This window comes from Nomascus leucogenys, chromosome 23 (genome assembly GCF_006542625.1).
Source record: "Nomascus leucogenys isolate Asia chromosome 23, Asia_NLE_v1, whole genome shotgun sequence".
Classification (NCBI taxonomy): Eukaryota; Metazoa; Chordata; class Mammalia; order Primates; family Hylobatidae; genus Nomascus; species Nomascus leucogenys.
This window is the reverse complement of record NC_044403.1, coordinates 17545352-17689530: the sequence shown is the minus strand read 5'-3', so window position 1 is coordinate 17689530 and position 144179 is coordinate 17545352. Positions and strand designations below refer to the sequence as shown.

General features: G+C 37.1%; 1 protein-coding gene across 1 annotated transcript; it reads right to left on the bottom strand.

The window, feature by feature from the left end:
• Positions 1–31149: 31149 nt before the first annotated feature.
• Positions 31150–122436, bottom strand: SLC15A5 (solute carrier family 15 member 5). The gene is given in 10 exon segments (XM_003265554.4): positions 31150–31297; positions 35799–35907; positions 58174–58305; positions 68753–68941; positions 84187–84373; positions 89105–89325; positions 102249–102418; positions 117415–117637; positions 122078–122328; positions 122330–122436. Coding segments are annotated over 10 exon segments (1737 nt in total).
• Between the last annotated feature and the right edge of the window lie 21743 nt (positions 122437–144179).

The following is a 144179-nucleotide window of genomic DNA, read 5'->3' as shown; positions in this document are numbered from 1 at the left end:
TGACAAAGGTGCTTCAATAATTCAGTGGGGAAAGAATAATTTTTTAAATAAATGGTGCTGAAAAACTAGTTATTTGTATGGAAAAAATTAATCTAAATCTCTAATTTACAGCATCCACTAAAGTAAACTGGAGATGAATCATAGCCCTAAAGACAAGTCATAGAACTATAAAACACCTAGGAGATAAGATAACAAAAAATATTTTTAACAATTGGGTACACGAGACTTCTTAGGACACAGGGAGCACTAACTATACAAGAAAATAGTTAATGAACCAGACAGCATCAAAACTGTCAGCATTTACTCTTCAAAGGCACCACTGAGTAAATAAAAAGGCAAATACCAAACTGAGGAAAAGAATATTTACAATAGCTAATAAAGAATTTGAATCTAGAATAACTTAAAATTTAATAAGAAGACAAACAATGATCCAAAATAAACAAAAGATTTGAATAAATACTTAAAGAAAAGAAGACCATGATGGCCATGAAAAGATGTTCAACATCATTAGTCATTAGGGAAATTCAACTGGAAACCGGAATGAAATACTACTTCACACCTACTAGAACGGTCAAAATGAAAAAAGATCGACAATATCTATTTTGCTGTTGGGAATGTAAAATAGCACAATCACTTTGGAAAACAATTTGGCAGTTTCCTATAAAGTTAAATAAACACTTATTGTATACCCCAAAATATACCTAGGCATATATCCAAAAGAAATGAAAACATACGTCCACCAAAAGGCTTGTACACAAATGTTCATAGCAGCTTAAAAAAAAAATAACAGCCCCAAATTGGATAAAGCTCAAATGTCTGTCAACAGGTGAATGGATAAATTGTGTTATGGACATACAATGAGATATTATCCCTCAGCAATGTTACAACACTGAGGAATCTGAAACATAAAGCTGAGAAAAAGAAACCAAATACTAAACAGTATTTACTATACAATTCCATTTAAGTGAGATTCTAGAACAGGCAAAAGTAATCCATTGTAACAGAAATAAGATCAGTGGTTGCCTGGATGCAGAAAGAGAGCAGCTGGATTACAATGAAGAGGCATCCTAGGGAATATCTTGGAAATGTTCTTTATTTTGATTTAGGTAGTGGTTTCGTGACGTATTTTTTCAAAACTCTTCAAACTCCACACTTAAGGTTGAATGCATTTTATTGTTTAAATGCCAACTTTTTAGATTACAAACAAAAATATATTGGGTCAGTTTGAGAGCTCACCAGTAGTCTACAATTGTGTATGTAAAATATAAAAATGAAATTCAAAATCTGAAATGAAACACAAATGAATGAATACATGAATGTAAACTGTGGTTATTGTCAAGTGCAGTAGCTTATAGACAAAGATTTTGTTAAAAAAGAAAAAGAAACAACAAATGAAGCAGATACTTTGTTGGCATAACACAATCCTTTAAGTTCTTCAATGAGAATTGGTCCGTATTAGCAAAACAAAGATTTGTTGGTCCTTTAGATGCTTCATTTTGAAGAATCTGGAAGAAACCTTTACTATTGGTGCCATATCCATACTAAGAACGTGGACATCATGACTTTAGAACATAGACGTACCACCCAAATGGATGTGGAACCTTGGGAATGGGCCCTCAGTGAGAAGTGATGCAGGTTACCTGTCAGATTCTGGATGAACTCAGAGGCAACCCACCTGGAAAAATAAATAGATTTGTACCATTTTCTGAGTTCTGTATGTTTATGATAGGCTAACAATAAAATTGTTTTGAATCCGATAATGTACCCATATCCTGTGTCCTTTCGAGCTTTAACTGGAGCCTTACACTTTGGTAAAGAACAAAAATATATAACTCCATGTATACAGGATAGCTTAAAAATATTTCTGATTTTAGTAATTCAGTGTTTGACATAAGTTTTCAGACTTGATTTTTTTTCTATTTAAAATCATCTAATCAATCAACTACCCACCAACCAACCACATATAAAAACCAGACGCTATTTTAGGCTGCAAAGATGGCCAGTCTCCTGAACTGAAATGGTGAACTAGGTAGTAGGAGGCTGTAGAAATTTCATTAGGAGGCTAATCAAGTTAGTGAAGAACATGAAAACTATGTTGGATAAAGAATGAATGAGAAGGAAAGGTCACCTCTTTCAAGGTCTGTCATGTGTAAGAGACAACAGAATTTTCCTTTGCTGTTCTAAAGGCTAGAAATAAATCCAATGGGTGGAAATGACAATGTGGGAGATCTGGGCGTGAGCCATTATATTATATGGATTCTCAGAGGTTTTGCCTCTGCTGAAGTATTTATAAGGAAGGGGAGAACTTACCTCAGCAAAAGGTCCCTAATTTCTTCAATAAATGGCTCTAGTTGTTGACAGTGAGAAACTCTATCATAGTTAAGATAATAGAGTCTAAAGAGTTTGAATTCCATCTCTGCCATGTACTAGCTATGTGACTTTGGACATGTTGCTGAAACTCTCCAAGCCATTTCCCCAACTTAAAATGGTACTTATTGCATAAGATTTTTGTGAATAATCAATACATAGATGATACTTAGAAAAGGACCTAGAAATTAGTAGGTGCACATTATATGTTAGTTGCCACTTACAATTATTACCTTCCAGGGGAACTGAAGTGGAGATTTCTGTGTGAAGTGAGAGTTTGGTCAAGATGACCTCTAAAATTTTATCCGCTTCTATCTTTTAGTAGGTTCAACATTTTGGGAAGTATACTTTTCAGGGATTTGCACATCACTGGAAGGTGATACCCAGCCTCGATTGTGGGATTATCTTCCATATGAATTTTGAAATGATGATAAGCTTCGTCTAGGTATGATTTTGTGTAAATTTTTCAGGCTAAAATGTTGGAAGATGAGGCTGACTTTTCTTTCCAACAAGTTCTTTATCTGTGTTCCTGGGTCACCTTTCATGTGATATTCTCAGTGAGGAAAAAAAAGGGGGGAACCAATGTTCTTTTCTATTTTCTCCTAAGCATTCTTCTTCTTTTTTTTTTTTTTTTTTTTTTTTTGGAGACGGAGTCTTGCTCTGTCGCCCAGGCTGGAGTGCAGTGGCGCAATCTCGGCTCACTGCAAGCTCCACCTCCCGGGTTCACGCCATTCTCCTGCCTCAGCCTCTCCAAGTAGCTGGGACTACAGGCGCCCGCCACCACGCCCGGCTAATTTTTTGTGTTTTTAATAGAGACGGGGTTTCACCGTGGTCTCGATCTCCTGACCTCGTGATCCGCCCGCCTCGGCCTCCCGGAGTGCTAGGATTACAAGCGTGAGCCACTGCGCCCGGCCCTAAGCATTCTTCTAAAGCGTGGAGGGCACAGTTACATGCCGTGAGAGTTTATTAGAACATATTAACAGCCTAAAATAGGTAAATAAATCTCTACCCACCTATACATCAATAAATATTTATTGAACACATGTTATAACATAGGCATTGTGCCCAGCATTGAAAATGATATTTATCATTTAAAGTCTAAATCGAATACTACTTAAAAAAATCTGACCTATGTAAGTATCATTACCCATTGCTTTATGGTAAAGCACCACTCACATTAATGATTTTTTGTGTGTGTGTTGGACTCAGCCAGGCAGTTCTTCTGGTCTTGGTTATGGTCAGCTGCACCTTAGCTGGGCAGCTCTGCTCCTAGGGGCTAGATTGGATATTGGCAGGAGTTATGGGGTGACTGGGCCACATAGCTCTCAGTTTTCATCAAGCTAACTTGGGCTTGTTTGCAGAAGCAGGAGTTCAAGAGAAAGAACTGAATGTACAAGGCCTCTAGAGCCTAGGTTTAGAACTAGCATACCATCCTTTTCACCAAGCTCTGTTGACCATAGTAAGTCACAAACCTAGCCAAAAGGTGGGGAAAGATATGATACTACTTCATGAGAGGATTGAAAAATTCACATTGCAAAGAGCATGGGTATAGGGAGGTCAATAATTGGGGCCATCAGTACAATCAATCTATGAGATACAATCATCAAATAGATGAAAAATGCTAACAAAATCCTGTTAAAGAGTCAGACACTCTGAAAGAGAGGAACCAGATTTACCATATAAAGCTTGTTGGAGGCAATGGAAAGGAGAATTACACTGGGGATCGATCAGTTCTGACTTTTTTCTAAGAAAACTGGTCAGTATTCCCAACATATATCCAACAAGCTGACAATTGTATTATACTTTTAAAACAGCAGATGATATCAATTATAAAATTGTAGCATTCAGAATAATTTAACCAAGGGTGCCAGAGTAAACAGTCAGCAATGTGAATATTCTAGAGGCATGAAGATTAATGATAGTGTGAGAACCAGGGACTACTGTTTACAGACAAGGAGTTAAACTCTCAAAGCAGCTCTAGAGAAGACTTTTGAATTAATGGCTAATTTCAAACAAAGCATTTAATGTCACCACTTGAAATGTTTCAGTAATAATTCAAATGGTTTAATTCTAAGCCACTTATGATTAAATTTCAAATATGCTAAGGTATTATTAGACATTTATGGGAAAAATCATTTTTCCCCCTGCAAATTAAATGTTCTTCTTTGACAATGATTCAAGTTATGATGGGGATTCTTGTTTCCTTTTAATTATAGCCCAAACACTTATATGGATAATGCAGCAATATGATCACTATTTCATTTTGGAGCCATTATTACTGAAATGCAAAATATCTCAATCTCTAACACACTCCCCCTCCTCTAGGTTTTCCTTTTAATCCCATAAAAGCATCTGTCTTTGATTTCAAGTGGAGTACCTGCTGTGCAGAATGCAATGCAAATCCAATTTGTGTGTAACAAAACCAAATGGGCTGAAATGAACTCTGCATTTTAAAGATGTTTTTGTTTAATCATCGCCATCACTCGTCTTTAATGAATGCATAATCAAGTTAAACTTCAGGCAAGAAATGGAATGGCTCTTCTTAAGACAGAGAAAGCAAATTCTTGTGATATCCCTTATTGCTGATTTGCCTCCCGTTCCCGTATTGGCAGGAGAGAAATAGGAACAATCTTCAAATGCATGCTATGGCAAACTGTTGAGAACCATGGCATGAGCAGTATCACTGCTCTTTTTTTTTTTTTTTTTTTTTTTTGCTTTCATAGTGTTTACAGTAGAAAATGAGGATGCAAGATTCCTGGGTTCTCATTTTGACCTTCTTTCCACATAAAATAGGAGGCATAATACAGTATTTTGGAAGTTTAGAGGAGGATGTACCATGAGGCATTTCTGTGCTAAATATATTTATCCTAAATGTTGACATATGATTTCCTAATTACAGAGGATCTTTCTGATAGTGAAACTTCTGCAGTTCTTTCTTTTAGAAAGAGACTCTTACAAAGACCTCAAGGCATCAGATAACTTCTTGTACAGTCTTAATGCTGTTCAGATACAGATCAATTACAAACAAGGGAATGTGATAAGAAAATGTTTTATAATGGTACACTCTTATAGATCTTCTAATTTACTCATTTTCCAGATGAGAAAGCCAAGCACAAAATGTGCATTGACTGACATGGGGTCAGATGGTCAATGAGTGGGAGAGTCAGAGCTGGAACACTGGTTTCTGGATCCTTAGTCTTTCCAAAGAAATATTAAAATATCACATTGTGTTACCACAGAGATGCGTTGCAACAGAGGTGGCAGAACTTGAAGTAAATATATTCTAGAAGAATTATTAAGTGGTAAACTGTCACCATGGACTTTGTATTCAAGGTGAGTGTGACAATAGGGTTAGGTACTGTGTCTGAATCTCAAAATATTGTTTTCAAGAAAAAATCTAGGGATTTATGGAATGCCAGCGTGCAGATTTCTACTGATTGCTTTTAATGGGATAAGAATTGGGATTGGTTTTATTTATAGCTGAGAGTCTACATGATGGGATTTGCAAAACTCTGAGACAGACTGCTTGAACACCTGCCATTATACCTGAAATTCCAACATTGCAAGTTATTTTCAGGTGATAAGGCATGGTCTTCTATTAGGGAGAAATTCCTCTGGTGCAATAACCCTGTGGAACCAGCATCTGTTCTTTACCCTTTAATTTCAAAAGATTCACTGATTTCCTTTTTGATTAGGAACACCTCACTGCAAGCAAGGTGTTGCTACAATACTGTGATTGTATATGATGCCAAATTTTGATAATTAATGGGAAGGATAAGGAAAGTTAGAGAATGGTGTCCAGGGCAAGCAGTGAGGTGTTGCAGAGAGCAAGGGGAAGGACCAAAACTGAGAAAGCCTTAAAGCTAGATACCTCTATTCACAACTTGTTTGAGGAGGCTGCCCCTGAGTTAAGTCACTTGGAGAGCAGATAGATCAATTTATATTCTCTTGTTCTTAACCTGTTCTGCTTGTCCTTTACCCGACCTATTCACATAAGAATCTGAATATTGGATTTAGAATAGTTTTAAAATTTCCCGTGTAATGGGAAAAAATCACAAGCATAACAGTTAAATTACATTCCGGGGGAATAGCATTTATATACTGTTTTATATTGACTAAGTATTTCATCTCATATCAGAGGACCACCAAATATCTTTCAATAACATTGTTCTAGGAAGACTAAAAGACACGTGTATTCTTTCCTCCCTGAAAGATTTCAGTTCCCAAATTGTGCTAGCCAGTCAATGTGACCTCTTGACCCTCTGAAACGTTTTCATTTTTCTTTATATTGACAAAAATAAGACTTCTTTCAATACTGATGTATTCTTTGTGCCCGAGGCCGGAAGGTCATCCATGTAAATGAGCCGTGTAAACAGCCTGTTATGATCAGATTTTTTTGGTGGGGGGGTGGGGGATGAAATTAACATTACCTTGTACTTGGTTTGATGTGGTAGATAATTTTGAGCAGTAGACTGTGACCCAGGTGTCCACAAATTAGATTATTTGGGGAGCTATACCTGCCAACTGAACTCTAGATGAAGGTACACTGGTTACCAAAAAGTCCCATGTATAATAATTTTAAAAATTATTAAAACCAGAAATCTTTTAAGGCTTTTTGCAATATAGGAATCTCTATCAAAACCACAACGTATCTTTGTACCGATAATTCAGTTGTTATCAACCCACATGGCCACTGGATGTCTCCACTCTTCCTCAAATGCAGCTAAGGCATCACTTAACTGGCAGTTAGAAAAACGATGCATTTTCCAGGGAACCTTCAGAAACATCCTGCAAGAGTTCTGGGTGTGCTTGGCAGGATTGTTTGTCCCTGGCAATAGCAGGACTGATTAGAAATGGGTGACTTAAGAGACTGAGTTCAGTGAGAGGAATTATTTGGCTCATGTCACTCTGTGTCATTGCAGATTTACTTCTATAATCCTCTCCAATTGCTTTTTTTGTTTTTCCCTAAAAAGCTCTAAAAGGGGAGTAGCTTTGAGGATACTTCTACTGTAATCATCAGAGGTGAAACAAGTATGAGTTGGAAAAGGTGAGAACATGGGAGAATGAACATGACAACTTTGCAACATACATAAGAAACTACTTCCTGGGAATGAAGGATAAAACGTATATGGTATTCTTTAGCATGGTATAAGGTCTGAATTTTGATCACTCTTTTATTCTCAGCAATTGTACCTGGTCAGTAATAGCAGTGCAGCAATTGACTGAACACTGGACTTAAGAGTTAAGACCAGGATTTGAATCTCATTTCTGTTACTTATTTCATAACATGTGACAAGTACACTTTGTGTCTCTGAACCTTGGGCCCTTGTCTGTAAAATGGGGTGATATAGTGCTTTCCTCAGATTTCTTGAGAAACTTAAACTATATTTTTTATATGAAAGAACCTAGGACACAGTGGTTACAGAATAACTGTCAAATTTCTTGAGAATTTGGGAGACAATTAAAAGTTAAATAAGGATTTTATAACTTCAAAGATCCTTGGTTTAGTTACAATGGAAATAGAAGGATTTAGTGTTACTTACAATATATTTTATTATCTATTCAGAGTTAATAAAAATTATTTAACTACATCAGCTCCCCCTTTGCAATTGTCCCAAAGGGAGAATTATACATAGCTAGTGAATGCCTCACCTAGAAAGGAAAAAAATCCCAAAGCCTTGGAAAGTGGAATCTTCTTAAAAGAAAAGCACTACAGATACTTAGCTAATTCTTAGGATTTAGAGAAAAGGAAGGAGAGTGCGAATGAAATGAATTTCTTTACTGGTGACTAGCTGAAGTACAGAACTCTGTGCAAAGTTGAGACAAAGTGACTTTGCACTATCAGTCTCTTGGCAGCGTAGAAGTCAAAGGGAGAGGGCAAAGTGCAGTAGAATTTGGATCATTTCTTCTTCACCTAGGGTCTGAAACATTCAGAGAATATGGAAAACTGAGGATTTTCTTCTCCTAAAAGACTCCATCAAGCTCTCAAATGAAGTTTTGTTTCTCTAATTCCATTCTACCACTAGACTATTTTATTTTCGTTTGGGGAAAACAATAAAACTTGCTTGTAACTGAGGAGCAGTGCCGGCACTCAGTTCCTGCTGGGAAAACAGTACGAGGGCTCATCTACTGGGAGGGTACTCATGATCCCTTCTAAGCACTGACTGCCAGGCTCCTAATTAATATTTCTCAAAGGAGGAAGCTAACTTTGTTTTATGGCTATGTATTCTCTACAATAGCACCAATATCTCTATATAGATTAGCAATTTAACAGCAACAACACACCCCCACCACAACCTCCCCGCCCAAAAAAATCAGATAGTACTTCCGGCATTGGCACTTAAATAAAAGTTACCTTAGAGATACGGTCTAATTTGAATAACTGAGAGTAAGTTTCTAAATCTTTAGCTTTGGCTCAGTTGAGTCTAAACTGCTAAGAGATTTGGTAGATCAGGAGTTGGGTGGATAAAGAAATCATCCAATTGGGATCCATGGCCAAGGCATAACTCTTGTAAATTGGGCTTAGCTAGCCTATTGAGAGCTTTCATTGACGTTTTGTTTTTCTAATTCCATTCTACCACTAGACTATTTTATTTTTGTTTGGGGAAAACAATAAAGCTTGTTCGTAACAAGGAGCAATCCGGCACTCAGTTCCTGCTGGGAAAACAGTATCCTCGCAATGTAACCATGCAAGGTTCTGCATGCAGGAAAGTGCAAGCTCTGCTGCCTTTAAGATCCTTGCACCCAAGACACAGACATGAGTTTACCAAGAACTGGGATAAAGTCTCATTGAGGTTTTCCTTTTTTGGAAACTTATCCTATGTCCTGATTATAGTTAAGCCCTTTCACTCATTCAATAACTGCCAACGGGAAAAGAATATTTCCCATTGCAATAAAAATGATGCAGTTGAAATTAGTTTTTCAGTTTGGGTACTAGCTTGACTTTGTCTGTCCAAACTGTCTCTTCATGTCCTCATGTATTCTAGTGGCTTATAATTTGGAAGATAGCTAAATAAATAAATAAGGAAAGGGCCAGAATAAAACTGCCAAGCAAAGTTGGCTCTTCTGTCTGAGAATTGAACTTCAACCTAATTGGCCCTAATCAGTTGGATTACCCACCACAAAAGTCTCAATTGAGCTCATTTTTTTGTGCAGCAAATTCATTCACAGAGCTTGTTTACAGTACAGCATCTTGGGCCTCATTCCTAGAGATTTGGTTCAGTTGATCTAAGGTAGGACTCAAGAATCTGTACTTTTAATAATCACTACCTGTGGCTCATACTCAGATGGTTCTTGGAACAAACTTTGAGTAACATTGGTGAATGATGTCTGAGTCATTTGAATTAACTAGAGGAGACTAGTCAGGGTGCTGTGAGGAAACAAAGCTTTACATTCCTCCTAAGGGAAGAGAGGTGATGAGACAGGGATACTGGGGGTAGAGAGAGGCAGCGAGGAAACAAAATTGGCTAAGTGTCTGTAGTATTGATTGCTGTATTCACACATCCTGGGAAATATATGAAAATTTCCTGTCACCACCAGGTAACTACTACCCAGTGTGCATTTAGGACTGTGGGCCACACATAGTTTGGAGGTTAGAGGGGCCAAGAGCATGAACTCTAGGACCAGCCTGAGTTTGACTTTTGGCTCTGCCATTTATTAGCTGTGTGACTCTGGCAAAATGATTTAATCACCAAGTGGTTTTGTTCCCCTCATCTGTAAAATGGGAATGATAATAGTATTTGTCTCATAGAGTTGTGAAAATGAAATGAATGAATGTAAGTAAAAGTGCTCAGAACAGTGTCTGCTTAGAAAGTGCTAGATAAAGGTGAGCCATTACTACTCTTTTAATCGATGCTTTTCTGGGAAGGATGAGAATGCAGGTAAAGCTGGAAAATGAGGCAAAGGGGATGAGGTCACTCTGAAAAGAAGGAAAAATGTAGAGCTTGTGAGGCCTTAAATTTTGCCAAGCCATTTTGTGACTAGACTTTAGTTATATAAAAATATCTCTATCTTATAAACTTCTTTGTATTCGAACCTCTGCATTTTCAGACTTTGTTTTGGATTTTGGTTTTGCTTTGCTTCTTGGGGAAGCCCGTATGAAAAATATCAGCATTAATATAAAGGAATTAATGCCCCAGATCACTAATTCTTGGGCTTCAGAGGATTTCTGAAATAAAAATTTACTTATACTAGATATTTAAGTGCGTTTATGGATCTTAGGTAAAAATATTTTCCCCACCAAATTCTGTAAGAGTACTGGGACACCAAAAGGTTAAAAATCATCCTCTAGGAACCAGCTTCTTTGTGGCTTCTTTCTGACCCCACTTTCTGTGACTCCAGAGAGCTGGTACTCAAACAAGGGTAGTCTTGACCCCCTCTCCTCTGGAATCATTTGGCCATGTCTTGAGATATGTTTGTTATCACAACCAGGTAGTGCTAGTGGCATCCAGTGAGTAGAAGACAGAGATACTACAAAAAAATCTTAAAGTGCACAGGACAACCACCCCCAACAATGAATTATCCAGTCTAAAAGGTCAGCGTTGTTGAGGTTGAGAAGCCCTACCTTAGAGGTAACATCAGCAGAAGTCCAACTGAAGACTGGGGGCAGGTCTGGTGAAGCTGAGCACTTAGAGGGGGCGGAGTAGCAGAGCTGGGGACAAGAGAGATCATTATTCCATGAGCAGTGGCATGGGCTTCCTGTCAGTGCTATGCCAGATGCCAATGGCAACTTATCTTGGTGAATGTAGGAGATACTCCTACCAGGACCCTCTTTGGGTCTTCATGACTTGGTACTACAGGGGTACATTCTTACCATGTTGAGTCTCACCACTTACTCTATTCATAGATCAGATGTCAGGCTCACTGAAAATTTGGGTGTTTGATTCAGAAGCAGACACACTTAAATTCTTTTTCTGTAGCGTAGACTTTATCAGGGGAGACATTTCCTCATGTGGGTAATGAAGTCCCTATAATAATTAGCACTAATTGAGATCCAGGTAGGCAGCTTAAGTAGAAAGGCTGACAACTAAATCACTCATAGTGGTGACCCAGGGGACTAGTCTCACAGGTCCTCATTTAGTCAGAAAGAGGGAGGCAGAATTGAATGACGTTAGTAAGTTTTCGGGAAGGATTACATTTGTTATAAACAATTAGCAAAATATTTATTTGAGCTAAATGCTGTGAACGAAACACACACATACACATACACACACATATACGCACTTCTCTCAAGAAGAGTCTGATCTTTATCTCATTATATAGAGAGATCAAGAGCCAGCAGGATTATTCTTTGAATAATATATAGGTTCTGTCTAGTAGCCTGGGGACAAGATCACATGGGTCCCAGGTGTGTCCCTAGAGTGTCTTCCTGTGACTCTCACTTAACTCTTCTACAGTCTCTTCATCATTAAAATGGCCTAAACCTTTATTATTTTCTGTTCTATGGAAGCCCTTCCTTACCTCTGGAGAACTACATTTGAAGGTGAGGCTATATCACAGAGGGCTGTGTAATTTAAAGAGCTGTGAGTTCATTAACTTTCTAGAGTTATATCCTAGTTTGTGGGATAAATAGAGTGAGTGTGAGAAAGAAAATCATGAAAAAGAAATCCTTTTAGATGGATCACAGATTAGGAAAAAATCAGTGAAAAAACTGGAAGAGGCCTGCTTTGGAAATAAGGTGTACACTGTTTAGACCTTAGCTTTGTCGTACAGACCTAGGGAATAGAAGCCAGTGAAAGTTTGCAGGATTTTGACAGTTTCTCTCTAATCTTTCTGCTGAGAGTATAGAATAAGGAGTGATCTAGATTGCACAGGGGCAAATTTTCCATAATCCAGGACTAAATGTGGCAGATGCCAAATTTATGAGTGTTAGTAATCTTCACCTTGTTGTTCTTGGGATTTTTCCATGAGGAGAGAAAAGAAAGAATTATCTGGATTCTAGTTCCAACCTTGCCACTACCTAAAAAAAAAAAAAAGTTTCTTTATATGCCAAGAAGAAGGAATTGAACCAGATGACATTTAACTTCCTGTTCAGAATTACATTTCTATAAACTCAGCTCCATGATGTTTCAAGAACACTAAATTCAATCCAAAACAACTTTCTATAATAGAAGTATCTTTTTTTTTTTTTTTTATGTCTTGCTCTGCCACCCAGGCTGGAATGCAGTGGTGTAATCTAGACTGACTGCAACCTCTCCCTCCTGGGCTCAAGTGATCCTCCCACCTCAGCCTCCTGAGTAGCTGGCGCTACAGATACATGTCACCAAGCTAGGCTAATTTTTGTATTTTTTGTGGAGATGGGGTTTCACCATGTTGGCCAGGTTGGTCTCAAACACCTGTACTCAAGTGATCTACCTGACTTGGCCTCCCAAAGTGTTGGGATTACAGGCATGAGCCACTGCACCCGGCCTATGACAGAAGTTTCTATGAGAAACAGAATAACATTTCTGTGATCTACAATCCTGGAACTCCTCAATCTGAACAAGATTTCAAACTCAGATCTTATCCTGGCCAAATATATCACCAGAATTAATTTACTGCTAGTGGTCCAAGCTTGAGCCTACGCTGCTGTCACCTCAGGCCATTGGTCACATCTGCTCCTGTTGGCAAGGCCAAGCCAGTGAGGTCACTCACCAGGAACCTATTTGTACAAGAGACCTATGAACTCTGTGCATTCTCTGTCCAGGGAAGAAATTCTTGGAGAAGAGAGTGCTAGGCACCCAAGCTTGCTCTAACTACTAGCCTTGGTAGTTGAAAGAGCTTTGAGTACATACACAGTAGTGTCCACTATTTCTATTTTCCCCTTTCCACTAATATCTCACAAGACCTGAGAGTGCCTGGCTGCTCTGCATTGGTATTTGTGTGGCAGAGTAGAGCATAAAATGGGGAAACCCTTCAGCAGGGAGCAAAGTATGGCTTTGGGAAATTGAGGGCTTCAGAATATAGCATCAGAAAGACTCCAGCAGAGTAACATTGTTTGCAGTCAAGATATCTAGGGGTTCTGACAAGGGTCTCTGGCAGTGGTAATACCTGGGGTGGTCTGTGGTCTCACTGTGGGTGCATGCTGCAGCTGTGCTAACAGGACTCTCTTGAGTGGCTTTTTAGGGAGTGTATGTGTTGGGGGGGAGATGTGACGCAACAACGATGTATTTCACATGGAGTGGAGAAAGCTCTTCCTTCAGAACTTGTAAAGCACCCTTGGGTGGGATGTCGGAGTGGGACCAAAGCTCCCATTACAGTAGGTCCAGGGGAGAATCTAACAAACACAGTGCGTAACTGTAAATGTGGCCTCCTGTTTTCACTCTTTCTCCTCTGCTGTAATTCCACCCTCAACCTCCTTCTGCTAACCATCTCCATCCCCAGGCTGGTGTCCTAAAAACCATTCCATCAGAGGTAACATCTCATGGAAAGTCTGAGTAGAACAGAGCTAAAACCATTGCTGTGCTGGGTACCGCAAAGTTTGAAAGCAATTCTTGTATAAAAGTTGGAAATAGAAATGATTTTGAGGGGTTTCAGGATAATTTGATGGCAAATTTGGAATGATAATATCTAGAATACAGGGAAAATGCTAAAAGGAGCACCCAAATGGAACATCTTGGAGCAGAATTTGTACACATACCACAACTTCTTGGAAAAGAGCCACAGCATACGTTGTGCTACCAACCTTACCTGGTGGTCCTAGCTTGGAATGGACAAATAATCAGCATAAATTCTATGACTTTTCCAGTTCCAAAATCCAGTGCAATTGCTTAATTGCACTAAGCTTCCTACCCTTACATTCCAGTTCTGGACCTGTGTAATGGTCTCCAATATTTATTTTATTTTGCTTTCTGGCATCCATTTACCCTATTTTTGGCAACTGTACTCCAATTTTCCTCTGGTAAACTACTCTATTCAACTTTCTATTCACAGTCTTCATTCCTCTGTAGTCGTCTCCATCTCCAGCTTCAGAGACAGGCAGCGGGATAGAACCCTGTGTAATTAGAGAATTATACTGCTCTGATCACAGTGATTGGCTCAGAAATATTCCCATGACCCACTGGAATCAATGAGAGGTACTGAGACAGTTGCTGGAACTTGTGAGAAAGAAGCTCTCTTTAGCTTGTTTTCTGCAGCCATCTGGTGACCATGAAATAAGAGCCTGGCTCAGCATGAAGCCAACATGGAGGAGAGTAGAGGCAGATAATGGAAAACGAGGCATTGGGTCCTGACATTATCCCGAGTTTTCCATAACTCAAGGGACTGGGATTGGCTTCACCGTCATACATCCTGTGCAGTTTGCACAGGGCTCCATGATCAGAAGGGCCTTGTGCTTTGTTCAATGCTCTGCTGTTGCTATGTTGAAAATCTTAATACATTTTATCTTTGAACTTGTATTGTGTAAATAAAGTCCAGTGAGATAATGGAGCATGTGTGTGAACAGAGGAGCACATGCAATCAGCATGCCTGCCATTGCTTGCTGTGCCATTTGCATATAGTGACCCACGAGCACAGACTTCCAGCCAGCCCCCTACAGCCCCCCAGTGTGCAGAGGTTCAGTGACTCAAAGTGAGTATGAGGTATGTTGATGGCTGAGTAAGTGGTGTGCTGACAACCTGGAAAGCCACGCTTTCCCTTAGAATCAGAACTTGCTTCAAATGCAGAAAGAAGGCCATGACATTTTAAGAAAAACAAATGGCCAAAGAGCCCTGTTAGAACTTTTCTTTTATATCACTTCTCTGTATTACTCAGTCATTTACACTGGAAATAATAATGACACAGATGGAAAGAGAAAGAAAGAAAAACCCAGAGTTGCTTATCCTTTTAAGTCTTTCTTCATTCACTGATGAATGTAGAATAGAGGATGTTGGCAGAATGTGTATCAAGAAGTGAAATAACATCACAGTTGAGTTAGTTTTTGAGGCTTTTCCACTATTCAGGTAAAAATGATATATATATATGTACATATGCAGGTATGAGCTATGAAATGTAAATTCTACAATTTTGGTGTTCTACACATGACTTAAGAGCTCTTGTATTTACATTTAAAACTGATTTTGCACAATATACAGATAAATGTTAAAATTCATGCTGATAACTAAAAATTTTAGTTTTTCTTTGCTTAGAAACACAAGTAGCAAAACCAAAATCATCCCTAAACTCCAGAAAACCCGCACAACAAAACCACCGTTACAAGTAAGAGTGAGACCACAGAAGGAAAAAAAAAGCCTTATATTTCAGTATCATGAGTCACACTTTTCTCCTACTTTTTGAAGTCAGAGAACCACATTTTCATTTTTCACTGGATTCTGTAAATTATACAGCCAGCCCTACAAGGGACTTGTACTGATTTGCTAGGGCTGCCATAAAAATACCACAGAATAGGTGACTTAAACAACAGAAATTTACTTTTTCACACTTCTGGAGGCTTAGAAGTCCAAGGTTAAAGTTCTGGCAGGGTTGGTTTCCTCTGAGGCCTCTGTCGTTGGTTTGCAGGTGGTTACCTTCTTTCTACCCCTTACCATGGTCGTTTCTCTGCGCGTGCGTGCCTCTGATGTCTCTCTGTGTGTCCAAGTTTCCTCTTCTTTAAGCACCCCAGTCAGATGGCATTGGGGCCCCTCCATATAACCTCATTTAACTTTAATAATCTCCTTAAAGACCTGATCTCCAAATATAATCACATACTTGTGAATGAGGGAGGATTAGGGCTTCAACCTATAAATTTGAGAGGGTGGCACAATTCAGCCCGAATGTTACTTTTCAATGGCGTGAACCAATAAATTCCATTTTTCTTTGTGCCAGATTAGATTGTATTTTTTTTTTAATCCCTTAGAACTTTAAAGAACCCAATTGCCACAGCTTCATAGTGTAACCCCTCAGCATCTACTCCTCAGTATTCTGCTACCCGTGGACAGGATATTTTTAACCTTCTTAAGCAACTCAGAAATGAGGAAAAGAGATAGCTAAAGTTGTCAGGAAATGGAACAAGATGCTTGTGAAAATGTATATTCACTCTTTATTCATGAAGCCTAGAAAATATTAGTGCCAGTGAAGATCAGCCCCTTTATTTTCACAGTTTATAGAATTAGGATGTGGAGGAGTAAAATAAAATCTGCATAGCTCGGGAAACTAATACCAGAATCCACAGCCCCGATGGCTACGTCAGGATTCTTTTCATTCTACTTCATGGTACTTACCTGAATTTTTCATAGTACAGAGATGAGGGGTATAATTTTAATCTCTGAGTTGGTTCACCTGTTTGATAAAAACTCCTCTGAAGTTGTTTTTGTGTATTTTTTAAACAAAAGGCCATTTAAATAAAATATGCACCAATCTACCAAGATCCTCTGTTAAGTCCAAACTAGCAAAATAAGTGGTGTAGAAGAGTGTTTTTTCATTTAAACAACTTTTAAAAAATAGAAGTGATGCAAATAAATGCATGTCTCATTCTGGAAAAATCACATATGCTACAATCTAAACTGAGATCTTTGTAGATGTGACTTCAATTATAGTATGTATGAGGTAATCAATAATTATAGAAGGCAGCTTCTCAAAGGCAACAACGGACCTCAGAACCAGGATTGGGATTTGAAATTTAGAACACCTTTTACCCATCCCCTAATGTTAATTCCACATTCAGGGCATAAACTTTTAGTCTGAAGAACTAACAGGGAGCAGAAATAACACTATTTTACTTGCACAGATTTTTAAAGAGGAATCACGTACAGGGGGATGGATATTTTTTATTTATTGAATGTTCTTAGCATTTCTCATTGGTGTCTCTAAGCAGCAGAACTAAGATCAATAGGAAGGCATAAAGTTGCAAGATGGGAATGAAAAATGAGATTAAGAGTAATGCTTGTAAAAATGCAAAGATACCTGCTTGAGAGACAGCAGGGGCTGCGTGACCCGGGATCTCTTAAGCTGTCTTCTCTTCTTGCATGACAGTCCCAATGTTGTGGGCCCTTGGAAAAGGCTCCTTTCAAAGTATGGAGAAATAGAAGGCAAAGTGCAGATAGAGACAGTGATAGAGAGCAGGAGACTTCAAGGGAAATAACCATTCAGTCGGAGATGAGATGTTTGCTGCTGCCCTAAATACACATAACTGTGATGTGGCTGTTTCTGAGTTGTTCCTTATTTTCCCACAAATGTACTAAGAAATCCAAATGAGTGTTTTCATTCAGAATAGTCATCTTAACAGTACATGTATTGCAACACAGTAGCCATTGCTTAAATACCTTTGGGATCGCTTTTATTCTTTTAATATATTCAGAGCTAATAAACATTTGTCAGTTGAGTTTTGGGAACTGACAGAAGCCTACAAGTGCCAAGTTTGGTGACTAAAGCTATTATTTGAGTCCCTCCCCCACGCCTCCCTCCCTCCGTCTCTCCTTCCTTCCTTCCTTCCTTCCTTCCTTCCTTCCTTCCTTCCTTCCTTCCTTCCTTCCTTCTTTCCTTCTGTCCACAATTGGTAATCAAAAATGGAGACTCAGTATAAACTACTAGAATTGACTTTGTATGGTTTATAAAGTGATGCGGAAGGTGTAAGAAAGAGTGAAAAATGACAACATCATAAATAGAGGCTCCCAAGGTAACTATTCTGAAGGTTCCAATATTCAGGAACATTTGGTTATGCTTGTAAAATACACACACACACATGCACACATACCAGCTTGTGTACAGTTTGCAGTGTTTTCAAGTATCTTTGTTGTGTAAAAAGATACCTGTGTAGCTTTATTTTATGTAGCTCTACTAAATACACATTCAGAGACGCTATTATTCCACAGTTATAAATAATACCAGCCAAGTGAATTCTGAGTTTGCTCTGTTTCTGATTTAAGCTAGATCGTCATTAATTTCTCCTTTTTCCTGGGGCTGATCTAAGCTGTGAGGTTTTCAGTCTCAAACAAGTGAAGAGGAGAGTTAGTATCTAGTCCTTGGTCATTACCTGTCCTGCACTGGTCTCTCCTGAGATACACAATTCTTCCATTTGGTCCTCCACGCTGCTCCCTGCTGTCTTGCCCCTGTGTCATGACTACAAGCCCATTTGGGGTCACTTGTTCTCTTTCTCTCTCTTGCTCTCACTCCCACTCTCCTCTCTCTTTTAGAGCTAACTTCTGTTTCACAAAAATGTGGGAAAGAGGGAAGGATCAGTGTATCTCCCACAGCTTTTAGAGGTGCTGGAGACTTAGGGAACTCTTGGATCCTCTGCCCCAGACATTTCTTGAAGCCATTTGGCTCTATTGCTACCTTGCTTTAGTGGTGTAGAAAAAACAACAGCAACCCTATAAAGGTATGCCTGGCACACAACAGGATCTCTCTGAATATTTATTGATTGATTGGCTGGCTGACTGAATGAATGCAAATGCTATTTCCCAGAGTTCCATAGGGTATATGTTTTCTCTTCTATTACATTCTCCAAATAACGTAAGGATTCTATAATCTTCTCTACTCTCATTGAAACCCATCCTGGATGGGGTGGAGAGAAGAGGATAAGGCCCCTTCACAGGGACCCTGCAAGAATAATTCTAGATCTCTGAAGAGTTTCTGTAGTCATGTAAGGAGGCTGACAAGTGTCCCACCTCATTTGGTTAAATTATGCTCATCTTTTAAGTGTCAGATGAGACCACCTTGAATTTCCTTTAGACTGTGTGCTCCATGAGGAGTCTTTTCTGTTCTGTCCTCATCACCATTTTATTACTAGGTACTGTGCTTGGCATATCAGGTTGTCAATATTTTTCTTTGTTTTTTGAGATGACCTTACCTGTTGCCCAGGCTGGAATGCAGTGGTGTGATCATAGCTCACTGCAGCATTGAACTCCTGGGCTCGAGCAACCCTGCTTCAGCCTCCTGAGTAGCTAGCAATACAGGCACATCACTATGCCTGGCTAATTTTTTAATTTTTATTTTTGTACAGATAAGATCTTACTGTACTGTCTAGGCTGGTCTCAAACTCCTGGTCTTAAGCAGTTCTGCTTTAGCCTCCCATAGTGCTGGGATTATAGGTATGAGCCACCACACTCAATCGATATCTTTGAAATAATTAATGTGAATATGAATAATTGAATTATTTGAGCTAGGCTTGGTATTTCTGAGTGTTACTAAAGTTTTCTAGATTTTGCTAGTTTGGCTATCTCAGAAGACTGGAAATAATTTTTTTTTACTGTCTTCATTTTTGCAAACCTGGAGATAGTGGGTTAAAAGGGAAAAGTCACAATTCCCAAGTAAACATCCTTTATGCTATCAAAAACTGAGGGAGGTAATCTGGTTTTATAAACTAAGGGAGGTAATCTGGTTAAATAAATGCCATTTATTTAACTTTTCAGATAGTTTCTTAAACATTTTTTTGCACATATTACATGTCTTGTTAGAGTGCTTTGGGAGAAGTTGAGATCTAACAAAGTCAGTAATCATATGTAAATTTTTGGTTGTATAACCAACAGTCCATTTCTTACGATTCAGATTCCTCAGTGACCATAAATGACTTTGAAAGGAAGAGTACTCATCACCAACTAGTACAGGGAAATCTCCAATGGACACTTTGCAAAGTGAAGATTAGAAATGGCTGGTAAATCTTTAATGGACAATTGGCTTTATTCTTCATGGGTTTATGAGAACAGCTGCACCAAACTTACTAAATTAAAGTGTTCTGTATTCTGCTGAGAAGGGTCAACTTTTCTTTCCTTTTACCCTCCCTTCTTCTGTCACTTCCTTCCTTCCTACCTTTTCGTTCTTTCTATTTTACCTGTAACATTTCCTTTTTTTTTTGTTTTTTTGTTTGTTTGTTTTGTTTTTTGGAGACGGAGTCTTGCTCTGTCACCCAGGCTGCAGTTCAGTGGGGCTATCTCAGCTCACTGCAACTTCCGCCTTCCAAGTTCAAGTGATTCTCATGCCTCAGACTCCCAAGTAGCTGAGATTACAGGAATGTGCCACCACACCCGGCTGATTTTTGTATTTTTAGTAGAGGCGGGGTTTTGCCACGTTGGCCAGGCTGGTCTTAAACTCCCCAACCTCAAATGATCCTCCCACTTTGGCCTCCTAAAGTGTTGGGATTACAGGCATGAGCCACCACCCCACCTCATTCCCTATAATATTTCTAAGCCAACATGTCTTTAACCTTCAACTAGATTTGCATAGAAGTAGTTGTTTTTATGATTGGCATATGTGGGGGTGAGAAGAATACTTATTTCTGGTTGTTTAAACCTCATCCATATCCAATTCAGCTATACATAGGAGCAAAATTCTTTTCAGGATAAAGAATAAAATCCAAGAAATATACTTAATAATATGGGACTTCCTCTGGATACATGCCTTCCTTTCATCAGACACCAAAGAGTTATTATATGTCCTCAGAGTAAAAACCAAAATTCATCTGGCGCATGCAATATTTGATCTTTATTAACTTGGATTCATCACTTCAAGATAGCACGGTCAATAGGAAGGGTGAGAGTTAGATGTTGTTCCTTTATCTTAGATTTGGGGAAGATTATTTAACTAAAGTTTTGAAATCTGGGGCAAGCATATATTCAATGTGTTTTTTTATTTCTTCTTCCTTTTCCGTTAGTTTTGACAGTGGATCTTCCAAACATTCGATGAGAAAATTGGATTATCAAAAAAAGTCTGTTAAACAACTAATTCCTATGTCATTGACATACTGACTGCATTTATAGCACATTAAAAATGTCTCTATTATAAAATATCTAAAATATGCAAAAAGGACTGAGGATTTCACAGTGAACTTTTGTGCATCCAAGTCCTAATTTCACTTATCAATTCACAGCCAATTTTAATTTGTCTAAACTCTCACCCACTTCCCCTCAGGTTAAATTATTTTGAAGCAGATCCTAGACATTGTGGTATTTCTTTCATCAGTGTTTCTATGTAGATATACAAAAGATAAGATTCCTTTTAAAAAGCCATAATCACCACATCATCATCACACCTACAATTATCAGTAATTCCTTAATATTATCAAATATGATCTCTTCAGATTTACCCATTTTTAAAAACATTTCATTTATTAAATAAAGATCTAAATAAATCCAAATATTGGAATTGGTTGATATAATTTTAAATTTCTTTTAATCTAAACATGGCTCTTCTCTTTTTTAAAAAATGTATTTGTGACAGAAATTGAGTTTTTCATCTTGTGAGTCCCCCTTAGTCTTGATTTTGCTTATTGCATCCCTGCAGTGTCATTTAACATGTTCCTACCTCCCCTGTCTTTCCTGTAAATTGGTAGTTGGATCTGGAGGAGGCTTAAGCTACTTCTTAGATGGTGGTGTGTGCTTCTATTAAGTGACGCCTAATGTCTAGTTTTCTTTCTTTTGTTATAGCATGCATTTTAACACTTGATCATACAACTTATTTTTTATTTATTTCATTAATGAATATTCAATCTGGCAAAGGAGATTTTAAGTGCCTTTAGGGTGAGATTGGTTTCCTTGATATCCTGTGTAGTGCTTTTCTAAGGTTAGACTCACAGAATGTGGGCTAAATTCTGTTTATTGATTTGCTGCATGCCTTCCAAACAAGAATGGGGCATAACTATTGGCAAACATGGCAGAGAAGTGGACTTAATTTCACTCATTATTAAGAGGCTTAAGCAGGAAGACAGATGAATTCAACAACTGCTGTTCACTAAAGAGGAGCAAAGTGAATGCTACCAAACCTTGCACTCTTTTAAAGAACAACTTTTCTGCAAGCATTCAATGTGCAATTGAGACCTTATTTGTTTCTTTGCATCTATATGTGGTGACTGTATGATGCTCTAACTCCATTTTAAATTTAATTATCAGTGCCAATGAAGAAGAGACTTGTTATTTGTGTATTTGGAGAAATTCCAAATTCCACGGACTGAAGACTTACTGTGATGAATTGACCAGACCTTTTTGTTCTGACAAATAAGATTTCTGCTGCTTCATCTCTTTTAGCCCCAAAATTGGATGCACTTAGGGTCTGGTATCAAAGTGATTGGTACTGATGGATAAAAATTTTGTTTGGAGTAAAATAAATAGAAAAGACAGATGCTTTTAGCTTTTCTTTTTTTTTCTTTTTTTTGAGACGGAGTCTCGCTCTGTCACCCAGGCTAGAGTGCAGTGGCATGATCTCGGCTCACGGCAAGCTCTGCCTCCCGGGTTCACGCCATTCTCCTGCCTCAGCCTCCCGAGTAGCTGGGACTGCAGGTGCCCGCCACCACGCCTGGCTAATTTTTTGTATTTTTAGTACAGATGGGGTTTCACCGTGTTAGCCAGGATGGTCTCAATCTCCTGACCTGGTGATCCACCTGCCTCGGCCTCCCAAAGTGCTGGGATTACAGGCATGATCCACCGCGCCCAGCCAGTTTTTCTTAAATAGTAGTAAGAAATATGTTAATAATTAACATATATCCATGAATGGTTTGGAAGCATAGAAAATATCAAATAAATATTTGCTGATTTAGGAGAAGGAAAAATAGTAAGTGACTAATTTGTATTGCCAGTCTCTATGTCTGAGGGTCTTTGCCACATGTGTTATGTATGTTAATATCTACAAAGTGCTGTGATGGGTAGATTTTTTTTTTTTTTTTTCTTGAGACGAAGTCTTGCTCTGTCGCCCAGGCTGGAGTGCAGTGGCGCGATCTCGGCTCACTGCAAGCTCCGCCTCCTGGGTTCACGCCATTCTCCTGGATGGCTAGATTCTTACTTGTATTTTGCAGATAGGGAAACTACAGTTCAGAGATTAAATAACATGCCAAAGTCTTCCCAGCTACTACCTGGTAGAGACTTAGTTGAAATCCGAAGCTATCTGATTCCCAAGCCTATGCACTTTCCACCCTACCAGCTTTTCCAAAGTGTCTAGAGAAGGCCAGTGCTGAGAAATGCTCCCTGAGTAAAGGATTATGTCACCTTATGAATTGAGAAGACTCTGAATAGCAAACCCCTTTCTTAGCAAGTTCCCAATGCATATAATAAAGTTTCTGAGAAGTCCTATAGAAATTAAACTAAATTAAGTTTGTTAAATCCAGCATTGGATTATGAAAACTTTTCTCTTTTCCTTATAATTCTTTCAGCAATACATACTTTACTGAGCTGGACTGAGAATCAGTGGTTCTGGACACTTTACCAGCTAAGTAGGTAAAACTATTTACCTGTAGATAAGTTACATTACCTCTCTGGGCCTAGAATTCGACATTTATAAAATAAAACTCTGGCTACATATTTTCTAAGATCCTTCTTGAGTATAAATGCTTGGTGACTCCAACCCATTTCCATATGAACAAAACCCATTATGCTTTGTTTAGATTACCAACAAGATACCTGAACTCTCCACTCAATTTCCTACAGACATCTCAAATTCATTATGTACAAACATGTTCTTATCCATTCCACTTCCCCATCCTCCTGTATTTCTTTATCTCTGTCACATTACCAGTCACTTAAGTTGTTTAATCCAGAAATCTAGTAGTGATCCTGGACTCCTTTTTCCTTTGTCACCATCACATCCAATCAGTATAGTTTAGCAATTAAATGTGTGGGCTTCAATACTAGAGACTACAAATCCTGGCTCTACTTGTAGGAAAATTAGAAAGCAGCTTGACTTCTCTGTGTCTCAGATTCTTCATACATAAAATGCATACAATAATTCCAAGATATACATTTATTGTGAAAATTACACAAGAGATAATCACATGCAGAATGGAAATTCAATAAATGGTTCCTTCCTATTATTCTATCTTTAAATCTCTTACGCTCTTCCCCTCTTCTCCATCCAGAGTAATACCATCCTAACCCGGACCTCATTATCTCTTACTGATATTGCAATAGTCACCTAACTGGGATCTCTAACTCTTGTCTAGTCCCTCCCACTTTATCCTTTGTATTTTTGACTGGGTGATCTTTTTGAAACAAATTCTGTCATATTACTCTGCCCTTGAGTCTTGTGGTTCAGTGACAGCAAATGACTTGAAGTTCCCAGAAGAAGCTGTGCTACTTCACGCTTTGGTATTTTGCTTTGTTATTTCCTAAGATGACCCGGAGTGCTCTTGCCACTGCCCTTTGTTTGGCTGGCAGATATCTATTCATCTTTCAACTTAAATAATGTTTCTGGTCCCAGATGAATTTCTAGAATCTTCCTACTACTCTGAAGAGATGGAACCTATTTTCTCTCCCTTTAAATCTAGATAGAGCTTTCAGCTTGCCTCAGCAAATGAAATGCAGTGGTAGTGATACTGTTTAGCCCCTGAGGCTAGGACATAAGACGCAATGGGATTTCAGCCTGGCTTTCTTTTTTTATTGGGATGCTTGCCCTTGCATACCAACCACCAAGCTTGGAAGAAGCTCAAAGTAGCCCATCTAGGGAGACAACATGAAGAGACCATCTGGGATGCAACTCCCATGTGGAGAGTCTTCTAGATGACAGCCAGCATCAACTGCTGGCTGGGACTTCATATTTATACATGTGTGTGTATCTGTATTTGTGTATATATATGGATATATATATATATATATACACGTGTGTGTATGTGTGTGTGTGTGTGTGTGTGTGTATCTTCATAAAAATCTCTGCCTTCATGGACCCCATATTCTCTGTAGCCTTGTGGCCATGTATTGGAAAGGTAGTGAAAGAGACATCTCTGATGAGGCAAGAGGACATACCTCAGGAAACTGTACTGTTAGGTAGACTTACTCACTAATGTGAAAATCCACTTGCTATTTAGCATGAATTAGAAGAGAAAGCTTGAACGAGAGGGTCCCTTTGAATTGTTCCACCTGCTTATCTAGCCGGTGAACTTCGCGGCCAGTTCTACATTCAAGCTTCTTGGTAATTTAAACGTTCTCTTGTGTGTTGCATATGGCAATCTGGGCTAGCCGTCTGGGATGTGACTCCTGCTTCAAGAGCAATGAAAAAGTTTCTAGCACTCACTGTCGATGTGGGAAGCAGACTGTTGTTGAAGTGTTATTATTAATGAGAATTACTGCCGGACAGCTTGAACTGGAGGATAATTTATTCTCCGTGAACTTCTAATTGCAGTAAAATGGTTTGTTCACTGCCATGCTTGTCCATCTTGTTTGTTCCTGTCTTTCAGGCACGGTTGGCTGCAATGAAATAAGGCAGAACTGCACAAGCTGCACTAGAAACAAAAATCTGTATTTCAGGAGACACAGTGGAAACTGGTCAGGCAGGGTTAGCTCGTGGAAGAGATGCTTGGGAAAATGGTAAAAAGCAGTATGGCGTGCTCAAGGTGGAGCCAGTCATAGTCAACTCAGATGAAGCAAGACACCTACTATGTGTTATGCCTTATGCCAAAATGGGAAATCAGTATTTCCAGATGGCTACTCACTGCTCTTACTTTTGAAGTTCTCACTTCCCCTCTGGCATTTCTGACAGAGAGCTCTTTCACTTATTTTAAAATTCGGCATGTCTTCTCCACTCTCCTCATTTTGCTTCTATTGATTGCTTTGGGAAAATAAAAACTGACCATGATGAGGAGATGTAGGTTTTCCTGGTAATATCTTTAATGTTCTGGTGTCTTGCCCCCGATTTTTGCCAAATCTCTGCCTCCCATTGATCTCATTCTTCTCTATTTTGTTTCCCTGGTAGAACCACTGCCTTTCTCATTGCATAAATGTCATTAAATGTGCTCCTGATTTCCTGCTACCATGGTAATAGGCGCTTGTCATAGGCTATTGACTCACTACTGTATTTATATGAGATTTGGTCACTCGTGGTTTAGCAAGCTTAAGAAACAAACTGACTCTCAGCCAGGAAATGGATTCGAACCTGTCTGCGATGAATGATAGATTAGGGTTTGGGTGCTATTATTATTTAATAGTTAGTAAAGCCTCTGAGTGGACTAGGGACAGTGCATTGCCTGGGGAAATGGTCCTGGCTGTCACACAGCATCTATTCTACTGTAGACAGCCTTAGTGGAGCACACAGCCAGAGAGAAGGGGAGAGAGAGGGAGTGAGAGAGAGAGAGAGGGAAAGAGAAAGAGAAAGTCTTATCACTATCTTTGAATATCCCTGGAGAACAGGGCGGGAGGACAGGTCTGGAGGAATCCAGGAAACGTCAGGAATGTCTGCATAGATGTTATGGAAGCAGAGAACCTAGTTGACCTCTTGATCTAACTGTGACTGTTTCAGATGAGAAACAGAGGGCTTACATTGTGATTTGAGGAACAGTAGAAAAGTATGCCTACAACAATTCTTAAATAGATGTGCCCACTCGCTGCCACAGAACTTGACATTTTGCCCCAAGGGCCATGCCTTTGGATCCCTCCTTTAACTTCCTCACTGTACACACCATTTAACAAACTCTTTTCCTTGCCTTACAGTAACAATTCCCACCTCAGATCACCCAACCATGTGTCTTCTCTCATCTTACTGAATGTTGCTGGTAAAATATTTCTTCTCAGAATATCTGTCTACTTTCACATGTAAGCAGGAGATAGTAATTATTTTTGAAAGGGGAGGAAGGGGGACAATATAGGAATGTTGAAAATCAATGTTGTTTCAACCTGGTAATTACCAGTGGAAGAGGTCATATTCTTATGTGTTGAGACAGAAAAAGACTGAGATCTATTAAGCTTAGGCACTGTCTTCCCTGGAATTCAGTTCCCCTGGGAGTATAGAAAAACCTCCTATAGATAACAGCTGTACTGAGAGACAGTTACATAGAGAGGAATGGCCCCCAGATTTTGTAGACAAATGTCCTGGGTCCAAACCTTGACTCTGCCCATACTGTCTGCATAACCCTTGGAAAGTTATTAGCTCCTGTATGTTTCATATTTCTTATCTATAAAATAAAATTAACCATTGTATTTAACTCATGGGGTTACTGTGATGATTAAATGAGCAAATGCCTTGAAAATACTTAGAACAATGGCTTCAACTTAACAAGTACTACAGAAGTCTTCGTAATTATTAATACTACTTTTCAGGGTACATTTGTTTTTCTCAAATTGCCTTTTCTTTTCTTTTTTTTTTGAGATGGAGTCTTGCTCTGTCTCCCAGGGTGGAGTGCAGTGATGTGATCTTGGCTCACTGCAACCTCCGCCTCCCGGGTTCAAGTGATTCTTCTGCCTCAGCCTCCAGAGTAGCTGGGACTACAGGCGTGTGCCACCACGCCCGACTAAGTTTTGTATTTTTAGTAGAGACGGGGTTTTACCATATTGGCCAGGCTGGTCTTGAACTCTTGACCTCATGATCCACCCACCTCAGCCTCCCAAAGTGCTGGGATTACAGGCATGAGCCACTGTGCCTGGCCCTCAAATTGCCTTTTCTAAGGCAGTTTGTAACTGACTGTAGCACAGCCAAGTCAGTTTAATGAAAAGAGAAATAAAGGATGGTTTTGACATTGAGAACACCTCCCCTGCCGTTGTGTTCAATCTGGGTAGGTCTTTTCCGGGACCGTTTCTGACATCCTGAGGTCCATGTCGGGAAACCGTATGGCTCCACAGGGAAAGCTGAGTGAGGGAGAAGAGATGCTAAAAAGATGTTTGCTTTTTGTTACCCATTTTGTCAGAGTCTGTAACCTTGACATAATCTTTCCTCCCATTCTTGTTCCCGTTTGAATGATGTAGAGAGTGTTTCACCTCAGTGGCTGGGGAATGATCCAGTGTTGGTGACATTGTGAGTATTGCTGTAGAAGGAGCTAGCACTTTAGCGACAGACAGACCAAGGTTCAAGTCCTGTCTGTGCCACCTACTATCTCTGTTACTCTTGATAAATCACTTAAGGTGTCAAGAGTTGCAATTTCTCATTTACAAAATGGGCATGCTAAAATGTGCCTACCTCCCAGAGTGGTGGTGCTAATCAAATGTGATAATATGTGTGACAGCAACTTGTAAACTATAAAAGGTGACATAGATGTGAGTTGTTACTATTAGTGGTTCTTTTAATTTCCCTGCTCTCTACAAGCAGACCTGAATTCTAGCAGCACCTGTGTGCTGTCATCACTTGGCTGCTGATTTTATTTGAAGGCTTTACTCATAAGTCTGGGACCAATAATTGTACGCTGGCTTCTCTTGTAGTGAGAGAATGGTAGATGGTGGATGCCTATCACCCGACTGGCTAAGAGTACCAGTGTGGAAGCTTTGTTTTCGTAGAACAAGGGATCCTGACAGTTTTCAGAAAGGATTATTTTCTCTACTTCAATTTGTAAATCGTGCAATATTATAATAGGAAACTTTTTGAATTATGAGCTGTTATTTGGTGATATTGTTACTCTGATAGTTGATAAAACGCTTTCAGAAACCAAGAGAATTAAAGGTTGGCTAGGGTGGAATGAATGCTATAAATCAAGATTACCTGAAGGGGATATGTATGAGAGATAAGGGATTAAACTGAATAAAGAGGAAATAAGGAGAAATACCCACGGAGCTTGGGAACATTTACCTACTTTCAGGAGCGGGTCTCTGAATGTTATTTTGTGCTATTAAAGAAGTCACTCTGATGAAAACCATCTTCACTTATAAATTTATGTAATGAGAGTATAGTTTTCTTAATTTTGTATATAGGGTCAATGTAGTGACTTTTGGCTACAATGGATTGAAGTGTTACAAGAAAAAAAAGGAAGAGAAACGAGATGTTACTGTCAGTTGTGAACAGAATCAGATGGGGTCAGACCTGTGCTCTGCAGGTCACAGAAAACATTTTCAAATACCTTGCGTTTCGGGCCTTGATCATGGACAGAAATAGAGCACAGAAGGTGCTTCTTAGGGAAGTCTTCACTTTTCCAACTTTTTGCCACAAGTGAAAAATGGAGCAAATGAGTGGCTGGGTACAGACCCTTGGCACCAAGTGGCTGGAGTAAATGGAACACTGCAGGGACACAGAACTTCGCCCGCCACTGAGCATATTACTGGAGAAATACAGTACGAAACCCAGCAGGCTTCTGCAAACAACGCATCCCTTTAAGTTAATTGGTGTTATATAGAAGCTGAAATGCTCCGCTTATTTACAAAGCTACAGATTTATGTAAAGCAAAACCAATTACACTTAATGCCTAAACTATTCCAGGTGCTCAATGATAATGTTGCTAGGCAGTAGAGAAGAAACGGCTGTGTGAATGCATCCTGTTCCGAATGGAAGCCTGTGTAGTTACTGCAATTTAGCTAATCACGAGTGTCAACGCCAACGTGAGGATTCTAAGCTCTTTTGGTGTTTGCTTTGGGTCAACTTTATAATTCTGTAGATCTTTCAGCTCTAAGGACAAGTGAAAGCATAATGAGCACCTTTTCCTATTACGATGTAGAAATTAAGGAGATGAAGACAAATTTGTGGGGAGGGGGAGAACAAAATAAAGCAGGCTCCCTTTCTAACAGTAAGAGGGACTAGAGCTTCTCACTTGTACTGAGGTGAAGTGTTTAAAGATTTCTTTCTCTTTTGGGTGTTCATTAAACCCAAATTGCAAACTTGGCATTTAACCTTTTGCAGCAAGGAAAGCTTCTAAGGAATATCAGGGGTCTGCCTCACTGTTTTGCTAGGAAACAATTGCTAAACAGAAAGGATTTGAAAAAGTTGCAGGAAAAGAATTTATGCCTGTACCAGCAAGCCTTTTCATTTGTCCTCAAACAAAAAATAGTTTGAGTAACAGAAACACCTGGTGCTTTACAGCTCCTCTTTTGCAATTAAAAATGCGTAGCATACCTAATCAAGTTGAGTAAATCTTTTATTCTACAGACCTAAAATATTTTATGTATACACAAGGGAGGTGCATAATTGCAGAATAATTTGCAGTCAGCTGATAAACTCACCTGTCCTATCCAACATGAATTGTCCTGGAAAGCAATGGCTTTTAAACTTTAGGGAACACGAGAATGATTTGGGTGTGCTTATTAAAACCACCAGTTGCTGGACCCCAATCTGAAAAAAGATTTGAGTTAAGGCAGTCTGTGTAGGGGCCAGAAAGATTCACCTGTAGCAAGTTGTCCTCAACCAACTTTTGACAAATACTGCTACTAAGAAACAGACTTTAATTTTATTTGATTTCTTAAAAAATGTGTTTCCACATATTTTTGCTTATAAAAGAAGAAACTCTTAGAAGATAATTTTCTGAATGCATCTGAATTAGCAGTGGAGACCGAAAGATGTTATTCATATAATTCCTTTAAGCATCTCTATTTGGTTTGGTCACTTACCCTCCTCTCAGCCCTCATTTTATCTTCCCTAATTTCCTTCTTTCTTTCAATTCCAAGAATTCCATAACTTACATTTATTTTTCAACTTTTTTAGTATGTGGACATTCTCTTTGTTAAGGACATCTATTTTAGTAATACTGCTTTTAAATTCAGAGAAAATGTCCTTAATGAAGTCATACTGTGATAGCATAATATTAACAGCAAATATAGAAAATCATGTATATGTTTATTATTTACTCAGCTATATACAGTATATGGTCACAATGCTTGGCATGTAAGAAGGGCTCACTAAGTGTATTGAAAGAGAGTATATTAAAATACTGTCATTTTGCTTCTAATGACTCATTAAAACTCCAAAAAAAGGTCATATGCTTTCAATGGCTGAACCATTGTAGAAAGCTGTAAGGTATTATTGGTGTAAAGAAAACTGTCATTTTTTTTGTCATAGAGCAATCACCTAGACTTTGAAATTATTTTATTAATTCTAATGCTGTAACATGTTAATGCAAAAGCATGACAGTTTACTAGAAAGGTCATAGTCTTTGTAAATAAGGTATACAAATGATATTTATAAAATCACCTCCATATATATTGGCTTTTACACTAAAACACATAAAATGCTCAACTGAAGAAGAAAACAATGAATACTGTTCTCATAAGACAAGCAGACTCAAACACAGTTTCATAGGGCTGTCTCCCAAAGATCAATACTTGAAGAAAATTCCTGTATACTGCCATAAAATTTCAGAGACTTTTCGTGGAGGAGAAGTGTTTCTTCAAGATTACTTCCATGGATGTTCTGGGCATTAAAATGATTTAGATTACAATATCTAAAAAAGAAAGAAAGAAAGCTTTTCTTAGGACCAGATGTAGATGAACTGATAAATCATTTGCTTTCCTCCTGCGCCGGTCTGCCTTATATGATGGGCTCATAGATACTGGCACAACAGTGACGATTATTTAAGAGCGCTGCTCACCAAAACAGTCTTTTTAAAAGGACAGGAGTTTTTGTGACTTAGTGAAGTATCTCATAAGGACCTTTAGGTGGCGCTTTTTTACAGCCTGCTATGTTGTCTTCAATGCTGACGGAGAGATGGTGAGAAGGCTGAAAGCCTATTGACTTGACAGATTTCATGGCGGTCAGGATGCATAAGAGGTTTACTGGGGATTTGTAAATTCAGTGCTGAGATTATATGGGAAGCGCCATTGTCAAAGAAGGAATCTATGAATATATTTCTAGAATGTGCACTCTCCATCCCCAACCTCCAGAAAAACCTGCCTTTCTAGTATCTTCTAAGTACCAGCCCCATGCAAGGGTGGGATAGAATCATCCCATTTCGCAGATTGAGAAACTGAAGTTTCCAAGAGCTTAAATAACTTGCTTAAGGTTCATAGAAATAGCAGTTGGCAGAGTTTGGATTTGGAACCAGAACTTGATTATTCTGAATCCTGGCCCTTTTCCTCTGTGGCATACTGCCTCTAAAGACAAACTACTTTCTTAAACACTTTTGGGTAAGTTCCAGCAAAATAGGAATTTCAAATTGCTTTATTCACTGCTTTATTCCCAGTGATTGATACATAGTAGATGTTCAATAAATATTTGTCAAATGAACAATGAATATCCGCTATAAGTTTAATTTTATCACATAACACATAAGTTTCAAAAATAGATGGGGTCAGTCATCTATTTTTGATTTGTGGTTTCAAAAGTTGATTTTACCTTCTATTCCTTCTCAATACATTGCTAAAAATAACTGTAACTCTAAGAGAATGAATACTGCCTGAACAACTCTGGTCATTTGTCTCTGATTTATGTCACTTTCAATAATTCTTACAGCATAGACACAAAAGATTACTAGAATATTTGACAAAACAAGTGCAATATCAACTTTATAAGATATGTTTCACAACACAGGAAGGACAGTGGTGTTAGTTATAAAAACAAACACTCTCTGCTCCCCCCCCTCTCAAAACACCTGAAATTTCTTTTTATTTTAGCACCCAATGTGGGTTAGGATACATATTTATATAAAGCACTGTAGACATATTTACTTTCATCTACCTACTTCCTTCACCCCTAAACTGGAAAGCCTCTAGTATGACATGTCACCAATGCAGTATTTCAAATTTGATTGTGGAGGGGTTGTTTTCAGTTTGTTTGATTTGGTACATGTGACAGGTAAGTCTGGCCTTATATTTATGGATAATTCCTAGCTTTATGCAGCTGGGGATTTGAGATAATGTCCCAGTAACCCTCACAAGATTGGTTTGGTTCTAGGACTTAACAATAAGATTGTATCAGACTAATATGAACTTGGCTGTGGGGGTGTCTAGGGTGCTAAAACAGACCTCATCCTGCCTGTATTTTGGTGAGGATGTTGTTTCATAATTAATACACTGTCCTCAAGATCTTGAGGACAAGAATAAGTTGGGACTGCCTTGTTCTTGATAGATTTGCCACTATTACCTGGCTCTGAACAGATACACCTTTGGTAAAAAATGGGATTGTGATTGCATATGTGCTGAGATTAAATGCGATTTGACTTGTAAGTAATATGTTTCAATAATGCTGTCCCTGGGACATTGGTGCTTTTCCCCATTTCTTTGCATGCTTATTGTTCATTAGTGTTTGACAAAAACAATCAGTATAGAAAAAAATCGGAATCATGCGCTCCTCACTGCAGACACTGGTCTTTCTCTCTCAGGTTTCATATTGTGTCTTGCTTAACTCTTCTGACTTGGCCTGTCCAATCCCAATGGCCAGTAGGTCCCCAAGGCAGCATGTGCTTTGGCATTGATGTCATTGGTTCTAGCTGCTTAATCTCTGGAGGCAAATTTTCCAGAATCTCCTTACTTCTGACATGTGACATCCATTCTTTTCCTGTGGGGTGCTTGTCAACAGGTGGTAGTGGGTAGAGTTACTTTAACTGAAGGAAATAGTTTTCTCCCAAACCAAGTTAGGAATTGTCAGAGAGCAAGAAGACGGCTCTTCTATGGCACTTGGAGGCAGCATAGTATAGAAGTATAGAAGCATGGGCTTCAGAGACAAATTTGGGGTTGAATCCTAGTTGTGTGAACTTGGTCAATTTATTTAACTAGCTTTGCACTGTAGTTTTTTGATTTATAACGTAGAATGATAAGATCTATATGCCAAGAAGGTGGTGGGGAGTAAGTGCAGTTGTTTGTGTGTGTATAGCATGCCACCCAAGACACACAGGCTGCTCAACACATAGAAAATTAATTTCTTTCCTTTCTGCTTTGTTTCTTCCTCTCTCTCTATCTTTATTCCCTCCCTATGAAAGTATGCAGGAGAAGAGAAAGTAGATAGGAGATGAAGAAGATTTGGTAAGAATCAGATTTATTTCTGAATGAACTTTACATTTTTACTTAGTCACTTCTCATCTTTGGTTCGTCCAATCTCTGGTGTGTTGTATATTTTTATTCTTACCTCCTCCTCTGCACTCCACACCACTATTTCTCACTTCTTTACAGGAACTCACTAGTTCCACAATCAGAGAGAAAGAATCACACTTGAATATTTTAATTTGGGCCCTAGATGTTAGCTCCATGTAGACTACAAGTTTGCCTGTTCAACTCTATTTCTCTATTGCCTGGAACAATGCTTAGCATGTTGGTTGAGTGGATATATTAATGAGTCAATCCCTCGGCTAATGGATTCTGGGTCCAGTGCCAGTTCTACCTGAACTCTGTCCATGACTGCGGTCGTCTTGACTACACCTCAACGTAAGTCTAGGAGAAGAATAAAAAGGAGGAAGAAGAGAGCATATGGCTAGGCATGAGACCATTATAATTATAATTGCTAACACTTTGGAGCATTTACTCATCCTCACAAAAGCCTTATGACACAGTTACTATTTTTATCATTTCCACTTTCAAATGAAGTAACTGAGGTTTAGCAAGGTTAAACAGCTTGCTGAAGTTTGTATAGCATGTAAATTGTGAAACTGGACTCAAGTTGGGTGACTAAATTACTTTATGAAAGACAAGGATCAAACCTTACCATAGGATACAAAATAAAAATTGAGAGATGGTGCCAGTTTTTGAGAATTGCTGGGTGAGCACCACTTATGTGTCTGGAGGCAGTAGATGGAGGGGAATGAGGCCATGCCTCCAGCTTCCATTTTCATTGTGAAATCTATTTTGCTACAATGTTGAGAACATTCCTGTTGGACCTTTCTGCAAAACTTTCTGGTTCTCTAATTTGATTTTCGATCTAAGAATGAGATCAGCATTTAGGAAAAGTATACACTGTGAAGGATTAGTTTGATAATTTATACACTTTGGGGTGTAAGAAATATAAAAATTCAGAGAGCCATTAAGGCTTTTAATTTTGTTATCAATTCTGCCTTGCATGAGATTTGATTCTTTCTTATACTGGACCATAAGCCCAATGAGAGGAGAACACTGGTGAAAATAAACCTTTATTGACGTACTGAATTTGTATCTTTCTAGTTTATGACACCACCTATCACATGGCTGATGTTCAAAAAGAGATTTGTTAGGTTAATAAAATAATGACCTAGGTAAAGGTGAAGTGACAATGGATGAGATAATATATGACTAAATGACTAAAGAGATAAATGGATGGAAGGAAGTGAAGAAAATGAAAATCTGCTTAGCTTCTGCTTCGTGACAGACATTGTGATTAGCCCTTTATCAATATTTGTCCCCCTAAAACCCACAAGAGGTTTCTTATTTTACATGTGTAAAAACAGAGGCCCAGAGAGGTTAGAGAATTTTCTCAAAAGTATGCAGCTGTCCAAGAACATGTCAAGGGGAGAGAGAGAGAGAGAGAGAGAGAAGCTGGCAATGGATGAGTGGATGGGTGGTAGATGGTACATATTAAGCCACTCTCAGGTGATCTCAGGTGACAAGCTAAGGGATTTTGTAGTTTTTTAAATTGACCTTGAAATGGTCACTGCTGATTTAAAAGCCTGAATAGGATCCAAATCTCAAACATCATTAGATTTCTAGCTATTTGTTTAATGATATTTGCTTTTAATGGTAATGATTCACTTGTTCTTATTATCAATACACTTATTTCTAATTCTAAAGTGATGCTACATAGTGGGGAGAAAGATCTTGTGTTAGGACATGTTTTAGAATTTGTAAAGCACTATTTTATTATGAGGATCGATGGAAAAAGTGAAGTCTAAATAGAAATTTCTTGCCCTGAATAATCTGTTGAATTTCTCTAATATGCTAATTTGTCCAGTCATGGTGTACAGAATTCCCGCTGGCTCAGTGATGGTTCCCAGACCAATATTTCATGGACTCAGAAATTTTTCATCTTACCACACTCTTACTTACCTTTGTGAAACACTCCAGAATCCCAGGACGTTCAACAATGTTAATGATGCCAGGAAGAAGAAGCAGCTTTCTAAATTGCCTTTGTTTAATGTGTTTGGAAACCAATTGCCTGTTTGGAACAAATGTAATTGTTATTCAACTGCAGAGTTGTAAGTTTCTGTGAATATTTTATCATTCCACAATTCATAGAGCTTTGTTCGCTTCAGTAATATCCACAAAGGAAAAAAGCTCATCTGAAACTTGATTGTCAAAATTTATTTAATTCTGTAATTAATAGTAAAATGATAAGCAAAGCACCCCAAATATTTTGAAGGTCACAAAACACTCTTAATTTGCATCACACAATATAGGTGTCAGAAGAACTGGGTTGTAAAGGTAATCTTGACTATTCCATTAACTTGCAGGAGACATGTGTGTACCTTATTTATCCTTATATTTCTAGTATTTAGAACAGTGCCTGGCATGTAGGGATTATTTGGTAAATATATAGTGAATGAATGAAAAATATTTTCTATGACCAGATAGTCTGTTTCATATGCTAATTGTAAGGGTAGTGAGATAATATATGTAGGTGATAGATGTTAAATTATTTTCACAACTTTGATAAATCCAGGGCTACCTTATGATAATATCACAGACCTCACTGGTCAAATTACTTGCAATCTCTGGTTAACATGGAGATTCTCTTTTCGCCTCATAAGTAAATTCTTCAATTTAATACCACCAAATAAAGGATCTCTACTTCACTATGATGTCATACTGGGTATATATGAAAGTATTCAAGATTCAAGGTAATTAATTTGCTTCTAAGTTTAGACTTTTGCTTTGGGTCTGTGATATAGCTATGTCTCTGTCTCTGTCTCTGTCTCTGTCTCTGCCTCTGCCTCTGTCTCTATCTCTATCCGCATACATACTTTTTATTTCTTCAGTAAATTTTGGGGTATTGTTTAATATGTAAAATATAATGCACTATTTTATACATATTATATATGTGATACTTAATTTTAGGCAATACTTTAAAAACAGCAAGGAGAACTAGTATTACCAAATGTATTTACATAGCACTACAGAATGCTTAAAAGGGAAAAATCTAACTTAACAGAGAGAATTTAATTTAACTGTAGCTCTGAATGGGTTGAATTTTTTTAATGTTATGCATTATGAGAACAGGAAATGATCATCTTTGAACACACAAATGCCAAGGTTTCATCATTTCCTTGCCTTTTTATAGGAACAACTCCTACAATGGGAGGTGAAGAGGGTGTGGGACCAGAGCAATCAGTCTATGACCCAGTAGGACTGGGCTTCATGGGGTGTAGGGTTGCTTCCTGCAGTAGAAAGTGGTTCTTGGCCTCTCCCTTGACAATGCGTACTTTTAAATGGGATTTAACTTAAATATTCTGATCACAGTCAGCAAGTGCATAAGTATGACAATTGTGATTAGTTGTGCCACTTCCCATTTAAAGCTGTTTGTCTTTTGTCTTTTACCTACTCAATGATTATTACTATGGATCAACAATGAAAATTAGCTGTCTATTATATTCTTGGACCTATATCTGAAAGCTAGCCTAAATAAATTATAGCACAAATAAATAAAATGGTAAAGTGCAACTCACAAAATAGGTATTATTTTGTCAAAAGAACTGGGTTGTAAAGGTAATCCTGATTATGCTATTAATTTGCAGGAGCTGTGTGTGTCTTATTTATCCTTATATTTTTAGTATTTAGATCAGTGCCTGACAAATAGGGATTATTTGGCAAAATAATACCAAAACACGTATTATGATAGGTATAAATTATTACCGTACCTATTTTGTAAGTTCCACTTTACCATTTTATTTGGGTTCTATTATAATGAAAATTTATGGTTTTATTGCTACAGTTACATGATGCCTTTATCTGGTGTTTAGATGTGTAAACGAAGTTCACTGAATGTTTCTCTATAAGTCTTGTCTATTGGATATTGTGTAGCCTTTTTGATGTATATATGTGTGCTTTTGTGTGTGTGTGTGTGTGTGTGCCCATGCGTGTGTGCACACAGGAACTAAACATTCGATTGTACTTGAATGGGGAGAGTTGAGGTGGAGGTCAAGATAAGGTGCAATAACATCCTACTTATTTTCAGGAAGAACTAAACCTTCTAAGCCTATTCAAACAGTGCTATTTTTGCCCTCTTGAATTAATATCCCAATCGTATTTCTGTCCTTTTCATTTCACATCAGCACTTTGCATGTCATGCGATTATACCTTTTTATCACCATGTTTCTCTGGCTAGTGTAAGAGGAGTTTGCACAGAGTATGTGAAGCCTCAGAATTAACATGACATTAATTCTTCTTGGAGCATGAATTCTGGTCCATAATAAGTAATTGAAAAGACTATCTTTATATTATAAGAGAGTCAGATGAGGAAGAAGAATATAAATTTCCTAAGATCTTTAAAGGTAAAACATAATATTTTAAAGAAATTGTTTCATTATGGCAAATACCAGCCTTTTAGGAGACACCACTAGATCCCCCTGGGCACACCAGAGCACTCTCATCACTGGGGATGCTGTGGAAAACAGAAATGAGAAGTACTGTGACTTGGTATTTGGGATTTGGGGTGACAGGAGAGAAGGACATTTGTACTAGAAAAGTTAGAGAAAGATAATATAAATCTGTGGATATGGACAAAACATTTTGTGAGTGGAGTTATCTTAAAAAAAAAAGAAAAGGAAACCCCAAACCAAAGATTGCCATATCACGTGTTCAAACTTTCTATAATGCTCCTGTATTCATTCTTAAATATCATTTTTAGCATGTGGCTTTCTTTCTAATGCTCATCTTCATTCTAGTCCCACATTTTTGCCATATTTAGATTCATTTAACATTCTCTGCATAGCTAATTTACATGGTAAAGAGAAGCATCGCTTGAATTGATAGCATGGGACAAACACTTGTATCAAGTCTGACAGAAAGATTCTTCAGGACACCTAAAATTTACTTTATTTATGTGGAGATTATCTGTCTATGTGAAGAGACAGAATTGGGTATAAAAAGATATAGAAAGAGCACGGGCTTTGGAGTCAGGTAGACTTTTAAAGTTAAATCTTGCCTTAACAGTGTAGTCATTGGGCAAATAACTGGACCACTTAAGCCTCAGTTTCTCTTCTATGAAATGATGATAACAGAAACTCCCTTACTGAGTTGTCATGAGAAGTTAAAGAGATAATGGTTGTCAAGGGCCGGACACAGAGGAGACACTCCACAAACCTTAGATTATCACCTCCTCCTGCCCCCTTTCCAGGTAGCTCACACATCATCATGTAGCCTGAGCTTGATCTTGGGTCTGTCTCCTGTCAGATATTTCTTCACGTTCTGTGTGCCTTTTTTTTTTTATCATTATCCCAGGACTGGTTGTAAAATGTTCCATTTAACATTGTCAGTTGACTCAGCTCTTAGGTACTATAACTTTATTTTAGTAGCTTATAAACTTTTATTGTCGTAATTCACATTTGTGTCATTTTTCATCTGACATTTCCAGTAGCTGATTGAAATCAGGAGCATCCTTGCAAAGGAGACATACTGAAGACTTGAGGTCTAGAATGAGACTAACTAAACTTCTGCAGATCACAGGATAGCTGAACAGGAGCATGAGAAACAATGTGCCACCTAGAGTCTGACGGGTCATTCATTCCCTGCCATTCGTAATGCCCACAGTGCACCCTAGTTATTACTTTCATAATATAACCAGCCACTTAGTAATAGTGTTCAACTGCTGAAGTAGTAAAGGACTCAAAATATTTAGCATTGTTCAGAATTCCCCCAAATATCTCTTGCTTAACTAGATGTATTGGTTCATTTGAAAGTCATTTTTTAGAATTTTTTTTTGTACCAGGAAATGTGCATTCCATGCTGCTTAAGAAAATGAATTCATAGATTAGTAGGGGACAGGCATAGGGTAATTATTCTGGAGCATTAGGCCTTGTAGACACTAAATAAAATGTTTCTATTTATCCAAAATTATCACAGTCATTTTAGTGATAAAAGATTGTAGAATCATCTAGACTCGTTCTTTATTTTATGTATTAATGAGTGAAGGAACAGAGAGGTCAAGTGAAACATCACTCAGCAGAACCCTCATCTTCCTGCTGTTATATCAAATGCACTGCTGTAGTCCACCTCTTGGTGTTTAATGCAACTACCACTTTTATGACTTTCTTTAACATCTTCTGAACAGTTTTAAAATGTCTGGATTTCAGTTTTTGAAATCACTTACCCCAAATTCTTTCTAAAATACCTAAGGACAACATTTCTACTCCGGTCCTGAGACTGGCATTCAATCTACCGTGAGATCCTTAGAGTAATTTACACTAAATTTAAGGCTTTTGAAACTGGATTGAGAAACATATATGGTAATGCACACATGCTATAACACTATAAACTACACAAATTTGCTAATATGAAAGAGAAATACAGTTTATTTCTCTTCTATGTAATGCCCTACATTGTAAGGCTCAAAATTTCATTTGCTGCCTTGATGCCTTTGAGCCTCACAGGCCCCAAAGGTCTAACCATGTGTTCCCCTGCTTTCATTAGATATGCTCCTCACCCAGAGGGAAGAGCTCCCCACCTGGCTAGTTTCCCTATTAGCCAGACCAGCTGCACTCCACCCAGGTCTCAACCTAAGAGGTTTCACTTGCCTGCTAGCTCTCAACATTATTCAAAGCAACCAATGACATCCAGCCTATAGGAACCAACCTGTCACCACAACCCTTTGTCACTACAAAGCCTGCCCCCCACAGACCCTGCTTGTTCACTGTATGCCTGAGTGCAACCCCAGGTGACCCTGCACATATCAGGGTATTTTCCTTTCCCAGGCTGTGAGTGTATGTGACTAATAAACTGCTGTCAGTCTCACGTGTAGACTCTCTCTCTCAAAAAAAAAGGATGCATGTTTTCCATAATCTCATGCTATTTAGAGTAAGAGGCACCCCCAGGTCATCAATGTGGTGAATAAGAGATGATCAGAACAGGCCCTCACCACAGAAATCAAGGTCAGTTCTAGAGAAAATAGTAATAGCTTTTGCTTTAATGCATAATTACTGTTTATTTTTCTTTTGGAAGGAGGAGAAAAGAGAAAGGAACCCTCCCGTTCATCCTTCTCTACCACTACTCAGAACCAAGTACCTCTGCTTCTAAACTACATCACGGAGTGCAACACCCATAGAATCACAGGACAAGAAGTAATGGGAACAGATATTTAAGGTAATAGATATACAAATTACCTTGATTTGACTATATCAATTTATCAAATGATCACACGTATCCTGAAAACAAGTACACCTAATATGTATCAATAAAAAATTTTTAAAAATAATAAACAAATAAAAGAAGTAATGGCAATAAGACATAGTCATCCAAGAAGTATTGGATGCGGTGCAACCTGCCTGACCAAAAAGAAAACATTATAGGTGAGTATGAGTTCTGGGGGGTGGCAGATAGCCATGTATGCTTGACACTGTAGTCTGTAATCACTCTATCTAGTCAGAGTGTTAGAAAACCTAAAAATGCTATAAAGTTCTCATTGTAGCCTAGCAGTCTTGGGTTTAATGGGTCACTTTAACTGTAGACTTTAGCAAAAATATCCACATACACTCTCAGTTAGTAAACACTACCTCTCAGCAAATCTCTTTTGAGGATGACTAAACAGAAAAAGGGACAATATGGGTAAGGAAAAGTGACTACGATACATGTTATAACTGTTGCTTACAGGAAACACCCTGAACACAGAATGACAAAGCTTAAAATAATAATAATATTAATAATAATAATATAATAATGAACGAGAAACTCGTAAGACAAAGACAAAAAATACTGGAAAATACTAATCTCAGCAAAGTTGAATTCAAAGGAAAAAACATTTTAAAGGGACATTGAAAATTTTTTTATATTGATAAAAAACACAATTCAAATTGAAGATATGCCAGTGGATTTCCCTTAAGTAATGATATCATAAAAAAATTTGTTGTCTTTTGGAAAAAATGATATATAGGTAATTCTTATCAATGACTATAACACATTCTTGTCAGGTTTTGATCAAATTGTCAAGGGATGTAGAGAATTAAATAAATGTGATTGATAAGTGTTTAATAAAGATCACAACATTGTTTAGTATGAAGAAAGAATATTTCACCCTCTTACAGAAGTTTCAATAACATTAGTAATAAACTAAACTTCCAAGAAATTGAAGATATGCCTCTTGGATAACTAACTGGTCAATGAAAAAATGAAACCCACAATACCAAAGTATTTAGAAAATGAAGAGAATGAGGAAATTGCATTTACACATTTAGAGATACAGATATAAACTCTACCCAGAAGCACATTTAAAGGCACAAAAGTTTTCATTTTTAAAGTCAGAATTAAAATAAATCAGATAAACATTCAAGACAAAAAATTAGGAAATGCATAAAACAAATCTAAGGAAAGTAGGAGTAAGGAAATAGAGATGAGAACAGGAAATCAATATATTAAACATTTTTAGATTTAATAGTTCAAAGAGATGATTCATTGGAGAAAATATGACAAAATAAATAAAACTGGCAAATCCAATCAGAATATATAACAAGAGATACAGAGGAGATAACAATGTTTAGTTATGCGTATGCTATTTTACAGTCAAAACTCTTACGGAAATGAGATGAGTACTTAGGTAAACATTAATTGCCAAAGTTGAACCAAGAAGAAATGGAAATACTTAATGACCAATAATGGTAGGAAAAAGTTTCGAAGAATTACTTTTTAAAAAGAGACATTAAGATCCCTACCAAAATTCCAATGACACTTTTCACAGAAATAGAAAAAACAATCCTAAAATTTATATGGAACCAGAAAGCACCACAAATAGACAAAGTAATCTTGAGCAAAAAACAAAGATGGAGGCATCACACTACCTGACTTCAAAATATACTACAAAGCTGTAGTATCAAAATAGCATGGCATAAAAACAGACACATAGACAAATGGACCAGAGTAGAGTCCAGAAATAAATCTGTGCATTTACAGACAACTGATTTTTGACAATGGTGCCAAGAACAAGCTGATATGTTTAGGCTTTGTGTCCCCATCCAAATCTCATCTTGAACTGTAATCCCCACAATCCCCATGTGTCAAGGGAGAGAGCAGGTGGAGGTAGTTGAATCATGGGGGTGGTTTCCCCCAGGCTGCTCTCATGATAGTGAGTGAGTTCTCAGGAGATCTGATGGTTTAATAGGGGTTCTTCCCCCTTCACTCAGTATTCTCCTTCCTGCTGCCTTTGAAGAAGGTGCCTTGCTTCCCCTTCACCCTTCACCACAATTGTAAGCTTCCTGAGGCCTCCCCAGCCATGCTGAACTGTGAGTCAATTAAACCTCTTTCCTTTATAAATTACCCAGTCTTGGGCAGCTGTTTATAGCAATATGAAAACGGACTAATACACAAACAAAGGAGAAAGTACAGTCTCTTCAATAAATGGTGCTGGGAAAACTGTATATCTACATGCAGAAGAATGAAATTGGACGCTTATACTGGATATGAACAAATAAACTCAAAATAGATTAAAGGCCTCAATGCAAGACATGAAACTGTAAAACTACTAGAACTGTAAAACTTCTGACATTGGTCTAGGTAATGATTTCTGGAATATGACAACAGAAGCATTGACAATAAAAGGAAAAATAGACAAATGAGAATGTGTCAGACTAAAATGTTTCTGCACAGCAAAGGAAATAACAGGGTGAAGAGATAACCCACAGATTGGGAAAGATATTTGCAAATTATATATCAAGTGAGGGCCTAATATTCAAAACATGTGAGGAATTCAAGATACTCAGTAAGAAAAAACCCAAACAGCTAATCAAAAATTGGGCAAATGACCTGAATAGACATTTCCTAGAAGACATACAAATGGGCAACAGGTATATAAAAAACTGTTCAATATCACTGATCATCAGGGAAATGCACATTAAAACCACAATGAGATATCACCTCACACCAGTTAGAATGTTACAAAAAAGATGAAAGGTAAGTGTTGATGAGGATGTGGAGAAAACGAAACCTTAGTACACTATTGGTGAGAATGCAGATTAGTACATCTATTATGGAAAGCAGTATGGCGGTACATCAGTAAACTAAAAATAGCATTACCATAGCATTACCACATGATCCAGCAATGCTACTACTGGATATATATCCAAAGGAGTTGAAATCAGTATATCAAAGAAACGTTTGTAAATCTTAGGATACTCTCAGTTTGTTGCAGTACTGTTCACAATAGCTAAGATATGAACACAACTGAAGTACCCATCAATGGATTAATGCATTTTAAAAAGTGGTATATATACATAATGGAATATTCAGCCTTAAAAAAGAAGAAAATTCTGTCATTTGTGACAATATGGATGAACCTAGAGTACATTATGCTAAGTGAAATAAGCAAGACACAGAAAGACGAATACCATATCATCTCACTTATATGTGGAATGTAGGAAAGTCAAACTCACAGAAGCAGAGAGTAATGGTGGTATTACCAAAGGCTGAAGTGGGGAAGGGGAGTGGGTGGGGGAAGGGGAAATATTGGCCAACAGGTACGAAGTTTGAGTTAGACAGGAGGAATTAGTTCTGGGGATCTATTATACAGCATGGTGACTATAGTCAATAATAATGCATTGTATATATCAAAATTGCTAAAAGAGTAGATTTTAAATGTTCTCACCACTAAGAAATGATAATTATGTGAAGTGGTGGATATGCTAATTAGACTGATTTGATCATTCCGCAATGTATGTATTGTACCCCATAGATATATACAATTACTATTTGTCAATTAAAAATAACATGCAATTTAAGAAAAAAAGAGAGATATTAGGCATTTCTTAATTTTCACGGAAAAAAATAGATCTTTTCTCTGGATCTTTCCAGAACATAGCAAAAGAATCATAATTGCCAACAAGTATTGTTTATTGCACATATATAAAGATGATTTAATATTGAAAAATTTATTAATTAAATGCACCCTAATGATAGGTCCAGTTTCTTATGATTAAGAAATATCGTAAGATGATCTTAATAGCTACTTAAGAAACATTTGATACAATTTAAACTGATTTGTTTACCTCTTAGAAAACAAGAATAAAGTTTATGTATGAGAAGGAATATTCTTTAAGATCACCTTTATAATCCTACAAATATACTTAATAAAAAAATAAGATATCCTCGTTAAGATCATGAGCAAGATATAATGTGACTGTCTTCTGGTATTACCATTGCCCTGTAAGCTCTGGGTCCTGAGAAAGATGCAAAGCATTGGAGTAAATATTGGAAATAAGGATAAAAATTACATGTACTTGAAGATTAATTTTGCTGAATAAGTAAAAGGGTCAACTGAAATACTCTTATAAATTTACTAAGTTTATGAAATTGGATGCAGATGAAGACATACACATTAATAAACAGTAATAATCTCCCTGTATAACAATGATCACCTCAGTGAGTTGTAATGAGGGAAAATGATTCAGTTCAAATAGCAAAAAGGAAAAATGTATAAAATGTCTATGATACTTTCAACAAGAAATGATCAGGATATATATGAAGAAAAAGCCTTACTGAACTCAATTTTGAAATATTAAATTTAAAAAGTATGTTATATACTTGGACCACTACCTGTTGCAAAAACTTTAGTTTTTCTAAAATTAACTTACAAGTTTTACTCATTTTATTAAAATAAAAATAGGATTGGGGTCCGGGTGCGATAGCTCATGCCTGTAATCCCATCACTTTGGGAAGCCGAAGTGGGCTGATCACTTGAGGTCAGGAGTTCAAGACTAGCCTGGCTGGCATGGTGAAACCCCGTCTCTACTAAAAAATACAAAAATTAGCCTGGCATGGTGGCAGAAGCCTGTAATCCCAGCTAGTTGGGAGGCTGAGGCGTGAGAATTGCTTGAACCCGGGAGGCAGAGGTTGCAGCACTCCAACCTAGGCAACAGAGCAAGATACTATCTCAAAAAAAAAAAAATTGGAGAAAAAATAATAAAAATGTGAAATTCATCTAAGTATAAGCCATGGAGAATATGGTTTTCATAAATAAAAGATAACCAAAAAGATAAGTATGAGTAATAACTGATATAAACTATATATCATAAAATTATAATAATTAAAAGGAGAGTGATACTAAGCTAAAATAAAGAAGCAGCTGAAAGGAACAGGACAGAAAGATAGCCCTGAAACAGTCCCAAGATCACCTAAAAATATGTTAAAATATGTAAAACTGATTAGTTTCATTTCACTTACTGTATGGTTGTGAAATATTTAAAGTTTAACCAACTTTTCACAACGTATATTAAATACTGTTGTGAATGTTGGTTGCTTGAAGCAAATAAGTATTTTCTTTAATAAAGCCAAAATGAAATCCACATGAATAATAAAATTAATCCAAAATGTGAAACCATTAAAATTATACAACCATAGATAAATGCAATGAAATTAATCATAATGAAAAAGGTGGAGAGATTTGATTACATATAGCAGCAAAACTTGTATAAAATAAATTTATGAAATAAAATGCTGAGTTAAAACTGGGAAAATACTAGCAATAAATATGACATAAATCACAATATTCTTATAGTATCATGAGCATATATAAACTGACAAAAAAAGACCAAAAGAAAAATAGGCCAAGAATATGACTAAGCACATCATAAAAGAGAAAAGATAAAAATGTTCTATAAACATTAAACATTTCAATTTTACACTCTAAAAATGCAAATTAAAGTAGCAATGGAATATAATTTTTTCCAATCAAATAGACAAAGATCAAAATATTATGCTAAGGGCTGAAAATATCTTGAGGCAAGTATTATCATTTCACAATGGCACATAATTGATGCAGTCTTTTAGAAGTCAATTTTGCTTTAATTCTCAATAGTCTTTAAAATATTTATCCTCATTGAAGGAATAATCCCATTTCCAGGATTCTAGTCTACGGTGGGAATAAGTTATGTACTTAATGATTACAGAAAAGGATGCTTACCTTAGTAATATTTATAGCATGAAAAATTAGAAATAACCTAAATATTCCATAAGAAGGGAAAGGTGCATATATAAATATATATATATACACACACACACACACATATACACACATATATATACACACATATATACACATATATATGCACCTTTCCTCACTTCAGCAATATGTCACTCCATCTCCCACCAAAATCAGAGGTTTACCAGATACTCAAGCATATGTGGCATTAAGTGCTATAGCATATTGCTTTTGATTCAAGGCAGATTTCTGTTATCTCTCTTTGGAGAAAGATGCAATATTTCCCCTCTTTACAAACTACTGTTTTATTCTGAATGTAATGGAACTATGAAAGTCTTAAAATGTGCCTTTTGGAATCTCTTGAAAAGATAGTTGGAGACAGTGAGCAATTATTTCCCTCAGACTTCATTAGATTTTTTTAAGTTATTTTGTAGTGCTGATGTTCTAGCAAAAGTCCAAAATTGTCGAGACAAAACTGAAATGGATTTTATACTCTGCTTTATCTGAGGCATGCCTTCTACTTCACTATGTGCTTTTTGCTTGGGAGCGAAAAAGGGCGCAATTAAAAGATGTAACAGTCTGTCTCCAGGGTGGATGTGCTTCTGTACCACAGGAAATAAAACTAGTGTAGTAAAAAGAGCTTTGGAATCAGGAATCCACCATTGCTATGTGATTTGGACAACTTATGCAACTCTCTGACCTCATTTTCCTCTTATATATGATGGGGCTACAAATATCTACCTCCAAAGAATTGTTGTGAAGATGTAATGAAATAATATCTTCGTGAAATGCATATAGCAAGGTCTGCATATAACTGACACTTAATAAATGTTAATTTCTTTCCTTCCTCCTTTCAGTAACCTGATTTAAATGCTTCATTTGAGATTCATAGCTCTCCTACCTGAGTTAATTTTTAAAACACATTAATTTTCATGATACCTGAAGGAAATAATACCTAACCACTTTATTCTAACTTTGACTTTTCTACCAGTTTTTCATATTTATCTAATAAGGACTCAAATTTTTATTACCCTCAATTTATAAACAAGAAACAAAGGCACAGACAGTAGCATGTTTGCCTAAAGTCATGGAAAGGGGACAGAATAAATATTTGTTGAGTGACTGGATGAACTGAGATTGGGCCTCAGATCTGCACATGCTCAATACTTTGCTCTAGATAATAATGCCTGCATCACGACTTTAATTTGCATTTCCAGATCTTGGGAATTGTGGATAAAAATGAAGTCAGGTTGCTGTTTCCAGGAAGGAACACTGTGTCTTTCAAAATTGTAGGGAAATTGCTAGGCATTGTTCACCTGAACTGCAGAGAGAACAGGCATGGGTGGTATTTGGCATAACTAGCTTTCTTATAAGGGTGAGTTCATTCTCTTGAAGAGCATTGGGAGGTAAAAACCCATCAAGATAGTGTGTTCTCATGATGATTTCAATGAATTATCATGGAAATGAGTTTTAGAAGAGAGGTAATGCTTTGTGATAATAGCCCGATAATGCCATTAGCTATGAACTGTAATTGTAATAGCATTAGTCAAATGAATATATTTGATATTAATTTGAGTGTCAAATATTTCTATAAGGTTCTTCTTATTAATTAAACATCAGACTTGACATTATTAATTCAGCATCTAGCAGTGCTTGCACATAGTAGGAAACCAATGTGTATTTGCGACTGAATTAATAAATCAGTCTATAAGTGGGGTTATTTAAAATAGTAAAATGTTGAATTTAAATAATTTTATGGATATAACAAAACTGATTTTTGCCCAGAACCTGCTTATTTGTATAGTCTGTTCTTCATTTGCAACTCTACTAATAGTGTAGATACAATAATTTCATAATTTTAGAAGAAAGCCTTTCTTATCTTTTGCATATTTGGAGGAAAATAAACTTTAAGAGTAGAGTTTGTGCCTTTCATCCTGTGTCTTGTGCTCTTTAGGCTATTTAAAAATCTATCAGACATCTTTATGCCTGCATTGAGCTTCTGAATATCACTGGGCAAATTCATGCTTTAGGTAGTTTGGGATCACTCTTCATGATCACCAACATCAACTGGGGCCTTCAACACCACCAGCGATTTTTTTTTTTTGAGACGGAGTTTTGCTTTTGTTGCCTAGGCTCCAGGCTGGAGTGCAGTGGTGTAATCTCGGCTCACTGCAACCTCCGCCTCCAGGGTTCAAGCGGTTCTTCTTTCTCATCCTCCCGAGTAGCAGGGATTACAGGTGCATGCCACCACTCCTGGCTAATCTTTGTATTTTTAGTAGAGACAGGTTTCACAATGTTGGCCAGGCTGGTCTTGAACTCCTGACCTCAGGTGATCCGCCCACCTCAGCCTCCCAAAGTGCTGGGATTATAGGCATGAGCCACTGCGCCCAGCCACCACCAGCGATCTTAACACTTGTCTTCTAAATCATCTTTTCATACCTTCATAATAAGTTTGTAATCCTTGCTCTTCCAACTCCCCATTCTCATCCTATTCCCTTTGCTCTCACAGATGGCTCACTGCATACCTCATTAAAAAAATGGGGTGTGCCAAAGGAAGGCTCCAGGATCTTTCCAGTATCAGAACTATGCATCTGTGTGCACCTGTGCCTATCTTCTCCTTTCTGTCTTCTGTTTCAGTTCAGGAAAGAAGTATTCACCTTCCAATAAGAAGTCACACTCTCTGGGTTGTCCCTGACTGAGTCCAACATTCCTTTCCTCAGGGCATTAGCTCCATCAATTCTGTTCTTTCTCTTGCATTTTTAACTTCTCCATTTACACCAGGTATTCTTATCACAAAAATACACTCAAATGTCTCTCAGAAATGAAGTATTAGGTGTGGTGGCTTTTGCTATATTCCCATCTACTGGGGAGACTGAGGTGGGAAGATCTTTTGAAGCAAGGAGTCCGAGACCAGCTTGGGCAACATAGTGAGACCCACATCTCTAAAACAATGAAAAAAAAAATTAGCCACTCAGTGGTGTGTGCCTATGGTCCTACTCCGGAGACTAAGGCAGGAGGATCCTTTGGGCCCAGGAGTTTAAGGCTGCAGTGAGCTATGATCATGCCACTGCACTCCACCCTGGATAACAGGGCAAGATCCCATCTCTAAAAAACCTCCCCAAGATAAATAAAATAATAAAAGAGTATCTTGAACCCACACCTAAGGTTTTAAATACAGGGTTCCCACTTAAATTTGAATTTTAGAATGAGGAATTATTTTTTCATATAAGAAGGTGTATGCATTTTTTAGTATAAGGAGGTATGTCCTCAATATTGCATAGGACATTCTTAAAGACCAAAAAGTTATTTGTTTACCTGAAATTCAAATTTAACTATATATCTTGTATTTTTATTCGCTAGATCTGGCAACTCCACCCACATCCCCTTCTAGCCATCATGCTATCTCTTAAATCTTCAGTTTCATGTTCTTCAAAAGAGTTCTTTAAACATGATGCCTTTTTTTTTTCATGTACTGGACATTCATCACCCTAATCCAATCTAGTTTTCATTTCACCACTGAAATGGCTGTTATTAAAGGTATCAGTGATCATAGTGTTGCTAAATTTTATGAATACCTTCCATTCTCCATCCTACTTGATTCTATAGTAGCATTTGACACAATTTACTATTCTCTGCTTGAAACCATCTTCTTTCTTATCTTCAGTGAATATACATATATGCATATACATATATACATACATATACACACATATATGTGTGTATATATACATATATAATTCCCTCCTTCCAGCTTTCTGGCTGCTATGTATTTTCTGTGGCAAACTAGTTCCTTTCCATCCAACCTCTACTGTTGGGGCTCCTTTTTCTCCTCATTCTTAGTACTCACACTACGTAATTTCATTCACTTCCACAGTTTCAAACATTATTTTTGTGCCATAGAGTTTCATAGTTATATAGCTAAGAAAGACCTTTTTTTCTGGCCTCCAGATATTTCTATTTGGATGTCTCACAGGTATGTCAAACAATGTGTTAAAAAGCAAATGGATGGCAACTTTTAAAGTCTATTCTTCTTCCAGCTTTTTCCATTTAGTAAATGGAATCTTTGCCCACCCAGTAGCTCATGGCAGAAACTGGAATGCTTTCCTGACACTACCTCCTCCCTCTTGCATCCTACTGTCTCCTGACTTTCTCAAAACCATTGCTAAGACGTTGATTCTACATCTAAAATATAGCTTATATCCATTCACTTCACTCCATCTGCCTACTTCCTCTCTAGTTCATTACTATTGCAGACTTTCCTGGATTACTTCAATTCTACCTCCTTGTTTCTCCCAAATTATTCTTTCTTCCCTCAAAAATCATACTGGATCCATAATGATCTTCCCAAAACACCAGTAGATCATTGGTGTTTTGAATGTTACCATTCTTATCACATTCAAGTAAAAGTAAAATCCCTGTATTCAAAGATCCCACGTGATTTTGCCCCTATCTAACTCTCCAATGTGACTTCATGCCATTTCCTCCTTTTTTGAATATTTTCATCTTACTGGCCTTCTCTGGGTTCCTCTTATGCACCTACCAATTCTTTGTTTGTGGGCCTTGATATATGTGCTCTCTACCAGAAAAACCTCATTCCGAGGCTTACCAAGCTAAATTGCACTCATCTTTCTAGTTTCAGCTTCAATACCATTTCCAGGTACTCCTCGTATGCATGTGTATGTGTGTCTAACTCTACCTAGACTTATAAATTTGCCATGCATAGGAGGCTTCATTAATTACATGGGTTCATGAGGCCAAGAAGAATCTCAGAGCACTTTCTAATTTCATCTTCTCCTAATCTCCACCTGGAATTGAAGCTGAACAGGACAACTGAACTCTGCAAATATGGAATCTATTCTTTTCTGGAGAATTAAGTGCCATACCGAAACATCGTATCTATAATACATCTAGTCAACCTGAAAGATGCTGAGGTCCCACTCAAATTAAGATAACAGCAAAATCATTATTTTTTGTGCACCTACATTTAGCTGGTGATTTTTATCTATTTCTTCTAGTCCTCATAAAAGCTTGAAAGATAAGTTACTAGTGAAGACTAGAAAGAGAAACAGACTCCATTTTAGAAAAGGAGAAACTGGGACTCAGTATGGTTAAGTAATGAGCTCAAGATCTAGGAGCTCATTGAGAGTTGAGTTGAGTTTGAATTCAGGTTCATCTGACTCAAATGTCTGCCTTTTCTATCTCTCGTGAGCCAATAGCAATGGACTGTTGCTTTCCGCAGTCTGAAGCTGGCTCTTTCTTGATGCTGTTATAAACTCAAAGTCCTCTGTGCAGCATTAACTGTGGAGTAAACGGTTAATGATATAGAATAAATTGTATCTGAAATACATAAAACCATTGTTTGAGGGAGGCTTTGCATCTAATTCTGACTAAGGACCATGAGCAGGGTTTGCCTATGGGAGTTTTTGGGGCCCTGCTGACTTAGCCGCAGGAACAAAGGCACTAAACCAGTTGACAAGTAGAGTATGGGCCTGACTAAGGGTGAATTATGGCAGTAGGCCACTTATTTTCCCCTCTGAATCTAAAAATCTGTAAGCCCAAATCCCATATGAAGTTGGACCCGAGGCATAGATCTGAATTTGAAGAAGCATATCTCTTAGATAATAGGCATGAGCCCATGAAATGCAGTTGGAATACTTTTCCAGATGCATAAATATTTTCTTCAAATTTACTGCAACTGCAAATTCCTGTTTCAAGAGTGACTCAGTGATTCATGCTGACATAACTGTCAGTGGCCTCAATAATCATAGATATTAAAATGAGTCTTTTAGGAGATCTCATTTTTAATTTAAAATAATCTTGATGGAAATCAAACAGCTACATTCTTTGCCCCTTTCCCGAATTTTGAGGAGAAGGAACTTGTAGGGACAAGAAGATATACCATTTGACCTCTTGATTCTGCCCAGTTATCCCTTTTTTTCTTAAATATTTTGCTTCGGATCTTTCAATCACCTGCATGTCTATAACTAAGATGTCATTTTTTACTGAATTCTGTTTTGTTATTTTTATGAAAAGGTTTAAGTTCGAATTCGTTAGTGTGAGGAAATTGATCTTGCTGCTAATGGGATAGAGTTGAAATAAGCAGTCTGACTGACTTCTTCATTCCCTTATATTAGCATTGCTACTTTTAGATAAACTATTCCTGAAATGATTAGTGTAGGAGGATGAGTTTAGACTTGTATCTTCTCCTTTAAAGCACTCAGAGTTAGAGATCCCAGAAGGATCAGTTTTCTCACTTGTACTGAAAATGTCACTCTAACAGTTATCTGTCTGCACAGTCAAGTTTTGAGAAATCTTTTGAATTTACCGCATTCACACCATTCTCCATTATGGTGCTAAAAATGACTAATGCAGCTTGGAGACTGGAAGACTGTGATAGCTGATCTTCTTTTCCAATCGGGTATACTAACACTCTCACACACTCACATGCACACATGCTCAGCTGACATGAATCCTTAAAGGTTGAAAATATCCTATATACTAAATGAAATGCTGAAGGATGTAGGGTGCCTAAATGTATAATTATAGTGTTTGTTTCATTATGGTCACTTATGTCAAAAAAATTTGTCTGATTGTTTGAGTGGACTGATCTTGTTTTTGGCCAAATGAACCATTATAACGTATGGCAATTTTATATTTAAAAATAATCTCTGGCATAGAAAATTTTCGAATATCTTATTTGGTTTTATTCTCTCATCCTGTCTGAGAAAAGTGAAGTACAATTTCTGTTTTTTATTAAGAAAAACCAGTTTTAGAGGGATACTGACCTACCCAAAGCCATGCTTATGGTCACTCTCTTTTAGGGCCTTTATTTATTATACCAGTATAGGATTACTCTAACCAAATCATCTAAATGAACCTCGTTTCTTTCATTGAGGAATACTATTCTGATGGCTAAAGGGATTGTCACAAAGAGACTTATCCTATTTCCAGAAAAACATATGAAAAGTCTCCTGTGATGTCATTTAGTGAATGATGGAGAAGTATGTGGGCTGAATGATAGTAATTAGGTGAATTGGGAACTGATTATATTCAAAAGGAGAGGATTAATGGATTGTCATTAACTTGCAAGGAGGTCTAGGAATTTTCTGTAAGACTCTTTTTTGGTCATGTCCAATTCAAAAATTTTATCAATTACCTGGAAGAAGTCTAGGAACTTGCTTACCAAATTTGCAGATGACACAAAGCAAGTAAAGAAGTAAAGATTAGTAATTCCCTGGATGACACAGAATCAATTTTCAAAAATGTCTATTACTTAGGATGATGGGTTGACATTTATTAAAGATAAAAATAAAGTGCTGCATCTAATTAGAAAAAAGAACTGTGATGAGTAGAACTGAGCTGAAAGCAACTCCTGAAAATTAAAAAATGTTTCAAATTTTTATTGACCATAAGCAGGATTTAACTGTGAGAAAGTCAACAAAATCTCTGTGGGCATTCAGAGAGAGAGAGTCCAGATTGATAAAAGTAACATACTTATCCTGATTGTACCCATTTTGTACCCTGGTTGTACCCATATTGTGTTTGATTTTGGAAGTCATATTTTAAGAAAGATACTGACAAGTTGCTGTTTGTTTAGTGGATGGAGGGGCCTTGATAGAGAAAAATCAAGGAATCATGCAATATGAAAAGACTGGAGTGGTTTGTCTATAAAATAGAAGGGGTCATGACTGCCATCTTTATTGAACACTTACTATGCATATTAATTGCTTAATCTTCAGAACAACATAATGAATTATTTATTATCATTACTGAAATAGAAACTGAGAACACATAGCTAGACTACCTGGATTCAAATTCAGGTGGTCTGACTCCAGAACCTATTCTCTTAACCACTATACCATATTATTTCTGTAAGTATTTATCAAATGTTTGAAGAGCTGCTATGTGAATGGAGAATCGGACTTACTCTGTAGAACATAGTGATCAATAGATGGGCACACTCAGGTTATATCTCAAAGTAGATAATTTTTCTGGGCACTAGATTATGCTACTATATCTTGTATTTTTTGTACAATGTTAGACTAGTTGAGATCTAAGGCAACATTCAACTCTATGATTGTAATTTATTGGGATTATAATTTGATATAACACAGTATTATTATAAACTGGAAAGAATACACTTAAAAGAAAATGTAGCTTAAATTGATTAGTGGTAATTTAAATGGTGTTCTCTTGAGCACAGTTTAGAAAGTGCCGCACCCCACAACCCATCTTGCTAAGATGTCCTCACCATGTGTCCTTGGTAAATTTCCTTTGATGCACACCAAATTGTGCCAGAATTACATAAACTTTTGTTTCTCTACCTTTGTACTGTATCTAGAATATTATCAGTATTATACAGACCTCTATCCAAAGAGGTTATATTGCAAAAGTAACAAATGTCTTTAAAAACCCTTACATCTGGGGATTTCTACAAGTTGCTTGGTGTATTGAAATCAATGTTGGAACTGGTTTCAGAATGCTAAGAGGATTAGATCTCTGTCAGCTACCAGTTGTGATGACTAGAGAACTTGACTTTATTTTTTCTGCCTTAATCGTTACATTAAAAAAATTAGAATAATAATATAAGGTTGTTGTAATAAACGCAATAATGCAGGCAAAAGTTCCTACTATACTATATAGATTCCCAATAAAAATTTAGATTTTCAGTGAAATGCTTTTGTAAGAATAGTGTGTGATTAAAAAATTTGCCTGGACTGATTCCTGGGTGGTAATCTAAATCCTTTCAACTTCTTGAGTGGTTGGAATGTCTGTTATTCATGGTGGGACCCTCAGTCCCCACCTGATAGTTTATGCTAATGAGGCAACTCAGAATGGAGAGGGGCCCATAGATAATTTATGCTAATCAGATGACCCGGAATGGAGAGTGGGCAGCCAGGAAGACCAACCACATGATCAGACTTCAAGCTTTGAGCCACATATACCAGCCCAATTTCTGGGGAGCAGAAGGAGGATGGAGATTGAGCTCACAATGATTCAATCAATGATGCCTATGTGATAAAGTCTCAATAGAAACACTGGGCACTGAAGCTCAGGTGAGCTCACCTGGTTGGCATTATTCTTATATTGATGTGGTTAGCACATACCTGGGGATGAAAGAAGCTCCACTTTTGGAACCCTCCCAGACCTTGTTCCATGTGCCTCTCCCTTTAGCTCATTCTGATTTGTATTCTTTTGCCGTAATAAACAGTAATTATAAGTATTGTACTTTTCTAAGTTCTGTGAATTATTCTAGCAAATTATCATACCTGAGGGAGTCTGTGGGGATCCCCACATTTATAGGCAGCTTGTCAGAGGTGATGACAGCCCTAGGAATCTCCAAACTTGTGGCTCGTATCTACAGTGAGGGTAGTCTTGGCCGGGTGCAGTGGCTCCTGCCTGTAATCCCAGCACTTTGGGAGGCTGAGGCAGGCAGATCACGAGGTCAAGAGATCGAGACCATCCTGGCTAATATGGTGAAATCTCATCTCTACTAAAAATACAAAAATTAGCTGGGTGTGGTGGTGTGTGCCTGTAGTCCCAGCTACTTGGGAGGCTGAGGCAGGAGAATTGCTTGAACCTGGGGGGCGGAGGTTGCAGTGGGCCGAGATCATGCCACTGCATTCCAGCCTGGGTGACAGAGTGAGACTCTTTCTCAAAAAAAAATAAATAAAAAAAATAAAGTGAGGATAGTCTTGGGGAGAACTTAGCCAAGGTTATTTGGTCTAACTCTGGGTAAGTTGCTTAAGCATGCATATGAAACATTTAGATTTATATAAAAGATAAACTGGTAGTAATATTTGACTTTGCAGTTCTTCATGTATATGTCAAATGTGATTTGATTCTAGAAATTTTATTTTAGTAAATTTTTGGAAATATCTTCACTGAGTAATGCAAAGAAAGGAAACACGTTCAACACTGAAAATGTTTCAGGTGTGAGTATAGGTAAGACTTTTCAAGGTTATCTTACAAAACCTTAATGCCAGTGCTTTGTCTCTAGCTTATGTACGAAGAATCTGAGCACTAGAGAAGTCAGCAACTTGCTGCCATTCACACAGTTAGCTATCACAGTTTGAATTTGAGTTCTTTGAGAACTGGACCACATCTCACACAATTCCATGTAGCACATGGCCTAGTACATAGTAAATATTCAACACACACTTCAGCTTAATTTTCTCAGATAACTAAGGAAAGGGCAGAGTTTGACCTTGTCAGTCATCAATTAAGGATTAGTAGGTTTCTTCCCAAGAACTCTGCTACTGTATCTATCATTGGCTTTTTCACTTTTAATTTCATTGCTTCCTTGTACCCCTGGAAATTTCCTGAGGGCTTGCAAGTGTTTATTTTGCTTGCCTTGGTATCACCAGTGCCAAATATGGTGCCTGGAACAGAATGGGTCCTTGATAAATATTTTTTGAGTGGAGGTTTAGTATTAAAAGGAGTGTCTCATTCATAGAAGTTGATTTTTTTCCATAGTTTGAAAGCAGGTACATTAAATTTGTCTGTTATAACAGAATAGAAACTAACACTTTCTTTACATCATTTTCAGTGCACAACAATAAGTATTTTTGAAAGTAGAGAACACACTTGTGATCATTTCCATAAAATAAGCAAAAGTGCATTGAAATTAGATTAAATATATATCAACATTTTAGAACAATATTTCAAAAGTCCGGATTTAAATATTGTCATCCTGTCTGGCTGTTGTTTTTACCAACACGTGCAACCAAAGAGTAGTTATTTAAAATTTGCTTTAATCTAATATTTGCTTTAGTAGGTACTTTAATATTTCAAATAATATTTGAATTTTTCAGATTAGTTGTTTCTCCTGACCAAAATCTCTACTGGGAAAATTTTAAAATATTTATTATTCAATTCACAATTTCTCTTGGATTGCATAGACAAGAATTGTGGCAAATCATGACCAAAAAAAAGATCATTCAGGTACCCTATCCCCTATATTTACACAGGTCTTACTTTTTCTGAGGACTGTCTATGCCAGCTGTGAGGCATTACTGCATATGGCCTCATTGAAAGATCTAAGAAGAATATAATGACCAGTTTGTTTTAAAATACACTAAGGACAGCATGACATTCTGTAATTACCTCCTCCTATCAAAAGAAAAACAATTCCCAGAAATTAATGAATACAGCAAGAGTGTATTTCCTATCTTAATTCTATCTTAATTGCAAAAGTGGATCAATTAAAAAAAAAGACTGCACTGGCAAAGCCCCTCTCTTAAGGTTTGATCTCCCCGTTCCCTAGTCATCAACTCAATGTATATAAGCATGCCACGAACCTATTTTTACCTTCTGAGATGAGATACACCAACTCCACCAGCAGTGCCCCTGTGAAACAGCCAAATCCATTGAACAGTGTCAGAAAATTCCTGGAGATTCCTCTGATGGTGCTTGGAACAAATCTGTATGATATTACAGAGACTGAGAGAAAAAGAGAGGTCAGAATTTAGAACTTTCTCCTGAAAATGCTTTCATAGAGACTGTTCAAATTGATGTTGATCATATATCAAAGAAAATTTACTGATACAGTAAAAATTTGGGTTGGACTTCGGTAAGGTTACTATAGTAAGATATACTGTGATACAATTTACAGATGTCTTCAAGGAATAAAATAAGACAAAAATATACCTTGACCCAGCTACAAGGAGAATTTGATTACTTAGTAGTTTAGTGTCCTAATGTATTCACCCTAATTTCACTCCAAATTGAGTATTTCTGATAAATTTTGGATAGAGGTATGGCCTCTATTAGATAATATCGTGACAATCTATCAATTCTGTGATTCTGTGTAATTCATTAGGTTCCTTATAGAATACTTGTATTGTATAAAATTTGCATCAAGGTTAAGAGCATGGGCTCTGGAGTTAGACAAGATAGTATTAAAATACCATGTCAGCCATCTACTATCTCTGTGATTTTAGATAGGTGACTTAAACTTTCCAGCCTCAATGTCCTCCTCTATGAAATGGGAATAATATCATTATTCACTTGCAGAGGTGCTGGGACACTTACCTGCAATACTACGTGTAAAGTGCTTAGTACAATGCTGACTTGTAGGTCCTGAATAAGGGTTAGGTGTTTTTGACAGTATTAATCTTATCAAATTGAGTAGCTCCTACTTGCGCAGGCACTGTACAAAGCCCTTAATATGCATTATCTCATTTCAGGAGAGGTGCTCAGAGAGAGAGACAATAGCTTAAGCATTGGATCTCCAAAGTGGTTATCTTGCCTTCCCAAGTCATTTTTTGGGTGCCAGTAATGATAGTAACAAGAGGTTAAAAAAACCACGAAAAAAAATTTTTAAAATTTTCAATTAAAAATAACTTTCTTTTGGAATCAGAAATAGATGAAAATAAGTATATGAGATTTTGTACATGCCATATAAACATAATACATTAAAATGCATGACAATCTTAGGGATATGTGTTAAAATATTTGATGTTTATTATAATATGATATTTGCGATTGCTTCAAAATTATACAACAAGAAGGAAAAAAGATGTGAATGAGAGTAGAGATGAAACAAGTTTTGGCTATGAGTTGAAAATTATTGATGCTAGAAGATGGATACAGGGGAGTTTATTATACTAATCTCTATTATATATGTTTGCCAAAAAATCATAAGGAAATACACTAAATAATATTAACAGTCTTAGCTTTGAGTGGTTGAATTACTGGATTTCTAATATTCCTCTTACTCTTTTGTGCTTTGCAAATCTTTCCACAATGAAATCATAAATAAATATTACAGCTCATTTTAAAAAGAAAAGTGATGATAGAAAACAGATGTGCAGTCACGTGTGGCTTAATGATGGAGACATGTCCAGAGAAATGTGTCATTAGGTGATTTTGCCATTGTGCAAACATCATGGAGTATACTTACACAACCCTATATGGTCTAGCCTACTACACACCTGGGCTATATGGGTAGCCTATCACTCCTAGGCAACGAATCTGTACAGCATGTGACTGTACTGAATACTGTTGGCAATTAGAGCACAATGGTAAGTATTTGTGAATCTGAACACATCTAAACACAGAAATAGTACAGTAAAATATGATATTATAATCTTATGAAACCGCCGTCATACATGTGATCCATCATTGATCAAAATGTTGTTACGTGTTGCGTGACTGTACTGTAAATACTAAACCTTTAGTTTCCTTCTCTATAAGAAGTAAGAGATCTTATTATCTCCTCCCTCTCCTCTTGGGAATATTTATCCCTGGTTTTTTGTTTGCTTGTTTGTTTGTTTGTCTGTTTTTCATACTTTGCCGCAGCAAAACTCTGCATTTCCCAGAACTTTTCCATGATCTTACTAACACATGATGTAAATGTATTAATGCTCCTTCCTTCATGTAAAATTTCTGTTTTACTCTCAGTGTGTCCTGCACATGTCTTGATTTATTTATCCCATAAAGATTTAAAGGAGTCCCGTTTTGTGCTTCAGGAAAGTGCTCAGTGCTGGAACTGAGAGGTGGGAAAAGGCATCAGTTTATCTTTCCTGGACTTTAAACTCTGGAGCACAAACAGCACATTATTTAGTACAAAGGGCAGTGCTAAATGTGCACTTTTCCCACAAACGCTGATTGGAGATGAAGATAATAATGGTGACAGGTAAAATACTGTGGAGAAGGGCTTCAAATATTGGTGGCAAGGTAACACAGCTCTTTGTGTAGTACCAGTCACCAGCAGGAGCCTTGGAGTATTTTCAGAAAGGTCCAAATGGGGGTATGAGAGGAAGCCTGAATAGGCTTTGGGAATAAATGATTCACAGTTATAAAAAGGATTTGGCTTATAAACTTTCCTTTCCATAAGTACAAGGAGACAAGCAATGAGCAGAAAGAGTAAGTAGGCCTATTTCTTTCACTAAGAAAAAGCAGAACATACAAGCCCATTATTACTCTGCTAGTTAATTATTAATCCTATGCTTTTCTCTTGCTAGAACTTCTGGTACGGTGTATAATTCATGAACACACTTTGCCAGCTCTCTGCCTGCTGGTTAATCTCTCTTTCGTGTCATTTTAGTCGTTTTTGAAAACCTCCAGTTCCCTTTTATAGGACTTAGCTTTTCAAGTCCTCGAATCTTCATTTTTAGGCATCTACTTGCGTGTTCTGATCTTTTGAAACTTTAGTGATCATTAATTTGATTTTTTTTTTAGGCTCCGAGATACTTCTTTTAGCCCATTACAATGTAGATAATATCAATAAGTCTGTCACTATTCTAAAGTTCCCATTTTACTATGAAGACACAATAAAAAATATTCAATGTGTACATGAAAGCTGGTCTTGTTGCCAATGAGCACTAAAAATGTGCCTCCAGGTAGCAGCTGGTTAGTGCTTGCGAAGATGCCACATCACAGCATATGAGGAGTCTTCAAAACACAGGGCCATAACCACCTTCCTAAGACACCTGGTACTGGGGACTTATTGCTGGAAATTTTTTTTTTACTCTAGTTGTTCTTAAACAGTTAAAATGTGTTTATTGTGTTTGGTGAAAAGTTATTTTGAACATGTGGAGAAGAAGTACCACAGTCCCAGAAAATGGAACTTTATCCTGTTGCCATTTTTAGACCATTATATCTCCCTTAACCCTAAAAAACTTCAGCTTTTTATTTTATATGAGTGTTTACTGATATTTATGAATATTGAGACGGGGACTCACTATGTTGCCCAGGCGGGTCTTGAACTCCTGGGCTCAAGCAGTCTTCTTTTTTTTTTTTTTTTAATGTGTATGTTTCTTTTTTTTTTTTTTTATTATACTTTAGGGTTTTAGGGTACATGTGCACAATGTTCAGGTTTGTTACATATGTATCCATGTGCCATGTTGATTTCCTGCACCCATTAACTCGTCATTTAGCATTAGGTGTATCTCCTAATGCTGTCCCTCCCCCCTCCCCCCACCCCACAACAGTCCCCGGAGTGTGATGTTCCCCTTCCTGTGTCCATGAGTTCTCATTGTTCAATTCCCACCTATGAGTGAGAACATGCGGTGTTTGGTTTTTTGTCCTTGCGATAGTTTACTGAGAATGATGTTTTCCAGTTTCATCCATGTCCCTACAAAGGACACGAACTCATCATTTTTTATGGCTGCATAGTATTCCATGGTGTATATGTGCCACATTTTCTTAATCCAGTCTATTGTTGTTGGACATTTGGGTTGGTTCCAACTCTTTGCTATTGTGAATAGTGCCGCAATAAACATACGTGTGCATGTGTCTTTATAGCAGCATGATTTATAGTCCGTTGGGTATATACCCAGTAATGGGATGGCTGGGTCAAATGGTATTTCTAGTTCTAGATCCCTGAGGAATCGCCACACTGACTTCCACAATGGTTGAACTAGTTTACAGTCCCACCAACAGTGTAAAAGTGTTCCTATTTCTCCACATCCTCTCCAGCACCTGTTGTTTCCTGATTTTTTAATGATGGCCATTCTAACTGGTGTGAGATGGTATCTCACTGTGGTTTTGATTTGCATTTCTCTGACGGCCAGTGATGATGAGCATTTCTTCATGTGTTTTTTGGCTGCATAAATGTCTTCTTTTGAGAAGTGTCTGTTCATGTCCTTCGCCCACTTTTTGATGGAGTTGTTTGTTTTTTTCTTGTACATTTGTTTGAGTTCATTGTAGATTCTGGATATTAGCCCTTTGTCAGATGAGTAGGTTGCAAAAATTTTCTCCCATTCTGTAGGTTGCCTGTTCACTCTGATGGTAGTTTCTTTTGCTGTGCAGAAGCTCTTTAGTTTAATGAGATCCCATTTGTCAATTTTGCCTTTTGTTGCCATTGCTTTTGGTGTTTTAGACATGAAGTCCTTGCCCATGCCTATGTCCTGAATGGTATTGCCTAGGTTTTCTTGTAGGATTTTAATGGTTTTAGGTCTAACATATAAGTCTTTAATCCATCTTGAATTAATTTTTGTGTAAGGTGTAAGGAAGGGATCCAGTTGCAGCTTTCTACATATGGTAGCCAGTTTTCCCAGCACCATTTATTAAATAGGGAATCCTTTCCCCATTTCTTGTTTTTGTCAGGTTTGTCAAAGATCAGATAGTTGTAGATATGCGGCATCATTTCTGAGGGCTCTGTTCTGTTCCATTGATCTATGTCTCTGTTGTGGTACCAGTACCATGCTGTTTTGGTTACTGTAGCCTTGTAGTATAGTTTAAAGTCAGGTAGCGTGATGCCTCCAGCTTTGTTCTTTTGGCTTAGGATTGACTTGGCGATGCGGGCTCTTTTTTGGTTCCATATGAACTTTAAAGTAGTTTTTTCCAATTCTGTGAAGAAAGTCATTGGTAGCTTGATGGGGATGGCATTGAATCTATAAATTACCTTGGGCAGTATGGCCATTTTCACGATATTGATTCTTCCAACCCATGAGCATGGAATGTTCTTCCATTTGTTTGTATCCTCTTTTATTTCATTGAGCAGTGGTTTGTAGTTCTCCTTGAAGAGGTCCTTCACATCCCTTGTAAGTTGGATTCCTAGGTATTTTATTCTCTTTGAAGCAATTGTGAATGGGAGTTCACTCATGATTTGGCTCTCTGTTTGTCTGTTATTGGTGTACAAGAATGCTTGTGATTTTTGTACATTAATTTTGTATCCTGAGACTTTGCTGAAGTTGCTAATCAGCTTAAGGAGATTTTGGGCTGAGACAATGGGGTTTTCTAGATATACAATCATGTCATCTGCAAACAGGGACAATTTGACTTCCTCGTTTCCTAATTGAATACCCTTTATTTCCTTCTCCTGCCTGATTGCCCTGGCCAGAACTTCCAGCACTATGTTGAATAGGAGCGGTGAGAGAGGGCATCCCTGTCTTGTGCCAGTTTTCAAAGGGAATGCTTCCAGTTTTTGCCCATTCAGTATGATATTGGCTGTGGGTTTGTCGTAGATAGCTCTTATTATTTTGAGATACGTCCCATCAATACCTAATTTATTGAGAGTTTTTAGCATGAAGGGTTGTTGAATTTTGTCAAAGGCCTTTTCTGCATCTATTGAGATAATCATGTGGTTTTTGTCTTTGGTTCTGTTTATATGCTGGATTACATTTATTGATTTGCGTATGTTGAACCAGCCTTGCATCCCAGGGATGAAGCCCACTTGATTATGGTGGATAAGCTTTTTGATGTGCTGCTGGATTCGGTTTGCCAGTATTTTATTGAGGATTTTTGCATCAATGTTCATCAAGGATATTGGTCTGAAATTCTCTTTTTTGGTTATGTCTCTGCCAGGCTTTGGTATCAGGACGATGCTGGCTTCGTAAAATGTGTTAGGGAGGATTCCCTCTTTTTCTATCGATTGGAATAGTTTCAGAAGGAATGGTACCAGTTCCTCCTTGTACCTCTGGTAGAATTCAGCTGTGAATCCATCAGGTCCTGGACTCTTTTTGGTTGGTAAGCTATTGATTGTTGCCACAATTTCAGAACCTGTTATTGATCTATTCAGAGATTCAACTTCTTCCTGGTTTAGTCTTGGGAGGGTGTATTTGTCGAGGAATTTATCCATTTCTTCTAGATTTTCTAGTTTATTTGCATAGAGGTGTTTGTAGTATTCTCTGATGGTAGATTGTATTTCTGTAGGATCGGTGGTGATATCCCCTTTTTCATTTTTTATTGCATCTATTTGATTCTTCTAAAAACTTCAGCTTTGAAGCTCATGTTATCCGATTATATCATCTACTTCCCTTTCATGCTGTCATCTGCCAATCTATAGGACATTTTCCTCTTTTTCTCAGAGTTGTCGGTTCCTCTCTCATTGTCACACACTCTGGTACTACTGCTGCCTTAATACTTGGCAATTTTACTATACATATAGATCATCCTTCCCACCTTCCATCCTTTCAATCTTAATTGTCCAGTTCCTTGACCTCCAATGTCCTTGATCTCCAATCTACCTTAGTTTCCACTCCACTCACACCCAAGGTCATGGCCTATGCCTTGTACCTCAGACCAGTGGTTGGCCAACTATGGTCAAGTGATATTCAGCTTGCCACCTATTTTAATAAAGTTTTATTGGAACACAGCCACACTCATTTATTATATGTTGTCTATGGCTGCATTCATACCACAATGGCATAGTTGAGTAATTGTAACAGAGACTGGCCTGCAAAACCATGTCTTGGATCAATAACTGTACCTACTCCATAATCACAATTTTGTGCACCATCCTCTGATTAGAGCCTTCTATCTTCCCAACTTACTCTCTACTACTCAACCACAGAAATCCTATAAGGTCTACAATGGCAGAAATTTTTATCTTTTTTTTTTTAACTGATGTGTCTAAAGCTTCGAGAGCAGTATTAGGCACATTGTAGACACCCACACAGTATTTTTTGAATAAACAAACATAAGGTATGAGACAGCTGAGGTGTACACTGCTAAAATTAAAACATAATTTGAAAAGTTTTCTACTGCTTTTTTTTTTTTCTAGCTCATCTCCAACGTATAACATGTCTTAGTAGGGTAGACTATGTCTACTGTCATTTATGGAGTGATTCACTGTGTTTCCTTGCTCAATGCCATCAATGTAGGACACTGTCAAAAGTTTGAATAATATGTTTTTATTGTACCATATAGAAATAACCATAGATTTAATTCTTTTGTTTCTTCAATCAAAATGTATTTATTGATCACCTATTTTGTATATGTACTTTTCGGAAAGGAGAAACATACATTGATGTCAGGTGTGTATATTCTTACAGTGAGAGGCATGCAATACAAATATAAATAAAATAATTTCAGATTCTGACAAGTGCTATTTAAAAAACCATGGTAATTAAGTGGAAAGTGATGGAATGGTCAAGGAAGCCCCTCCAAAGAGATGACCTTTGAGAAAGCTCAATAATGAGAAGAAGCCAGTCATTTGAAAACAGAGGAAAGGGAATTCTGAATAAAGGATAAAGCAAGTACAAAGGCCTTGGGGTAGACAGAAATCTAGCATCTTAGAAACACACACGTTTCTGGGGATGTGGTCAAGGGGCAGAATATAACCAAATGTAGATGGAACAACATGCGGAGACCAAATCGTGTGGAACATTATTCACCATTGTGAATAATTTATCTCTAAAACTCTACTGTGGAATTTCAATCAGGGGAATGATAGAACTTGTGTTTTGAGAAGAACACCACAGCTGTTTTGAAGAGAATGGACTCATGGGGCAGGAGAGGAAGCAGGAAGAAAAGTTCAGAGGCTCTGGTCGAATTGGGGCTGGAGATGATGGTGTTGTATGCCAGGAGGAGAACAAAGGGGATAGTGAGATGTGGCCAGATTTAAGTTCTATTTCAGAGTAAAAACAAGGACTTGCTGTTGGATTGGAGGGGAAAGGTGAGAGGAAAGAGACGGATCTAGGATGAATCAAGTGAGAGACAGTTCTGCTTATGCTTCCAGGTCTCCCAGCTGTTCAGGTGGTTAATGGCAGAAAGAGCTGGGAACAGAACACCTGTGCTTCTGTTCTGAGTCTGACACTATTAATTCATGTGAAACATGATAATAATATTAGGTTGGTGAAAAAGTAATTGCGGTTTTTGCCATTACTTTTAGTAATGATAACAACAACACATTATAACTGCTAATTATTGAATGCTGTCTATATACGGGGCACCGTGGTTTTTGCTTTACATAAAATCTTCCACTTAGTCCTTTGAACAACTCCCTGTTTTATAGATGATGAGAAAAGCCCAGAAATGAGGAATAATTTTCCCAATGTCACAGAGTTAGTCAGTGACAGAACTGGGTTTGAATTCAGGTGTGTCTGACTTTTAAGACCATAGAGCCTAACCTCTATGCTGTACTGTCTCCCAGAAGGGTAATACTTGATTTTATAGTTTGAAATACCCTTTCATATTTTATGTCATTTGATTTTCAAGGAGTAGTCTCTCATTCCCATTGACTCTTACCCTATCAATGCTGTGATATAAAGAAGAATACAATTATTTCTATTTTAAATATCAGAAAGTGAGGATTAGAGGTTAAATGAGTTCCCAAGTTTATGTAGGTAGTAATGGAAAAGCTAGATATCAGACCAAATTCTTTCAGTCCCTGGTCCATGATCCCGATAGCAGATGAGTCAAGTGACTTAGTTAGACCTCAGTTAGGCCTGATTTCCTGAAGAGCAAATCAAGGAGTGGTGGAGTAAGTGATGTGTAGCACATGATCTGCCTTTTTCACAGTCATTGGTTTTCTGTACCTCTCTGGCTTCTGTATGCTGAACCACTATTGCTAAGCTGGCTAGCAATTTCCTCCACATATTCACTCATTACCTTTACTCATTACTTACTCTATACCAGCCCAGAAAATTTTGGCTGACTACTTCCACACATTTTTGGGAATAACATCAGAGAAGATCACAAATATTTGTGTAGTAGCATTGCTTTACACTTCTTTTGTCTTCTTTGCAATGTTAAACAGTGAGGTCCCCAGTATAAAATCTCTTAATTTATGTATGCAAAATATATGGAATGGAATGATATACAATTATAAAAAAAGAAGTCTGGCACACATATATATGAATATACTCCAACTTAATTTTATTTTCATTGTTTAATGAATTGCCTTGGTATCGTAAGTATGTACGTGTATAGATACATATTTCTTAAATATTTAAATATTTATCTTTAAGGAGTTTGGAAACAACTTTGAAGATAATAGAATCATTGAAGATTGTAGACACAGATGGAATGGTTAGAATTGTTATTTAGGATGATTACTCTAAAATCCATGTGCCAGTTGATAGAATGGGAGAGATATTGGAGGTCGGAAGATAGTTAGAAGTTATAAAAATATTATCCATAAAGTATAATGGGAGCTTGAGTTACAATCAGGACTCCTACTACATGAAAATTTAAGGAGGATAGAAACATAAGATGTAATCAATTACATTGATAAATAGATGTACACACACATTACTGTATTGCAAGAAGTCACTGAAATATTGTGATAAATTGTAAAGTGGGTAGTTTAATTAATATAAGCAATCTAGATAATTCAGAAACCCTTGATATTTAATAAACTTATTTTGAACCTGTCTTATGAAACATTAGTGATCTCATTTAATCTAGTGTAATTTAATTCAAAGACATCGAGTTATCTGGAAAATTGGCTTAAATTTTCATTTCATTTGCATGTTTATATACTCTCAAAGAACATTAAGTGTCATTTTTGGAGGGGTATAAATGAGCTTTTTTTTTTTTTGAGATGGAGTCTCACTGTGTCGCCAGGCTGGAGTGCAGTGGCGCAATCTCGGCTCACTGCAACCTCCGCCTCCCGGGTTCAAGTGATTCTCCTGCCTCAGCCTCCTGAGTAGCTGGGACTACAGGCGCCAACCATCACACCCAGCTAATTTTTTGTATTTTTAATAGAGACAGGGTTTCACCATGTTGGCCAGGATGGTCTTGATCTCTTGACCTCGTGATCCACCCGCCTCGGCTTCCCAAAGTGCTGGGATTACAGGTGTGAGCCGCCGCACCCGGCCTGTGAGTTTATCTATGAGTGAGAGTGGGGGAGGTGAGAGGAGGGAAGGGAGAAGAGAAGAGACTTTTCATCTTAGTGTTCTGGAGTTGTCTTCTGGGTTTTAGCAGAGGTTTTCCTCCTGTGGTGTGTCTGACAAAATGGTTATTGCCTTTAACCAGGTTAAAAATCTTTTGTTCCATCTGCATCCAGGCAGAATTGATAATTGTTCTGTGCATGGTAGAGGAATGAGGAGAAATGAGATGTCTGTAAAAAAGTAATAAATAAATTTGCTTGAAGTATTGTTGGAACTCTCTAGGGGGTGAATAGATGACATACCACTTTAATTGTTCTGGTTGAAGTGATGTGTTCTGTGTAAAGTTTCAGTATGTTCTAACATTAGTTGAGAAGGTGTTTACTCACGGGCTGGGTTTACCAACGTTTCCGCCACTCCAAGTAAAAGATACTGAAGAATCAGGTAGAAACAGGGCATGGAGGAAACAGTGAGAACTTTTCCTGAAAGGGGCTGCTCCACTGGAGGGAAATGTTTTCGGTGTATTTCAAAGAAGCCAGCTATCATCACAGACAATGCAGCAAAAAGATTTCCAGCAACTGAAGGAAAATAATGCAAAAGAAAAAGAATTTAAAGGAAGAGCTAGAGATTCATTTAATAGGCCATAACATTTCTTATTCATTAACATTAGATGTTTCTTTTTTTTATTATACTTTAAGTTCTAGGGTACATGTGTACAATGTGCAGATTTGTTACATATGTATACATTTGTCATGTTGGTGTGCTGCACCCATTAACTCGTCATTTACAATAGGTATATCTCCTAATGCTATCCCTCCTCCCTCCCCCCACCCCGCAACAGGCCCTGGTGTGTGATGTTCCCCTTCCTGTGTCCATGTGTTCTCATTGTTCAATTCCCACCTATGAGTGAGAACATGCGGTGTTTGGTTTTTTGTCCTTGTGATAGTTTTCTGAGAATGATGGTTTCCAGCTTCATCCATGTCCCTACAAAGGACAGGAACTCATGATTTTTTATGGCCACATAGTATTCCATGGCGTATATGTGCCACATTTTCTTAATCCAATCTATCATTGTTGGACGTTTGGGTTGGTTCCAAGTCTTTGCTATTGTGAGTAGTGCCGCAATAAACATACATGTGCATGTGTATTTATAGCAGCATGATTTATATTCCTTTGGGTATATACCCAGTAATGGGATGGCTGGGTCAAATGGTATTTCTAGTTCTAGATCCCTGAGGAATTGCCACACTGTCTTCCACAATGGTTGAACTAGTTTACAGTCCCACCAACGGTGGAAGAGTGTTCCTGTAGGCAATACCATTCAGGACATAGGCATGGGCAAGGACTTCATGTCTAAAACATCAAAAGCAATGGCAACAAAAGCCAAAATTGACAAATGGGATCTAATTAAACTAAAGAGCTTCTGCACAGCAAAAGAAACTACCATCAGAGTAAACAGACAACCTACAGAATGGAAGGAAATTTTTGCAATCTACTCATCTGACAAAGGGCTAATATCCAGAATCTACAAAGAACTCAAACAAATTTACAAGAAAAAAACAAACAACCCCATCAAAAAGTGGGTGAAGCGTGTGAACAGACACTTCTCAAAAGAAGACATTTATGCAGCCAACAGACACATGAAAAAATGCTCATCATCACTGGCCATCAGAGAAATGCAAATCAAAACCACAATGAGATACCATCTCACACCAGTTAGAATGGCGATGATTAAAAAGTCAGGAAACAACAGGTGCTGGACATGAGATGTTTCCTCAATATTTGTTTGCCCTTGGGATATCCAGACGCCAGTGAACTGTGCTGTCTGGCCATCCAGTGCTTAGGCTCTGGCCTCACAAAGGGCTGAGTTGACTTCCTCTTCCCTGACTTCCTACATATAGGACCTCGGGCCAGTAATGTAACCTCATAATCACTTTCCTCAGCTCTAAGGTGGGGTTAATGACGCTTACTTTGTAGGGTGCTTGTGACATTTAAATAAGACAACTGATATCTGCTGGGGATTGGTTCCAAGACCCCAAAGACACCGAAATTCCTGCTGCTCAAATCCATTGTATAAAACGGCTTTGTATTTATTTGCACATAACCTATGCTCCTTTTCCCCTGTTCTTTAAATCATTTCTAGGTTACTTATAATCCCTAATACAACGCAAATAGTATGTAAACAGTTGTTATACTATATTGTTTAGGGAATAATGACAAGAAAAAAAAGTCTATACATGTTCAATACAGATGCAACCAACTACTTTTTATTCAAGGTTGGTTGAATCTGCAGGTGCGGATCCCTTGAATTAGTAGCAATTATTATTGAAGATAAAGCAATGTTTTAAAACTTTTTTTCTCAGATAAGAGATATCATCCTAGATAAGTTTTCATAAAAAAGATATATGAGTCAAAAATGATTTGGAGGAAGTTCAAATATAAAATTATCTTTATATATAGCTTTAATTATTATTTTAAACATGTTTTTGAAATAAACTTAAAGTATTATTGGTCCTCAGTTGTCTGTCATTTCTCTAATTTCACAGAGAAGGTAAAACAGCTATTAGAGAATTAAGGACTAGAAACTTTCATTTAGAAAAAAATTTCTTTAAGAGATAAATTAGCTAAGTGAAGAGTGTAAATGCCAACAATTATAGTGGTCAAACTCTCTCTTCCTTTTACTTTTAAGGAATTATCTAGAAGTTTTTTGTTGAAATTGAGTGGGATTTTGTTACCGAGTCTATATCTACTCTAACCATTCCATTTCTCCGTTTAGCATTCATATTACTGGACTTAATCCCATCGTTAGAGTGGAGGTAAACTTTAGCTTGATGGAATTTATTTGAAATTTTCAGATAGTCACATTTTGCTAACTTGCATAAAATTTTAGATAAGGCAAAGCTTTCAATTCAGAAAAATCAATCTAATGTTTAAATAGCTTAGTGTTTGTTTTGGTTGATAGAGAAACTGGTAGGTAATTTTTTTGATTGTATCTCAGAATTTAAATATATTCATAAAGACTGCTCTTTCCAGGGTCCCCAAGAAATCAAAGGTGTAAAAAAGGAGGAAACCTCAATAAACCTCAGTTCAAAAATTTGAGGAATTTTTAATTTATTAATATTTTAAATTAAGGCCTATAAAGGCTTATTCATAGTAAAGTAGAGATTTTGGTTCTGTAAACGGCTCACATAAAAAATATACATTTCACATATTATCTGACTTTAAGGCCAAATTCATCATATAATCACATTTATCAAGATTATTGGACACATTACAAACTCATCAGAAAGAGTGCTAATATGTCAATTCAATTTAATATTTGCTCTGTTCCTGCTATATGCAAGATTGTATGCTCAGCACTGTGGGGGATAAAAGATGAAAAAAGTCTGTTCCATTGCAGACTCATATTCTACTGGGGAGTATCAGGAGAAGAACTTACTGCTAGTTGGAGAGGTGAGAGACATCATTTTATGCTTTTAAGAAAGAAGGGTTTCGGTATGAAAAGGTGAAGGCAGCACATGTGGCATGAGCAAAGGGACAGCGTTGTGAAAGCATCAGACAGATTTTCAGGATGACGAGACGTTCAAGTTATTTGGGAATCAAGGTAGATGATAGATTGGGGTCAGATCATAAGAAGCATTTAATACATTTTTAATAAATTTGAAAATTACTCTGAAGATAAGAGAATGAAGATAATAGAATCATTGAAGATTTTAGACACAAGTGAAATGATTACAATTGTTATTTAGGATGATTACTCTAAAGGTCATGTGCTGGTTGGTAGAATAGGAAAGATATTGGAGGTAGGAAGATAGAAGTGATAAAAATAATCTGGTAAAGTATAATGGGGGCTTAAGTTACAATCAGGGCTTCCACTTCAGGAAAATATAAGGAAGGTAGAGACATAAAATGCATTAGAGTGCACTGATAAAACCATAGCAACTGAAGCAAAGAGCAAGGAGGAAGCAGAAGTTAGTTATGAATATGAATCCAGGTGACTGGAAAGATGGCAGTGGTAATATAAGTAAGAACCATAGTAGATATGTGAATAACATGAATTTAATTTTGAGTTGAGTTGGAGATGCAAAGGGGTCATCTAAAGAGAAATGATCAGAAAACAATTGAAAATGTGTCATAGCTCAGGAAATTGGGTGAATCAAGAGAGAAAAAATAGTGAGTCATCTGCTTAGAGTCAGAGTTTAGGGCCAGGTGAAACTGAAAGTGGATTGGGGAGGGACAGTAGAGAATATCTAAGCAGTGCCTTCAAGCATGTTTGCATTTGGGGCAAGACAATGAAGTAAAAGTGCTGAAAGCAAGGTCAGAAAGATAGGTCATGTGTAAGAAAAGGCTTCAAGAAGGAGGATATACAAAGTAGAACTTTTGATCTTTCTCTCTAATTCTTCTCCTTCACTCTTCTGATCTCTTCCACATCTGTGGTCCCCTCTCTTCCCCCTACCTCCAAATACATCATTAAGTTCTGTAGATTTGGTTTCCAAAATACACTTGACCCTTGAACAACATGGGTTTGAACTGCTCAGGTACACTTACATGAGGGTTTTCCTCTACTTCTGCCACCTCTGAGACAGCAAGGCCAACGTCTCCTCCTGCTCCTCCTCCTCAGCCTACTCAGTGTGAAGACAGTGAGATTAAAGACCTCTGTGATGATCCACTTCCACTTAATTCAGAGTAAATATATTTTCTCTTCTATATGATTTTCTTAATAACATTTTCTTCTCTGTAGCTGACTTTATTGTAAGAATACACTATGTAATACATATAACATAAAATGTATATTGATTGTTTATGTTATTAATATGGCTTTCCATCAACAGTAGGCTATTAGTAGTTAAGTTTGCAGGGGGTCAAAAGTTACACGTAAATTTTTGACTGTGTGGGGCTTGATGCTCCCAACCCCTGCGTTGTTCAAGGATCAACTGTGTATTATAAATCAGTTTGCTTCTATCCATAGCCACTGCCATCATTCCAAGCCAAGCCATTCTCATTTTTAACTCAGATGATGTGCAGTAGCATATTAACTGGTCTTCTTGTTTCCACTCTTGTCCACCTCTAACCTATTAAGCACCCAGCAGCCAGATTGAGCTTATGTAAATGTAAATTGAATATTACTCTTCAGCTTAATTTCTTCTATGGGTGTCCACACAGTTAAGAAGAAATCCATAATTTTTAACATGGCCTGTGTGATCTTGCCTATGCTCATTACTTCAGTCTAATTGCCTGCTACTTTCTACTGTCTGACCAGGTTTCAGCCACAGTAATCTTCGTCTTTCTTGAATATCTTAAACTCTTTCTTTTCCACCTTAGGGACTTTGATTTGCTCTTCACTCTGTCTGAAACTGTCCTGTCTAATGCCTCTTTGTCTTTTAGATATGCACTTTATAATCTAAATTAGATCCCATAACATCCATTTTTTTCACTATACTTACTACACTTTGAAATTAAATATTTTTAGTGTGTTCATTTGTACCATGTGTTTCAATTACTTCACTGGAAGATTCACAAGAATTGGATCTAAGTTTGTTTTGTTTATTACTCTTTACTACCAAGAAAAGGGCCCAGGTTCACAGTAAGCAACACACACACACACACACACACACACACACACACACACACTCTCTTAAATAAATAAATGACCACGTTTAATATTTTAAGAGATAGAGGATAATGAAACATGTGACAAGTCAACTGTATTGAAGAATGGATTATCAGTTATCTTTTACACTCAACAGGACTCCCATGATGAAATCAGAAAGCAAGGGGTTGAACAATGATTGGGTGGTGAGTATGTGTAAGTAGTGTCATCTAATCTTCTAAGAAGTTTGGTGTGCAGAAAAGGAGAAAGCTACACAAATTGCTTAAGAAGTTAGCTGGATCACAGGAAGCTCTTTTATAAGATGTGAAAGGCTTAGTAATGTTTGTATAGATGGAAGAGGAGTCAATGGAGATGGGAAAAATTAATGATATATGAGGAAAAAATAAATAATATAGAAACATCCTGAAGTAGGTGAGAGAGAGAAAATGATTAGGGGCCCAAGTTTAATCCCAGAAAGGAAAGAAAAAAGTTATCCTCTAAAGGAAAAGAAATGTATAGAATGTTTAGAATATGGAGAATATTGACAAATAGAAAAGTGAATTTGAGGACATATTTACCGTATAATCTTATTCTTGCAACTTAGGGAGGCTAGTCACTTGGTGAGAATGAGTAGATGGGAATGAAATTGAGAGGATAGAGAGGTGAGTTTCAACAACCCACTGTTGATGAGTTTAAACTAAAGATAGAGTCTACGGTAAAATTAGAGCTGGTTGCTGAGGTTTGCAGCTTATTTTACTGAGCTCTTTTTTTTGTCCTAATAGTGCAAGAGCTGAACTATCCCAGACAATAGAGGCACAATTTAATACTTGTTCCATAGGCTTTGCTTTTGACATTACAGTAAACAATAAGAATTATGTTAAATTATTAAATTTGTTTACAAAATTTAGATGAATTTTTAAATATTTACACCAAGGGAATAAGGCACTTGAGTATTTTTATTTTTTAATTCTTAAAAAAGACAAGACCAGGCGCGGTGGCTCACGCCTGTAATCCCAGCATTTTGGGAGGCCGAGGTGGGCGGATCACGAGGTCAGGAGATCGAGACCATCCTGGCTAACACTGTGAAACCCCGTCTCTACTAAAAATACAAAAAAAAAAAAAAAATAGCCAGGCGTGGTGGTGGCACCTGTAGTCCCAGCTACTCGGGAGGCTGAGGCAGGAGAATGGCGTGAACCTGGGAGGCAGAGCTTGCAGTGAGCCGAGATCACGCCACTGCACTCCAGCCTGGGCTACAGAGCAAGACTCCGTCCCCCCCCCCCAAAAAAAAAAAAGACAAAAAAATTTACATAATTATGTTCTTCAAGGTTTAGGACCTAGATAATGGCCAAGTATTTTTCTAATTAAATAGTCTCCACCAGTATGATTCTTATTAGTTATGTAACTGTGGGCCAGTCACTTTACCTTAAAAATTCTCAAGTATCTTTTGTACAAAATTTGGTACAGATAATGCATAATGGTGCAAATTCTTTGCAAGTTGGAAAGAACTATGCAGATTTAGAATACTTTTAAGATCCTGTTCCACTAAAAGAAGATTTTTATCTACATTCCAGTATCTAGAGCAGTTTAGGGACTTCCAGTTAAGGTGGCTGATTGACCACACAATTTTACTTTTCTTTCTCATGATTCTGGTTAAATGATGGCAAAGAAATTTGGAAAAGGTAAAAAGCCAGAGAAAGAGAAAAATATTGGTGGACAAAAATTGAAAAAAAATTTAGAAATTGGAAAGAGAAGTGATAACTGATTTAGAAAAATAAATGAGGGAGCTATAATCTAAACTGACAGCTGAGCGAGAGACTGAAGAAGCATGACCCTAATCCTCCTAATCCCCTGAGGAATCATCTAGAAGCTCATGACTTGAAGGCACCGGGTATTTCAGAAGGTGGGGTTAGACTCAGAAGGAAAACTGCAAGGACTGGTTGAAAGTCTGTGCTCTGAACAGTGAAATTGTCAAGTCTCCAATTCTATCCCCATGAAACAAGGTGAGTATGTGTTCCATCTCCTCCTCCGGTAAGAGACTGGAGATTACTTTGCAGAATTTAAATAGGTGTGACTTTGGATTCAGAGAAGGCTGAGGCTGAAAATGGAAAATGGGTAAAAACTAGGATTTTGAATGATGAGACATCTGCCATTCCTATCTGCACACAGCCACACCTCACTTTCAGCACTAGGAAATATGCCTCAAAGCAGGAGGCTGAAGAAATCTTCTCTTAATAAACTGAATAACTCCATTAAAAGATTGCTGCATATAATAGCTGGGGGGAGATCCTCATAATAATATGACTGATTCCTTGCCAAATGATTCTATAGGGAAACCCTGTAAGTCTCACTTCATATCATCCTCACTAATACTATTATTTTACAGTCTATAAGAATAGATATCCAAAGATCACCAGACATTTGAGAAAAGCTTCCTATGTGAAAAACAAGGAGACAAGCAAAAAGCAAGTGGGGGTAATCTGTAGTTAATGCAATCAATAATAAGTAGCTATGAAAAAAGAATAATAAGGAATCTTAGAAACCAAATATGACTGCTGAAATACAAAACTCAGCAGAAAATTTGCAGGATGAAGTCAAAGAAATTTCCAAAAAAATAGAGAAACAACAAAGCAAAAAAGGCAATAACAATACAAATCAAACAAATACACTTATAAACATTTGAAGAAAAAATATTGAGGCTTATTGAGTTATTTTAGGAAGGTCCAACATCTGATCAATAGGAGCTCAAAAGGAAATACAAAGAAAATGGAAGAAAGGAAACTTTTTTTTAAAAATAAAATTTTTCTAATTGAAAGAGCCCACCTGGGTCAAAAGTACAATGGTTGAAAAAGACCTTTACCAAGGTACAATAGCATGAAATTTTAGAACAGCATGAAAAGAGAGAAGAGCTTTCCGTTTAGAAAAAGAGATTGTAACACAAGGATGAGCATCAGAAAAGCAATGGACTTCTGGCCAGGTGCAGCAGCTTGTAGCTGTAATCCCAGCACTTTGGGAGGCCGAGGTGGGAGGATCACTTGAGGCCAGGAGTTCAAGACCAGCCTGGGCAACATGACAAAACTCCATCTCTACTAAAAATACCAAAATTAGCTGGGCGTGGTGGCACATAACTGTAATCCCAGCTACTTGGGAGGCTGAGGCACAAGAATTGCTTGAACCAAGGAGGTGGAGGTTGCAGTGAGCCAAAATTGCGCCACTGCACTTTAGGCTGAGCTACAGAGCTAGACTCTGTCTAAAAAAGAAAAAAAGAAAGAAAGAGAGAGAGAGGAAGAAAGAAAAAGAAACAAAGAAAGAGAAAGAAAGAAAGGAAAAAGAAAGAAAGGAAAGAAAGAAAGAAAGAAAGAAAGAAAGAAAGAAGGAAAGAAAGAAAGAAAAGAAAGGAAGAAAGAAAAGAAAGAAAGAAAGAAAATCACTAGACTTCTCAACAGTAATTTAAGTTGCTTTCTTTGGCTTCCTTTTGGAATTTGAATTCTGGGACTATCTTCTAAGACACCCCTCATCCAAACTAATTTGAGGTAATTTAGATTTTAAAACTATCATGCACTTTTGTTTTTTTGATTGTTACTTGTGCTATGTAAAAATAAAGGAAAGTTTATGGCATTATCAGCAAAAGTTTAGACAAGGGTCACTATTCTTTTCTCTGTAAAAGACCAGTAATAAATATTTCAGACTTTGTGAGAGAAACAACAAAATTTAGGATAAGTAGGTACTTATGTAACAAGAGACAAAATAAATTTCTATGACTTTTTAAATTGATAAAATTTAAAACTCTTTTGGAAGGGTGATGCGATTTCACTTAATTGGGGTTCAAAGGTGTTTTCTATTATCAAATCAATTGCAAATATTCATCTGTGTAAACCATTCTTACCATGCAGGTCATACAAAAACAGACTGTGGGCCAGATTTGGCCCATGAGCTGTAGTGATTGGCTAACCCCTGGTTTAGTCATCAGCTTTTATTGCCTGTTACTGAACTTTCGTTCTGGCCTAGTGAGAAATTGTGGCATTTTACCTGGGCCACTGCTGCCTATACACATGCATGAAACTTGAGGGAGCAGTCTTTTGGCCACTTTCTTTGTCTTTGATACTGAAAGTGTCCTTCCTGACCAGTAGTGTAGGTATCACCTGGGAGCTTGTTAGACATGCAGAATCTCAGGCTCTGCTCCAGAACCACTGACTCAGAATCTGCGTTTAAACTAGGTCTCTAGATGATTCTTATACAAATTAAACTATAAGAGGCACTGCTCAAGCTATACACTATCAGGCCTGATCTAGCAAAATCCAATGAAAGACTGTTCTCCAGAAAATTTCAAGCAAAGCACACATATTTAGTTTATTGTCTTAGTTTGCTTGTGCTGTTATTCAAAAAAAGTCTGAGATTGAGTAATTTATAAAGAACAGAAATTTCTTACAGTTCTAAAAGCTGGAAAATTCAAGGACAAGGTGCTGGTAGGCTTGGTTGTCTGGGGAGGGCTGCTTTCTGCTTCCAAGATGGCACGTTCCACATGGCAGAAGGTAGAAGAGCAAATGGAATGAACTCTATCAAGCCCTTTTATAAGAGCACCTAATTCCATTTACGACAGTGGAACACTGATGACTCACTCACCTCCCAAAACCAACACCCCCCAATACTGTTGTGTTGGGGATACATTTCAACATGAATTTTGGAGGGAATAAAAACATACAAACCATAGCACTCATTCACCTAGGTATTTTAGGGCAAGGCATATTTTAGCGTATTTAAGGATCTATGTTTGCTTCTTATTTGCTACTGCACTCTGGTGCCAATGAAAACTAACTTTCTAAAAATTTAAAGCAAACTTTGATTCCAACCTCAATTTAATCCACTCCATTTTTAATTCTTAACTTGTATGAGATAATAACACACCCAAAGCCGAGTGCAGTTTATCAGAATGCACACATTTTAAACCTCTAGCAGATCTGTACTTACAAGATAAAGCACAAAGGTTGCATAGGAGATACTATATTCAGATAAATAATGGGTGTTTTAATATTGCCTGTGTGGTTGCAGACAAGTCCACAAGAGTCTTGAAGTTCTTATAATTTTTGCTATTATTGAACCATGTAATAATTTTCCAAATTAGTCTACAATGAAATAAAAGACATTCCGAATTTATTGAAACATTAGGGTTGCACTTGTGATTTCATAATGAAGCTGAACTTACACTAAAAATTGGGCATGTTAAGATTCTTTAGGTATTGGTATAAGATTCTTTAGGTTTAAATTTATTTGCTGAGAAAACTATGGGTTTCTATGGGTAGTGTGATGTTTGAGTTTCTGATATGTAAGCTCACAACCTTAAGTATGAAATTCTATTGAGTCCTTGAGAAATTCCCCTTGGATCCATTATTTTGGCAAATTCCCAGGATAGGAAATTTGCTCACTGTTAATATATCATTCAGTGTTCATGAAGTACTCTCATAAAGACAGCTATAATTTTATTGTCTTATGTATCTGCTGCCTTTGGGGAAGATATTTCTCACTCACTTTTTAGGGTGGCATATGTTTTTTATTTTTATTGTTTTCCCCTATTTGTGGCATGTTTCTATATATAATATATACAAAACATGTGACATGTTCATATATATACATATATGCACATACATGTATATATATGTGTGTATATATACATATATACACATACATGTATATATATGTGTGTATATATACATATATACACATACATGTATATATATGTGTATATATACATATATACACATACATGTATATATGTATATATGTGTATATATATACATATATACACATACATGTATATATGTGTGTATATATATATATATATGAGACCTTCTATCTTTTGTTTCTCTGTAGACCATTGGAATTAATTTCAGAAGACCCAGCTTCAGTTCATGTTTTATTTCTGAATGTAGAACAGGTAATCATTTACATAGGGATAAAATACACGAATGTATCTCTATAAGGCATCAGTTATTTGCTTCAGATTACATATTAGATGATCTACCTCACCTCTGATTTAATTCCAACTTGATGTTACATTTAAGAATTGAGAACACTAATGTGCTTATATCAAACAAATGTGCAGCCGAATGAATGACTTATTCAGGCTAGATGTTTACAATTCATGGTTTACTTCTTTTGGTGTTTACACAGTTCCTCCTATCAAGTATTTTACAATGGGTGCATACCATGATGTTTCTTGGGAAAATGTATCAGTTTGAAAGCTATATCAAAAAATAATTTTCCCTGAGATAATTGTACTTGCAATGAAAATAACTGGATCCTTGACTTGGTTTTTAGCTTAGCAACCACTTTGGTTTCAATCACAAAAAGAACTTTAAACGACTGCAAATTATTAGAACTAGTTGAAGTTACTGGTTATGTATACAGGGACCTACACTGACTGTGACTACATCATGAAAGACTTTAAGCTGGAACTTGAATTTTCATGTTTTTATTTTAAAGAAAAAGGTATTGCAGTTATGTGAATATATTTCATCTACATTTCAATTTAAATGTTATTTAAAAGCCAAGATAATTGCTACCTACTGTGTTGTACACTTCTGCTTTGTGTAAGCCTTAATAACAATCTTAATTAGGCTAATTTTAGTCAGATTAATACTTGTGTGTGTCAGCACTAACTACTGAATGCTCCATACTGCAGGATTTTAATTAATGCTAAGGAAAGGAAATACGCATAGTGTAAACATTTTTGAACTAAAAAAAAGATAAAATGAAGTAAACCCAATTATGACAGAGGATAAATTACAATAATATCATTAATTCTGGATTTTTAGTGAATTAGGGTTGACTTAAATAGGTAAATCCACACAAGTGTAATGTTAAGAAAAGGCAGCCCTTGATAAAACACTCTGAGCCTATGAAGTGTTTGCCTTTCACAGTCTTGGAAGACTTCGAGTTTTTTTTTTTTAATAGTTGGAGACTCTGACATACTTCTTGACCTCCATAGGTGATGAACTCAGGAATGTTGTATCTTGAATCAGAAACACCTTTGTTATTGCATTGTTTATGAGCTAGATAAAAAAGTAAGTTTATTTTTTCTTTATAAATTTCTAGTTTGACCAGCTGGGTAAGATTTCCCCATCTCTCACTCTTGGTCTGGGCTGTGATTGTGCACGTAAAACATTAAGCATTGTCATCGACTTTACCCTCTGCCTCCTTAAACATGACAGTCCCTGGAAAGAGAATGCCTGAATGTGGAAGGGCGTGTGACAGTATAAGGAGTAACTGCCCATTGTGATGACAAAAGGAGTTTTTCAGATACTTCATAGCACTAACTGGAAATATCAATAAGGATGCCAAGCTAACATCAATACATTAACTTCTATAATCTAACAGCTAACATTTAGCCTCTAAGCAGAATAGTAATAGTAATAATAATAATAAAGTTATACCCTTAAAATTAGAAAACCTGTTCAAATGACACTATCTTTGTGACCCTGATCTATTAAATGATGGTTTATCATGAGAGTAAGTGTAATATGTGTATGAAGGTACCCAAATTCAAATTAGGAACTCATAAATATATGTTCATTCATAATTCATATACCTATATACTTCACCCACATTTTCAGGCACTTGAGTTCAAAGTGAAAGGTAACTTTAATATTAGACTAATTCAATTATGTAAATTAGTATCAAAAAGTACCCCAGGTTGGTACTTTTATGTCCTGATAAAACTTGCTAATCTTTCATAATCATAACCAGAATATGGAAAACTTAAGCAAATATCTAGTTTAAAAGATGCATATCATCGCACTTTTATATTCCCATAGCAAAACATTATGCAAATAAACATACAAGTATGCAAATCAGTGAATGAATGGAGTGGGGTTCAGAAACAATTGAAATCAGTATTCTGTACCCAGTGGAACGTAGCTTAGTTTCTTTTGAAGTGAGTCTAGTTTTTCCTTTTTCCTGTGCAATAGGTCTTGTTACCAATCTTGAAGGGGAATATTTAATTCATTAACAACATCAAACAATATACTAAATAACTCTGTCCAACTTTTCTAAATCCAGAAAAAAAAATACTTTTCTTTAGGAATAGATATGATTTCAAATATGCGGGAGTAGAGAATTGTCCAAAAGAAAGTTGCTTAACTTTAAAGTGAATTTAAGATTTCTTATTCTCAGGAAGAATTTATTTTAGCCTTATTGTATAGAATATTTTTCTAGGGTACCCAAAATTTTAAAATTTGTGGTAATTAAGCATGATTTGGAAGCTCAGATTGGGATGTTTCATGATACTGTACAAAACTGCTGAGATTTTTGGCATTTCACAGTATGATTTTACTCCTATTTTGTCCTTCATGCATTATGTTTCAATCATGGACTTGCTGAAGGTATATACAAACCATGTCTTACTTTTCCTTTTTTATCTTTAGTGTACTGCTAATCCTAGACATTCACCAAATATGTGCTGCTTTTGGATTTCTACATTGGCAGACAGATAAGCACTTTTTAAGACTTAAGGATTGTCAAAACCTAAAGATTTATAGTTTGCTAAAGCCTATTGCAATAAATAAAGATGGGGTGACTGGCTTAAGAAATACATCACAAAAGGTTATGTACTAAAGTCCTCCTCTATAATTGAAGATGATAAAATAAACTAAGGTGAGTTTAGTCACTTTTAGTTCTAACCAGAAATAAACCCACTCCATGATGTGATCTTGAGTAATCCAGTAGATAAAGAACAGGAAACACACACAATGAAATGTAACTTCTGTAAGCAGAGAAGCAACAAAAAGTATCTGTGACTAGAAGACTCCGCCATAGTCTCCTAACTCTCTTAAGAATAAGAACAGGTTGGCAGGGCGCGGTGGCTCACGCCTGTAATCCCAGCACTTTGAGAGGCCGAGGCAGGCGGATCATGAGGTCAGGAGATCGAGACCATCCTGGCTAACACAGTGAAACCCCGTCTCTACTAAAAATGCCAAAAAAAATTAGCCGGGCGTGCTGGCAGGTGCTTGTAGTCCCAGGCACTCAGTAAGCTGAGGCAGGAGAATGGTGTGAACCCAGGAGGCGGAGGTTGCAGTGAGCCGAGATAGCGCCACTGCACTCCAGCCTGGAGACTCCGTCTCAAAAAAAAAAAAAAAAAAAAAAAAAAAAAAAAAAAAAAAAATTAAGAACAGGTTAACTGAGAGAAGAGAATCTTCTATATGCCTGACCTTGACTATTTCAATAGAATTGTTTCTCAAGTAGAGGATAAGACATTAGGTTACCATTGCATGATATTACTTAAGAATTTCAAACTTCCTTTGCTTTCTGTTTATGCTCACCAAACAATTAAATGTGTCCCCTGCACATAATGACTCATAATAATAGCTAACATTTATAGAGCTTTTGCTATGTGTCTGGACTACATTCTGGGCACTGATGTCATCCTGAGTGATTTCAAAAGTTTTACAGAACAAAATGATCCAAAATTTATCTAGGGTATGTCCCTCAATGAAAAAAATAAGCAAACTAAAACAAGAAAGTTTCAGTGGCTTTTTCAAAGTCACCAGGAGGAGTTCAATGGCAGAGTTCTCTGATTCTTAGATTGAAACTTGTTTTACTGCACCTGCACTGTTCTCTTGTTCCCTGATGGTATTGAAGGAAGACAGGCAGAGGAGAGTATGATCAGAATGGACTTCCATCCTTCTCTCCCATTTCAATCAGATAACTTTTATTTTATGTCCTATTGATTATGTTCTGAGAATGATATCCTAAATTGTTTCACTTTAAAAAATGATTAAAAAGCATTATTTCTATGCCACTTACTATTTGATAAAGTACTGTATTGAAGCTGCAACTTACAATACTAATCCTTAATCAATTTTGTTACTGATTCAGAAGTTAAAATGATCTTTTGGAATGAATTAACTGTGTTTATTTTTAAGAACATATTTGACATAGACTTAAGGGGTAAGGACTGCCTGGCTTTAAGGATAGGTCATTTGGTAGTGCTGGAAATTTCACTATCTCTTTATATCAGGTGTGTCTTCTGAGGAGACATAAACATAAAAGGATGGGAAGAAGATGGGACACATGTCTGGCTATAGATTTTGGAAGATGGATGTTATCAGTCACAAATTCACCTGTTTTCCAATTTGTCAAAATCTGACGCTACTCAGGAGCATATAGCTAGTTTGGATCTTAGCAGAATGTTGTTTTAAAAAGTTTCAAACGATTCACATGAAATGGTTCAATTGTACTTACTGATGCATGTTGACAGAAATGATCCAACCCTCTTAGAGGGAAACAGGCAGGTGCTGAAATACTCCAGAAAAAGAGCCAGAATTAGTAATGGTAGGCTGCTGATGGCATTCATTACTGCAATTGGCAGAAGAAATCCATCCAAATTCAGGTTGGAATTCATAGTTTGCAGATAATATCCTGAAGGAATCTGTATTCAAGAGGGAAACATCCATACATTAAGACAGTGGTTTAACTTTGAACAAAGCATCGTCCACCAGAGGCCTTCCCTCATGCACGTACTCTGTGATGGATGAGCTGGATGTTCCCTAGTTTTTCAAGGTCCCAGTTACGAGCTGATAAAGGGTCTTCATCTGTGGTGGTAGGAGCTCTGTCTAGTCTATTGACAATAGTACTCATTCCTCATGAAAGACTCTATCGTCATTTAGTCTCTCTTAATTTTTCTATGAAAAGTAATGATGGCCCCAATTTTGTGCTTAAGATGACACATAAAAACCCAAATAACTTAAATTCCACAGATAAGCAAAATGACTTTTCTTCATGAACACTAATACAAAACCAGTAAAAAATACTAAAGATGTCTGTTTTATCCTGATGAAAAAAATGAGGCTAGAATAGATTCTTTAAAAAGCATCTACTTTGGTGGCAATATAGAAATGACTTTTTCCTAAGAAGAGGGGCCCAATGTGGACACGTGTTCATTGCTGTAGGCTGTCTTTGAGGGGGCTATTTAGAGAGGCTTTGTTTCCAATGTGAACTAAGTAACATGGGGAAGAAAAAAAAAACCTTCTTGTGTCTTTGCCCTCCCTTCAAACTAATTACGTGATACTAGAATTCCATAAAGGAAAGACATGAAAAAGGTTTGCATGATAAAGTGAAAGATACAAAATTTTTTTTTAAAACCCTGTGCTCCACCCCAAATCCTCAATGTATTGTTAGAATTTCTTCATTTTAAAATTAACCCCAATGCTAACCAAAATTCTAACACTAATTTGGAGACTCTCAGTGTATTCCAATCCTCTTGGCAACCGGGTGTGATATCAGAACCAAGGGATGATGTCACATGAAAGAGGTGTCCCTTCACTTTTCTAGTACATGAGCTTTGTTACAGCTTCATCATGATCTTTTTTTTGTTTTCGTTTTTTTTTTTTTTTTTTTAGACAGAGTCTCGCTCTGTCTCCCAGGCTGGAGTGCAGTGGCGCGATCTGGGCTCACTGCAAGCTCCACCTCCCGGGTTCAGCCATTCTCCTGCCTCAGCCACCCGAGTAGCTGGGACTACCGGCACCCACCACCATACCCGGCTAATTTTTTTATATTTTTAGTAGAGATGGGGTTTCATCGTGTTAGTCAGGATGGTCTCAATCTCCTGACCTCGTGATCTGCCTGCCTCGGCCTCTCAAAGTGCTGGGATTACAGGCGTGAGCCACCGCGCCCGGCCGATCATGATCTTTAGTAGCGCATAGTATTTCTTTAATTCCCAGTGGTACACAAGGCTATTGAGTGTCATGGAGGGAAAGTCAACCAAGTCTTCTTGAGGAGTGGATCCTCCAAACTCTTATGGTACAAGAGCTGCATTAGGATCCCTGCTTCACCACCATCCTGGGAGAGCAGCCTCGCTCAAATATCCAGATGATAACTTCTCATTTGAAACCTTTGCTAACCCCTTCTCTAGACTCAACTGTACAATTCAAGAGGGTATATATGGGGAATCAGTGTTATGGTGTCAGTACAGCTGTTACCAAGTCCACCAATTGTAAAATGAGCCTATTGCCGTGTTAACTGCCCAAACACAGGACAAGACCACGTTTTCACTGAGATTCTTTCTATAGAAAACGTGTCCTGGTGATCATTTATCTTCCAATCTTTAATTTGACTCTTAGCATACTAAACAAGGATTGTTTTGGCTGAGTACAGATGGCAAGAGTTAAAGGAACATTAGTTAGTTATGCCCTACTTCAATAAAATTATTGAGCATGGATCCCCCATCGGAGGAAAATGAATGATGTGTTTTAACAAAAAGTGCTGGCAGCAGAACAACTCTAAGACTGAAAGGCTCCCAGCACAACTTGAAAGTTTCTGTTACTGATTTCAAATGAGAATTATTGTTAATAGGAATAAAGTTATTATCGGCATGAATCACAGACACAGAAATCTGTTAACTTAATAATGTGGCAAATGTACTATTAATCTTTAGTGAAGCAATATTAATATATTGCCTAATCTTAGAAAAGGCTGCAGTGTCTTGAAAGCTTGAAATCATTTCTGCCTCTGCCTCAAGTTCTGAAATCATCACCCTGTAAAATTTTAAATACTTTTATTTCATCCAAGCCTGTGAGTATTCAGAAATAATTGCTGTCAATAGAGATTCATTCTCACCTTTGACTGGCCAGTAATGTCAAATGGCAACCTCATCAGCCGTAATATCAATATATTTTAGATGTATGTCTTGCAACTGAAGGTCAATAATGGCTACTAAATTTAAAATATGTATGAAATTCTATGATGTTTTATTCTTGGTACTTTGATTGCCTTTGTACTGGTGATTATTTCATCTGGGGGCAAAAATCTAATCCCAGCCTATCCTATTTGAAATTCCTCTGCCTCCCTGGCAAAGTATGATCTAAGCATTTTCTTTGAAGTTTCTAGCATAACATTACTGTATATAATTTTGGAATCTATGTAGTTTTTATCAGGGATTTTTAACCCAATGCAAGAGTGATATTGAGGATAATAAAGCATGGCCCTTGACACTAATCCTGAGTTGGGATGTTGCTCTGCCACACATTAGCAAGGTGACTGGGAACGAGTTGCAACTTAGTTTCTGAGCCTCAGGTTTAGGAGAGTAATAGCCATGTAGCCTTGCTGTGGGGATTAAATTACATACTGTGAAGCCATCTTTTAGAAGCTATGGCACATAATAGGTGATCAACAGCTATTAGTTTCTGTGCTTTGCAATAAATTGCGCATCTAGATTTGGTGATATGCTAAAAAATTAGTTTATCAAAATTTATTGTAATTTATGTTAAATTAAAAAATATATGACAGTGTGCAAAGAAGGGTCGAACTAAGTGGAAAGAAATGTCAGGTGTCATTGCATTATGAAGGTAAGGAACTGGTATTCTGTGTTACTTGCACATAGGCTTTTGAGGTTAGCTATGGGCCATGTAGTAATTTTGTACTGTTTATCAGTTCCTCCAATCTAAGATGTTTTATTATATTAATGCTTACATATATGAGTAAGATTTCTGCTGTATTCTGTTTTTGTGCCTACTGCTATTGTAGAGTCAAGAGGGAGTTTGAATCTCCTGAATCAGACTAGCTTTCATGCATTATTTAGTCTAGAGGTCAAGAAACTTTTCTGTAAAGGGCCAGATAGTAAATATGTCCACATGTGGGTTCCATGGCAATTACTCAACTCTGCTATTTTTGTGCATAAGCAGACATAGATATGACAAAACAAAGAGCATGGCTATGTTCTGATAAAACTTCATTTATGGACACTAAAATTTAAATTTTATATATTTTTCTTTTCTTTTTCTTTTTCTTTTTTTTTTTTTTTTTTTTTTTTGAGATGGAGTTTCGTTCTTGTTGCCCAGGCTGGAGTGCAATGGCATGATTTCTGCTCACCGCAACCTCTGCTTCCCAGGTTCAAGCGATTCTCCTGCCTCAGCCTCTCAAGCAGTTGGGATTACAGGCATGCGCCACCACACCTGACTAATTTTGTATTTTTAGTAGAGATGGGGTTTCTCCATTTTGGTAAAGCTGGTTTCGAATGCTCGACCTCAGGTAATCTGCCTGCCTCGGCCTCCCAAAGTGCTGGGATTACAGGTGTGAGCCACCACGCTAGGCTAAATTTTATATAATTTTCATGTGCCAGAAAATACTATTCTTTTTTTAATTTTTTTCAAACATATAAAAATGTAAAAATCTTCTTAGCTTACAGGATGTACAAAAATAGTGGACTGGATTTGGCCTTCAGATAGTAGATGGCTAACCCCTGGTTTAGAGGGGCAGGCACTGTACTGAGAGACAGAGGACAGATTCCGCTTTCCCTTTCACTACTATTAACTGTGACCTATGGTGCCTCACCTCTACCAAAAGAAAGTCACTTAATTTTTCTGAGCCTAAGGTTCCTGTTTAACAAATAAAGTAGTTTATGAAGTTAATCTCTAAATTTTGTTGCAGCTCTATTATTCTGTGATTTCTAAATGTAACTCATTCATGAGTCTTCTAAATTCCAAGTTGGGGGTTAGCAATGGACAGTCCCAGATTTTTTCAAAGACTTTTGTAATCATTTATTTTTCTCAGTAAGTAAGTTAGTCTTTAACTTTAACCACATTTAAAAAATTTATATCTATCAAATATATCTATAAAAGATACTTTGGGCTTAGTGTTTTCCCTTGATTTTCTCACAGCACAGGAACGAATTCCCCAAGGAACTAATAGAGTGGGTGGGGAGAGAATCACTTGCTCATTAGTACTTATATTTAAGAGTACAGTGGAGGTGGTACTCAAATCAGTCAATTAAGCTACTTGTTAGTACCACTTTCTAAAGGTTTAATGAGGGAGGAAGGCAAAACCTTTGGCTAGAGGGAAGTTTGGTAATTGCCTACAGATCTGATATGTTTGTGCACTGCTCTTACGCCTTACGACTATGCACTCTGAAGTACTGTCTGCACCTACTGACAGACATTTATAGCTCCACAAAAGAAACACATCCCAGGGTCTCCTCAGGTATGCGTCTGCCTGACCCCGCTTAGCTCTGGAAATCAGAGCCTATAATGATGAGAAGCTTCTGTGGGATAACTGCCTGCCGATGTATATGGAAAGCGCTCGTTGGGGAGAAAATTCACCTTGATTTGTACTGTTGACATGCAATCACTTTCCTGTTGTTGGGGTGGTACTCATCGCCTGTCCTTACCTGCATAATGCACATTCTGTATAGGAGCTGAAAAATGAAGAGAGGGAGAAGGGTGAGGAAAAATGTTGTGTCTTCTACATGGAGCTCACTGTAGCAGCCACCATTTTTTTCTTTGGCATGGTCTAACTGGCTTGTCACGTCTCTGCCAAGATGGCAGTATTGCAGGTGGCATGTTTTCAGTGGACTAACCAACACCCCAACGCTTGTCAGGAGAGAACAACCTGCAAGTAATTGGAGATATTATGTATTAGTATAGGAATGGTTCTTCAGTTTTTCAAGATGCTGATCAGAAAGATAATGATTCAAGGATGCAGGGCAGTGAAGTGAGAAAGTTTTTAGCACCCAAGGGGTTGGATTCAAAGGACTACCCATCTGATGGTGATTCTGGCATCCTGATCACCAGCCCAGGGTGGCACCTAGCAGTTGATGTCAAAAGTGTAAAAGGTAAGATCAATGAAAACATATTAAAAGGGAAAGAAAGGTGACAAAATAATACACCAAAGTTAAGGACTTCAGAATCTCTCAGAAGTCTCTAATTTTAATGCATTAATGAATACAATAAACTGAACTTTCTTTAACATCCTTAATAAAAAGAACTAGTACTATTTTTTCGTATAAATTATTATATAAATAATCCTCATTTTACTTGGCAGGTAGAGGGTGGCTTCTTATTGTGACATGGAGATGAAGGGAAATGTAATCTCTGCTTTGACTTTATCCCTGGATTTAGAAATAAGGTTAAACTATGAACTCTCTAAATGATTTTATGCATGGTGATAGTGTCATTAAGAGTTCAGATTAGATTAGTTGGCTTTTGACTTTTCCAGTAGTTTCTTCTAGGTTTACATGGCTGTTGCTCTACAATCAGAAGCGCTTTAATTGCTTCAGATGGCAGCAGTCACTTACTGCTAGTGATTTGCAACCTCATTGTTGCTTCTTTTATGATCTTTCAGTTCCTACCTTTTCTTTGACTCCATTAGGATTGCCTGATACAATGACAGATAAGAGACCCCCATTTAGGTAGCAGTTCAGCTGTGCTATCATGATGGTTACAATTTTTCATAGCACTCCCTTTGACCAGATAAATCCCCCCAGAAATTATGTAGACACCAAACTACTGTTGCCAGGTAAATGGCATAATAAATGTGAAAATGTTTGTGTTTCTCCAAAGAAGGCTGCTATAGAAACTCAAAGTATAGTTTGAAAGTCATTTTGATTATGTTCAAGTTTCCTATAATAAAATTCTAGATAAAATGCATTCTAATGAAATTCATTTATATGCCATAGAGTCTTGGATTTTATATTTAAATAAAAAATATGTATTAATCTATTTTTATAGCTATAAAGTGATTATATTGATTTGATCTGGTCTTTTCTTCAAGAGTTGTAATAGACCCATTATGTCAGCCTTTGATTAATTGAGGAAGCTGGGGGCCTGGTAATTGAATATGGAGCCTTTCACCTCTAAGTCACTGAATCAAATCCAGCCCAAATTGGTAGTGACCAAGAATGATTACAGCTGTGGCTCTTTGGTGGCCTTTGTGAAGTGTGTTTAGGTCATCTGGGAGTATGTTGGGATACTTGCTAACAGGAGATGGCTTATATCTATGGTCACTTTTGCCTCTTCCTAGTCACTATTGCCTGAAGTAGGTGAAGGCCCAGGTACTGGTAAGGCCAGGAAGACAGAAGCCCCTGTGAGAGGCCAAGATTTGTTTCTCTTAGGAAAGAAGTAATAGGGACTGCTCTTTATTATTAGAGAATGAACTGCTCTATTATGAGATATTCCTAGCTATTTCAATTAGTTTACTTAAGGTTTAAGTAAGATGAGAACTGAGAATGTGTTGATGAACAGTCTGGAGACTGAATTTGAACAAGCCTGGGCTGGGTGGCTTAACTTCCTGACATTTCCTTACAATCTTGTCTCTATTACTCATCAACCTGTTCTCTGCTAAACTCTTGCAAAGTGGTGCTGTGTAGATAGTAGGGTTATTATGAACACTGATCCAAATTACTTTATGCTTCCAGATAGGTTTTATTATTAAATGATAAGTACTTGCAGGATGAAAGATTATTTCCAAAGATATTTTCCCCAGTTTCCTCCCAATTTTTAAAATTCAGGAATTTGTATTACATATAATATATTTTAAACTCACTAACCCTTTTTTTGTATAAACAATCACTATTTGTTGCAAGATAAACTTGAATCCGCTTCTAATACATGACAAATTGATACCTGCAATCTTATTAAACATTAAATATTGCCATCATTTTATTTCTAATGAGAGGTAGTGGTAGTTCAGATTAGTGCTTCTCAACCTGTGTTAAAAATGAGTTTTTTAAAAAAATTTCTCAATTATCATGTGAATTCATTTGTGAAATCCAATCAAAATGAAATATCTAAACATAAAATAAAGACATACAAAATATAAGCCCTGATATTTTTATTATTAGATTCAACAGACATAAGATGTCACTGTCCATAAATATTTCTATATGTTTTCTCTTAGTGTCTGTATTTATTTTGTTGTATACTGGCAACAAACAGTTCAGAGACCAGCACTGCTCCATGAACCATGCTTTGTGTAGCACTGGCTTCAGTTGAATATGTACTTTGAAAAATAGACTTGTTTAAACAAATAGAATTGTATCAGATATAGTGATATCAAGCAACAAAAACAAAATGGTCAAGAAACAAGAAATGATAACATAGGAATGAGGTCTAAAACTCTAGCTAACACAGCAAGGGCATATAATTGATGCCAAAGAAATGTCATTACAATCATTGATTTATTCCACATACTTACTGAGAATCTACTAGGAGTCAGGAAACTGTTTTGGGCCCTGAGAATATAGCAGTGAACAGTACCTACAAACTCCTGATTCTTCTTTGTGGTGGGGGAGACCCTAAAAGCAGGAAAATATTAGGCAAGTTCTATGATGAAAACACAGTGGGCTGTTATGATAGAGACCCATTGTGGGGTAGAGGAGACCTCCTAAGGAGTTGACATATGAACTGAGGATTAAATGACTAGAAATAGGCAAAGAGACCTAGGAAACGTATGCCAGGCTTATCATGAAGTAGAAATTAGCCAGGAGGGGTTCAGAAAGCATAAAGGCCAATAAGGTAGGAGCTCAGTTAGAGGGAATATTGCGGGGAGATGAGGTCTAGGAGGTTGTCAGGGGGGTCAGATCATATAGGTCAAAGTAAGGAACTTGACGTTTATCTACAATATTATAGAAAACCATTAAGAAGTTTTAAGTATACTAGAGAGATCTTATGATGTATATTTTAAAATAGTTACCCTGGAACCCCGGTAGCTGCATGGATAATGAATTTTAGGGACCTGGGGAACAGGCAAGAGATGGTGGTGACCCAGACTAGCACAGTAGTAGCCATGAAGAGATATGAAGGGAATGGGATGGTTTTTGAACAATCAGTAAAATTTTCTGATGTGGGAAAGGGGTAAAGAAGTGAGAAAATTTGAAGATGTCTACTTTTTTCCCCCTTAAACAACTGGGTGTTGGTGACTTTATTGAGAGGGAGAAAACAAGTAGCCAGTCTGTAGTTAGCTGAATCAGGAGTTGTGTTTTGGTCAAATTAAGTTTGAGGAATTATTAGATGATAACCAAGTCAACATGTCAAGTAAGAAGTAGAATATATGCTTTTCAAGGTCAGGAGAGAGGTCAATATAACACTGACTGTTTGGTGTATTAGATGGCATTAAAAGCCATGAGTCTGGAGATAAGGAAAGAGGGCAGGAAGAGAAGATTCAGGGTCCCTGGAATGAATCCTAGGGCTGCACATCAGTTAGGAAATTATCACAGGAGAAAGGTTGGTTAAGGAGACTGAGAAGAGGTAGACAATGTGCTAGATGAGTTGTAAGAGGGAAAGAAAGTGGTGAAGTAATAAACCTAAGTAGATCAACTGGACTGAGAGAGACCCAGTAAGTCAGCAAGAGAATCCAAGAAAAGGAACTATACAATAATCTGTCTACCCAAAGGGAGTGGCCCTTGTCCCATGAAACTGTAGTTACCACTAAATGTTAGGATGGATACCTGTTGAAAACATTTACATCTAAACATCATACCACTTCCTTGGATTAATCCACTAGACTTAATAGAAAACTCACGCCCTCTATGCAAATAATTTTGGGTGTCATGTAGGCTCAGCCTCTAAAAAAGTCCATTATCATTACAGTTCTCAAATTGGTTTTCTGTACCAGGAGCAGAAATTGGAAGTTGACGAAAATACTGAAATGAAAAATTCAACTGAGACTTCAAGCTCTGGTTTAAATGTGCATGGCAAACACACCAGGCGTGCACATTTGAAAATAAAACAGATGAGCTATTTTAAGTGTTTTATTGCAAAACTTAAAGATTGTAGTTATTACTATTTTTTTAAAAAAAAATTTTAGAAAGCAGTTTTCCTATTCTTTGTACCTTTAAGTCCTTGGCTGTAATGTTCTACTCTTCTGACCTTGCTCTAAATATGAATATCTATGCTACTTAATTATAATTTTTTTAAAAAGCCTACATTGCACTCTAGATGGTAGATGCACATTTTTTCTTCTTTGGTCACCTGCCAGTTTTCAAAATTATAGCAGTGGGAAGAAATGCAAATGAATGCCGTGCTTGACAGCTAAACATAATGGAATGCATGGTCCACATTTGAAAAGTTACCTTAAAATAAAAGGTAGCATATCAAAAATCATTTCTTTAAGATCACCTATGGCTTTGAATTACAGCTTTGAGGAATTTCCAATTTAGTCATCAGAGAGAAAGAAGCCAAAATAAGGATTATATACTTCACTAAAGGAAAGACAGAGTTTTACTTCATCATAGTTGGGTGAGCTTAGAAGTAGTAAACAAAACAAGCAAAACAAAGCACAACCCTCAAATATTCATTTTATAGAGACTTGTGTAAAGTCAGCCACTCAAGAACATTTTCTATGCTAATTGTTCCTGTAGCTAATAAAGTTTTATCTTGTTAACATCCAAAAACAGATTACCTTATCACGTTAAAATATGTAATATATGGACTGCAATAGGCTGGCAGTAAACAGAGTTGATTACATAGATCTGTATTAGTTGAAAGAGAATTGCATTTCTTGATTCAGATGAATATATGTTCAAATAGTAAATTAAGAAGCAAATGAATGGATGCTGAACAGTTATTTAGAAAATTTGAATCAAAAAATAGTATATATGAATATATGTATACATATGTGTGCATATGTGTGTGTGTATTCACAAAACCCTAAATTATTTGATAATTAGACACTTGAGAAAGTGCCAAAGTGGTTTTTAGGAAAAATCATATACTTTACATTTTCTTCTTTTTTTGCTATTGGGGACTTTTTGCATATTGACCCCATTCTATAGACTACTAAGAGGACATGTACTGCTAAGTGTGGTCCACAGGCCACAGAGCTCTCAGAAACAGGGCAGAGACTTCTGTGTATAATATTTTCAATGCTTCACTGCCTCAGTGTATGGTGTAATAGCATGAGCCCCAGCCTAAGAAAAATAGGCTTGGGTTCTGGTTCCACTTCAACTCTTTTCTGTGACATCTTGAGCAAGTCATTTAATTATATTATGTCTCAGTTTCTGTGCTCAGTTTAACAATAACAAACACTGATTGAATACTTACCATATTCAAGTATTTATAAGACACAGGAACTTCTAATTGTGTTTATAAATAGATAATTTCAACATATGTGGTAAATAAAATGATAAAGATGTGTTCAGAGTGCTACAGGAGCACAGGCAAAGCATCCAGAGTCTAGTCTGCAAAAGGTGCCCTTCCCATCTACCTTGTAGGTATATGATAAAAATAAAATAACATTGGTGAATGTGCTTCATTTTTAAAAATGTAACTCATTGCATTACTATTGGTAGTAGCTGTATAGAGAAATAGCAGGAAAAGAAAAATATGTTACGAATTAAGGTCTGAGTTAAACAAGATGAATAGAGAGACTTAACAATGGAACAGAATAGAAACTCCAGAAGTGCAAGCGAAAGTACACAATGAAGATGGCATCTAAAATCAGTTTGAAAAACATAGACTTTTTAATAAGTAAGGTTAGGATAGGTTGGTAATAATATGGATAAAAGATACAGTTGGGTTTATTCCTAAAAGATATTCTAATATAATTTATGAAGGGGTCAGAGAGGTAAAGAAAAGAGGCAATAAAATGAATACTAAAAGAAAATATGGATTAATTCTTTTATAACCTGAAAGTGAGTAAAACTTTTGACCATGACTCAAAATTTAGAAGCAATAAGGGAGAATATTGATGAGTTTTATTACAAACATAAGCCCCAATGAAAGACAAAACAAACACATGGAAAAACCTGTGCATAGAAAATAACACAGGAAGCAAGTTAAAAATATGTGTGATAAATAAGGAATAATATTTGCAACTTTTCTCATGGACAAAGTGTTAATACTCCCAAAATATAATGCTCTAAAAATTGACATGAAATGAAAAGCAAAACAACCTACTCTTAACAAATTGGACAAAGAAGCAAACACAAGGGAATTTAGAAAATATCTGGACACAGATTAAAACAAAAACACACTATACCAAAACTTATGAGATGCAGCAGGAGTGGTAAATACTAAGAGGAAAGTTTATAATGGCAAATGTTTACATTAATAAAGAAGAATGATCTCAAATCAATAACTTAACCTTACACCTCAAGGAACTAGAGAAAGAAGAACAAACAACACAAAGTCAGAAGAAAGAAGGAAATAATAAAGATCAGAGCAGAGATAAACAAAATAGAGAATGGAAAACAATAGAAAAAACTCAATGAAAGCATGTTGATTTTTGGAAATATTAAAAAAATTAACAAACCCTTATCTAGACTAAGAAAAATAGAGGAAAGCCTCAAATAATTAAAATCAGAAGTGAAAGGTGACATTACAAATGATGTCACAGAAATAAAAAGGATTATAGAGGAACAATTATACACCAACAAATTATATAACCTAGAAGAAATGGATAGCTTTCTATAAACATACAACCTACTAAGACTGAATCATGACAAAAAATCTGAAAAGACCTAAAACTAGTGAAAAGACTTAAACAGTAATCAAAAACCCCTAACAATGAAAAGCCCAAGACCAGATGGATCCACTGGAGAATTCTACTAAACATTTAAAGAAGAATTAACACCTGTTTTTCTTGAACTCTTCCAAAGACTCTAAAAAGAGAAAACATTCCCAACTATTCTGAGGCCAGCATTAATTTGATACCAAAACCAGACAAAGACATAACAAGAAAAGTACAGACCAATAGTTCTGATGAATATTGATATAAAATAGAAACAAACCAAGTTCAATAGCACATTAAACGGATCATAGACCACAGACAAGTGGAATTTATACCTGGAATTCAAAAATAGTTCAACATACAAAAATCAATCAATGTAATACATCACACTAACAAAATGAAAGACAAAAACCACATGATCATCTCAATGGATGCAGGAAAAACATTTGACAAAATTCAACACCCTTTCATGATAAAAACATTAGACAAACTAATAATAGCAGGAAACTACCTTAACGTAATAAAAGTCATATATGAATATCCCACAGCTGACACCATACTCAATGGGAAAGACTGAATGCTTTTCCTCTAAGATTAGGAGCAAGGCAAAGATGCCCACTCTTGCTACTATAATTGAACATAGTGCTGGAAGTTTCAGACAGAGAAATAACAAGAGAAAAAGAACTAAAAAGCATACAAATCAGAATAGAAGAAGGAAAAGCGCCTCTGTTCACAGACGGCATGACCTTATATGTACCAAACACTAAGAATTCGACACAAAAGTCATTGGAATTAATAAAGGAATTCAGCAGTTTCAGAATACAAGATCAGCACTCAACAATCAGTTGCATTTCTATAATTAACGATGACTGATCTGAAAGTAAATTAAGGAAACATTCCCATATACTATAGCATTGAAAAGATAAATACTTAGAAATAAACTTAACCAAGAAGGTGAAAGACTTGTATAGTGGAAACTGTAAAACTTTACTTAAAAAAAACGAAGAATATACAAATAAATGGAAAGATATCCTGTGCTTGTGAATTGGAAGACTTAATATTGTTAAAATGTCCATACTAGCCAAAGTGATCTATAGATTCAGTGCAATCCCTGTCAAAATCTCAACAGCATTTTTGCAGAAATAAAAAAAAATTCCTGAAATTCATATGGAATATTAATAGTGAAAACAAACTTGAAAAAGAAAATTGAAGTTGGATGTCCCACACTTTTTGATTTTAAAACATACTACAAAGTAACAGTAATTAAGAGTACAAGGTTTTGATATGAAGATAGATATATAGACCAATGGAACAGAGTAGAGAACCCAGAAATACACCCTTGCATATGATGGCGAATAATTTTTATCAGGCGTGCCAAGACTATATAAGAGGGAAAGGACAGTCTCTTCAACAAATAGGGCGGGAAAAACCGGATATCCACATGCAAAAGAATGAAGTTGGATCCTTGCTTTAGACCATATACAAAAATTAACTCAAAATAAATTAAAGACCTAAAAGTAAGACCTAAAACTATTAAACTCCTACAGGAAGAAACTGTAGGGCAACAGCTTCAGTAGACTTGATTTAGCAAAGATTTCTTGGACATGACAATAAAACACAGGCAACAAAAAAATTAAAAATAGACAAATGGGATTACATCAAACATGAAAAATTCTGCATTTCAAAGAAAACAATCCACAGAGAGAAAAGGCAACATATGGAATGGGGGAAAATAATTGCAAAACATATGTCTGATATGGGGCTAATATCCAGAATATATAATGAATTTCTACAACTTAATAACAGTCCCCCCAACCTCAAATAACCTGTTTAAAAAATGACCAAAGGACTTGAATAGACATTTCTTCAAAGAAGATTTACAGATGGCCAATTCACACATGAAAAAATGCTCAACATCACTAATTACTAGGGAAATGCAAATCAAAACCATAATGAGGCTGGGTGTCGTGGCTCACACCTCTAATCCCAGCACTTTGGGAGGATGAGGTGGGAAAATCCTTTGAGCTCAGGAGTTTGAGATCAGCCTAGGCAACAGGGGAGACCCTGTCTTTGAAATAATAATAATAAGAAGAAGATATCACTTCATAGCCATCATTCAAGGTGGGCAATATTAAAAGATCAGAGAAATACTGCGTTGACGAGGATGTGGAGTAATTGTGGGTAACCCTTGTGCACTGTTGGTGGAAATGTAAAATGGTGCAGCCATTATGGAAAGCAGTAAAAAGAGTTCTCAAAAACTTTAAAGTAGAATTACTACTACATGATTCAGCAATCCACTTCTGAGTATATATCCACAAGAATTCAAAGTGAGATTCTGAGGAAATATTTACATACTCGCATTCATCTCAGCATTATTTATATTTTCCAAGAGCTAGACGCATCCCACATGTCCACTGTTAGACAAGTGAATAGAGAAAATGTGGTATATACATACAATGGAATGTTATGTGGCATTAATATCCTAATATTCTCAAGGTATATCCATGTTGTAGCATGTGACAGGATGCTACAACATGGATAAACCTTGAGTATATTAGGCTAAGTGAGTAGTCATAAAAGGACAAATACTGTATGATTCCACTCATATGAAGTATCTAAAGCAGTCAAAATATAGAAACAGAAAGTAGAGCGGCATTTACCAAGGGCTAGGAGGAGTGGAGAGGAGGAATTAGTGTTTAGTGGGTATACAGCTTTAGTGTTGCGGCAAGATGAAAAAGTTCTAGAAATCCATTGCATAACAATATGAATATACTTCACACTACTGAACTGTACACTTAAAATGATTAAGATGGTTTATTTCACTTAACACAATGTCTTCCAGTTCTACTCGTGTTGCTGCAAATGACAGGATTTCATTCCTTTTTATGGCTGAATAGTATTCCATTGTGTATAGATAACCACATTTTCTTTATCCATTCATTTGTTGTTGGATACCTAGACTGATTCCATATCTCAGCTATTGTGAGTAGTGCTGCAATAAATATGAGGGTGCAAATGTCTCTGATATATTGATTTTCCTTGCTTTGGATAAATGAATGAAACTGGAAGACATTATGTTAAGTGAAATAAGCCAAGAGAAAGTTAAACATTGCATGTTCTCATTTACACGTGGAAGCCAAAAAAAAGCTGATCTCAAAGAAGTAAAACGTAGAACAGAGGACATTAGAGGCTGGGAAGCATAGGGGAAAGGGAGAGGTTTATTAAGTGACACAAAATTATAGCTAGGTAGGAGGAATACGTATTAGTGTTCTATACCACCGTAGGATGACTATAGTTAACAATAAAATATTAAGTAGTTTTAGATAGCTAGAAGAAGGATATTGAATTTTCCCAACACAAAGAAATGATGTTTGTGATGATGGATCTGCCAATTACCCTGATGTGATTACTATACATTATATGTATTGAAACATCACTATGTACCTCGTAAATATGTACAATTATTATTATCAGTTAAAAGCTACAATAAATAGTCCTGATAGCTAAATGCCTGAGCTGAAAATTACATGTTCATCTTATACACTCAGAAAAAAATGATAAAGATGGTAAATTTTATATTATGTGTTTTTTTACCGCAATAAATACCACAACTCTATAGAAAAGTTGAACTAGAAACAGGAACGGGTAATTCACTGAAAAAGAAATTCAAAATGCTCTAAGGCAATGAAAAGATGCTCACCTCTTCTCAAAATAAGAAAAATGCAAATTTAAACCACAGCAAGATACCATTTCCACCCTCAAATTGGCAAAAATCCCAAAGTTTGACAATATACTTTGTTTGAGAGGCTGTGGGGAAAAAGGCATTCTTGTACATTTTGGGTAGAAATACAAAATAGTGCCACAACCACTATAGAAAGGAATTTGGCAACATATAGAAAAAGTATATATGGACTTACTTTTGATTTGGCAATATTACTTCTAGGAATCTATCCTAAAGATACACTGGCAAAAAAGAAAAGCAAAGAGAAACATGCACTAAGCTATTTGTTAGAATCTACGTAACATGGCAAATGTAAAAAAACAACCCAAATGTCTATCCATATGGGACTGGTAAAATAAATGATAGTTTGTTACACGATGAATATACAATTATAAAATGATCCCTAAAGTATACTAAGTAAAAAAAAAAGCAAGTGAGAAAAGTGTGAATTATATGTTACTTCTTACATCAAAAGGGCAGACAATATATATGCCTACATGCACACACAGATATTTTAATATTTGCATTTATTAAAAAAATTGAAGGATAATCCACAAAACAAAGGAAGCAATGAAAAACAGCAAGAGGCGTATCTGAATGACTAAGGTACCAACATGAAGGGAACTTCACTGTCCAAATATGGAAACAAATTTGAGAATCACTCGCTGTAGTAGATTGAAACACATAAAAAATGCTTAAGAGCATAAATTCATAATTATAGTTTTTTAAAAGAAATTCTAATAGTTACCTTAGCAGAATATTGCAATTCAACTCAATAATTTGAAAATCTATAGATAGAAGGAAATAATTAAATGCTTATCTTCTTTTTATTACATAAACTATACCTCAGTGTAACTAGCTGATGGGGAGATATTTGTTTTTATGAAACTGTTTCAGCTAGTAAAAGAGGAAGAAATATAGAATATAATCACCTTGCAATCCTCAATAAAATATTGGATTTGGGCAAAAATCATCAATGAATGCTAACTCTGCAAAAACGGACATTATGCCTCTTAATTAAAGTACATAATGCCACCTATAAAGAAATTTGACCAAAATAAAATCTGAATCTGCAAGTAGCTAGGTCTATTAGAAAATTTACAGGAAATACAGAGGGAAAGCACTATGCGGATGCAATTCACGAAATCCTGACTATGGGAAATGCTCTAAGAAATGTTAAGATTTCTTTTTAAAAAATAATAAATTAGGGGCCGGGCATGGTGGCTCACACCTGTAACCCCAGCACTTTTCGAGGCTGAGGCAGGTGGATCACGAGGTCAGGAGATCGAGACCATCCTGGCTAACACAGTGAAACCCCATCTCTACTAAAAATACAAAAAATTAGCCGGGCGTGGTGGCGGGTGCCTGTAGTCACAGCTACTCGGGAGGCTGAGGCAGGAGAATGATGTGAACCTGGGAGGCAGAGCTTGCAGTGAGCTGAGATCACTCCACTGCACTCCAGACTGGGCGACAGAGCGAGACTCCGTCTCAAAAAAAAACCAAACTAATAATAATAATAAATTAAATAGAGATAGAGATGCATGGGGAATATATACATATATATATACATATATATACATATATATATACATATATATACATATATATATATATATATAGTTTATGGACATATCTGGCATTTGGAATGTTTAAACCTTTTTTGGATTTGATTTGAACAAACTATAAAACAAACAAAAATATTTCAAAAAGGAAACAATCAGGGGGATTTTAACAGTGACTAGATATTTGATGGTGTTAAGAAATTTTCTTCCTCCACAAACACATATGTGGGTGTGCGTGACAGAGAGAGATTGATAATGACATTGTGGTTATGTTTTTCAAATGGAATTTAACTTTTATGTATACATACACCTACATAATATATTACATATAAATAAATATAACAACATACAAGAATAAGAAATGCTATAATATTTAGTTTTTGCTTGAAAATTACCTGGGTGAGAAGAAGAAAAAGTGAGTGAAGATGAGTTGATAATTGCTAAGCTCAGAGCTACCTAGGTGAGGTTCATGTATAATCTTTATCTACTTTTGTTTATGCTTCAGATATTCCATTATTAAAACTTTTTCAACCACGGAAAAAAAGGAAGATGGGGAGAAGAGGAATCTCTACCTCTCAACTTTTCGTTGGGTCTGAATCTTGCCATTAGAATCCCATTGCAAAGAAGCAGTCTTAATTTTTACTTAAAAATATTCTTGCAGACCATTGCTTTATCAAAGGTAATAACTGACACAATTTTCAAATTCTGAGTTGAAAGAGAAGTTATAAAGAATCAAAGAAAAAGGAGATCTGTCAAGAAAACAATATAAACCCAGAAATTAATGTAACGTATAATTTACTTACGTTTTTCTGACTGATAAATTAGGTTGTAGTATATCATATGAAGAGTTATCAGAGCCATAAGCATAGACATAAAAGGAATAAGTAAAACAAGGGCCCAGGCCTGTGAGTGCTGGATGTAAGATATTCCCAGAAACACAATAGTTGCATTTAGGTTCATGAGCCAATAAAACCTGGGGTATACAGACAGACAAAAATAAAAATACCATTGAATTGCTTTCGATAACTATTGCTAATTTTAATGCTTCTAATCAAATGTAAACTACCAAATGATGGCATGTTAACTGAACCCTATTTTGCAAATATTTTTTATTAGATTTCTTAACAAGGATGTAAACATCAGCCCTGACTTACCAGTTTCGTTATCTTTGTTTTATCCTTGTTTAGAATCGATATAGAAAGAAGGTGCTTTCTTTCATCTAAATCAGAGGTTGGCAAAATTTTTCTATAAAGGGCTGGATAGATAATAAATATTTCGGGCTTTGCAGGCCATACAGTCTCTGTAGCATTGTGGTGCTAAACAACCTATAGACAACACTTAATCATTCAAATACCCCTGATGAAACTGGAAAGATTAAAAAGTTACTTCTTCTTGTATATTCCAGTTTTCAAAGTATAGGAAAACACAAATACGCAGGAATATCTGGGTTATACTTAGAATAGCATGTAACTGAAGAAATGAGTGACATTTGAATAAAACTTTCCATTTTTCTTCCCAATGATTAGTATCACAGAGAGGTACCTACCCCAGTAGTCTGGTTTGCAAGTTCTGGGAAAATCATCTCTACCTCTCAACCTTTCACTGGTTATAAATCTTGCCATTAGAATCTCATTGCAAAGAAGAGATCTTAACTTTTACTTAAAAAATTGAGGTAAAATTAAATACAATGAAATTTACTCGTTTACATATATAACATATACATATTAGTTTTTTAAGTGTTTCAGTTGTGCAAGCCTTAATACACTTACACTATCATTAGAATTTTAGATAAGCCTTAGTACACTTACACTATCATTAGAATTTTAAATAAGCCTTAGTACACTTACACTATCATTAAAATTTAAAGGGCTTATGTGATTAGATGAGACCCACCCAGTATAATCTGGGCTCTGATCAACTCAAATCAACTGATGAGAAACTTCAGTTATCTCTGCAAAATCATTTCACCTTTGCTATATAACATAATTAGGGGAGGGATATCCCATAATCTTTCCCATATTCTATTGGTTAGAATTGGGTTACAGGTTGTGCCCACACTCAGGGGGATGGGTCTAAACAAGAGTGTGGTCCACTGGGGGTCATCCTGGGGCATGTCCACTACATCTTCTTTTTCTTTTTTCTTTTTCTATTTTTTTTTTTTTTGCTACAGGGTCTTACTGTGTCACCCAGGCTGGAATGCAGTGGTGCAATCATGGCTCACTGCAGCTTTGACCTCCTAGGCTGAAGCAATCCTACTGCCTCAGCTTCTCTCAAGTAGCTGGGACCACAAGCACTCACTACCATACCTGGTAATTTTTTTTTTTTTTATTTTTAGTAGAGATGAGGTCTCACTGTGTTGCCCAGGCTGCACATCTTCTGATTCCTCTCTCCTCTCCTCTCTTCTCCCCTCCCCTCCCCTCCCCTCCTCTCCCCTCCCCTCCCCTCTTCTCCCCTCCCCTCCTCTCCCCTCCCCTCCCCTCCTCTCCCCTCCCCTCTCTTCCTCTCCCCTAGCCTCCCCCCTACCCTCCCCCCCACCCTCTTTTCCCCTCCCCCCTCCCCTCCCCCCTCCCCTCTCCTCCCCTCCCATCCCTTCCCCCTCCCTCCTGTCCCCTCCCCTCCCCCCTCCCCTCCCCCTCCCCTCCCTCCCCTCCCCCCTCCCTCCCCTCCCCTCCCATCCCTTCCTCTCCCCTCCCTCCCCTCCCCTCCCCTCCCCTCCCCTCCCTCCCCTCTCCCCTCCTTTTCTTTTTCCTTTCCTTCATTCTTTCCGTCCCTCCTTTCCTCCCTCACTCCCTCCCTCTCTTCCCTCCTTCCTTCCTTCCTTCATTCCTTCCTTCCTCCCTCCCTCCCCTGCTTCCTCTCTCCTTCCTTCCCTTATTTCCCTCTATTTCTTCTAAGTAAAAGGAGAAGTACAGACAACAGGTAGAACTGGCTATGGAAAGGGAATATTGAAGGTCTGAGAAGAAAGAAAATGTTTAGAAATATTAATCTGAAGGAGAAGGAGAGAAATTGGGCATTATATACTTGCTAGGCAATGATAAGGAACCAGTTTTGTGGTCATGAATGTAATGTGATCATAGTATAATTTTGCATTTTTCTCAGACTTGTTGCTGTGTGAGTACAATAATGGAATATGTGGAGAGTTGAATTTTAACTAAGATTATTTCCTCCATCACACAGGAGAGTATGACAAAGTAAGCTGGGGGAGGGGGAGGGAAAATTAATTGAAGACATGGAATATTATTGCTAATTAATTGGAGACTAGCCTTGCTGCATACTTTCTGGTTGGGAGTGGAGGCTCAACTCCCTGCTGTACGCAGCTGACACCGCCCAGGGGGGTAAATTAGAGCACTTCCAGTTTCTGCTGGGCAGGAAATCAAAGACAAGCTCCTCACTTGGCCTCAGCAACACCACCCGACTTGGGAATCAGAGTGTTCCTGTCTGATTCTCTGGGTGTTTATGTAAAATATTAAATCTTGCTCATGTCTGCTGAAACTATTAGGCCAACAATATGCAGGGGAGGCAGTGTTTTTAATAGTGTTTGGTTAGAGAAGGACAGATATTGTCAAAAATATTTTCTCCTATATTAGTCTACCTTTTCCCTAATACTTTGTGTAAGAGGAGCAGGACTTTTTTTGGAGCTGCCCATTCCTTGCCACACCTCGGTTCTTACCCATCTGTACCTGGTTCCAGGTTCTAGGTTTCTCCATAGCCCCACTGATAACAAAAAGAAAGCCCAGGAAATTCATTATTGTCCTTCCTCAAGTTCAAAGGCCCCTAGGAAGAGATTGTCTTCTTTCCACCTTTTGGAATCTCCCTAAGTTCGTTTGTTGTGTTAGGTTTGGGTTTTTTTGATGTAAGAAGTACCTGGGAGAAACAGGGCACTTCTCGTATTGGCTAATACTGGAAATCCTCTATTTTTTTTTTTTTTTATCGGGTAGTTTCTTTTCCTATCATTGATTTGTCAAAGGTCTTCATATATTTTGGGTGCATGTCATCTGTCAGATACATGTTCTACAAATGTTTTCTTATAATATGAGGTTTTCCTTTTCATTTTCTCAGTGATATCTTTTGATAAGCAAAAGTTTAAAATTTTAATAAATTTTAGTCTATCAATTTTTATCTTTATTGGTTCATACTTTTTATGTCGCATGTGTCCCATGTAAAGAATACTTTCTAAGTCTGTCACAAGTATTTTCCCCTGTGTTTTTTAAAAAAAATCACTTTTATGGGTTTTGATTTCATATGAAGTTAATAATCTAATTTGAATTAATTTTTAGTAGAGTGTCATGGGGTAATTATTTCCTATATGGATATTCAGTTATTACAATACCATTTATTGAGAAGATGATATTTTCCTCAATGATTTTTTGACATTTTGTTGAAAATCAATTGACCATACAAATGTAAGTGTATTTTCTGACTCTCAGTTCTGTTCCACTTATGCCAATATCATACTGTCTTGGTTACTGTTACTTTCTTTTCTCTTTTTATTTTTTTTAAAGAGCTTTATTGAGATATCATTGAGATGCAATAAACTGCATATATTTGAAGTGTGCAATTTTATAAGTTTTGAATATGTATGTACACACAAAATAATTACCACATTCAAGATAAGGAATATATCCATTGCTTCTAAAGCTCAGTCATATCCCTTTGTCATCCTTCCCCTTACCCCTTCTCATTTCCCCTTCCTCATCTATAGGCAACCACTGACCTTTTTTCTGCCACTATAAATTAGTTTGCAATTCATAGATTTTTAAAAAAATGTTAAATTATCTGTATTTTTAAATCTGGCTTCTTTCACTTAGCATAATTATTTTGAGATTCATCCATGTTAGTATATTTATCTGTACCCATTCCTCTCTATTGCCAAGTACTATTCCATTATGTAAATGTACCACTGTTTGTTTATGCATTTATCTGTTAATAGACATTTTTCAGCTTATTGCTATTACAAATAATGCTGTTAAGAACATTCATGTACAAGCCTTTGAACAGACATAGACATTAATTTCTCTTGGTTAAAACCTAGGAGTGTAATGGCTGGGTGATAAGATAGATGTATATTTAATATTTTAAGAAAATTTCAAATAGTTTTTAAGTAGTTATAACATTTTTACATTATCACAACATGTGTATGAGAGTTCTAATCTCTTTATATCCCTGCCAAAACTTGGTATAGTACATGTGTACTGATATATCATTGTGGTTTTATTTTGCGTTTCCCTAATGAGTAATGATATTGAGCATCTTTTCATGTGCTTATTGACCATCTGCATATCTTCTTTGGTGAAATTTCTGTCCTATGTATTCTGGCTATAAGTACTTTCTCAATTATATGATTTGTAAGTATTTTCTCCCAGTCTGTGGCTTGTCTTTTCATTCTATTAAAAGTGTCTTTTGAAAAGCAGAAATTCTTAATTGTGATGAAGTCCTATTATAATTTTTTTCATGGATTGTCCCTTTAGAATTGTTTCTCAGAAATCATTGCCTAAACTGAGGTCAGAAAACATTTCTCCCTCTCTTTCAGAGAAGAAATCTGAACTTGGAGAACTGAAATGACTCATCCAAATTCACACAGCTGTGTTGCTTGTAGAGCCATGAGCAGAAGCCATCATCCTGGTACAGGGCTAATTGGGCTAAATATCCTGTTAATACTTCTTTCTGCATCTTTGCAGTTATCGATTTCATGACACTATCATTTTCTTCTTAATCCAGCCTTTAACATTTGAAATTACCTTTCATTCCTCTCATTCCTCTCATCACATTTTATATATCAATCATTAACTGTAAATGTTGTCCTGCCTCTTCAGACTGGTAGTCCAAAGACATGAGTTAGAGTCACAAAATCTGAAAATCACATGGTCTGTGATTTTCTACTCTCTGGAATTTTAAAAATTGGAATCACACCCTCTAAACAAGGTTTTTTGGTAAGAATTTTAATGAAGAACATTAAATGAAGAACATGGATTATAACTACATGGTGCTAAGCAAATATCGTCATCATCAAATGTTTATTTTTCTCCAACCCTGATTTCAGGAAAAAAAAAAAAAAGCAGTGAAGTTGGAACATAGTGAGTGATATGGTTTGGCTCTGTGTCCCCATCCAAATCTCAACTTGTAGCTCTCATAATTCCCACATGTTGTGGGAGGGACCCAATTGGAGATGATTGAATCATGGGGGCGGGTCTTTTCTGTGATGCTCTTGTGATAGTGAATGGGTCTAACAAGATATGATGGTTTTAAAAATGGGAGTTTCTCTGCACAGCTCCCTCTTTGCCTGCTGCCATCTATATAAGATGTGACTTGCTCCTCCTTGCCTTCTCCCATGATTGTGAGGCCTCTCCAGCCGTGTGTAACTGTAAGTCCAGTTAAACCTCTTTCTTTTGTAAATTGCCCAGTCTCAGGTATGTCTTTATCAGCAGTGTGAAAGCAGAATAATACAGTAAACTGGTACCAGTAGCATGGGGCACTGCTGAAAAGATACCTGCAAATGCGCAAGTGACTTTGGCACTGGGTAACAGGCAGAGGTTGGAACAGTTTGGAGGGCTCAGAAGACAGGAAAATGTAGGAAAGTTTGGAATGCCCTGGAGACTTGTTGAATGGCTTTGACCAAAATGCTGATAATGACATGGACAATGAAATCCAGGTTGAGGTGGTCTCAGATGGAGATGAGAAACTTGGAAACTGGAGCAAAGGTGACTCTTGTTATGTTTTAGCAGAGACTGGCAGCATTTTGCCCCTGCCCTAGAGATTTGTGGAACTTTGAACTTGAGAGAGATGATTTAGGGCATCTGGCAGAAAAAATTTCTAAGCAGCAAAGCATTCAAGCAGTGACCTGGGTGCTGTTAAAGGCATTCAGTTTTATAAGGGAAGCAGAGCATAAAAGTTTGGAAAATTTGCAGCCTGACAATGCAATAGAAAAGAAAATCCCATTTTCTGAGAAGAAATTCAAGCCCGCTGCAGAAATGTGCATAAGTAACAAGGAGCCGAATGTTAATCTCCAAGACAATGGGGAAAATGTCTCCAGGGCATGTCAGAGGTCTTCATGGCAGCCCCTCCCATCACAGGCCCAGAGTTCTAAGAGGCAAAAATGGTTTTGTGGGCCAGGCCCAGGGTCCCTGTGCTGTGTGTAGTTTAGGGACTTGGTGCCCTGTGTCCCAGCTGCTCCAGCCATAACTAAAAGGGGCCAAGGTACAGCTCGGGCTGCTGTTTCAGAGGGTGGAAACCCTAAGCCTTGGCAGCTTCCATGTGTTGTTGGGCCTGTGGGTGCACAGAGGTCAAGAACTGGGGTTTGGGAACCTCCACCTAGATTTCAGAGGATGTATGGAAATGCCTGGATGTCCAGGCAGAAGTTTGCTGCAGGGGTGGGGCCCTCGTGGACAACCTCTGCTGGGGCAGTGTGGAACAGAAATGTGGGGTCAGAGCCCCCACACAGAGTTCCTACTGGGGCTCTGCCTAGTGGAGCTCTGAGAAGAGAACCACTGGCCTCCAGACCCCAGAATGGTAGATCCACTGACAGCTTGCACTGTGTGCCTGGAAAAGCAGCAGACACTGAATGCCAGCCCATGAAGGCAGCTGGGAGGGAAGCAGTACCCTGCAAAGCCACAGGGGCAGAGCTGCTGAAGACAATGGGATCCTACCTCTTGCATTAGCATGACCTAAAGGTGAGACATGGAGTCAAAGGATATCATTTTGGAAATTTAAGATTTGACTGCCCTGCTGCATTTTGGACTTCCATTGGGCCTGTAGCCCCTTTGTTTTGGCTAATTTCTCCCATTTGGAATGGCTGTATTTACCCAATACCTGTACCCCCATTGTATCTAGGAATTAACTAACTTGCTTTCGATTTTACAGGCTCATAGATGGAAGGGACTTGCTTTGTCTCAGATGAGACTTTGGACTGTGGACTTTTGAGTTAATGCTGAAATGAGTTGATACTTTGGGGGACTGTTTGGAAGGCATCATTGGTTTTGAAATGTGAAGATATGAGATTTGGGAGGGGCCAGAGGCAGAATGATATGGTTTGGCTCTGTGTCCCCATCCAAATTTCATCTTGTAGCTTCCATATTTTCCACATGTTGTGAGAGGGACCAGGTGGGAGATGATAGAATCATGGGGGCAGGTCTTTCCCATGCTGTTCTCGTGATAGTGAATAGGTCTTACAAGATCTGATGGTTTTAAAAATGGGAGTTTCTCTGCACAAGCTCTCTGCTTGCTGCCATCTATGTAAGACATGATTTGCTCCTCCTTGCCTTCCACCATGATTATGAGGCTTCTCCAGCAACATGGAACTGTAAGTCAAATTAAACCTCTCTCTTTTGTAAGTTTCCCAGTCTTGGGTATGTCTTTATCAGCAGCATGAAAATGGACTAATACAGTGATTAAGGGATGAAATATTAGACGAAAAGATAAAGCAGGAAGTGTGGTCCAGGTCATTTAGGGCCTTGAAGTTCATGGCAAGAAGTTTGGATTTTATTGTCAGTGCATTGGGAAGCCATTTGAAGGGAATTGAGCAGGTGGCTCATATGATCTTGTTTTCAGTGGAAAGATTATTGTGTCAGCTCCATGAATTGTAGATGTGGCAAGGTAGGGAGAAAATCACAGTTATTGTTGCAAGGTATGGAGAAAATCACAGCTATTGTAAGTCTGGATGAGAGCTAAGAGCAAACTGGGCCATGGTGGTAGCAAAGGAAAGAGATAGAAGTGGATAGATATGTGATATGTGTTTGGAAAGAAGATGTATCAAGTTGAGCTAGTCTCTTTACTGTCCCAGAAACAGACCTACTCATGTTTGTCTCCTTAACTTGTCCTATTTCTTGGCTTGCCCTGTCTCACTTTCAAAGTCCTATATTCAGTCTCTTTTCCTTCATTAAATACTTTCTTGAATATTCTGCTCGTTCTCTTCTGTAAACTTTTTTTTTTTTTGAGACACTATCTCACTCTGTTGACCAGGCTGGAGTGCAGTAGCATGACCTTGACTCACTGCAGCCTTGATCTCTTGGGCTCAAGTGATCCTCTTGCCTCAGCCTCCCAAGTAGCTGGCACCACAGGTGCACACCACCATGCCTAGCTAATTTTTTTTTTGTATTTTTTGTACAGATGGGATTTTGCCATTTTGCCTGGGCTGGTCTTGAACTCCTGAGCTCAAGCAATCCACCCGCCTTGGCCTCCCAAGTGCTGGGAGTAGAAACATGAGCCACTACACCCAGCTTCTTCTCTGAACTTCTAAAGCAAATACTCATTTTTCAATTATTTCATTTTTATTAGTTTTGCCTTTCATTTATAGATTGTGAAGCTCTTTGATGGTAAGATTTTATTCTTTATTTCTTTATCTCCATGAGACCTAGCACAGTACTAGGTTCAAAATAAATGGAGATTGAATAACAGATTAATAATATGGCATCTCATAAAAATCAATTAATCAAACAAACACAACATAAATAAACTAAAACCTCTCAGTAATTGGCCTAGAAAGTAATAGAACATCGAACATGACCACATTGAGCAAACTGATTTACTGTGATCCACTAAATGTATTTATGATAAGGTAGGTGAGGTACAAAAAGTTATAATTTTCCAGGACAACTGTATGGAGTCCCTAGGCTCAGCCACAGGTTATCCTTTCATGCTGCTGCAAGCCATACACTTGACTTGTGGCTGTAGCAACACAGAGAATCTGGAGCCAAAAGCACTGTTACAGTGCTTTCAGTCTTTAGGAAACTCTTTTCAAAATGTTAAGCATTGTTGAGAAAATCTCAGAGAACACTATGTGAGTCTTCAGTATACCACATGATGATGTAAACTGCATTGCTCTAAAGAGGGTCAAGGAAAATTACAACTATTCCAAGACTTAAGTCTTGTGAAACATAGTTAGAAACCAAAAATTATAGTACTGAATATCTATGTCTAGGAAGAGATTTTACATGAAGTACTAAATGTATTTTAACAAATGCCACCCAACATATTTGATTGCATAATTTTCTGAAAGAATTACCTAGTACAGGCATGTTTTATATATGTCTTTGTTGATCCATGGACAGGACAAGCCACAGAAAATTAAGGATGAAATTGTATATATATCATCTATAAAAAAAAAAGAAATAAAAACCCACAGTCTTCAAACTTACCATTAAGACTCCTTTCATCTCATAGCTCACTAGCAAATTGAATTTATAAAGCACCTCTCACACAAAAAGTCAGAGAGCAAAGCACTAAAGCAAAACAAATACCAGTGATTAAGGAAAATTGAAAGCAGCAGTAAAAATATGTTTCTTTAGTCTACTTTTAAATACAGACTGGGAACTGCAAATAATTGGGAGCATATATAAGTGGTAATTTTTTTGTCTTCGTGATTGTATGGTATTGAATACAAATGAGAAAAATTGTTGCTGCAAAACTCAGCAATCCTTATGAGATTATTTTAAACATTCACTTAATTTAGTAATAAATTTAAGTTACTCAAGTATTTTGTCATTTCTTAGACTGGCCAATTTTGATGTGCTTCATGTTTACTTTTGGTGATTTGAGGAGAAATTATTTAAAATGGTCTTTCCTAACCTGAGACAGTATCAAAGAAGGGAGGCAAATTTTCTGTAAGTTTCAGGTCTTCATAGCATTAGTGGACTATTTAAATATTCCAGAGAAAGTATTTTATTCTACATTGATCAATATTCAGAGAATTTTCCAGGGGATTTGTGACTCTTCAATGGGATAAAACTGAACTGTTTAGAGGAGTCAGTGAAATAAAATATTTGGGCACTGATTTCATGGTGGATGGCTGTTGTCAATCATTGCTTCTTTTAGCATAACCATTGGCCACTGAAGTACTTCAAAGAATATTCTGGCAGCCAAATATTTGGAGAAAGAAGGGCAAAATAGAAACTTTAGAGTTCCTTTTTATCTGTAAATACATATTTTTTTTTTCCAGCAGAGCTGTTAAAGACAATTTAATAAAATATATTGATTTTGGTAACTAGACATTAGGATTGAAGAAGTTTTTAATTTAAAAATTTGGGGTACTGCTTTACTCTCTCTCCCAAGCTCTCCCTACCTCTCTTACTCTTTAACCCATTTCATTCCCTTTCCCTCCTTTCCCATTCCCTCATTCTTTTGCCAACAACCCCCACTCACCCCCCACCTTTTTTTTTTTTTTTTTTTGAGATAGGGTCTCACTCTGTCACCCAGGCTGAACTGGTGTAGGGTGTTCATAGCTCACTGTAATAGCCTCCTGAGCTCAAGCGATTCTTCCGCCTCAGCCTCTCAAGTACATGCGACTACAGGCTCACCCCACCATACCTGGCTAATTAAAAAAAATTTTTTTTTGGTAGAGATGGGGTTACTCAGGCTTGTCTCAAACCCCTGGCCTTGAGTGATCCTCCTGCCTAGGCCTCCCAGAGCCTAGGGATTCAGGTGTGAGCCACCGTGCCTGGCCAACACTCTAATTTTAACAGTTGTCCTGACTCGCATACCTTTCAAGCTTAAGAGAGAACATGCGGTGGGCGCTGTGGCTCACACCTGTAATCCCGGCACTTTGGAGGCCAACGCGAGTGGATTGCCTGAGCTCAGGGGTTCAAGACCAGCCTGGGCAACATGATGAAACCCTATCTCTACAAAAATGGAAAAAAATTAGCTGGCGTGGTGGTATGTGCCTGTAGTCCCAGCTACTTGGGGGGCTGAGGCAGGAGAATTGCTTGAACCCGGGAGATGGAGGTTGCACTGAGCGCAGATACCAAAGGTAAAGAAGGAAGTGCTTGTTGTTATTAGGGTGAGAGGGTAGCATTTGTTAAACTTGGCTAGAGCCAGTGCAAATAGAATTTGGGAAGGTCTGGTGATTTTTTCAAAGCTATTTACAAGCTACTACTCCTCAGGATGCAACTCAAAGGACATTTTGAGTATTAATAAGATTATTTCATGAACTGCTTTGATTGTTTGCTGAAATGTACCTTATAAATTATGATTTTACGATTGAAGAATATATGTAGATTTGTATTTTTTTCCTCTCTCTTTTCAGAATTATGTTAAATTTCTCAATCAGGTAGATTTCTAAATGTGATGATAATTGCTATAAAATTGTCAGAAAGTTCCAAAGCAGTCTGAAACACAGTAGTGGGTTCAATCAATGATTAGTTTCATTTCTTTTCAAAGGCATCACTAGACTTTCCTTATGGCTCTGGAATTGTTTTCAAACTTTGTTGTTCTTCTGAATCACCTGAAGTACTTGATATGGTAGGAATATTTGCATCCCCTCAAATTTCTTATGTTGAAGTCTTAACTTGGTATTCGGTGTTATACCTCCTGTAACAATGGTATTAGGAAGTGGTGTATTTGGGAGGTGGGGCTTTTGATCATAGGGGTGGAGCCCTTCTGAATGGGATTAGTTCCCTTATAAAAGAGACCTCCGAGAGCTCCTTTGCCCCTTCCACTCTCTGAAGACACAGTGAGAAGCCAGCAGTCTTACAGCCAGGAAGAGAACCCCCACCAGAACCCTGATCTCAGAATTCTGGCCTCTAGAGCTGTGAAAAATAAATTTCTATTGTTTATAAGCCAGCCAATCTATGCTGATTTGTTATTGCAGCCTGAATAGACTAAGACAAGTACTTGTTTAAAATATGCATTTCCCACCTGTCCTCCCAGAAAATTCTGATCCAGGAGATTCAAGGTGGGACCTGGGAAACATTTTCAACAAGGCTCTCAAGTGATAATTAAAATCAGCAACATTGCGTTAGAACAGTGGTTCTCAACTCTAACTGGGCAGCTTTAAAAAATCCTGGTCCCTGGGTCCAACCTCTAACCAATGTAATCAGAATCTTTGGTGGCAGGACCCAGGCATTTGTACTTTTTAAAAAAGAATTCTCAGGTGGCTTTAATGTGCACCTAGGATTGACAATCATTGTTCTCAATGTTCTTGTGAATACTAAAATAGATTCTGGAAAAATGCTGTGGGATAATACATTTTTACCTCTAGTGCTTCCCTAAGATAAAATATATTTAATTTGAGTAAGTGTTAAAATCAGAATATTTCAGATACCATGTAGAGTCAATCTGAGTACCAGATATTCAACAATTCTGGGGTGAAGTAAGTCAGTCTCTAGACTTTTTTCAAGAACTTTACCAATATTCTATTTGGGCTTTTAATCATGTATATAATTCACCCTAGTAACCCCTTAGCAACAGACTGTGATATGCAGATAGGATGCAAATCGTCAGGTGAAGAAAGTAGAGAAATGCAGAAGCAAGATTTGAGGTTAATTGTGGTAGAATTTAAAATTGTGGCCAGGAACAGACTTCATTATCCTCCTTCTTTTTGCTTCCAGAAAAGAATCTGCACAGGTGTATTTACCTAGGTGATCTCCAGTATGGTGATTCTTAATTGTCCACCTCAGCTTTTGCAATATGTGGAAAGCCAGGCTCTGATCTGGATAATGACACAAGGATGTTGGCAGAATATTATGTCTCTTGATTTCAGGGAGTTTAGCTTTATTTTTGTAGTGAGGTGCATTAGTTGAGGAAGATCCAGTACCAGATGGTAATGTTGGCTGGGAGTGGTTTTCTCACCTACATTTGGCAGCTTAACTCGGAAGTGGTGCTTTCAGTGCCTGAGACTTCCAGTCTATGCTACTTAACTGATCATTGGGAAGCTTTAGGTGGTATAGAAGCAATGACACATCTCATTAAAGGTCCCGTAACTATGAACATCTGACATCTGTGCTGCAAATAGGACTGAATGCAGCCTTCAAGTGGTTACAGATTCAAGGGGTATGTTGTTTTTTAAAGGCACGGCTGAAACTCATTATATTTACCAGGCTTGTAATTTCTAGAGGCATTTTTGACTGGAAGACATAGATTACACATTAATAAACTGCTCCTTTCAAAGTTGACCTCCTCCTAAATGGGTTCCCTCTTTCCCAGCATTTAGACAATGGTTTCAGCTGATGCTTATCCATGATTTAACAATAATCATAACAATAGCTATCATAATTTGAATACCTATAATATGCTACGATACTTTATATATAAGTGATACAATAGCTTTCCAAGATATTCCCACTTCGTGGATGAGGAACCTGGGGCTCTGAGGAATTAAGGAACTTGCCAAAGACCACAAAACTCCTAAGTGACAGAGCCAGGATTCTGCCACCTGTGTGGTTACCCAGTGGAGTCTCTGTCCATCTTGTCACTGGCTCCTGCACTGTGTACAGGAATGGAATCAGCATTCATTGCTATAAACTGCAGTAAGGTAAGTGAATGTTCATAAAAGTTGGCCTGTAGTTTACTATTTAAACTGGAAAAATAAAAAAAGGTAAGACAACCAAATTCAGCCTTCAAGGATCTTACCATCCAGTTCTTTTATCACATTAAAGAATAACAGCCTGATTCTTTATACACATTTCTAGATGCTTTAACTTTAAATTTTTAAAATACTGAGCTATTTAGTGAAATCAGAAAATAATTTTTAAAAATCTAAGTACGTTCATCCTAAATTTGGCCTGCTTCCTTACAGCTGCAGAAATTCATTTTCACCCCATTCCCCATCCCCCTTCCTGAAGCCCTAAAGCACAAACCCAGTGGGAGTCCCCTCTGTTTCCCAAAGGAAATATTTCATTCATATAATGTCTCCTTTGTAATCAACACTGAGAAATGTCACTTTGATTAAACACAACTCTGAATGACTAAGACCACAGTACAATAAATTCTCCAGAGCTATCTTTCAGAACAACTGATTGCTCTCCAGTCTTAATCCTCCAGAGTCTTATTTAATCAAAATGATGTTGCTAATTAAGGATTAAAACCTCCGAATAGAATAAAAAAGAAGGATTTTTCTTTCTCCTTTGGGCAGGTCAAGGAGGCAGAATTTGCTGCAAGGATGTAAAGAGTCCCTTCTACCTTTGGTAAGACTGCATTGTTCTCTGACATTAGGACTTAATCCAAAATAGGGCTGAGTGCTTTGTAATATTAATATAATTGGAGAAAGAAAAAAGGGGAGCAAGAGAAAGAAAAAGAAAGAGAGAGAAAAGAGGAACTGCCTCGGATAGCTACATCTGCCTATACATATACATATAGACACTATTCACTCTAAAAATGGACAATGTAGCTCACATCTGTTTGACATCCACTGACAGATAGATAACAACAATAGCAAATAAATTTTATAGTAAATGCTTAACTACCCTCCCTTAAGATCCATATATTAATTTGTTTTCTTGAATTTGTATTTGGTAATATAAATTGTTTCCTAAAAAAACACAAAAACTGATGAACTCCATAAGAACTCATTGGGAGAGACAAAGATTCACAGGAAGGCTGTTTGATTTTCATGGAATATAAACTCTTTTAGGTGTTGGGAGCGAATTGGGTGAGAAACAGAGATGCTGGGTGATGCTTTAACAAATTGTAAAATACTTCTTTCATCTTTGCATCTTCTCTCTGCATTGGCCTAGAAATTTATAATCTCTGCCAAATTAGTCTATTACAATACAGACATACTAACAGCTACCATTTTTTGATCACTTACTATGTGCCAAGTTCTTTGCCAGCAATACACATGGTGTTACCTCTAATAAAACTGGAGAAGAGGTATTATCCCTCTTCAGAAATGAATAAACTGAAGTAGAGAATAAATGACTAGGTCAAGGTCAGTCAGCTTGTGTTAAGCAGAGTCCAGACTTCCACCCAGGTCTCTTTGGTTCCAAAGCCACGTTCTATTCTGCAGGACAAGGCACTTCAAATCTTTTTACCTGGAGGATAAATGTATCCGCGTGTGTTGGGAAGGTGCTGGTGAGCTGTACTGGTCTGCATGAGACTTAGAAGCTCCTGTGATTACTGACTGAATCATCATCACAGATTGATCACATCGTCACTTAGTCCAATTCATCACAAAGACTGAGCAACTACTACCCAAATGGCATCAGAAAGTAAACAGTGAGAACGGTCATAAGCCTCTTTTTTCTCCTAGCCAGTGCTACTTACCAGTTAAAAAAAGACATTGTTTTTTGTGATCCATACTCCTGAAGGCCAAAAGCACCCAGTGGACAGACGATGGCTCTTATGCCTCCAATGCCAAGGCAAATGGTCAACAGTGCTACATAAAACAGCCTGTGCTGCTCTGTTTTTGGTATGTTGTTAACTGCATGGTAAGTGCCCAGATAGAAATCTTCCAAGGGAAAAGCCACCACAGATAACAAAGCAGTGCCTGTAGGTGGAGAAAAAAAAAAGAGTAAATGTAGCATAGAACAATTGGATCACCAAATCACATTTTAAACAGGGTTTTTCCTCTGACAGTGGCATCATTTTGTAATTGTCTTATCCAAACATTTATGGTAGTCATTGCAATTTCAGGGATAGCCTGATGTTTTCTAATTGTAAAAATTTCCTTCAATATGTGTCTTAACTAATCCAGAGTTTTAGGGGTTTTTTTTCTCCTCAAGCTTGAACTATGTTTTCTCCCAGAATGTATGAGCAAATCATGTTTATTTTGCCAAAATTAAAATAGCTCAGGAAAGAATTGTATAAAAAATGAAGCTGTTAGTATTCCCACCTCCAGAGAAAACCACGGTTAATAAAGGTTTTTTGTTCTTAATCAATCGAGTGACAGAAAACACCATGATCCCAGACATCTCAGAAGCCTATTACCTAAAAGCTTTTAAGAAGAACATTATCATAGAGGAGAACACAGCCTTTTTTTTTTTTCTTTCCTACTTCTGTTTCTCCTTGTAATGTCTTTCTTATTTCTCTTACTTCTCACACAGCTGGATGGAGCCTTCTTTGCCACAAACGGAGTTGAGAAGGCTGGGGACAGAGGAGTGTGAGTGGAAGGAGAGGGGACATAAAGTGACAAAAGAAGGTCGAGTATCCTTCTCTCTTCCACCTTGCAGGGACCACACTTGCTGACTTTCCTTGTCTAATAAAACTTACTATACAATTCCATGCTTTTGCTAAGCTCTTTATATTTTGCAAAGCATGTTCATGGACTATATTGTTTCATCTTGGAAAAACTTTGTGATGTGAGTGGATAGATTTTCTTATTCAATTTATTTTTTTAAAGAAATAGGTTCAGTGAGATTAAGTGGCTTGCCTAATGTTATAAAGTAACCCAGTTGTAATCTCCCTCTTCTTGGACCTCCTACCATCAAGTAGTCAAATAAATTTTTTTTTTGGAAGTAGTATTCCCCCCCATCAGATTACAAAAGTAATATGTTCTTACTTCAGAAAATTTGAAAAATAGAGGAAAGCACTCAGAATAATACAAAAGGCCCATAATCTCATGACTCAGAGATCATCTTTACCATATATATATTTTACTTTTATAAAATAAAATATTTTATAGATATTTATATTTTACTTAAAAATATTTTACTTAAATATATATAAATATATTTTATAAATCTATTTTACTTAAATAAATTGAGATTACACTGTTGATTTTTTAATGTAACCAAATAATATGAACGATTTTTAAAATACCTTTATACTTTTCCAACATGATTTCTAGTGATGATGTGATATTCTAATCATAATGTGTTTTAAAATACTTTTTCAGTTATTTTAAATGAATACTGTAAAATACCCTGACACATAATTTTTGTGCACATCTTTATTAGCCTAAGTTCTCAGTCAAAGGCATTCCTATTTTTATTGCTTCTTAATACCACTGGCAAATGTTCTTTAACAATGCAACAAGTTAATCTCCTACCATCATTGTATGAGAAGATCTTCATTCATACTAGTTACCATCATTAAGTTTTTTGTTTTGATGATTCCATTAGTGAAAAATGGCTCCTCCATGTTCTTTTTTCTCTTTATTTTATTAATTTGGCATTAATGTTATTTGGTATAAATTTTTATACAGTTATTTCATGTGGTTTGTTTTCTCAATTAGATTATAAATTCCTTACAGATAAAGATTTGGTCTAATGCTTCCATCTCCCCTACAGAGGCTTTCACAATGTAAAGAATATATGTCCTTAATAGCTATTTGGCAACAGATTCATTTACCATGAGGTGGGCCCTTTAAATGGTTGAGTTTGAAATGTTCCCTTTTAAGGTTAGCCAGATATGAAACTAACTGCTCTCTTTCTACCACTTAGTCTTCTCTTCTGTAGGTGTGATGTGAGGCCTGGCTAGACAAAGGGATGTCCAAAGAGGAAGGACAGGACAACTATTTCATGCAGCAACTATTTACTTAGGAACAAGGCACTTTTAGTTTGAATGATATATTTGTGTAACTTAGAAAGGCACTTCCATCTTTTGAGAAAATGTCATAATAGGCTGATTGTGTTAAATCAAAACTTTATCCCTATCTGTTGTAAAATGATGCAGTAAAGAGACAAATCTATGACATACATGAAGAAAAGTCTCCTCTGTGATGTGTGCAATTGTGTATCTCATCATCAGCATGCCTGCATTTAGTAGCTCCATAGAAGCACCATGATGTGTCATACCCCCTGCCAGGTGGTGGGGGTCCGCTGGCTCTTCTCTCCAGGAAATGTTGAGTCCATCAGAGAAGTCAGCCATGCAGGTGGACAATTATATTATAAAGTGATGGATGCGATCGTATAAGTATTATATGGGTGTGGTTGAACACAGAGAAGCTAGCGACAAACACTATTTGGTTTTTGAAAGAATAGCAGGAGTTTTCCAATCATGGATAAGGGATGGAAAGATAAGGGAAGGTGACAATTTCAGAAAGAGAGAAGAACATGTATAAGATTAGAAAACTAGGGAAGGAGGCCAGGAGAAGTTAGCAAGGTTGGGGTTGCATGTTGAACAAGTCTGGAGAGGTGAACTTACAATAGGTTGGTAAGGTTATTGTATGCTAAATTAATAAATTTGGATTTAATTTTTTAGATAATAGAACCAATATAGAGATTTATTTGTTCAGGAAGTCAGTGTTGTTGGTAGAATGGAGTATGAACTGGAAACTGATTGACAACTGGCAGCCGAGTCAGTAGGCCATTGGAATGGTCAAAAAGAAGAAAGCTGCATTTTTTCAGCTAGGGTAGTAGCAATTCAGACAGAAGACTTTTTTTTATATATAACCTCTGACATTTAGTGACAGTTGGAATTTGATGGCAGCTGTAAGTGGAGGGCAACAAGGAAATAACTTTTAGTAAAAAAATGAATGGATGTAGAGTTGACTTAAGTCTTTTGTTTGCCGAATTCCAAAGTTGGGATTTCCATCCTGTCTGATGACTGACCTCAGAATTTAGACTGATAGAAATTACCATGTTAAACAAGAAGTCAACAAATGCTACTGGTGTGGCCTGTTACCAAGGTAAGCAGAGTAAATTAGTGTGGGATTTGCTTAAATGTCTTCTTATCAGAAAACTTTTTCTCGGTACCAAGTAGCAGCCTCATCACCATCCATTCCATCCTGTCCCCCTACCCAGCTTTATTTTTTCATCCTAACTCATTGCCACATGACATCATATCTATTTCCTCTTTTATTTTGTCTCTCCCTGCACCAAAAAGTCAACTTTAGCAGGAACAGATGACTTTCTTCTCTATTGCATTTCCAGACCCGGAATAATGTCTAGTACAGAGTAGTCAATAAGAAATATTTGTTGAATGTTGAGTGATTATTTGCCATGCAGTGACTTAGTTTTTATTCCACAGAACTAAAGCTGCGAAGTTTCCAGGTTTGACTGAAACTCCAATGGATTCTCTGAATGGTAATTTACCACCTGCCTGAGATTGTGTGATATGTTAATTTTTGACCCCCATCACATTTGTACCTTTATTTAGTTGCCTTATAGCTTCTCACTTGTTCTCTCCTGAATTGGCACTTTATTGCTTTAACCATCATCCTGAGATTTTCTGATCTTTCTTTATTTTATCCCTCACTGTGGTTGTCCATCCTGTATTGCAGAATAGCATTTCTCAAATGTTGTTTTCATGATATTTTCAGAGACTTCTTGTTGTTTAGGAAGAATAACTTGAACTTTTCAGTCTAAAATTCTAGTCTGTTCTTCAGGTTGCTCTCTATTCCTTATTAAACTATCTTGATATTTTCCCAGCATTTCTTGCAATCAGTCCCAAACTTTTGCAGATATATATTAATATATATGTAAAGACACACACTGTAGTGTCTAATTTACTCATTTCTAAAGCATATAATCATAGTTAATAATATAGAAATCATGCCATCATATGCAATCTTAATTACTACATGACTAATTAAAAGACCACCTTTGGATAAAAACATTTCTCAATTATTTTACATGAACTTCAAAAACCTTTTTTAGCACATTTCATCTTAGTTGTGAAGCAAATAAATTTCACATTTCTGAGGGAATTTGTCATGAACTTGGGCTTGAGGTAAAAAGGTTTTGGGAAAGGAGGGCATTCTGAGGAGTAAGATAGATATGTAAAGGAGTAATTATTGTAAAATATAAATGCAATGATATAGGCATCAAAGTATTCTCTAACACACACACACACACACACACACACACACACAGACTTACTAGCATTCTTCAAATAGTACAAAGAATGAAATACATTGAAACCACATTCTTACTTCATTTATCACATTTTATGCTAAAAGCAGAGTGAAAATAATATAAACTAAAAATTCTAACAAAAATCTACCCAATTAAGTCACAAAACTATCCAATCAGCAGAGGACACTCACCTAGAAAATGTAGAAACAAGCAAATATACACCAGTTTGTTTCTTCCTAAATAGACATCAGTGAGCCATCCAACAAACACAGGGGTAAGTATTGAAGTTCCAATAAAACACAAGTTTAAGATGGCTGCTTGGCAATTGCGATAGCCAAGCTTGATAGTGCAAAAGGGGATCATGTTGCAGACGACTTCAAAGAACGTGAACCTCTCACACAGCTCCACCAGAAGCAAGCAGATTCCAACCTGAATTTTTTTCAGAGTGTGAGGAACACAAATCGCCAACATGTCTTACAGTTTTCTCCTTCTCAATGCTGTGATGTACTTGTACTTTCTCATCAGTTATGGTAAAGTCTGTAACAGACATGACTACCCTCCTTGAACACAACTTATGTTAGTGGTTTGAACTTGGTGATATTTTGAACTCCATCCCTCTGATGAAAAAGTAAGAACGTTGCTTTGAATTTCACATCTCCGTGCTAGAATTTCATAAGGTTTGTTTTTTGCACATGGACGTTGTTCATTTTGATGATCCAAGAGCATGAGTATTTAAATGTTCACGGCAGCTCAGGGTAGCCAAATCTGATTTGTTTGCTTAATTACTTAGCGGCTAAATTAGGATTGTCCTCCAAAATTATATTGAATTACATGAATCCAGTTGCAAACATGTGGAAACTCATCTGCCTCATACTGATAAAGGTTTAAATATTGAGGCAAAAGAAGCAGTTTTTCAGGAGAATTTGAGCACTAGATCAAGAAATAATTTGAGTCTAATAATTTCTGATACTTTAATTAAACAAGCCAGAACACTACCAAGAGATAAAGCGCAAAAGAAAATCTGTTTTGAGGGGGCACGATATCTTATCATTATTACATTTCTTGTTATTTTTGGTTGGAATTCTGATAAGAAACTTAATTAGGTAACAAAAGTGCTAGTACATTTAGGTAACAAGCAGAGTTTACAAGAAAGTAATTTAAGTGCACTAATGAAAGGAGAAAATATTAAACAAAACCCTGCTTCCTTTAAGTTGACCCCATGCTTGTAGAACAGCCTCTCAGAGGAAATCAGAATCAAAAGGTGCTATTTGACTCCTTTATTATTAATCAGTAGTCAGGGATACAGCAACCAGCCTACACAGGCTTGGGGAATAGTGGATCTGGTATCACCCTGACCCTTCAGCTGGGTGAATGGGTGTTAGCATTCTATTTTGGAAAGCAGGAGGGCCAATTAAGCTAAAAAAGCAGCAGTGAAAGAGAACACCTTAACATTTAGTGGCTTAGCTGCAAGGACATAGAAAGAAAAGGGACCAGAACTATTGAGTCACAGTCATAATAATTCAACACTTGAGTATAGGAATGTTATTTTCATGCTGGAGTCAAAACCTAAAGACCGATACGGACTTTTGACTCTGGTTCTCATCTTTTGGTTCTGAGAGACTGGGGGCAAAATACTCTGTTTTGACCCCTTCTAATAGCCTCATTGTAATGGTAGCTATTTGTCTCTGCTCAGCATTGCTACTTTGGTAACAATGCCCTAAACTTCCTTTGTGTAAATTGATCATGCAATTTATGATCCAAACTTGGACAGTTTTGTGCAGGTGAAAAGTGATGCTATTTATAGTTACTCCTAAAAAAAAACAGTTATAAACTGGGGCTGTCCAGGGCAACACTCTAACATGGGTTCACCCTACCTTTGGAGAATGACTCCTATCTATTACCTGAGATCATGGTGGGGCTGTTGATCAGGATATATCCCTTTTCTTCTAGCCAAGAAGAAAACCCAAGGGGGTCAACACCTGGTGTAAGATAGTCCTTTTACTTTTCTCCTGTGGAATTTTAATCTTGAGTGGAATGACTTAAGAATGGGCATGGTGGCAGCTGGGTTATTCAGATGGCAGCGTGTTAGTCTGTTTTCACGCTGCTAATAAAGACATATCCGAGACTGGGTAATTATAAAGGAAAGAGGTTTAATGGACTCACAGTTTCATGTGGCTGGGGTGGCCTCACAATCATGATTCAAGGCGAAAGGTATATCTTACATGGCAGCAGGCAAGAGAGAAAAATCATAGCCAAGCGAAAAGGGAAACCCCTTATAAAAACCATCAGATCTAGTGCGACTTTCTTACTACCATGAGAACAGTATGGGGGGGAAACTGCCTCCATGATTAAAATACCTCCCACTAGGTCCCTCCCACAATACTTGGGAATTATGGGAGTTACAATTCAAGATGAGATTTGGGTGGGGACACAGTCAAATCATATCAGCAGTACCCAAAAGGGACTGCCCATGAGGCCCTGATGGAGAACTCAGCACCTCCCTGGTTCTTTTTCTTCTGAAGCCACGATTACTTTTTCCTTCTGTAGAAGGCTCAAAGGATTCCCATTAATTTTGGTTTGATTTAGTTAGCTCCATTTGGCTTCTGTGGCTTACAAAGAACCCTAAATGATACTTTACTTTTTTGTTTACCCTAGATGCAAGGGCAAGCTGTTCTCTAGCCACTGGCTGATTTCTTTAGCCCCTGACAAAGTGCTCCTTCCTAAGCAGAGTAGCACTGCTCTCTCCCAGGGCCTGATGATGATCCCATCTGAATTGTTTGGCTCCTCTCTGTATACTTGCTTAAGATCAGGCTCCAGGTGGTGGTAACCTGAGGTTTGGGGACACTTGAGTCAGTAAGAGCAACAGCATTTGCCTCCTTTGGAGGGGATATTTGGTAACCCTCCAAGAAAGCCACCTACTCAGAAATAAAGTTTATTTTAGTTATCTGTAAGGGGGAAAAATTCTGACTTCAATAGGGACATAATAGTTAGCAAATAGGATATTCATTTAAGTGGGAGTTAAGAGAACTAAGTTATATTCCTGCCCCTTTATCACTTAAGGCAAATTTCTTCCTGTCTGTGAGCCTATTACATTAACTGCAAAATACAAACAGTAAAGCCTGTCTCTGAAGATCATTTCTGAGGCTTGGTATAAAAAAGGGCTTATGAAATGTCAAGAATTGCACATGGAAATGCCTTTGTTATTACTTGCTTCTATATTCCTGCATTTTCTAGCTACTCTAAGCAATGAGCCATAAAGAAATGTCATGGAACCATTTCCAAATTCCAGTTTGCACAAGAGACAGACGTTAGGAGGCATGGATTATGTGGAATAGAGTTGAAGCAATGGGAAACCACCCCCTTTTTATTTGTCACATCCCTACTAGTTCTCAGTACAAAGTTCACAGTGAGCTCAAAGGACAAGTAGTAATTCCATTTGAGAATAATACTTGGCAGGGAATATTGAATGTCATCATCTTTATCAACAAACTTGGGCCCTTGAGTAAGACTTATGCATACTTTAGTTTTATGCAAACCCCTCCCCCATTCCAACCCAGGCTTGTTCTCTGTCCCTGCCTCTTCCCTCTGTTATAAAATGATATTTTTCTCCTTTATAGAGGCAATGTATGGAATGTATGTAAATTGGATACAATTTGGAAAATATCTAAAAATAGAAGAAAAACCATGGAAGTTTTTGAAGCATTTTGTTGGATGTTTTCTCCCCATGGCTCGTTCTCTTTATTAGTAGATTTATAATATTTAAATTGTATAATTGTATAAAATTATTGTTCAATACATTTTCTACCCCATTTGTAGGTACTGTTAAAAAGCATTTTAACGTGCCATTATGAACTCTTTGTAAACATAGTTTTTTTATGGTTGCATTAATGGAGACATAGTTTACTTAACTATTCTTCCATCGTTGGTTAGCTATATTTGTTTCGGATCAGTTATAAGCCAGCCTTTCTCAAACATTTGACCATGAACCCACAGTTGAAAGAAAAAAGAAAACCTTTATAAATAATGGTGAAATGAATATTTGTGCATAAAGCTTTCCCCATTCCCTAATTATATCCTTAGGCTGGTTTTTCAGAAGCAATGTCACTGGCTAAAAGTATGAGAAAGTGTTTCGGTTTCTTGATATATAATACAAAATTACAATATAAACTTCAGAAATTTTTTTAAATTGGAAAGCCTACATTGTTTTTGGAAGGCAAAGACTATACTTATCACTAGAATTCTTCATTGGAAAGACAAAGTCACAAATGAAACATAGGTAGTAATAATGTTGACCATACTTGTATGTGTTGGCAAATGCATCTTATTTAATAGAGAAAATTAGTCAGATGCTCATTTCATGAGCTGATGACATCCATGTTTTTTTGTGAGGACCCAGAGCATATATGCATCAGATCTTGTAAGGATTGTTTAGGGAACACACTAGGAGTGCAAGCCCTGCTTCTAAGGAGGCTATTTTTAAATATTCAGGATTAGAAAGAATCTCTATAAGCTACCTCCAATATGATTATAAATTCTGAGAAAATGGTGGTGCCTTTTAAAATGTTTGTACAGTGGGTTGCTGCAATGCTTTTCCATTTGTGTATGTATTTTTAGAATAACTTTTCATAGGTCCTCTAAACAGTAAGTATTTTTAAGGGAAGAGCTTTTCTAGCTCAATAATTCTCTGTAAATGGTATACACAAAGGTCATTTGAAGATATTTATTCTTTTAGGCCTATCAATTCCATTTAATTCCATTGACTATGAGATTTGGTAGCTGGTTTGGAAGCATAGTCAAGAACATGAGGATTGGCTTCCCTAGAATTTAATTGTTAAAAATGGCACATCAAAGACTTGGAGTGAAATTTTTGCTTCATTGTTCAAGGTGTAAAGCAGAAATGAAGAGATAACATACTGGGCTTTCCTTTTTGCTTTGTAAAGAAGATATTCTCTGTGTAAACCTCTACTCTTCCATTATAAAGAGGCTATGGCAATTGTATGATATCTATACCTTGATCCTTCTGTCCAGTGTGAAAGAGAATTACTTCAGCCCTGATATGGTTTGGCTCTTTGTTCCCATCCAAATTTTCTGTTGAATTGTAATCCCCAGTGCTGGGGAAGGGACCTGCTGGGAGGTGATTGGGTCATGGAGGTGGTTTCCTCTTGCCCTTCTTGTGACAGTGAGTGAGTTCTCATGAGATCTGATGCTTTAAAAGTGTGGCACTTCCCCCTTCTCTCTCTCTCTCTCTCCTACTCTGTAATGGGAAGATGTGCTTGCTTCCCCTTCACCTTCTGCCATGATTATAAGTTTCCTGAGGCCTCCCAGTCATGCTTCCCATTAAGTCTGCAGAACTGTGAGTCAATTAAATCTCTTTTCTTCATAAATTACCCATTCTCAGGTAGTTTTGTGTAGCACTGTGAAAATGGACTAATGCAAGCCCCTAGCAGAAAATAACTCATATAGTCCCAAGAATACATAAGATATTCAATTCTTCTCTAATATATTGTGTTTTTTCCTTTTTCTGGGGATAACTAAGAATGAAGGATTTTTTGTCCTGTTTTTCCCTCCACACTATGCAATGACCGTTACAAACCTTGCTATTTTTTTGAGTTCTACGTGCAAGATAAATCAGTATAAAGTAAGTAAAGTGGGAATGAGTCATCACATGAACACCATAATGGTTAATTTTATGTATCAACTTGGCTGGGCAATAGGGCCCATATATTTGGTCAAATATTATTCTGGATGATTCTGTGTGTTTTTGGATGAAATTTGCATTTAAGTGAGTGGACTTTGAGTAAAGTAGATTGCCTCATCTAATTGATTGAAGGCCTGAATAGAACAAGAGGCTGAGGCTGACCATACCCCGCTTTCAGCAAGAGGAAATTCTCTAGCAGACTGCAGACTTCCTTTGCAACATCAGTTCTACCTGGTTTCCTAGCAGACTGCCTTTGGACTCAACTGCTGCTCTTTCCTGAATCTCCATACTGTCAAAATCACATCAGATTTTGGACTTGCCAAGCCTCCACGATCACATGAACCAATTCCTTAAAATCCATTGATATATACACACAAGCATATTCTATTGGTTGTTTCTCTGGAGAACACAAATATGGACACTGTCCATATCATCCCTATTATTCATTCTTTTTTTTCTCTATTTGATCATAAGGGAAAAAGAAGGATTTAAATACAACACTGGTAGCTCTCACATTGATGTGTGGAACTGAGACCTCTTCTTGAGTTTTTCGTAGGTGGGTACACACTTCCACCTAGCTTTCATGTTGAAAATTCAAACTCATCATGTTCCAAGCTTAACTCATCATCTTCTTGCCTGATCCTACTCCTCGTTTTCCTTCTCTTAATGGTTCATGGCATCACCACTTATCCACATATTCAAGGTAAAAAACTGAGATGGCCTAGGCTCTTTCGTCACTTCTTTGCCCATTATATTTACCTTTTCCAGGAAAATACTTATTGGGTTCCTAACATGTGCTAGGCTATTTTATACTTGGTGGTGGTAGGGAGGGGCAGTGCTGTCAATTCGACATTCTTAATATTTTACAAATCCGTCCTTTTTCTTTGCCTTCTACTCTGCTGTAGTTTGAGTCCTTTAGCATGTCTCCTTTGCACTGCTGTCTCAGGCATTGCTTCCATCTCTCTCATACCTTAGTCACTTGTACATCATTTTCATCAGTTTGCCCTAGCTGCCTACCTCTTGTCCCTCTGACTGGCCTGATTTTTGCCATATGTTATATTGTTTTCTTTTTTTGCCTTATTTCATATTATTTTCTTAATAGTGTTATTTAAAATGGCTTACTTTTAAAAATCAAGTAAGTTTATTTAACAAGGAAACTTTTATTTTAGATGTAGGGGGCACATCTGCTGGTTTGCTACCTGGCCATATTGCATGATGCTGAGGTTTGGGGTACAAATGAGCCCATCGCCCTGGTAGTGAGCATAGTACCCAATAGTTTTTCAATCCTTACCTTCTCCCTCCCACTCCCCAGTAGTCCCTGGTTTCTATTGTTGCTGTCTTTATATCCATGAGTACCCAGTGTTTAGCTCCCACTTACAAGCGAGAACACACAGTATATGGTTTTCTGTTTCTGTGTTAATTTGCTTGGGATAATGGCCTCTAGCTACATCCATGTTATTGGAAAGGACATGCTTTCATTATTTTTTTTATTTTTTATTTTTTTCCCAAGACGAAGTCTCACTCTGTTGCCTGGGCTGGAGTGCAGTGGTGCTATCTTGGCTCACTGCAACCTCCACCTCCTGGGCTCCAGCAGTTCTCCTGCCTCAGCCTCCCTAGTAGCTGGGATTATAGGCATGCGCCACCACGCCCGGCTAATTTTTGTATTTTTAGTAGAGACGGGATTTCACCATGTTGGCCAGACTGGTCTCGAACTCCTGACCTCAAGTGATCCACCTGCCTTGGCCTCCCAAGCTCTCATTCTTTATTGTGATTTCGTAGTTCCATGGTATATATATATGTACCACATTTTCTGTATTCACTCTACTGTTGATAGGCACCTAGATTGATTCCATGTCTTTGCTATTGCGGATAGTGTTGTGATGAACTTGTGAGGGCATGTGTCTTTTTGGTAGAAAGATTTGGTTTCTTTTGGATACATACCCGGTAATGAGATTGCTGGATTTAATAGTAGTTCTAAGTTCTTTGAAGAATCTCCAAACTGCTCTCCACAATGGCTGAATGAATTTACATTCCCACCAGCAGTGTATAAGCATTCCCTTTTCTCCACAGCCTCACCAGCAGCTGTTGATTTTTTGACTTTTTAATAATAGCCATTCTGACTCATGTGAAATATCTCATTGTGGTTTTGATTTACATTTATCTGACGATTAGTGATGAGCATTTTTAATGTTTTTTTGGGGGGGCCACTTGTATGTCTTCTTTTGAGAAGTATCTGTTCATGCCTTTTTGCCTTTTCTTTAATGGGGTTGTTTGTTTTCTGCTTGTTCAGTTGCTTAAGTTCCTTATAGATTCTGGATACTAGACCTTTGTCAGATGCGTAGTTTGAGAATATTTTCTCCTATTCTGTAGGTTGTCTGTTTACTGTGTTGACAGTTTATTTTGCTCTGCAGAAGATCTTTGGTTTAATTAGGTCCCAAATGTCAATTTTTGTTTTTGTTGCAATTGCTTTTGAGGACTTAGTCATAAATTCTCTCCCAAGGCTGATGCCCAGAATAGTGTTTCCTAGGTTTTCTTCTACGATTCTTATAGTTTGAGGTCTTAAATTTAAATCTTTAATCCATCTTGAGTTCATTTTTAATATAGTGAATTGTAGGGGTCTAGTTTCATTCTTCTTCATATGGCCAGCCAGTTATCCCAGCACCATTTGTTGAATAGGGTGTTGTTTCCCCACTGCTTATTTTTGTTGACTTCATTGAACATCAACAAAGTTGGTTGTAGGTGTGTAGCTTCATTTCTGGGCTCTCTATTCTGTTCCATTGGTCTATGTATCTGTTTTTATACTAATATCATGATATAAAAACCTGTGCCATGCTGTTTTTGTTACTGCAGGCTTATAGTATACTTTGAAGTCAGGTAATGTGGTGCCTCAGCTTTGTTCTTTTTGCTTAGGTTTGCTTTGGATATTTGGTCTCTTTTTTGGTTCCATATGAATTTTAGAATAGTTTTTTTTAGTTCTGTGAAAAATGACGCTGATAGTTTGATAGGAATAGCATTGAATCTGTAGATTGCTTTGGGCAGTATGGCTATTTTAACAATATTGATTCTTTCAAACCATGAGCATAGAATGATTTTTCATTTGTTTGTGTCATCTGTGATACCTTTTAGCAGTGTTTTATAGTTCTACTTATAGAGATCTTTCACCTCCTTAACAAGGAAACTTTAATTTACTATCATAAATGAAATTACTTGCCATAAATGGAAGGTAACGATAAAGAAAATACTACTACTTAAAAATAATTATTAACATTTACTAACTGCTTTTCTTTGGCCAGGCCGTTCTAAGAATTAATTCATTTGTCTTTGCAACTATCTTATGAGGAAGATACCACTTTTATGAGCCCCATCTCACCATTATGGAAACTGGGGCACAGAATGGGAATAACTTATTCAAAGTCAATTACAAGTAGTAGAGCAGGGACTTTAAGTGGCCTGATGCCACCACCTCCACTCAACATATGTTTTTTCCTTTATATAAGAAAAAGATTGAAAGATAGTACATAAACAACCACTTTTTTTACTGCAGGATTCTACATTGTCTAATGCCCAAACCACATATCACTTAAAATCATTTCAATTTCCAAGAGATTGGGAAACACTTTTCTATTTAATCCTCCCTAAACCTCCAGAAATTTTTTTTTTGTTTAATCTAAACTTGTTCAATATGCTCCCCTGCTTACAGTCTGTAAATAATCCCTTTAAACTGTGAGATCAAGTTAGAAATTATTTGCTGGCACAAAAGGCCCTTTATGATCAAGTTCCTGCCTTGTGATAAGAGTCTTCCCTTGCTGTTCTGCCATGGAGCTGGATAACATGCTCACAGTCCTAGGACTATGCCATATTCTTTTACCTTGTCTTGCTTTTTCACATGCTATTTCTTGTTCTTGGGACACTTTCATTTTCCATTCACTTTGGGAACTTCTCTTCATTCTTTAAACTTCAGCATAAATATCATGTCTCAGTAAATGTTTCTTTGATTCTCAAAGATAGTCTCTCTGGGCTCTTAAAACTGCTTATATTTCTCTCTTCTAATACATAGTATATTATATTAATTAGTTTGAATGCCCCTTTTCTTGCTTACCATGAATTTTTTTGATAACAGGGGGCAGTTTCATATTTATCTTTATAAGCCTAGCACAGTGCCTGGAATGAACTAGTTATTTCAGTACATGTCGAGTGGCTTACATGGCTGTGTCATGTGACATACCCAGACATAAATTACTTTCATTCAGACAGAATTCTACAAGAAGTGCTGCTTACTAAGTTCTCCTCCCAATTGACTACCAGGATCTTGACTCTAATGACTGGGTAAAATCCACTTGCCACCTGTATATTAAAACATTTTGAATGAATGAATGCCTGGTTGATTTTCTGAATGAATGAATGAATGGTGTAAGTTTAGACACTCAGGATGTTATGAATGAAGTAAATGTATTACTATGCAGCAAGTAGACTGTATCTGACTACTAAAAAATATTTATTGAGCACCTAATAGAAGCCAGGCACCAAAATGCTATGATGACAAAATACCTATCTTGATTTTATGGATCTTACAATCTAGTGAGGGATACCAGCAATTAGCAAGAACTACAGTCCAGTGAGCTAAATGCTATGATGGAGGAAGAAGGAAATGTCATGGAGGCATATAGCAAGGCTTGCATTTCAACCTGAGAAAGTCCACATAAACTTTTCCATGGAAATAACATCCATGCTTGGATCTAAAGGAGGAATGGAATTCAGCTAGGGGAAGATATATAAGGCTAGGATTGTTCTTAACAGAGGGTATGCTCTCTATGATAACGAGCGTGTTACTGTTTAAGGATCTAAGAAAAAAAGCTTTTTATGATTCAAGGCAGGAGCAGGTTTGGAAATCCTGGATCAGGGACCTGCAGGAGTTGGGGGAGAAATGAGGCTGAAGAGTAAGAAAAGCCAGATCATACACAGCTTTATAAGACGGAATTTTGATTCATTCTTGAAGTCATTCCTGGACCTGTCTACATGGAGTGAATTTCTACAATAAGGCAAGGTATAAAGAGCTAAAGTCTTTGATGCAAAGCCATTTTGCCTGTTTAAGTTCAAAAGTCTGGGTGCCAATTAAGAGGGACTGGTGAGATTTGATAATTCTTAGCTATTTCTTTTACTATTACCACCACTCTACTGCTGTCATCATCTAGGCAAAATGTACAGAAACAGAAGTACTAGCATTTGGCAGAAGTACCAGAATTTGATAGAAAATTTGAGGTAGAATCTTTTTTTTTTTGAGACGGAGTCTTGCTCTGTCGCCCAGGCTGGAGTGCAGTGGCGCAATCTCGGCTCACTGCCAGCTCTGCCTCCCGGGTTCACGCCATTCTCCTGCCTCAGCCTCCCAAGTAGCTGGGACTACAGGCACCCGCCACCACGCCCGGGGAATTTTTTTTGTTATGTTTTTTGTTATTTTTATTTATTTATTTTTGTTTTTAGTAGAGACGGGGTTTCACTGTGTTAGCCAGGATGGTCTCGATCTCCTGACCTCGTGATCCACCCGCCTCGGCCTCCCAGAGTGCTGGGATTACAGGCGTGAGCCACCGCGCCCAGCCTCGAGGTAGAATCTTAATGACAGAAGTGAGAGCATCAAAAATGCTGTGCAGGTTTCTAGCACAGGCATCCTGGTGGACGATGATGCTATTCACGTAAGGGTATTCCCTTACCAGGACAAAGGAACATGACTTTACCATTTGACATTTTGAGTTCGAGGCACCTAGGGCATATCCAATAGTTGATGAAAGAAGGGAATCAAATTCATTTTCTCTCTCTCTGTCTCTCTTTCTCTCTGTCTCTCTCTCCCCCTCTCTTTTTTTCATAGGAAGTCACTTTTTCCTTTGAGTGGAGGTGAAATATATCCCCCATTGTGCAGAAAGAACAAAATGACATTTTATGTAACAAGGTTAAACCTTCCCAAGCCAAAAGCAGCTTAGAACATTACTATTTAATTACCCTCTCCTGAATACCATTTGGATTTCATGAAAATTTATTGGGGCACTGTGCTATTCCTTTGCAAAGTACCTAGGAAAGGCTATACAATGCTAAACATAAACTGTAGAATAGCAATGAATTTGAGAAAAAATTAAAGTTTTTATTAAAATAGGAAAATGGACAGGTTTTAGTTATTTTGAAATTAATTGCAAAATACTAATCAAAATTTAATTTTAATTTCTACACTTCTTCTTAGCCAAAAGACCGAGAAGCTATTGAATTAAACTAAATTAAATTTAAATTTTAAATCAAATTTAATTTATTTGAGTGTCTTTTTTATTTCTTGGAGTGAACTAAATAATTTGGCTGCTATTTTAATGCAAGATTATATTTTCGTTATAAGTAAAATATAAGCATTTGGATCATGTACTGTTAGTCAGTGTCAAGATAAAACTAATTCTTTGTCATTCATCTGAGATTTGAGTTTTGCTTGCAAAAACTTTGGGGAAGATGTGGAGGAGGAAATTCAATTGTTGATGGATGTTAAGCCCCCCACTTTTAAACCTATCATTTGCTTAGAATATGAGTTAGTAGACATGTTTTGAGGAAATGGCTACCTTCAGGAAGGCATCTTACCATGGAAGGGGGCAGGATTGGTGAGATGATAAAGAGTTAGGACGGTGATATCTGATTTTTATAGTTCATCATTTTAGACAAATTCTCCCCTAATTTCAAGTTTATACAGCATTAGACTTGAAAGAGGGTATTTTGGCCAAGTCCTTAATGTTACATTGTTATACAGCTGAAGACCTGAGAGGTAAATTGACTGGTCTAAGCTAACTTAACTAATTAACAGCTTGTCCTGCAATAAAATTCACGCCCCTTGGCTGCTAATCCCATTTTTTTCCTCAACATTGTAATTGGATAAAAATCTGTCCTAGTGCTTTGAAGTTTGAGTATCTTAAAAATTAGAAATTGACTTGGACCAATAGAGTGTATGCTTAATCAAATCCATAATGCTATAGAAATGCTTTTAGACTTAGTTCTTCCACTATCTACACAAATTCGCACAATTAACTTCATAGGACCTCAGTTTCTTATACAGTGACTAAGGGCTTTGGATTAGATGATATTTAAAACACTCTAGTTCTCTAAGTTCCCTTTCTAAAGACCCTGGAAATTTACAAGAAATAAATCTTTTTCACAGTAGTAATAGAATCATCTTCCTATAAATTTTACTTTTCATATATGTAAACTATGCGCAGGGCATAAGTAAGATTTAACCATTTTGAAAGATGCAATTACCATGGTTATGGCTAGATTTCTATCTTTGTAGTACCCTCCCTGTGGACCCAATTTGAGAGATGGACACAGAGGAAAGCAAAGGAAGAGCTACTCCATCTTTCTCTCTTCCTGCACGCCATAGTTCAAAAATTATCCCTGGCCTTTCAAAATGTATACAGAAGAAAAAAAAAACAGAACATTTAAAAATATATAGTTATAAATAGCTCTTTGGTTCTGATTTCATTGTTTCTTCAAACTCTGCACATTTTATTCTGGGGACTTTATTCACACACATGTAATTACCTGAGCTAAGCAATTTTTCATACTTTTCAAGGCTCTTGCATTATTGCACCTGTACGATGACAGCTTTATAATTCAGTAGTAATTGAACAGCAATTATTTTCCATGATGCATGTACATTTTTATATCAGATTGTTGGCAGATATTCTTTATGATGTCGTTTTCACTAATGAGGAAATTAGAGTAAGTTATCTCATAGAGTGAGATGTCTTTTTCTGACTCATTTCCCAGCTCTTGACATGGATTTTAGAGAAGTTTGTGTGCTGTAAAACAGCATATACGAATGGGAACAACGTTGGCTCTGCATTTATGGGGGCCAGGAAGAGTGGTGAACTATTTTATAGGTCTAATAAGGTCCTGTCTATTCCATCCATATGATGGACTCTGACAGCAAATTTACATATGCATGAATGTAAATATTTAGATTGTAAAATCCTAAGAGAACAAAGACCAAGCTTTGTACCACTTTTAAGCTTTTCATCATGCTCACTCAGCCCAGTATAGGTCCTCAGAAGGCACAGACTGTCTTAATAGTTTGGCATAGGACAAGAGAGCAAAGAGCTACCATGATTATCCAATAAACTCAGGCACCAAATCATTTTGATCGAAACCATTTGTAGCCAACAAAATTCAACATTTTTTTAGCACCTGCTATGTCAGACCTTGTGCTCGATGGTGCGGTTTCTAAGGTGAATAAGACCTGACTAACTTTCATTTTATTTAAATAAGTTTGTTATATGTTTTATATATGCCATATGTATACATATAAGTATAAGATTACTTCATTCATTCAAGAAATATGTATTTAACACCTGCTGTATGCTAAAAAATTTACTAAGTAGGGAGGACCCAAAGAGAAACACACGGATTTTGCCTTCAAGGAATTCATAGTCTCAGGGTTGAGACAGAAATAAGTACATATAAATACAATTAGAAAACAGTGAAAATTGTTCTCAGGGAGGTACGCATGGGCACTGTGGGATAGCGGATGAGGTGCTCCTTAATGAGATTGTACAATAAAAACTTTCTGGAGGAAGTGATGTCAGCATGAAATCTCAATGAAGAACAAAGGGTTGTCTAGGACAAGAAGGTAAAGCACATTCCAAGAAGAGGGGAGAAAGGACCAAAGGCAATGATATGTGAAAGCAAATAGAAATTGAGAACTGTAGATACTTTTAGCTAAGTCTAGAGCATAATGTGAAGAGAAGGAGTGGTGAGAAATGATTTCGATGGGACAAAATTGTGGAGAGCCTTGCCAGTCATGATGAAGAGTTTAGATTTTATTCTCAGCTCAGTGGGAAGCCATTAAAAGTTTTCAGCTGAAGATTAATGGGGTCAGAACTACATTCTAGAGAACAAAGGGAACATTTTTCTAGCAGCAATGGGAAGAATGGACAGGAGGTCATAGTAACCGGGTAGTATGGAACTAATCTTAATGATAAGTGATAGGAGCCTATTAACAGGCATTATAGGAAATGGTACAGATTAGTGAGTCATTAAGGAGGGAAAATTTACAAAAATTTCTGACTGATTTAATATCTGTCCTAGGGGAGGGAAAATCAATCTTGATTCCCAGATTTCTGGCTGGAGAAATTTCACAGTGCCATTCCCTGAGATGCAGATGAGTGAAGACAGTGGGTGGTAGGAGATTGGGTGGGGGTGAGGGAAAAAATGAACCAAGTGTTGATATATTGCTTTGGGAAGCCTATGGGACACAGAGAAATAGACGCCCAGACTGTTCATGTCTGAAGTTGGGGAGACCAACCTGGGCCAGAGATACAGATTAAATAAGAATCATCTGTTTACTGATGGTAGAGGGAGCCAGCCATAAGAGTGGTTGAGGTCACTCAAGGAGGGTGGGAAGAGTACGACAAGGGAAAAGCAAGACTTCTTGGAGGATTTCAATATTTAAGACAGAAAAAGCATTGCTTATGTGGGAATGTAGGAAGAAATGAGAATGGCAGGAGTGGTATTGCCAGGTAGACTTAGGAAGAACTGAATAGTCAAACGTGAGGTTGATAAGAATTAAAATATACTTATTTGATTTAATAATAACCAAGACATTGATGTCTTTGGTGAGGGATAAATTTCATTGGTACGTTCAGTACTACACTCAAGGTATTTTTAAAGTACTCAGGAAGAGGGAGAAGTTGATTAATTCCCCTGAGATGAGGAGACAATCAGGTGATATTTGAGCTGGACATGAAGAAAGTGGGAATTTATGTGGAAAAGGTAAAAAAGTGAATTCCATCCAGAAAAATGACCTGAGCCTAAGAAACGTGGTATATTTGAGTCAAAGTTTGGCTTGAAATAACCTGACCCTACCCCTTTCTCCAAGCCTCCAATTTTCCATGTGTACCCCATTGGTCAAAGTTAAGTAGAAGGAAGTGGTAAGAGAGTTTCAGAATCAGTTCGCAGAGGTCAGCCTCCCAGTTATAGACAGCAAAGTAGAGGAAAGGCTGGGAATAGACCTGAGAGAAAGTAATACTGGAAATAAAGAGAAAAAGGTAAACTCAATAAACATGTCGTAGGTATCAATGTCTAAGTATGCTAATTATATGGATCGGGCCAGGAATATTGGGCCCAGAGGGATGTAAAGACAGTGACTGCGTATTCGCCCTGTCTCTGCCTCCTCTGCCATCCCACACTTATTTGGGTGAATGATGTTTAACGGGATGGAGAATACAGAGGAAAAAGCAGGTTTAGGTTGGATATTTAGCTTGAATTTAGGCATGCTGGTTAAAGTTACTGAAAAAGATTCAGATCATGTTAAAAATACATCCTGGGGCACAAGAATATGAATGATAATGATGTTCATTTGGGAATCATCAATGTATAATCATTACAGCCAATGAAATAAGTGAGGTCATCCAGGAAAAATGTGTATAGTAAGAAATGAAAGGCCACCAACAACAAACCTTGTGAGAGACCCACACATTTTGGGTTAGATATTTCTAATAGTTTTCATTACCCACCCTTCGATTCTGATGTCACTGTGGCCAAAGGTATTCGTAAGTACAAAGGGAAATGGAAAATCGAGTCTGTTCTAACATTGCTAGGTAGTCTAATATTTCTTTTAAAAATGAAACTTCTTCCACTACTGAGAGAAGAAAAGGTTTGATTGTTTAATTCTTTATTTGCTGTATTTTTATGTTTCTTACATAAAAACCACAGTAATGATTTGAGTTGACACATCATTTCATCATCTCGTTTCCAGATACCTCCTTTTTGGGGGCTTGTGTACATCTAGTCATATCCAGTTAATCTACTTTAAAAAATATACTTTAGGCCTTACTTTGGCCACCTCTACTGAGAGAAATCATTAACTGTTTCTTGAATCTCTTTATGCTATGCTGACAGTCTCCATTTAACACCCAGAGAGCACAGGGCATTTAGTTGTTGCATTCCCTTCCATTTGCAATTCATTTTCCGTGTCAATTCATGTGGTTGATATTATAAAAATCATTTTAAACCTAGTTTAACTTTTCTTTTTTAACGTTTGGCTTATTCATAATTTTATGAGCTATAAATTTTATTGCATTGTGAATTGCTTTTCCCATCTGCAGATAATGCTGAGGAAGTCCTTGGAGGAATTGCTTAGGATGTGGTAAAAAGTGAAAAGAAAGGGACTTCTGTTGTGAATTGGTACATGTTAGGCCAAAATGTATCCTTGAGTAGAAAATAACCAAAGAGGGAAGATTTGGGCTTTGTAAATCTGGTTTTATTTGAAGTATTCACTCTAGTTGAACAGGTACACTCTGTCCACAATGTGCAAAATGAATCTAAAATTTAATACAATTGCATGCTTTACTGAAATAGCTCTAACTAATTCAAATAAAGTCCTTCTCAGCTAAGGATTTTCTTTGGTGTGAATTATCCAGAGAAGCTGTCAATAAGAATTAAAAAATTGGGAAAATGCAAGATTCTATTTTTCTTGTGAAATGCTGACTTAGTCTTGGTACGGATTAAGACCGGGGTTATTAAGGTCATACCAAATATTTATTGAGCGTTTCAGGATTCTTCATGCCCATATTTTATCATTAAGACAAGGCAGAAACTAAGTGCCAGAAATATGTATGAAAAAATTATATTGATTGGTTTCATGTTGGGTTTATTTATATTGACAAAGTCTAAATGACTCAAAGGATATTGAAGAAAAAGTACGATGAATTTTAGTTCCAAAGTTCTTCTGGTTCGTTGATTTGGTACAAATGTAATTTTATTAAATCTCTTTCCATTTGCTGACTATCCAAACTTGTTATTTTTATTATTTCTCACAATGCATAATTGTGCCCTTAAGGAGTTTGGAGAAATCCAGTATGAGTCTTGGGAAATAGAAGAGCCTAGATTTGAACGCTATTCTGACTCATACCTCACTCTTTTTATTTTGCTGCCTTATAGACATAATCCTTCTTAATATCTACTTTCTATGTATTAAATTGGTGCAAAAGTAATTGTGGTTTTGCACAATTACTTTTGTACCGACCTAATGTATTCACACCAAGCGTTCTCTCACCTTAGGTGCTTTTCTCTAGCCCTTCCCTAGCTAGAATGCTTTTCTCCCAGATAGCCACATGTCCAGCTTCCTCACCTCCATCACGACTTGCTCAGATAATATATTCTCAATTAAGCTGACACCGAGCTTCCTCTTTAAAATTGTTCACCACTTCCCTCCTCCACACTGTAGGATGGCCAACTTGTCCTAGTTTGCCTGAGACTTTACCGGTTTTAACACTGAAAGTCCCACATCCCAGGAAACCCCTCAGTCCAATATCCTTTACTCTGTCCAAATTTTAACCTATCTATCTAATCTATCTATCTTTACACACACACACACACACTCACACACATGTTTAATTGAATATTTTCCCATACTAGGATTAAGTCCTATAATGGCAGAAATTCTTGCCATTTTTTTTCCAACAGAAGCATTTACAAGGGCCCCAAAATGGTGCTCAATGAATATTTGTTAAATGAACAAAAAAATATATATGTCAGGGCAGATTACTAACAATCAGAATAGAAAGGCCATGTTGACATTGTTCTATCTGTCCAAATAACTACCAAAATTATGTTTTGATTTATCATTTTCTTAACTCATACTTACAGGTAAACTCTGATTGAGTCAGAGATTCCAAAAAGCAGAAAATGTAATGCCTTATATACTAGTGGTTTGAACTGAAAATTGAGATTTATATAATGAAGATGCTGATTCATATCAGAATTGTGCTTCAGGATGATCAGATGAAACACAAACTTTCAGTTGTGCCTCTTTATTTAGAAGACCCTGATAGAAAAATGAAGAGAAGTAAATGATGGGCCTAAAAGAGCATTATAAAACAGGCTTGGCAACTGACTTTAAAGTAGGTAGGGTACAGTTCAGTACTCGCAGATTTAGATTGAAATTCAATCAACCAAAATGTACTCAGGCACTTTTATATATAGCATACAGATGTATGTTATCTAGTAAAAAATAAAAACTAGAAAACAAATATAGACCTGGATATGTTATTAGAAGGCATCTAATCAAGTACTCCAAGTAAAAATGAGGTCATTACCCCAGGGAAATGACATAATTTACAAAGGATTACTCAGATCTCTCTCGGTGCCATCTGTATCACCATTTCTTTGAGCTTCTTACATTTTGGTCCTATGACTAAGTGTTAATGTCTTTTCTTACCCACTTCCCCTTTCTCATTTAAAATTCTGAGGTTTCAGATACTTGTCCTTCACCCTCACCATCCTCCACATCCAATCATCAGGCTCTACCCATTTTATTTTTAAATATTTTTCACACTGCCTTCTCTTTTCTACCTTGGGGCTCAGACAATGATAGCTCCACATGAAGGCCTCAGAAGCAGCTTCAAAAGCACAGGTTTCGGGCCGGGCCTGTAATCCCAGCATTTTGGGAGGCCAAGGTGGGCAGATCATGAGGTCAGGAGATCGAGACCACCTGGCCAACATGGTGAAACCCCGTCGCTACTAAAAATACAAAAATTAGCTGGGCGTGGTGGCGCATGCCTGTAATCCCAGCTACTCGGGAGGCTGAGGCAGGATAATCGCTTGAACCCGGGAGGCAGAGGTTGCAGTGAGCCGAGATCGCACCACTGCACTCCAGTCTGGTGACAGAGCAAGAATCCATCTCAAAAAAAAAAAAAAAATAAGCACAAGTTTCTCTCTGACCTTCTCCTGCTCTCCTGTCTCTATCCCTTCATTATCCCCTGAGGCCAGCCATAGAAACTAGAATCCCTCTCCCCAAGGTGGGCCATAGAAACCAGAATGTCTTTTCCCCAAAACCAGCCATAAAACTTAAAAATATCACTCTAACTTCCCTCTTCTCCCTTCCCCACCTTTCTGTGCAAAAAACTGGCCAAAAAGAAATTATCTGACAAGCTTTCTTTGATTGTAGGTCATAAAACTCTCATTTCAGGATAGATTCCTGCCCCATACCTAGAAGGAAGAAATGCATGCTCAGAGAGGCCAAGAAGATTCCAGACAGACAGGCCTGGCTGGGTTTCCCATCCAGTCTATTGCATTAGGTCATAGTCTGTTTGTCCAGTCATATTTCTACATGACTGCTCATACTTGGTTGAATCTAAGCATAAAACTGGACAATTTCCTTTGTATCTTTGGGGCTTCATTCTGAAGGTTCTTGTGTCACATACAACTATGATCAAATAAGTGTGTATGCCTTTTCTCCTCTTAATCTGCCTTTTGTCAGTTGATCTTCAGCAACCCTTCAAAGGGCAAAGGGGACGTGTTCCCTTGTCCCTTCCTTACACTACCCATACTGTTCCTTATTCAGGCCATCACTATTTCTTGCTATAATTATAATAAGAGATTCTCTACTGATCACCTTGCCTCCACTTTTGTGTCATCATAATCTCTTTTCTACTCAGCTGCCATTGTCTTCTATTAGCATCTCAGTCTCCAGAATAAAGCCCATGCCCCATGATAAGGCTCATACTGCCCACCATAATCTGCCTCTGCCTGTTCCTCATCCTTCAATTTTCTTTCTACTTCATCAGCACTGAACTACCCCTAGTTCTCAATATAACTCTGGTGTTAGTTTCCTTCTTTTAACTCATGCTGTCTATGATTTCATAAATATTACCCTCTCTACCCAGGCAAATTTTATTTTCATATTTCAAGATCTATTTCAGGGGTCTTGTCCTCCAGGAGGATGTCCTCATGTCTCAGTGGGTGGCAGGTAAGATGTTGTTCCTCTGTGTCGCCATAACACCCTGTGCTTCATAATATTACAGCGTAATTATCAATATACATCTCCTTTCCTTGCTTTCTCTTTCTGTTTTTCATACATGGACTGAGGCTTACTCCTCTTTGTATTGATGGCATCTGGTGAGAGACACTTCGATTGATTCCATATCTTAGCTATTGTGAATAGTGCTGCAATAAACATGGGAATGAAGATAGCTCTCATACTGATTTCATTTCCTTTGGATGTACACCTAGAAGTGGGATTGTTGGATCACATGGTAGTTGTAGATAAGCTAAGCACTCATCAATGGATGAATGGATTTTTAAAAAATGGTATATATACACAATGAAATGCTATTCAGACATAAAAATGGATGAAATCCTGTCATTTGTGAAAACACGAGTGAACTTAGAGGACATTTTATTAAGTGAAATAAGCCAGACACAGAAAGACAAATACCACATAATGTCACTCATATGTGGAATCTAAAAAAGTTGGTCTCATAGAAGTAGAGTGGGACAGTGGTTCCCTGTAACCACTGCGGAGGGTAAAGGAGAGAGGAGATTGGGAGAAGTTGATCAACAAATACAAAGTTACGGTTAGATAGAAGGAATCAGTTCTGGTTTCTACTGCACAGTAGGGTGACTGTAGTTAACAATAATATACTGTATATTTAAAAAATAGCTAGAAAAGAGAATTTTGAATGTTCTTCCTACAAAGAAATGACAAATGTTGAGGTGATAGATATGCTGATTATTCTGATTTGATGATTATGCAATGTATACATAAATTGAAACATCACATTGTACCCCATAAATATGTAGGATTATTAGGTATCAATTAAAAACAAAATAAAACTTAAAAAGTAATTTGTGGTAAAAACAACGGTTGGTTGAGTGATCGAATAAATGAATGTGTACATGACTTCACTGTAAACAGCATTATATCAATGGACACATTCAAGTCATTCATTGATCAGCAAAGAAATTCCTTTTATGCTATTTTGAAAGGTATCTTTTTGTGTCTCTTATGGAGAATCCTCTTTTATTTCAATACCTGACAAATGAGTCACACCTCAACTGTAATGAAATTTTTCTTTTACTGCCAATTCTCTGTTCCTGATGGAAGGATCCATGTTAAAACTTTTTATTTTACTCCCTTTGGACTATTGTAACGATATTTTGGCTGGCGTCCCAGCACACATAATGAGCAGACTTCAGTTGCTATGAAATGTTGCTGCTCAAATCCAATCCAACACTCGATCAAATAAGCACATAACTCTGGTTTTTGTGTCATCAAAATTAGAAATGGAAAATTATTATTAGTTTCACATAGACCCTGTGCCTCTGGGAGTGAAGGCAAAATTGTTCCCCTCTGGTGTTTTGTCCACTGAGTTTAAGAGAATCAAGCAACAGGTCCTCTACTATTTCCCTCGGGAAAGTCTTTCATTGTTGAGTGGAAGTGATTTTTTTAAAAAGAAAGAAAAAGAAAAAAAAATCTCTTCAACTTATATTAGGTTTTCTTTACTAGTTTCTTTCTAACCTCTGCTCAGTTGAACTCCAAAGCATCTTTCCTTTTTGATGGTTGTTGAAGGTATTGCCTTTATAATGACCCATTTAATCCCAGTCACTTGGAAATGAGTTGAGTACTCCCTCCTTCACACAATCTAAATTGGTTTAACATTTTTCATTGCAAGTTATTTGTGTAATTCCCTGCACATGCTAATATATATACCTCAATCTGACTACACAGACATCAGGTCCAAACAAATGATTTCAGGGGCCCAGGAGCGAATTACTGTATTGATCTATTAAACAGGCCT